The sequence below is a fragment of the Erythrolamprus reginae genome, chromosome 2, assembly GCF_031021105.1.
Source record: "Erythrolamprus reginae isolate rEryReg1 chromosome 2, rEryReg1.hap1, whole genome shotgun sequence".
NCBI classification, from domain to species: domain Eukaryota; kingdom Metazoa; phylum Chordata; class Lepidosauria; order Squamata; family Dipsadidae; genus Erythrolamprus; species Erythrolamprus reginae.
In genome coordinates this window covers 181,080,595-181,224,773 of record NC_091951.1, presented here as the reverse complement: position 1 = coordinate 181,224,773, position 144,179 = coordinate 181,080,595, and the positions used below count along the sequence as shown (strand labels likewise).

At 42.4% G+C, this 144,179-nt stretch overlaps 2 protein-coding genes across 4 annotated transcripts; one reads left to right on the top strand and one right to left on the bottom strand.

The window, feature by feature from the left end:
• Positions 1-66,148: 66,148 nt before the first annotated feature.
• Positions 66,149-116,074, top strand: CACNB3 (calcium voltage-gated channel auxiliary subunit beta 3). Its single transcript, XM_070736779.1, has 13 exons — positions 66,149-66,193; positions 86,822-86,944; positions 87,961-88,083; positions 93,291-93,406; positions 94,823-94,875; positions 96,100-96,119; positions 97,197-97,277; positions 97,559-97,617; positions 97,859-97,968; positions 104,749-104,900; positions 107,436-107,531; positions 109,656-109,814; positions 113,565-116,074. The coding sequence occupies exons 1-13, from the start codon at positions 66,149-66,151 to the stop codon at positions 113,877-113,879; spliced, it is 1,452 nt and encodes a 483-aa protein (XP_070592880.1). The 3' UTR covers positions 113,880-116,074.
• A 3,150-nt stretch (positions 116,075-119,224) lies between these two features.
• On the bottom strand, positions 119,225-138,389 carry DDX23 (DEAD-box helicase 23). Of its 3 annotated transcripts, none has more exons than XM_070740600.1 (17): positions 138,121-138,389; positions 135,791-135,999; positions 135,229-135,339; positions 134,104-134,200; positions 133,374-133,439; positions 132,691-132,829; positions 132,441-132,574; positions 131,641-131,753; positions 129,818-129,961; positions 128,315-128,540; positions 127,868-128,013; positions 125,856-126,033; positions 125,338-125,580; positions 124,779-124,930; positions 122,616-122,724; positions 122,009-122,183; positions 119,225-120,153 (listed from the first exon to the last, which is right to left on the bottom strand). In XM_070740600.1, exons 2-17 carry the CDS (start codon positions 135,997-135,999, stop codon positions 119,930-119,932), a joined length of 2,466 nt encoding a protein of 821 aa, XP_070596701.1. In that variant the 5' UTR covers positions 138,121-138,389; the 3' UTR covers positions 119,225-119,929. The 3 variants fall into 3 exon arrangements, with proteins under 3 accessions (XP_070596701.1, XP_070596702.1, XP_070596703.1); XM_070740601.1 differs by having other exon boundaries at positions 138,088-138,176; XM_070740602.1 differs by lacking the exon at positions 138,121-138,389 and adding an exon at positions 137,719-137,994.
• Between the last annotated feature and the right edge of the window lie 5,790 nt (positions 138,390-144,179).

The window sequence follows — 144,179 nt, the reverse complement described above, 5'->3', positions numbered from 1 at the left end:
AATTTTCTAGAATTAGTATTTGAAGTCTGGAGGAGTAGGGTAATTTGTTACGTGAGAAGGAGTGAAGGACTCTTCTTGTGAAGTATTTCTGGACTCCTTCGATTGTATTACTATCTGATATGTAATGTGGATTCCACACACGTGAGCTATATTATTATTATTATTATTATTATTATTATTATTATTATTATTAATTAGATTTGTATGCCGCCCCTCTCCGCAGACTCTGGGAGGCTCACAACAGTGATAAAACAATATACAATAACAAATCTAATATTAAAAGTCTAAAATAACAATTTAACATTAAAAGCCTAAAAAACCCATTATTTAAAAAGCATACACACAAACATACCATACATAAAGCTCCATAGGCAAGGAGAGATGTCTCAGTTCCCCCGCCCCGAGTCTACGGAGAGGGGCGGCATACAAATCTAATAAATAATAATAATAATAATAATAATAATAATAATAATAATAATAATGCCTAGTGGCAGAGGTGGGTTTTAAGGAGCTTACGAAAGGCAAGGAGGGTGGGGGCAATCCTAATCTCTGGGGGAAACAGGTTCCAGAGGGCCGGGGCCACCACAGAGAAGGCTCTTCCCCCGGGTCCCGTCAGTTGACATTGTTTAGTTGACGGGACCCGGAGAAGGCCAACTCTGTGGGACCTAACCGGCCGCTGGGATTAGTGCGGCAGAAGGTGGTCTCGCAGATATTCTGGTCCGATGCCATGAAGGGCTTTATAGGTCATAACCAAACTTTGAATTGTGACCGGAAATTGATCGGCAACCAATGCAGACTGCGGAGTCTAAGGAAGCCCATGATTGCTCTCGCAGCTGCATTCTGCACAATCTGAAGTTTCCGAACACTTTTCAAAGGTAGCCCCATGGAGAGAGCATTACAGTAGTCGAACCTCAAGGTGATGAGGGCATGAGTGACTGTGAGCAGTGACTCCCGGTCCAAATAGGACTGCAACTGTTGCACCAGGCAAACCTGGGCAAACGCCCCCCTCGCCACAGCTGAAAGATGGTTTTGTAATGTGAGCTGTGGATCGAGGAGGACGCCCAAGTTGCAGACCCTCTCTGAGGGGATCAATGATTCTCTCCCCCCCCCACAGGGTGATGGATGGACAGATGCAATTGTCCTTGGGAAGCAAAACCCACAGCCACTCTGTCTTATCAGTGTTGAGTTTGAGTCTGTTCTAGAATAGGTCTGACAAATGTTTTGTATGCTCTGGTTAATAAATCAGTTTTCTAGAGAAGAAGCTATGTAAGATTAGATTTACAATTCTTAATGCTTTTTTTTGACAATGCTGTTACAGTGGGCTCTAGCACCCAGGTCATTGGAAATGAGTAATCTAAGGTCTTCAACTGAGTGAGGGTCCGCTGTTAGTTCAGTTTTACCAATGTATTTATGTATTTAGTATTCGGGTTCTTTTTACCAATGTGTTGGGCAGAACATTTGTTGGTAGAGATTTGAAGTTGCCAGTTGTTAGAACATTCAGCTACATGGTCAAGGTCCTTTTGAAGGGTAGAAGTATTGTCAGTGGTATTAGATAGTTTAGCCTCATCAGCAAGGAGAACACAATTGATTGTCATGTGTCACAGAGATCGTTTATGTAGAGTATAAAGAGAGTAGGTCCTAAAACACTGCCTTGTGGGACACCACTGTTAACCGGAGCAGGATTAGATATGGCATTACCTATTTTGACCTATCTACCCCAAGAATCAGCATGACCAGCAATATTTAGAGCTCCGCAATTCCTCCACAGAGGAGCTTGCTACAGAGCTCAGGACTATCTCAAACTGAGGACGAATCAAGTGTTCAAATATGCCCTACCACTGTTCCACCGCCTGCATTGATGTGAAGCTTTTCAAGGGGTCCTGCTTAACATTGCTTCAGAGAACTCTGGAATATTAAAATGACAGCCTCAGCCCCAGGAATGGGGGGGAATGCAACATTGGTAAGTGTTCTGTCTGGGTCCCCCCAGACACCAACACCAACCAAAAAGAGTAGCCAGACACACTGGTAAAAAGCAAAGGCAGTTTATATACTGGAAAGCAAACACAGGTAACAAAAACTGTTCTTGCAGACAGGAACACGATGCAGTTTCACAGAGGTTTCACGAAGGCCAGGCAATAAAACAGGATTCTTGCTGGCAAAAACAACTCTGGAGATAATAAAAACCCACGCCTCCCCCAAGTCTTCCAGGCTTCTAGGCCACAAGCCAAGATCAGAGACGCCAAGAATCGAAGCAAGGTCACAGGACTCCCCGTTGATAACTCTCCACGAGACTGTAAGGGCGGGCCTGCCTTTTCAACCCTGCTGAGGAGAACCACACCCAAACCCAGCTGTTGCCAATTCAGGGATGGAAATATCTTTCTAATTGGCCCCTTCTTTGAGCTGCACGTCTCTGCCTCATGTCTATTATAGCCTGTGCGTCTTCATCCAATGAATCCAGGCTACTAGTTGGGGAGAGGGCCCCCCCGGGGGGTCTCAGGCTGTTCTCCCTCCTCCTCCTCCTGACGTTCCTCTCCCCCGTCTGCCTGGTCCTCCCCCTCCTGGTCACTGTCCTCCTCCTCTGGGCATGGATCCGGCAGAGCTCCAGCCGGTCCCTGAGGAGCCTCAGGCTGAATCACAACAGTAAGATTCTGGAGCTGCCCAGGGATGAGGAAAGTTAGATAAAGGACAAAATAACTGCTGGGATTGGAATTAGAGCATTTTCTCTTTAAGGGAAAGGGAAATAAACTTCTCCCCACCTAGTGTCTCCTAAAGGTGTCAGTACTGCAACTCCCAAAATAGCCAGGGGGGTGGGAAATAGTTGAAAAAACACCTGGTGCTTTTAAACTATTTTTGGTGAATTAAACCTTACTGACTTTATGGAATTAAACCTTGGTGATTTTTTTTTTTTTGCAAAATAGAGGCTTCCTCCCAAAGGAAAGTGGTTCAGGAAGGGTTGGCACCAGAGAAGATAGGCTGCCCCTCACAAAAGGAACAAAGAGTGAATGTGCAGGCAAAACATGAGGAAAGACTGCTGGCCTTGTGAAAGTCTCAGGGGCAAATTGGTTAACAGCTGTAGGAAGAAAACACAAAAATTGAACCAGATGACCTTTTGGTCTGATCCAGCAAGGGGCTTTTTTTTGTCCTTAAATTGTAAAGCCTGGTGTTTGGAGATGTTGGGAAGAATGGAAGAAACTCTATATAATGTTCCCCAACTTCCATATCATTAATCCAGATTTATTTTTTATAGAAGAGTGCAGATTTTATACTAGCAGTTACCTCTAAGATTCACAACAAATATAAGTTTTAATGTCCCCTACCTGAGCTGCTGCCTCCCAGGGAGTACTAGCCTCACCTATTGCTCTTTCAGGATGTATTTGTCCTCTAACTAAGTGGAGAAATGAGAGCCAATGTAGTGTAGCGGTAAAGGCATTTGACTAGAAACTGGGAAACTCCTGAGTTGTAGTCCCGTCTCAGATAGGTGGACTCAGATAGGTGGTCATGGGCCACTTACTCTCTGGCTAAGGAACAATGATGCGAGGGGAACCCACTTATGAAAAATCTTTCCAGGAAAACTGCAGGAACTTATCCGAGCAATCTCTGAAATTGTTTGTTTGTTTGTTTGTTTGTTTGTTTGTTTATTTATTTATTTATTTATTTATTTATTAGCTTTGTATGCCGCCCTCTCCGTAGACTCGGGGCGGCTCACAACAGCAATAGAACAATTCATAACAAATCTAATAATTTAAAAACATTTTAAAAACCGCATTATTTATCAGACATACATACAAACATACCATACATAAATTGTATAGGCCCAGGGGAGATATCTCAATTCCCCCATGCCTGCCGGCAAAGGTTAAGGAGTTTACGGAAGGCAAGGAGATTGGGGGCAGTTCTAATCTCCGGGGAGAGCTGGTTCCAGAGAGTCGGGGCCGCCACTGAGAAGGCTCTTCCCCTGGGACCCGCCAAATGACATTGTTTAGTCGACGGGACCCGGAGAAGGCCAACTCTGTGGGACCTAATTGGTCGCTGGGATTTGTGCGGCAGAAGGCGGTCCCGGAGATATTCTGGTCCAATGCCATGAATTCTGGCATGATTGAACAGAAGAAAAAGAATGGAGACGTGAGAGGCAAAATGGCGGTCTTGAGAAACTCTCCCATCTTTAGTTATCCCAGAATTCCTGCTGTACACTGGGGGCTCCAATGTATACTTCTAAGACACTTGCTGCAGCTGCTTTCCTCAAGACCTATTCCAAAAGCCCTGGGAAGGAGCACCAAGAAAAAGAGTTTAATGAAGCAAAATAACTTTAGAAAGGAGTAAAAATGTCAGCCCCTGTTGGTTTTTTATTTTATTTATTTATTTATTTTGTCCAATACATAATACACATTGAAGAGAATAGATATGTAGTAATATAAATGAAGAAAAAGAGAGAAGAAAAGATATAAAAGTATAGGAGATCATATATGAAAAGAAGAAAAGATAAATGAGATAAGGAGAGACAATTGGATGGGACGGAAGGCATACTGGTGCACTTATGCACGCCTCTTACTGACCTCTTAGGAACCTGGAGAGGTCAATCGTGGATAGTCTAAGGGGAAAATGTTGGGGGTTAGGGGTTGACGCTACTGAGTCAGATAATGAGTTCCACGCTTCGAGAACTCGGTTTTTCTGCTTAGTTCTCCTGAGCCGTAAAAGCAAATCTTTGGCTCATCTTTCCAGTCTAGAGCAGTAAAAAGATTGTTTCAAGGCTAGTAGTAGTAAAATTAAGTTCTGACTCAGGAAATGGCATTCCCCACCCTGAACCAGGGGTCTTCTCTCCCTCTTTCCACGAAAATGAGCAGAAGCCAGACAGAGTGACTACTTTCCCAGTCCATCCACTCTGCTGCCTTCCAAAGCGTAAAGTGGCAGCAGGAAACGGCTCCCTCGAACAAAGGCCCATTTACAAATCCCTGTCCCCAAAGGCTTCAGCCGGAGACAGTGCCACCCCAAACATTCCAGGCCAAGCCTCCCTGGGTGAATCCAGGGGGCATGGGAAGGGGAAGAGACCAAGAGAAAGAAAAATCTCAAGCTGCTTGCAGTTTCAGCAGATGATCCCTCCCCCCTTTTGCCTTTAGAACTTCTTTTCAATGTGGGTGCCCAGCACTTCTGGTGGAAAAGGCCGACACTCTTTGCTTCCCCCCCTGTTGTAGCTTAGATCAGTCTGTGGAAATCAAGCTCTGAGCAAGGACAGAAAGAGCCACTAAGAAACAAGAGGAAGACACCAGCTGGTTGGAATGTGGAGGGAGGGGGCGATGATGGGGGCAAATAATAATTTTGAAGCTACTGCCCCAACAGGATTGATGAGGATTTGGGACTTCTTTAATACATCTGCAATGTTATAATGGTAGGGGGGCAGAAGAAAAAAGTAGGCTTATCAGAGGGGGAGCATTCAGCCAAATGTCTCCCATGTTTATGAATGGTTGCTTGTGCTGCCTGAACAGAAGCATGCCTGTTCCGAAGGGAGGGAGATGTGCTGCAGCATTTTGTTGCTGTTCCCTCGTTTGTTGGGAAAGGTTGGCAACAACAAGAGTTGGAAGGGACCTTGGAGGTCTTCTAGTCCAACCCCCTGCTTAGGCAGGAAACCCTACACCACTTCAGACAAGGTGGTTATCCAACATCTTCTTAAAAACCTCCAGTGTTGGAGCATAAACAACTTCTGGAAGCAGATTGTTCCACTGATGAATTGTTCTAACTCAGGAAATTTCTCCTTAGTTCTAAGTTGCTTCTCTCCTTGATTACGCTCCACCCATTGGAGAATAGGTTGACTCCTTCTTTGTGGTTGAGATAGTGGAACACTGCTCTCATGTCTCCCCTGGTCCTTCTTTTCATTAAACTAGCCATGCCCAGTTCCTGCAACCGTTCTTCATACATTTTAGCCTCCAGTCCCCAAATCTTCTTTGTTGCTCTTCTCTGCACTGTTTCTAGAGTCTCAACATCATCTTTACATCCTGACGACCAAAACTGAATGCAGTATTTGAAGTGTGGCCTTATCAAGGCATTATAAAAGTGCATAAGCGCACCAGCATGCCCACTGTCCCTGACCTATGGCCCTCATTTATCTGTATTTACTTCATGTTTATACTAGTACCTGCTGTCTTGTACGTTTTGACAAAATAAATAAATAAAATAAATAAAAGTGATATTAACACTTCAGGTGATCTTGATTCCATCCCTCGGTTAATGCAGCCTATATCAGTGTTTCCCAACCTTGGCAACTTGAAGATATTTGGACTTCAACTCCCAGAATTCCCCAGCCAGCAGACGCTGGCTGGGGAATTCTGGGAGTTGAAGTCCAAATATCTTCAAGTTGCCAAGGTTGGGAAACACTGGCCTATATAACCATATAAATGCACAGTTCCCAGATTGTTCCCTTTCCTGTTCTGCTAGATTGGAAGCCATATTGTAAGGGATGTACATAAGTGCACCAGAGTGCCTACCATCCCCTGTCCTATAGTCTCTCCTATATCTCCTATATCTTCTCTTCTATCCCTTCTATCCATTATATCTCTTCTATCTCTTGTATCTCTTATATTTTCTTCTATTGTCTCTAATTATACTTTACTCCTGTATTTCTCTTCTATACTCTCTTTGATACAGTCTACTCGTATATATCCTCTATTATTATTGTGTATTGGACATAAAATAAAAAAAATTAATAAAATATGGGTTTCTCCCCCTGAGAACACGTCCAATTTCAAAGGTTCCCTTTCGAGAGTGCGGCCCGCTTTCCTTTCGGCCGGGCTCGCCCCTTACCACAGCGCCTCCTAGGGGCAAGAAATATAAACCGGAGTCACGTGCAGCTCCTTGCTAAAGCGGCGTTTCCCACGCTACTTCTCTTTCTGGGAAAGTGGAGACCGAAATAGCCGCGGAACTTTCCCCCCAGGGACGACGTGGCTCCTCTGCGGGCTCCGGCTGCAACCCCAAGGCCGCCCGAGGGAGTCACACGATTTAGTCCCGCCGCGGCTCCTGGGACGAGAGCGGATGGGGTGAGAGTGGGGGAAAGGGACGTCGGGAGTTGCAAGCTTCCCGGCTTCTTATTGCCTTTCAACCGGCCGCTTCCTTGCTCGGCCTAAGGTGCCATTGATCCGCATAACCTCGGTAAACAAGGTTGCCGTGGAAACCAGTGAATACAGATTAGTGGACCAGGTGATGGACGTGGAGGACAGAGGAGGACAAGAAGGGTCCCAGGTGGGGAGAGGGAAAATGCAGTTTGGGTGAAATTTGGAGGGCTCCATGGAAGTAGTTCGGCTCTGATAAGGCCGCGAATCCCTTTCACGACACTTATTTGATTTATATTCATCCCTTGTTTAAATAAATGGCTACGAAAATGGTGGAAGGTCTTAAGCACAAAACTTATCAGGAAAGACTTAATGAACTCAGTCTGTATAGTCTGGAGGACAGAAGAGAAAGGGGGGAGGGACATGATCAAAGTATTTAAATATGTTAAAGGGTTAAATATGGTTTAGGAGGGAAGTGTTTTTAATAGGAAAGTGAACACAAGAACAAGGGGGCACAATCTGAGGTTAGTTGGGGAATGATTAGAAGTAAGGTGAGAAAATATAATTTTACCGAAAGCAGTAGATGCTTGGAACAAACTTCCAGTAAACGTGGTTGGTAAATCACAGTAACTGAATTTAAACATGCCTAGGATAAACACAGATCCATCCTAAGATAAAATACAGACATAGTATAAGGGCAGACTAGATGGACCATGAGGTCTTTTTCTGTTGTCAATCTATGTTTCTAAATATTCCTGGGCGCTCGGAACAAAAATGCCAATACAAAGTGTCCAGGTTTTTTTTTACATATACAGTATAGTAATATGTACAAATATAAATCCGGACTAGACTCTGTTGTTTCTCTGTGTCATATATGTGGGTATATGCATAATTTTGTATTTATTTGTCATGTTTCTGAAGTGTACATTGGAGGAGTGACCTTTTAAGAGCTGTGTGCAATGAAATTTCATTTTAATGTACTATGCTGATGAATGTACATTCAAAGACAATAAAGTTGTTATATTCTATTTTATTCTGATATCCAATCTTTTTTTCCAAGGAGCAAAAGTCAGCATGCAAAATAATCCACAAATGACCACTAGTTTATCTTCACAGAAATCCTGTGGAGGTAAGTTCAGTTGAGGGGAGGTCCAAAACAATGCTATCCTGTGAATTTTTTATACCTGGTCTGTGAGATGAACTTAACCTCTCACTATCATAACCAAATACAGTTCTAATCCCCAATTTTGGAGGGATTATAAGGAAGAAGAGATCAAAATGAGAGAGGCATTTCCTGTGGCCCTTTGTTTTTCAAGGTGATGATGATAATAATAAAAATTCCCATTGATGTCAGCCAGCATAGGCAATTATCAGATATAGGTAGACCTTGAGATAGGACTATAATGGAGCCTGCCCATTATGGTTGCATGGTGTGAGAACAGTTAAAGGAAGTGGCTCACTTCTGCATCTCTGCTCTTCCTAATGAGTTGTTATAACTAAGGTGCAGGTTATTAAATAGAGGACAAAAAGTTTCAGAGATAGGGGAGACACTTAGAGGCCTAGGTAGACTCAGAGCTGCCTACCCTGGTTCTCCCAAGACCTCCCTTCTAAGACAACCCGTGTCCTATGCCCGTTGGGTGCCCACAAGCCTTTCCCCTCTCCCACTGAGTGCCCCCAAGCCTTAGATCTCATTCCCATCCCACCAGGCAAGATACCCTTCTCTTCACTTACCTTTGACGAGCTCCAAAGCCTTCACTTGGGCACATTGTGTGGTTCCGGAATTGTGCCGTGTGGACCAAAGGACAAACCATTAGTTTCTGAAAACTAAGCAAGCTGTGGTAAGGCAGTCAGCCAAATGGGAGTGGTTTGTCCCTTGCCTACACAGCGCAATTCCGGAATTGTGTCATCTGACTAAGCAGCAAAGTGGCCCGTTCCAGTGTTATGGAGTTCTTCAAAATGTGAGGAGGGGGATATTTCACCGGCAAAGGTGAGAATCAGGACAAACGCCAGTGGGGAGTTGTTGGAAATGCTTGCAGGGACTAGGTGAGGGATCAGGGCTGAGTTGAGGTGATGCAGCGTAAGGACAAATAAATGTGGAAGCAATGCGACAGCTATAACTTTGGGACCAGGTTGTAAGTAGTTTTTGGAGAGGCCTATCGTAACTTCAAATGGCCATTAAGCGACCAATTGTCAGTCAAGGAATATCTATATAAGATTTTAACTGATATTTGGGTTACTACCCTGTTTACTCTGTCCCAGCAGCTCTTCACCAATGTGGTACAACCCAGATGCATTGGATCTGCTGTTAAGGAGTGTGCAGAATCCTTGAGTTATCAAGGACATGCACAGAGGAAAACATGGGATCCCAGCAGATATCTAGGAGATATGAGTAATTATTCAGTCATACAAGTCAGATATATTAAAGTGTATAAAATACTGTTTACTTTAGAAATAGCACAGTCAGCTTAAACAGTCCGGTCGTACACATTCAAATCAGTTCAAATACATTCAAATCTTAATACAATAATAATATTACAAGCATGTCTTTGTTTTACATATCAGACATACATTACAGCTTACAAGTACATCAAACTATCAGCAAATACACAGAGTTTACTACATCAGTCACAATAAATCAGCAGAAAGAACAGAGAGAGAATCAATCATGCTTTCTGGCTCTCTCTTATGGCAATTTGCAACACTACCTCTTAAAGCTATAGTACTTCAATACATATAAACATTAATCGTTAGCTTGTTTATATATTGCAAACCCAACAGTTTTGTACATAGTACTAACATCTGCCACACTGGGGAAGCTTTCAACAAATGCTGATTTTTTTTTAAGGATAATTCTTTACAAACGTATCCTCAAATATCCTTTTCCAGGTAGCATTTATGGCTAAGATATTTCTGAATGCCTGCTAGGAATTCCCAGTATATTTCAAAGCCCCTGGGGTACATTAGGGCACATTCCCCATCATTTTTGCAGGAATTTCTATCTGATCTTACATGTTCTGAATGTAAATGCATCCTAGCACATGTTCCAGTTTCCTATGATATCACTTCTATGCAGTCATTTAAAATCCCCTCATGCTCCTGTTTCCTCATTTACATTTTGAATATACCTGAAGTCATTACTGGAGAACAAACCTCCTCCTCACACTAATACACACACACACATGCACATTCGAGACACAAGTGCAGAACACACTGCAGCAATCTGTCATTGAGCTTCACTGCATATTGTCGCCAAACTGCTGAAATTCAAAAGCGGTCCTGCGAATGGGTTCTCCTATATCCACCTCTGCTGACTTCCACTGAATTCCTAGCTGCTTCTGAAACAATTAAACACGGAGATAGCAGGCAGGACTTCTACTTCTCAAGTTTTATCAAAAAAGAGAAATCTGAAGGTTAGACAGGCCTGAGTCAGAGTGACCTTGCAGACAAAAGAAAGTAAATTGGTTCTTTAAGTGGGTGTATATAGTATGCGTGTATGAGTACAGTATACCCCTCACCTATATACACATATACGAACCTATCATGCTCAACACCCACGTGAATGAAGGAGAATTATAGAAATAAGAGTCTTAAGTCTTTAGTAGACACAATGTGTCGGTGGCAAAAGCAGGCTTGAAAAATATCCCTGCTTATCCACACTAATGCATTGCTTCCCTGTGCTAAGAATAAGTTGAGAATAAGTAGAAGATCAAACTGTGTGAGGTGAGGTAGCAAGGTGAGCCTGGCAGAGCAGCAATGGACTGGCAGAAGGGGGTAGCAATTTCAGCAGGTACCCAGCAATGCTGATCCCTGAGGCCAGTCCTGGCCAAGGCTTTGCTCAAATTTAGTCAGGCTTGGCAGATTATATGAGAATTGCTCCGAGGAGAACGGTACCCTGTTTTCCCGAAAATAAGACGCACCCCGAAAGTAAGGCATGTCAGAGGTTTTGCAGAATTTGCTAATATAAGGCACCCCTCGAAAATAAGGCTTAGTCAAGTTTACATATGGTACGGTGGAAAAACATACGGTACCATTCAAAGCTGTTCATAGCGGTACCGTAATGTGGCGTCCCCTGCTGGCCCCTTCCATCGCTTTGTACCGTCCAGTACAGCAGACATAGTCTGCTGCTGTCTCACCGCCATTATAGTCTCCACTACAGTGCGTAGACTGTGGTTCCTCTGGTGGCCGGAAGCTGCAATAGCGGGAGTATACTGTTATACCATATAAGTGCTGTCATTTGTGTGGGTGGGTGCCATACTGACAGGTACCGTACCGTAATCAGTGTACCGTACAGTACACTTTCTTTGGGGGTGTCAGCTTTTCTGCCTGTGAATTGTCTTATTTGAGAAATATAAGGCACTTCCCAAAAATAAGACGTAGCAAAACTTTTGGAGCAAAAATTAATATAAGACAGTGTCTTATTTTCGGGGAAACACGGTAGCTGTGTAACTCTCCTTCTGGTCAAGAATCCTTCAATGTCTACAATCTACACATTGATTGAATGGGCAACCAAATCATCTATTACAACGTCCTTCTTGTCAACAACTACTTCAGCTTCAACCACAACAATACACAAGCATACAACAGATACAAACTCAAAGTGAACCGCTCCAAATTTGACACTAGAAAATACAAATTCAGCAACTGAGTAGTTAATGCATGGAACTCACTACCTGGCTCTGTTGTTTTGTCACCAAACCCCCAACATTTTACCCTTAGACTGTCCACTATTGACCTCACCCGATTCCTAAGAGGTCAGTAAGGGGCATTCATAAGTTCACCAGAGTGCCTATCGTCCCCTGTCCAAAGTTTCCCTTTTATCAGTACCCACCTCATGTATATAAATAATGTTAAATCTAAGTATATTACCAATACATATTTGACAAAATAAAATAAATAAATCCTGGCCATGACTAGTGAAGGGTAAAACTGCCTACCTCTTTTCTCCGCCCCCCCCCCCCCCCCCCCATGTTTTATTCCTAGATAGATTTTGAAATCTAGGGCAGGCCAGAACCAGGATGAATTATTCCGGCACCAGACAAAACAATTGTGGAATTGGAAACTGGTGCTCTGGAAATTCTAGTCTTTGCTGTTCAGTTTGTAGCTGAGGAGCTACTGGGTAAGACTTCCTGTCTTCCCCCTTCATTCCTCAGCAGAGTTCAACTGCTGAATATGGTTTGCTTTACAGTACTATGAACTACCTACTCATTGCATGCCCTATCCAGAGTTACACATAAGGGAGATGCTGATTACGCTGGTTAGATTATGAATTCCTTTATTATTTTAAAAAAGGGTTGCATTTCTGAGTGTTTGGATATGTGGGCGCGGCTGTCTGTTTGCAAGCAAGCGGATTTGTGCATTTACACATTGCATACCAGAATGGATCACATGCAAGGGATAGCTTACAGGCCTTGATTTTTTTTTGACACTGCCCGGTCTATATTGTTTGCAAATGTTGGATGGCATTTTTATAACCATGTTGTATAGGCCATACACATCTCTTTTCCTGTAACATTCCCAGCACTTGTGTTTGGGGTAATGTAGCAAATCTTGTTGCAGAGCCCATTTTGATCTCCTTTGACCAAAACTGAATGACCTCAGACCAGCTACCTCCCGTCTAAGATAGGAGAATGTGAAGCATATACAAGTAGTCCTCAACTTACGACCACAAGTGAGCCTAGCATTTATGTTGCTAAGCAAAACATTTGCTAAATGAGCTTTGCCCTATTTTATGACCTTTATTGCCACAGTTGTTAAGTGAATCAGGGCAGTTGTTAAATTACCATATTTTTCGGAGTATAAGACGTACCCTTTTCCTCCCTAAAAGAGGCTGATAATTTGAGTACATCTTATACTCTGAATGTAGCTTTTTTTTCCAGACCTAACTAGATGCTAACGATCTTCCCAGCTCTTATCTTGCAGGCTCTTTCATTGTTTCTCTCTGCCAAGAATGTTTTCCAAGCCCTAAGTCTTTGTAGGGTTTTTTTTCACTGCTCTAACTTGCTCTGAATAAGTTTCTTTCCAGCCCTAACCATGTGCTAACAATGTTCCCAGCTCTTACCGGCTTGCAAGCACTTTCATTGTTACTCTCTCCTAATAAGGTTCTTTGTAAAGTCCTAACCAGGGGATAAAACAATGTGCTGAAGCTGACCAGACTAAGGACTCTAACTAGATGAATATCTGGTAAGCAGATTCTTTTCCCTATTTTCCTCCCCAAAAACAAAGGTGCGTCTTATACTCTGATGCGTCTTATACTCCGAAAAATACAGTAGTTACATGTTTATTAAGTAAATTTGGTGATCCATTCTGGTATGCAATGTGTAAACATTTAAATATGTTAAAGGGTTAAATAAGGTTCAGGAGGGAAGTGTTTTTAATAGGAAAGTGAACACAAGAACAAGGGGGCACAATCTGAAGTTAGTTGGGGGAATGATCAAAGGCAACATGAGAAAATATTATCTTACTGAGGGAGTAGTAGATCCTTGGAACAAACTTCCAGCAGACGTGGTTGGTAAATCCACAGTAACTGAATTTAAACATGCCTTGGATAAACATATATCCATTGTAAGATAAAATACAGGAAATAGTATAAGGGCAGACTAGATGGACCATGAGGTCTTTTTCTGCCGTCAGTCTTCTATGTTTCTACTCATTTACTTTGCCTGTCAGAAGGTCGCAAAAGAGGAATCATACGACCCCAGGTCACTGCAACTGTCATAAATGTGAATCAGTTGTCAATGTGAATCAATTGTCAATTGTCTGAATTTTGATCCCATGACTATGGGGATGTGTGAAAAATGGTCACTTGTCCTAAGTCACTTTTTTCAGTTATGATGTAATTTTGAACCGTCACGAAATGAACTATTGTAAGTGCAGCATTACCTCTATACAACTCTGAGCATTTTAAACAAAAGGTGGAATAAGAAATCCCTTTCACTCTTATTTGTCAAGTAGGGATTCAAATATTTTCCACTGGGCACCGCAGCTGTGCCTTTAAAGTTGCTCGCTGTAGGTCTTTGCTGATATTTCATTTGTAGTTTTCCACATGTTTGAGGTGGATTTGGAGGCCCCTAAGTGGGTCTGAACTGGTTTACTGGTCACCCAGTTGTCTAGAAAACTTCACAGTCCACTTGAGTTGAAACAGTAACTTTGTTCCTGAGACCACCTCCCCCCTGCTTAGTTGCATTAAATTGTTTGTTGCCAAGTGAAATTCTTTCCATGGTGTGTTTCATTGCACTGTGGAAACAATCAGGCCTAACCGATCTTGATCCCCCAAAGGGCATGTGGTTGATTGTGTGCTACACAGTCTTTCGTTTATTCCTAGCAAGGACATTTTCTCTGCAATGATCTACCTCTAACCTGGTCTTTGAGGTCCTGCAACGGTGCACATGTGATGGAATTAGAGACAAATCATGGCAGGATGCGAAGATGTCTGACTGCTTTTGCAATGTTTATTACTCATATACAGTTTTCCAAGCAGCAAAAGGTAGAAAAGAGCAACAGCATTTTCATTGGTGAATTCCCCCACCACCAATCTTCAAGAATATTCTGTTGATACAGCCTAGATGAGATCACGTACCAGCCAGAGATATTGTCTTAGCATAATATTATATTATTATTATTATTATTATTATTATTATTATTATTATTATTATTATTATTATTATATAATAATATTCTGGCTATGTGAATTGCCCCCCAGGAGCACTCTGCAAGCCTCCGAAATGGCTGGCTATGTGAATTGCCCCCCAGGAGCACTCTGCAAGCCTCCGAAACTCTCTGGGTGCCTTGTTTTTCACAAAAATGGACCCATTTTTCATAAGTTTTTGTGAATAATGGCACACAGAGAGTTTGGGAAACCTGCAGAGTGCTCCTGGGGGCTGGAGGAAGGCAAAATGCCCATTTTTGTGGGGGGAAAGGGCCTGTTTTTCACCTTTTTTTGCAAAAATGGGATGTGAAGAGGATTTTGGGAGGCTTGAAGAGTGCTCCTGAGGGGCAAGGGGGACAAAAACTTATTTTCCTTACTTAAGTCTTTGAAATCTCAGTGCATCTTATACACCGGTGTATCACATAGTCTGATAAATACCGTATATGTTTCCATTAGATTTGAAATGTACTCCTGACATTTATTAGAAGCCAGCAGAGCTGTCGGATTTGAAATGTTTCTTTGCGTTTGGCTGATGAATAGAATATTCATGTTATATTATACTGTATTATGTTATATTATACTGTATTAAATATTATATTTATATTATATTATTTTAAAATAATTCTATTCTGTTCTATAAACACCCAACTTGGGAGGCTCAGAGAAAACACTGGGCAACAACCAGAGACGAACATGTGCTACAGGCTTAAGCATAGAAACATAGAAGACTGACGGCAGAAAAAGATCTCATGGTCCATCTAGTCTGCCCTTATACTATTTCCTGTATTTTATCTTAGGATGGATATATGTTTATCCCAGGCATGTTTAAATTCAGCTATTGTGGATTTATACCAACCACGTCTGCTGGAAGTTTGTTCCAAGCATCTACTACTCTTTCAGTAAAATAAAATTTTCTCACATTGCTTCTGATCTTTCCCCCAACTAACCTCAGATTGTGTCCCCTTGTTCTTGAACCTTATTTAACCTTATTAAACATCTTTGTGGCTCTTGACAATCTACACTTTCAACAGGGGGCAACAGTGCAAGTATGGTAGTGATTGATTCAAGTACAGGCAGTCTTTGACTCACAACCACAGTTTGAGCCCAATTTTTTTTATTGCTGAGCGAGACAGGCGTTAAGTGAGTTTTGCTCCATTTTACGACCTCTCTTGCCAGAGTTGTCAAGTGTATCACTGCAGTTGTCAAGTTAATAATGTGATTGTAAAGTGAATTGCACTTCCCCCACTGACTTGGCTTGTCAGAAGCTCGCAAAAGGGCATCGCATGACCCCAGGACATTGCAACCGTCATAAATAGGAGTCGGTTGCCCTTAGCGTCTGAATTTTGATCGCATGACCAGGGGGGTGCTGCAATGGTCATAAGTGTGAAAAATGGTCATGTCCACTTCATCTAGTGACACACATCACAACACCAGTTAGAATATTAATAGCTCAAATGTGGAAAAAAGAAACTATCCCAACAGAGAGTAATATTATAGAAAAAATCTACAGATGTGTAGAAATGGATGAGATGACAAGGCAGATTAAGGGAACAAAAAACGAAGAAATTGAAAAATCATGGAATAGATGGTATGAATGGATTTAAAACAAATGAAAATATATAAAGTGTGAGAGTATAACAAAAAATAATGAATACACAGTATCAGTATGATAGTAAAATAGGACGAAGGTAGCAATTATAAAAATGGTGAAATCTTCACGGTAATATATTACTTAAATTATTTTCTTTTTCTATCCCTTTGATATAAAAAAATAAATAAATACATATGAATGAGAAGATATATTTGAAAACATTGTAAAAAGACATACTATAAGTATAAAATGTGATGTAAATAAACTTGGGGGGGAAATGATCGTGTCACTTTTTTCAGTGCTGTTGTAACTTAAACCATCACTAAATGAACTGTTCTAAATTGAGGACTACCTGTAGAGGGTGAGACAAAATATAAGGGGTATTTCATACTGACGCCTGCAAAAAAAAGGTATTTTCTAAAAACTCAGCTTCATATGGTAGAAAATGATCGTCGGAGAAAAAATATATATAGCTGTTTTGAAAGGCTAGCTGATTCTAAGACTAGTGTTTGCACAACAGACAATAACCAAAGAAAAATAAATAAATCAGTCTAATGAGCCATCCTGCCAATTCAGTCTTTGTTATGCTTGGCTCAAATTTTTTGCCTCCTGATGTCATCCAATCTCAGCTGCCACCGATTGGGGTTACTAAAAACCTGATAATACAGGAATCAACTTTTTCAGTCTGGGAAGAGATTGACTGGGTACTTACGTACTTTTCCTATTCATTTATTATATTTCTATGTTGCCACAATAATATGCCTCAGCAGTTGATTAAAGAAAATACCAAAATATCCACAGCAGGAGTATACAACATCCATATTATGATAGGTTTCTGTACTAATTACAGATACAGTTAAGAATGCCTCTACTTACAAACTTTTCTAGATAAGAACCGGGTGTTCAAGATCTTTTTGCTTCTTCTCAAGAACCATTTTCCACTTACAAACCCAAGCCTCCGAAACTGTAACTGGAAAAGGCAGGGAGAAGCCTCCGTAGGGCCTCTCTAGGAATCTCCTGGGAGGAAACAGGGCCGGAAAAGGCGGGGAGAAGCCTCTGTGGGGCCACTCTAGGAATCTCCTGGGAGAATCTAGAATCAGTAGTATAGTGCCCAAGAGGAGCTTTACATCTCCACCCCATGTCCAGTCAACGAAGCAGTGGAAGTGATGTGCCGGTGTCTGGAGGCTGTTGGGGCCTGGATGGGTGTCAACAGACTCAAACTCAACCCTGATAAGATGGAGTGGCTGTGGGTTTTGCCTCCCAAGGACAACTCCATCTGTCCGTCCATTACCCTGGGGGGGGGGAATTATTGACCCCCTCAGAGAGGGTCCGCAACTTGGGCGTCCTCCTCGATCCACAGCTCACATTAGAGAAACATCTTTCAGCTGTGGCGAGGGGGGCGTTTGCCCAGGTTCGCCTGGTGCACCAGTTATGGCCCTATCTGGACTGGGAGTCACTGCTCACAGTCACTCATGCCCTCATCACCTCAAGGTTCGACAATTGTAATGCTGTCTACATGGGGCTACTTTTGAAAAGTGTTCGGAACTTCAGATCGTGCAGAATGCAGCTGCGAGAACAATCATGGGCTCCCAACATTCCGCAGTCTGCATTGGTTGCCGATCAGTTTCCGGTCTCAATTCAAAGTGTTGGTTATGACCTATAAAGCCCTTCATGGCAACGGACCAGGATATCTGCGAGACCGCCTTCTGCCGCACGAATCCCAGCATCCGGTTAGGTACCACAGAGTTGGTCTTCTCCGGGTCCCGTCGACTAAGCAATGTTGTCTGGCGGGACCCAGAGGAAGAGCCTTCTCTGTGGCGGCTCTGACCCTCTGGAATCAACTCCCCCCAGAGATTAGGACTGCCCCCACCCTCCTTGTCTTTCGTAAACTCCTTAAAACCCACCTCTGTTGTCAGGCTTGGGGGAACTGAGACATCCCCCCCTTGCCAATGTAGTTTTGTGCATGATATGACTGTGTATGTATTTTATATATTGGGTTTTTTTTTCTTTTTAGACTTTTTAATGTAAAACTGTTATTTTAGATTTTAATTATTAGATTTATTGTCATGTATTGTTTTTATCACTGTTGTGAGCCGCCCTGAGTCTACGGAGAGGGGCGGCATACAAATCTAATAAATAATAATAATAATAAATAATAATAATAGTTTTAGGTTGAAAGGATGCAACAAAACGGACAATACAAAATTGGTAAGAGTACATGGTGGAACACATTCAATTTGAAATCATGGATATTAAAATTAATATGATCAATGAAAATAAAGTGGAAAAACTATTGGGAAGATAATAATTAATAATAATAATTTATTAGATTTGTATGCCGCCTCTCTCCGAAGATGGGATAGGGTGAGAGGTTTTATGGACAGTAGAATTCGAGACCGAGTTATAAAGAACAAATTGGAATCACTCTATACTTTGTAAATATGTTAATATTCCCGGTTTTAAAATATTATAAATTAGTATGCCCTCATTTGGTGGACGGATTGAACGATTGATATTGGGTGGCGGGAGCACTGTTTTTGTGTTGTATATATCTGTTTTATTACTATTAAAAAATCAATAAAATTTATTTTTTTAAAATAGAATCAGTAGTATCAATTCGCCTGATATATTTAATTAGGCCAGCCGCTAATCTTTCTGAAAGTCAGGAAGTGAGAAAAAGAAGTTTTTCACGTGGGATGAAAGCTTATCTAGGCAGGCAGCCTTCTTCCTGATTCAAGTGTGTACTTGTGTGTGTTGTGTGTTATTTGCTTGGCTCTTGACTCATCTCCTTTATTCAGCTCTGGCACTGATCAAACTTCTTGAAAGTCTCCTCTGCAGAGAATGAGATACTGTATCTGGATCCTGAAAAAGTCTCTTAGAAGAAAGGAAAGGAAATGTCTAGGCATACAACACATTTCTTCTCTGAAAGTGGAGCTTACAGAACCACCGTGAGCCATGCTGGCTGGGGGATTCTGGGAGTTGAAGTCCACACAAAAGTTGCCAAAATTGAGAAACACTGAACTAGGGGTATTTGCAATGGATCTCCCACGAAAGGAATTCATTATCGGCATAACATCCATTCTTGAAAGCATAGTTGCTGACTGCCCAGAAAAAAACCCCAGATGTTATTGCTGGTAGCTATCCTCTCATTGTGAAGAGATTGCATGGGAGAAGTTGACAGTATGATGATTTCCACAATGTAAACATGTTTTTTCAAAAATGGAGGATCTCTCTACAAAGTTGGCAATCCCATGGTTCAGTGATAATGTGAATATGGAGAATGCTACTTAAGGGGCCCCTGCGATATCTCAAGTAAGTGGGACCTGGGTAACATTTTTTAATATTTACACACCATTTGCAAATCTTCCAGAAATGATACCTTTAGAGATCCCTAAAGAATTAAGTATTTCCATATGTGATTGTTAAACCTCATATGGAATGAGGAAATACTGAATGTTGTCAGTACAGTATTTCATTTCAGGAAGCAGAAACGAGCAGATATTTCTGTGGAATTTATGAGCAGATATTTTTGTGGAATGAAAGTGGAGGAGCCTGTTGCCAAGCTACCCAGCTATTATTCTTGATAGAACACCTACCTCTTGATAGTGCCTTAAGCAGATACGTGAGGCAAACAAGCAACTCCAGTATGTATAGGCTGATAGTTAAAAATGAAGCTGTGAACAAATGCAGGGAGGTATAAAGATACCTTGTGAAGGTAGAGAAATCGGGTTGGATTCAATTTTTTACCACCGGTTCTGTGAGCGTGGCTTGGTGGGTGTGGCAGGGGAAGGATACTGCAAAATCTCCATCCCCTCCCCACTCCAGGGAAAAATTACTGCAAAATCCCCATTTCCTCCAGATCAGCTGGGACTCAGGAGGCAGAGAATATATTTTGGGTGGGGGGGAGCAATCAGAGGTGGAATTTACCAGTTCTCCACACTACTCAATATTTCTGCTGTCGGTTCTCCAGAACTGGTCAGAACCTGCTGAAACCCATCTCTGGAAGAGATACAGTGGCGCCTCTACTTAAGAACTTAATTCGTTCCGTGACCAGGTCCTTAACTAGAAAAGCTCAGAAGTAGAAGCAATTTTTCCCATAGGAATCAATGTAAAAGCAAATAAATGTGTGCAAACCCATTAGGAAAGAAATAAAAGCTCGGAATTTCGGTGGGAGGAGGAAGAGGAAGAAGTGGAGGAGGACAGTCGCTGCTGAAGGAAGAAGGTGAGGTGAATCAAAAAAATCCAAAACTTTAAGGCTTAAAAAAAAAAGAGGGACTGAGGAGGCGAGAAGCATGCACCTCCCATACAACCGGCGCGAGGCTGCCTCCCCTACACTGTGCCAGAGAGAGAAACCCAGGCGGGCAAGATGGGGGAACCTCCTGCTCCATTGGCAACTCCTGCTACCTGCTGCCTCTTCCTTCCCATGCTGAAGGGCTCCCCTCTCCTCTTGCTCACTCGCTTGTAGCCATCCCCTTTCCTTCATTGTGGTGACTGATTGGTTTGGCTGAAGCTAAGATGATCTGGCCCAGCCGAAGCACCCCCGTTTGCCTTTCCACGCCCAGATGCTCCAGGAGGCAACCTCGCCCCAGGTGTATGGGAGGCAGTGCGAGGGAGTCACCACAACAAAGTGGTTTATTCCCTCTCCAAGCACCCAGAGAAAGGAAAACGCTCTGTTCCCTCTGGACTGCCAAAGCCTCCTTAAGCACCACCGAAAGGCTCCTCTGGCAGCCCAGAAAAGCCCGAGATGACCGAGATTAAAGAGGGAATGGCAGAAAACTGGCCGGGCCTTCGTGCCGCTCTTAAATTTCCTGGGAAATTTTTCTGTGCTTGGGTTCTTAAGTACAAAATGGTTCTTATGAAGAGGCAAAAAAATCTTGAACACCCGGTCCTTATCAAGAAAAGTTCTTAAGTAGGGGCGTTCTTAAGTAGAGGTATCACTATATGTCCGGTGCCATCCTACTTGATTTGCTTCACAAAACGTACTGAGTCAAAAGCAAACAAACTGCTGTGACTGCCTACAATGGCAGTTATTGAGAATAGCTCCACTTGTGTGAGGCTTGGCAATGGTTCTAGTCAGTAGCAATTCTGGTGGATATCATCTTATTCAGGGGTGGGTTCTAATTTACCTCAGTGCCAGTTTGCTTCCACCTGCATTGCAGGACCGCCCCTCGTGAGCACGCGTGTGCTTTTCAGGCACATGCATGCACGGTGTTGAAAATTTAAAAAAAAATAAAAAATTAAAAGCCGAAAGCAAGATGGCAATTCATGTGAGGTGCTGGAAATCTGGCTTCTACATATGCACGTAGAAGAAGAAAAAACCCCAAATAAAATAAAAAATAACAAGCCAAAAACAAGATGGCGATGCATGTGAGGTGCCGGATACTTGGCTTCTGCGCAGGCCCAAAAGGAAAAAAAACCATAATTTTTTTAAAAAGATGGCGGCGTCCACAGACCAGAACTGACATAACTGGTTCGGTGACATCATCGTGATGTCACCAGCTGCTTGCTACTGGTTCAGGCGAGCCGGTCCGAACTGGTCCGAATCCACCTCTGATCTTATTAATGTTTTCTCTGGGAATTCAAGTTGGTATGTGGGGAGATACCAGGATTGGTTCCAGTCTAGGAAGTCTGTGCGATAGGTTAGACTGAGAAAGAATAACCAACTCCATGATTGAGGCCAATTTGGATCTCTTTAGTCCCAGACTCCCAGTCCAGTAGCTTAAACACTGTCCTACAGTAAATCATTATGGTCTCATCATCCACTATTGCTTAGGGCTGGTGCTATGCTCATAAAATCTGTGGAGATTCTGAGTCATCCAGGTCATAGTTGTCTCAAAGGTGCTTTCTTTTTCTTTCTCAAAAGGCAACTGGGCTATTTTTTCCTTGAGAAAATGTTTTACTTCTCACCCAAGAGGCTTCATCAGTTGTGATTGTGTGTGTGTGTATGTAAAGATAGATACTGACAGTTGAGATTGGATGGGGAGAATGGAAGGATTGTATTTCGTTGCCATCATCTGGTTGTTAGCCTTCTCCCCGAGAGCTCTTGAGGTGAGGGTTTATCTTCCATTTCAGGGCCACCTGAATCAGGGTACAATTGGTTCTGCAACCTTCTTGGAACGGCTGCAAGAGCTGCATTGTAGAGCGGACATAGGGGATTTATTTATTTTATTTTATTTATTTATTTATTGGATTTGTACGCCGCCCCTCTCCGCAGACTCGGGGCGGCTAACAACAGCAATAAAACAGTATATAACAAAATCCAATACTAAAAACAGTTAAAAACCCATTAATATAAAAAACCAAACATACATACAGACATACCATGCATAAAATTGTAAAGGCCTAGGGGGAAGTGTATCTCAGTTCCCCCATGCCTGGCGGCAGAGGTGGGTTTTAAGCAGCTTTCGAAAGGCAAGGAGGGTGGGGGCAATTCTAATCTCTGGGGGCAGTTGGTTCCAGAGGGCCGGGGCCGCCACAGAGAAAGCTCTTCCCCTGGGTCTCGCCAAACGGCATTGTTTAGTTGACGGGACCCGGAGAAGGCCCACTCTGTGGGACCTAACTGGTCGCTGGGATTCGTGCAGCAGAAGGCGGTCCCTGAGATAATCTGGCTTTATAGATCATAACCAACACTTCCTCCCCTTCTATTCAGAGAGCGTTGCTCAATGTTAACATGAAGTGGCCTCCCTTACCTCTCTTGCAAACCAGTAGTCTTCTCTAGCCTATAGGTCAGTGGTTCTCAATTTTTCTTATGCTGTGACCCCTTTATACAGTTCCTCATGTCGTGATGACCCCCAACCATACGTCTAGCGCCAATTCTCCCAACAGAGCTTTTAGCTGATTGGCAGGAAGGTCAGAGAGGGACACCCCCACTGTAAATGCCTGATTGGTCAGACCATAGCCTAGGGCAGGGGTATCAAACTTGCGGCCCTCGGGCTAGATGTGTCACACGCTGGCCACACCTACACCTGGTTTAACAAAGAGGAAAAAAGTTGCAATACATTACGTGATGATGCCACGACGACACAAGTGTGACTCTCCTAGTCTAGGACTCTATGCTTTGTAAATTTTCAAAATCTGGAGTTTCAAAGTTTAGAAAAACCCCTTTTGTGCCTATAAAATTTAGATTTGTCCAACAATGCTGCATTGTTAATGTTCATGTCAAATTTCCAATCTAAAGTTCCCCAAATTTGCCAGCATGATTAGATGATGTAGCCTAATTCCAAGCATTATTAAATAAACACCACCTCGGTTGCTCCTGTGCCTACTGTTTTGTTGCTGGCTTCTTTCCTTTCCTCTGATGGTTGTTAATTCCCTGAAATCATCACATGGCAGATAAGGTTACAGGTTGCACAACTGGTGGTTCAAGGACACGCCTTTGTGCCAGCGAAGAAAGTCTCTCCGAAGCCAAGAGCTTAAAAGCAATCCTCTGAGAGGCCTTCCGTGTAAAATGATGCTGGCCATTCTCATGCTCACAACAGCCATTTTCTCCCCTGCAATCTTGTGGCAAGAGGGACGGGGACTTGTTCAGAAATGCTATCTTGTGATCTTGTGGCTTTAACTATTATTAGCAAGCGGCAGGGTTTTTTTTTTGCTTTTATTTAACTATTTAACCAGCATCTTTACCCATAACCTGCTTTGTGCTTAAACTGCTTGTATACCAGTATTTTGCCTAAGTGCAAAAGCCTATTGATGATGATGATGTTTATTATTATTATTATTATTATTATTATTATTATTATTATTATTATTATTGAAAAGTCTGAGGCAGCTCGTTTCAAAAGGTTCCTTTATTTCAGCCCTTTTCAGAAAGTGACTTCAGCAAGGAACGCGACTGGTTTTACACAGAGCCAGACGCTCCTTTTATACTTTTTAACTTCCCGCCGAAACCTAACTGTCAGCGTCTTAGCCAATCAGAGGCGCTTAACTCAATTCAACTTTTTACATTGCTTCAATACATACTTAACAATTATTATTTATTAGATTTGTATGCCGCCCCTCTCCGTAGACTCGGAGCGGCTCACAACAATAACAAAGACAATGTAAGAACAAATCTAATAATTTAAAAAACACTAAAAACCCCATTATTAAAAGCAAGCATACCCACAAACATACCATGTATAAACTGTATAGGCCTGGGGGAGATGTCTCAGTTCCTCCATGCCTGATGGCAGAGATGGGTCTTAAGAACTTTACGAAAGGCAAGGAGGGTGGGGGCAGTTCTAATCTCCAGGGGGAGCTGGTTCTAGAGGGTCGGGGCCGCCACAGAGAAGGCTCTTCTCCTGGGTCCCGCCAAGCGACATTGTTTAGTCGACGGGACCTGGAGAAGGCCAACTCTGTGGGACCTAACCTGTCGCTGGGATTCGTGCGGCAGTCATTGTCATTAATTAAATAACACACAAAAAACCAATAATTTAACATGCCTCTAAACCATGCCACAAATTTCCCCCCACCTTGTCCCTGCATAAAACTGCACTTTCAAAATCACAGCAGCAGACCACTTTCCTTCCTGTACCAAAAGGTGAGAACAATGAATCCATAATGAATTGAATTTAACCCAAATTTCTGGATTTCCAGAATATGCTAAATCATGGAACTCATCACACGAGCTGGTCTTGTCGGGCTAAAAAAATGCTTCTCAACCACAACATGGTTAAGACATGTCAACTCCCAATTCCCAGAATATTTTCTTCAATTTTATTTTTTACTTCACCTATTATTTTTTTTATAAATAACTCAAGGTGTTTAACTCACCTAATACTTCTTCCTCCTCCTATTTTCTCCACAACAACTATCCTGTGAGGTAGTTCGGGCTGAGAGAGGGTGACTGGACAAAAGTCGCGCAGCTGGCTGAGGAATTCTGGGAGTTGGAGTCCACGTATCTTTAAAGTCTGTGAGGTTGAGAAACATGAGGCTAAAATATTTATTTATTTATTTATTTATTTATATTTATTTATTTATTTATTAAATTTGTATGATGCCCCTCTCCGTAGACTCGGGGTGGCTCACAGCAGTGATAGAAACAATGTACAATACAAATCTAATAATACCTCGAGGTTCGATTACTGCAACGCTCTCTACATGGGGCTACCTTTGAAAAGTGTTCGGAAACTTCAGATCCTGCAGAATGCGGCCGCTAGAGCCATTGTGGGGTTTCCTAGATTCACCCACGTTTCTGCAACACTCCGCGGCCTGCATTGGCTGCCAATCGGTTTCCGGTCACAATTCAAAGTGTTGGTTATGACCTTTAAAGCCCTACATGGCATTGGGCCAGAATAAATCCGGAACCGCCTTCTACCGCACGAATCCCAGCTGCCGATAAGGTCCCACAGAGTTGGCCTTCTCCGGGTCCCGTAGACCAAACAATGTTGTTTGGCGGGGCCCAGGGGAAGAGCCTTCTCTGTGGCAGCCCCGGCCCTCTGGAATCAACTCCCCCCAGAGATTAGAACGGCCCCCACCCTCCTTGTCTTTCGCAAATTACTCAAGACCCACCTTTGTCGCCAGGCATGGGGGAGTTAGGATATTCCTTCCCCGAGGCCATTACAAGTTATGTATGGTATGTTTGTGTGTATGTTTGGTTTTTATAATAAGGGTTTTTAGTTGTTTTATTAAATTGGATTGTTACATGTTGTTTTTTATCATTGTTGTTAGCCGCCCCGAGTCTGCGGAGAGGGGGCGGCATACAAATCCAATAAATAATAATAATAATAATAATAATAATAATAATAATAATAATAATAATAATACGAAGTTAAAAACCCATAATTTAAAAAACATGCACACAACACACCATACATAAATTATATAAGCCTGGGGAAGATACTTCAATTCCCCCATGCCTGACGGCAGAGGTGGGTTTTGAGAAGTTTACAAAAGGCAAGGAGGGTGGGGACAATTCTGATCTCCAGGGGGAGTTGGTTCCAGAGGGCCGGGGCCGCCACAGAGAAGGCTCTTCCCCTGGGTCCCGCCAAATGACATTGTTTAGTCGACGGGACCCGGAGAAGGCCAACTCTGTGGGACCTAACTGGTCGCTGGGATTCGTGCAGCAGAAGGCAGTCCCGGAGATATTCTAGTCCGATGCCATGAAGGGCTTTATAGGTCATAACCAACACTTTGAGTTGTGACCGGAAACTTATTCACAACCAATGCAGACTGCAGAGTGTTGGTGAAACATGGGCATACTTGGGAAAGCCCATGATTGCTCTTGCAGCTGCATTCTGCATGGTCTGAAGTTTCCGAACACTTTTCAGAGGTAGCCCCATGTAGAGAGCGTTACAATATGTAGTTCATCAGCTTAAGTGTTTCATGCAAACATTGTGTTCCAAAGCCTATGCCTTAGGGAGGCTGTCATGGAAAGATTTCTAGGAAGTTCTGGAACCTGAAGAGCAACATTAGGATAGCTGCTGTTCTATTGCCATTCTGTTCAAATACTATAAGAGGAGTCAAATTGCCACCTGTAGGCAAACAAATCCTTTGCCTTTATCAGTACTGGGATAAAAACAGCCATCATGATTAAGAACATATTTGCTGGATGTTTGCATGAAGTAACACTTGTTAACCTCTTTTAAAAATGGGTGGCTCCCCAGGTTAGGTAAGGGTTAAAGTGGCAGCCCAGGGCCAAACCCGATTGCTTTTAAAAAACGCATCTTGGTGCTTGGCTGGGATTCCACTAGCAGGGGTGGACTGGCATGGCAAACTTGGCAGGGCTGGTGGAGGAAATCTGGAGGTTGAGTCCACAGATCTTAAAGTTGCCAAAGTTGCACACTCCTTTCCTAGAGCTGTCATAGGAAATGGGAAATCAAAATTGATTTTGGGAGAAGGCAAGACGAAACCAATTCTGTCCTGTTGCCAAGAAATTACATTGACATGTCAACAAGAGCCGGGGTGGCGCAGCAGGTAGAGTGCTGTACTGCAGGCCACTGAAGCTGACTATAGATCTGTAGGTCAGAAGTTCAAATCTCTTCACCGGCTCAAGGTTGACTCAGCCTTCCATCCTTCCGAGGTGGGTAAAATGAGGACCCGGATTGTTGCGGGCAATAGGCTGGCTCTGTTAAAAAGTGCTATTGCTAACATGTTGTAAGCCGCCCTGAGTATAAGGAGAAGGGCGCATAAAAATCAATCAATCAATCAAACAAACAAACAAACAATATATAAATAAATAAATAAAGCCGTTTAGGAACTGAGCCTGACTAAATGGAAGATTACCTTTGTAAGGTTGATGCTTGGGTTACCGCCAGTCTTGCATTTAAATCTTTCAGATTTTTTAAAAAAATGCCTTTCTTTTTACAATACTGTAATATAATTCATATTGTTTCTCTCCAACTTCCTTATTGGAAATGCGCCATTAAGCAACTTCAGCTAGTACAGTTTGAGATGTTATCCAGTTCTGCTGTTCTTTTAAAAATCCCATTTCAGTGCCACTGTTTATTTATTTATTATTAGAGTTGCAAGGGACCTTGTAGGTCATCTAGTCCAACCCCCTGCTGGTGCAGGAGACCCTGTGCCACTGTAGACCAGTGTTTCCCAACCTTGGCAACTTGAAGATATTTGGACTTCAACTCCCAGAATTCCCCAACCAGCATTCGCTGGCTGGGGAATTCTGGGAGTTGAAGTCCAAATATCTTCAAGTTGCCAAGGTTGGGAAACACTGCTGTAGACAAATGGCAGTTCAATCTGTTCTTGAATGTCTCTCTAGTCCTGGAGAAGGTTGGCATATAAATCCGATCAATCAATCAATAAATAGTATTGGAGCGTTCACAACCACTGCAGGCAAGCCGTTCCACTGGTTGATTGCTCTCACCATCAGAAAGTTCTTCCTTATTTCCAGATTATTTTGGCTTGTCAACTAAGTAATTTGTACAAAGTATCACTGGAATAATTGGAGCAATCGGCCACTATAACTAAATTTCCATTCATTTCATTTCAGTTCGGTCTGGACGTGTTGTATGAATCCCAGAAACAGCATGCTTAGAAAAAACAAAGCAATCTACCATTATATGACATAAATTCAATGCAATACAGTGTAATGTAATAAAATAAATAGTTTTATGTGCTGACACATAGGTTACAGTCTTAAAATAGTCCTCATTTTGCAGCGTGTCAGGTAGCAAACCCAGTTCACTCCTACAGCATAGGCAGAGGATGAGTTGGCAGTGAAATATTTGCCTTTCATACAACATCTAAAGTGGCAGCTCCTCCTGGTGGCATATCTCTGCATTGAGCCAGGCTGGCATAAGATCTATTTTTTATTTTATTTATTTATTTATTTTGTCCAATACATAATACACATTGAAGAGAATATATATGTAATAATATAAATAAAGAAAAGAATAGAAGAAAAGATATAAAAGTATAGGTGAACATATTTGAAAGGAAGAAAAGATAAATGAGATAAGGAGAGACAATTGGACAGGGGACATAAGGCACACTGGTGCACTTATGCACGCCCCTTACTGACCTCTAAGGAACCTGGAGAGGTCAATCGTGGATAGTCTAAGGGAAAAATGTTGGGGGTTATGGGTTGACACTACTGAGTCAGGTAATGAGTTCCACGCTTCGACAACTCGGTTGCCGAAGTCATATTTTTTACAGTCAAGTTTGGAGCAGTTAATATTAAGTTTGAATCTATTGCGTGCTCTTGTGTTGTTGCGATTGAAGCTGAAGTAGTCATTGACAGGTAGAATATTGCAGCATATGATCTTGTGGGCAATACTTAGATCGTGTTTTAGGCGACGTAGTTCTAAGCTTTCTAGATCTAGGATTGATAATCTGCTTTCGTAGGGTATTCTGTTTCGAGTGGAGGAGTGAATGGCTCTTCTGGTGAAGTATCTTTGGACATTTTCAAGGGTGTTGATGTCCGAGATGTGGTGTGGGTTCCAGACAGATGAACTGTATTCAAGGATGGGTCTAGCAGACTCTTGTTGAAATAGTATGGAATGATTTGTCAGATGATTCTGACCAAAGGAAGGAAATTATTTCTATGCAACTTTGCTCTCCTAGATGAAGAAAAAGATAGAGCTATTAGTCTCCTATTTTTATTTAGTCTTCACCAACAGGATTGCTGGTATTCCACTAGCATCTGGTAGAAAGCAGAAAGAAGGTGCAGCAATTGAAACACAAAATAGGCAGAAACAAAATCATTTCCCCATATATTTTACCAGGAAACAAAGATAAGCCAAGCTCAAAAACTCACTACACTGTTAAGCATAATCAATCATTCCAAATCCATGGTGGTATCCATTTAGCTCTCCCAATCAATGGAGCCCAAACTGTAGATGGAATTGCCCTACAAGGAGATACAGTGGTACCTCTACTTAAGAACGCCTCTACTTAAGAACTTTTCTAGATAAGAACAAAAAAGTCAATATTTTTTGCCTCTACTTAAGAACCATTTTCTACTTAAGAACCTGAGCCCGGAAAAATTTCCCAGGAAATTTGAGAGCAGCACAAAGGCCCGTCCAGTTTCTTGCCATTCCCCCTTGCGCCAGGTGTATGGTATCTCTCTTTTTTTTTAAGCCTTAAAGTTTTGGATTTTTTTGATTCCCCTCACCTCACCTTCTTCCTTTGGCAGCAACTGTCCTCCTCCTCTTCTTCCTCCTCCTCCCACCCAAATTCCGAGCTTTTATTTCCTTCCTAATGGGTTTGCCCACATTATTTGCTTTTACATTGATTTGTATGGGAAAAATTGCTTCTACTTAAGAACGTTTCTACTTAAGAACCTGGTCACGGAACGAATTAAGCTCTTAAGTAGAGGTACCACTGTATTCTTATGTATTTTACCAGGAAATATAGATAAGGCAGGCTCGAAAAATCAGCAACCTCCTAAGTAAAATCCTATGCTCAAAATCCATTGGCGATGTCCCTTTTGCTCTAGGAATTCCTGGCGACCTAACCCTGACCCTAGGTGGGTTTGTTCCCCGATGGGAAAATCCACTTGGGGGGGCAAATCCAGCTAGGGTTAGAGTTAGGTCTCCATGAATTCCTAGAGCAAAATGAACATCATCAATGGTCCAAATAGCAACCAAGAATTAAATTAGAGTCTGAGGCATGGCCTTCCTTAAAGTTCCGATTTATTATGTTAGCAACATCTTGGAGAAACCCGAATCTGAAGTCCCATGGTTTTCTCCACCAGTTTTCAAGTTCATCCCCACTTCCCACACCCACAAGTTCATCACATGGTTCACTCTGGTTTTGCCAATGTGTCTGATCCTCCCATCAACTTCCGGGCAGGTGCTGAACAAAGGATGACCTTGAGTATCTAGAAAGAATTTGTCATGGCTAGTACTCTACCCCTCATGCAACCGACCCTCCTAATTTTCCACATTCCATTTCCATTTCTTACATTCCATATTCTATTATGTGGCAGGCCAAAGTCTCCAACTCTAGCGATGGCTTCGTCCTGACAGGATGTTATCCTTATGAGAACACTGACTTTTCAAGCCTGGCGTATGTACATATCGTGGTAAAATAGGTCAGAAAATCTCATACACTTAGGGTTAGGCCTCTATGAATTTGTAGATCAAAATGGAGATTGCCAATGGATTTGGAGTGCATGATTATAGCAATAGCATTTAGACTTATATACCGCTTCATAATGCATTTGCAGCCCTCTCTTAAGTGGTTTACAGCAGTGTTTCCCAACCTTGGCAACTTGAAGATATTTGGACTTCAACTCCCAGAATTCCCCAGCCAGCATTCGCTGGCTGGGGAATTCTGGGAGTTGAAGTCCAAATATCTTCAAGTTGCCAAGGTTGGGAAACACTGGTTTACAGAATCAGCCTATTGCCCGCAACAATCTGGGTCCTCATTTTACCCACCTCAGAAGGATGGAAGGCTGAGTCAACCTTGAGCCGGTGGTGAGATTTGAATTGCTGAACTACACCTAGCAGTTAGCTGAAGTAGCCTGCAGTGCCGCACTCTAACCACTGTGTCACCCTGGCTCTTCTTATGCTTATTTATCCCCCAAAGGAATTTTCCCATGTATTTTACCAGGAAATGTAGATAAGCCAGGCCGAAAAGTCAGCCCCCTCCAAGCCTAATCATCCTCTCCAAATCCATTGCAGATAATAATAATAATAATAATAATAATAATAATAATAATAATAATAATGTATTGGATTTGTATGCCGCCCCTCTCCGCAGACTCGGGGCGACTAACAACAATAATAAACACAACATGTACAATCCAATAATAAAAAACAACTAAAAACCCCTATTATAAAACCAAACATACACACAAACATACAATGCATAACTTGTAATGGCCTAGGGGGTAGAGCTATCTCAACTCCCCCATGCCTGGTGATATAAATGAGTCTTGAGTAGTTTATGAAAGACAGGGAGGGTGGGGGCAGTTCTAATCTCCGGGGGGAGTTGGTTCCAGAGGGCCGGGGCCGCCATTTTGCTCTAGAAATTCATGGAGACCCAAACCTAACCCTCGGTAGGTTTGCCTCACAAGGGGATTTTCCTGTTTATTTTACAAGGAAACTGTTATGGCCTGTCAGCTGCTAGCAAAGATAGCTGCAGAGTCAGCCGAGAAGGAGGGTAGAGGGAGGGCCTGGTGCACCTTTGGGGCCTTTGGAAAGCTCCGATAAGGAAACAGCATCGGAGACAAAGGCAGAGCCGGGGCCTTCCGTCCTCTGCAGGTGGAGAGGCAGCTGTCTTCAGGGCCTGAGCTTTAATGCTTTAGAGAGCTATAAATAGCATTCTAACTATTAGTTGAAGGTCTGGGCCAGAGGTGAAATTCAGCGAGTTCTGGAGAATTGGTAGTAGCTGGCCCCAGAGCAGGGTGGGAATGGAGATTTTGCAATATCCTTCCCTTGGAATGGAGATTTTTGACGTATTCTTCCACTGCCAAACCCACCAAACCATGCCCACAGAACCAGTAGGAAAAAAATTGAATTTCATTCCTGGTCTGGCCAAAGCTTTATGTGTGACCATTCAGATAGCCTTGAGGACTGGTGAACTATCTGCTTACTGGAGGAACAATGTCATTTGGCGGGACCCAGGGAAAGAGCCTTCTCTGTGGCGGCCCCGACCCTCTGGAACCAACTCCCCCCAGATATCAGAGTTGCCCCCACTCTCCTTGCCTTTCGTAAGCTCCTTAAAACCCACCTCTGTCGTCAGGCATGGGGGAATAGAGATATTCCCTTCCCCCTAGGCTTATAAAATTTATGCATGGTGTGTCCGTATGTATGATTGGTTTCTTAAATTGGGGTTTTTTACATTACTTTTAATATTAGATTTGTTCATATTGTCTTTTTACTGTTGTTAGCCGCCCCGAGTCTACGGAGAGGGCAGCATACAAATCTAATTAATAATAATAAATAATAAAAAATAATAATAAAAAGGTGTCTTTCTCTTCAAAAATACAACAGAGAATCCAGCAATATAGACTATTCTGACACCAGTAACTCAGAAGTTTCTAGAAGCCACCCTAATGATAGTGAATTGTGCATCTTTTGAAACCAGTAAAATAGTAATTTACAGAAGATAGCATGAAGTTAATCAAGAATTAACATCACTAGACTTGTTTTGTCCTTTTAAAAAAATTCAGTAACGTTTCTAACGCCTTGTGAGAATTATACAGATGTAATATATCTTTACCGATTAGGTCCCACAGAGTTGGCCTTCTCCAGGTCCTGTTGACTAAACAATGCCGTCTGGCGGGATCCAGGGGAAGAGCCTTCTCTGTGGCGGCCCCGGCCCTCTGGAATCAACTCCCCCAAGAGATTAGAACTGCCCCCACCCTCCTTGCCTTTCAAAAGCTCCTGAAGACCCACCTATGTCACCAGGCATGGGGAAACTGATATGCCCCTAGCTACTATGGTTTAATGTATGGTCTGTTAGGTTGTGTGATTGTTTTTCTTTTCATAATAAGGGTTTTAAATTGTTTTTTAACATTAGATTTATACATGTTGCATTGTTGTTGTGAGCCGCTCTGAGTGCTCAGAGAGGAGCGGCATACAAATCTAAATAATAATAATAATAATAATAATAATAATAATAATAATAATTATTATTATTATTATTATTATTATTATTATTATTATTATTATGGCAAAATATGGCCTCCTGATTATAAGGCAAGCTAAAAATGTGCCACATGTTAGGACAATTCAGTGGATACATAGTTGGTTCCAAATGTATAAAAAGAATGCTCTGACAATGATTGTGGATCAAGCTTGCGCACGAGATCAAATAGGGTCAGATGCTTCACTTCTGGACCCTCTACTCTGCAATATTAATCTCTTATCTGAAGAGGTAGAGGAAAATAACATTTGCAAATGTCATAACATGGATGGCGTTATTAATATCTTAGCAGAAAGCAGTTCAAAAACGTATTGATAGGTTGAGAAAACCACTTGAAAGTTAAATAAAATTTAACCAAAGGAAATGTAAAATTCTTCCCCAAGGCTATCAAGTGTACTCTACAGATGGAGCATAGCTTGCTTAGTAACGCTGCTTATAAAAGAAATGCTTGGAAAAGTATTTGATTGTAAATTGCACACGAAGCAACAATGTGATAGGGATTTTTTTAAAAAGAAATGCAAATATCAATTGCACCAATAGAAGTATAATTTCCAGAAGCACACCAGCAATATTTCCACTTTTAATCCTCTGCTTTTTGATCCGAATTCTGGGCATCAAGTTTCAAGAACAAGAATGGTAACAAGGATGATCAGTCCTAAATAGAGATGTTGGTGGGTGCTTTAGGCTTGCGGAGACTGAAAGGGGCTATGGCAGCAAATACCTTTAAGGAAGTTATTATTATTACTATTATTACTATTACTATTATTATTACTATTATTACTATTATTATTATTATTAATTGGATTTGTATGCTGCCCCTCTCCGTGGACTCGGGGCGGCTAACAACAGTGATAAAAGCAGCATGTAGAAATCCAATACTAAAAGAGCTAAAAACCCTTGTTATAAAACCAATCATACATACAAACATACCATGAATAAATTGTAGAAGCCTAGGGGGAAAGAAAATCTCAGTTCCCCCATGCCTGACGGCAGAGGTGGGTTTTGAGGAGATTACGACAGACGAGGAGGGTGGGGGCAATTCTAATCTCTGGGGGGGAGTTGGTTCCAGAGGGCTGGGGTCGCCACAGAGAAGGCTCTTCCCCTGGGTCCCGTCAAACGACATTGTTTAGTTGACGGGACCCGGAGAAGGCCCACTCCGTAGGACCTAACTGGTCGCTGGGATTCATGCAGCAGAAGGCGGTCCCGGAGATAATCTGGCCCGGTGCCATGATTACACAAGAGGTAAAGGTACGTTTTGTGGTGTTCCAGAAGACAAGGCATGGAATAATAGATTTGTGTTATGAAACATAACTAACAAATTCTAAACGAATGCTAGAAAAAACACACCTTTTGAATAGTAGAGTACTTTGATCAAGGAATTAGCTGCTCAGAAAGCTGATGGCCTGGCTATCTATCACTGGGTGTGTAGGTATGATCAGGGGCTACGTCATCTATCTGTCGAGGGGGAGGTTTTTGTTTAGTTTTCTGCACTGAGCAGGGAGTTGGGCTCTGATACTCTTTCCAATGCAGGGCTTCCAATTTCTAAATGTGCTATTTTACCACACGGGGGCGCCCGTCATCTCTCTTTCGTTTCTGAATTCCGAAGGAACCGAAGAGTCTTTCGAACATTCCAGATTTTGCCGTCCTCAGCTTCCCCAACTTGGAGGCTGCTCAGATTTGTGGTCTAGCACTCCCCATATATCCAAGTAACACAACCAATAAGAGATTTAATTCAGTGTGATAGTTGTTGTGGTCTGCACATCTAGAGGCAGCTGCCCTACAGCCACAGCCCTACAGGAATTTGCTCTAAGCTGCCTTTAAAAGAATCTTAGTGTATAGGCTGAGGAGGGCCAGAGGGCTGGGTTTAATTGATGTTAAATTTGGTTATTTTGGAGGCATTATATAAAATGGGGGGCATCCTGTCCTAAAGTCATCTTCTGAATATTGTTTTTGCCAGCATTATAAGCCTCACAAATCCCAATGGCAATGGAAGGAACTGGCTGCAGGAATCGGCTCGGGAGTGACCTTTAGCCAATTCTTTCTTTCTTTCTTTCTTTCTTTCTTTGTTTGATTGTTTGTTTGTTTGTTTACTTACTTACTGATTTGATTTGTATGCCGCCCCTCTCTGCAGACTCGGGGCGGCTCGATAAAACAATATACAATAACAAATCTAATATTAAAAGTCTAAAATAACAATTTAACATTAAAAGTCTAAAAGCCCCATTATTTAAAAAGCATACACACAAACATTCCATACATAAAACTACATAGGCAAGGGGAGATTTCTCAGTTCCTCTATGCCTGACGGCAGAGGTGGGTTTTAAGAAGTTTACGAAAGGCAAGGAGGGTGGGGGCAATCCTAATCTCTGGGGGGAGCTGGTTCCAGAGGGCCGGGGCCACCACAGAGAAGGCTCTTCCCCTGGGTCCCGCCAACCGACATTGTTTAGTCGACGGGACCCGGAGAAGGCCAACTCTGTGGGACCTAACCGGCCGCTGGGATTCGTGTGGCAGAAGGCGGTCCCGGAGATATTCTGGTCCGGTGCTATGAAGGGCTTTTATATATTCAGCAGTGTCCACAGAAGTTGATTTCAAAACAGCTGTGGGTGGTGGGCATAGCATTGCGATGGAAGCCAGAGGTGGAGCATGCATCACAATACTGCATCCGGTTTTGGTCTCCGCATTACAAAAAAGATGTTGAGATTTTGGGGGGTAAATTGCAAAGAAGAGCAACGGTGATGATTAAAGGCCTAGAGGCTAACAAATATGAAGAACATTTGCAGAAACTGGATATTTATTTATTTATTTTATTTATTAGATTTGTATGCCGCCCCTCTCCAGAGCAGTTCACAACACATGGCTAGTCTAAAGAAAAGGACTAGGGCAGTGATGGCCAACCTTTTTTTCCTCGGGTGCCGAAAGAGTGGGTGCATACGATCACACATGCATGAGTGCCTACACCCATAGTTCAATACCTGGGGAGGGGCAAAAACAGCTTCCCTCGCCTCCCGGAGGCTGGAAATGGCCTGCTTCCCAACTTTTGGTGGGCCGAGTAGCATCGTGTTTTGCCTTCCCCAGGCTCCAAAGGCTTCCTTGGAGCCAGGGGAGGGTAAAAACGCCCCCCCCAACAATCCTGAGCTTCTCTGAAGGCCAAGAACGCCCTCCAAGAGTCTCTGTGCGAGCCAAAAATCAGCTGGCCAGCACATACATTCATGTTGGAGCTGAGCTAGGGCAATGGCTTGTGTGCCAGCAGATTTGGCTCTGTGTGCCACCTTTGGCAGTTGTGCCATAGGTTCGCCATCATTGGACTAGGGTGACATGATCGCAATATTCCATTATTTGGGGGGCTGCCACAAAGAATCAGAACGGAAGGGACCTTGGAAGTCTTCTAGAGCAGCCCCCTGCTCAAGCAGGAGACCTCATACCATTTTGGACAAGTGTCTGTCCAGCGTCTCTTCTTAAAATCCTCCAGTGATGAAGCACCCACAACGTCTGAAGGCAAGCTGTACCACTGGTTAATTGTCCTCACTGTTAGGAAGTTTCTCTGGGGTGCATAGGGTGTTCAGGGAGGGGTAACACCTCTGATGTAGGGGCATGTCGCATCCTTTTACAGCAGCTCATTTTAGGGCAGCTCATTCACCTTTGGTCCTCGCCTGTCACTCAGCTCTCACCTGCGGCTCCCAGTAGCTGTAGCATGCGCAGCGGCCACACCCCAGGCAACAGCTCTGGCAGGCTGGCCAAACCAGGTTGAGAGTAGCCATTGGTTCAATGACTTTCGGTGAGATAGGGACTTGTCTATTCTGAGTATGTGAAGACAGATTCCGGTGGACTGAGTGGATGAAATCTACTAGATGCAGCCCCCCCCCCAAAAAAATACATAAAAATCCTGGAATACAGAAAGTTCAGTGAGTTTTGCCTATTTTGCTTCTTTTTTGTGGCACCTCTTCTTTTGGGGAATGTGCATCCTAGCGTGCCCCCAAAAGCCGAGGGCATCCTCAACAGACAACAGATTGTGAATTCCTGCCACAGAGAAGTTCGGATTGATGTCAGCTTGCCAAGAAGCAGCTGCCCTAGAGAGATGGAAGCAGTGTTTCAGCTATTTTCTCTCATACTGCCCTGCTCGATACAGCAGATGCTAAAAACTAGTTGATTTGACACTCCTACAGTACAATCTTTAGGAAAACGATGGAATCAACCCATTCTGCCGCACGAATCCCAGCGACCAGTTAGGTCCCACAGAGTTGGCCTTCTCCGGGTCCGGTCGACTAAACAATGCCATTTGGCGGGACCAAGGGGAAGAGCCTTCTCTGTGGTGGCTCCGACCCTCTGGAACCAACTCCCCCCAGAGATCAGAGTTGCCCCCACCCTCCTTACCTTTCGTAAGCTCCTTAAAACCCACCTCTGTTGTCAGGCATGGGGGAACTGAAATATTCCCTTCCCCCTAGGCTTATAAAATCTATGCATGGTATGTCTGTGTGTATGATTGGTTTCTTAAATAAGGGTGTTTTTTTAAAAATTAACTTAAATATTAGATTTGTTCATATTGTTTTATTATTGTTGTTAGCTGCCCCAAGTCTATGGAGAGGGGCAGCATACAAATCTAATAAATAAATAAATAAATAAATAAATAAATAAATAAATAAATAAATAAATAAATAAATAATAAATAAATAAATAAACAAACAAACAATAAACAAACAAACAAAGAAAGAAAGAAAGAAACAAACATTATAATCTCTGTTTTATGTGTAGCAGTAGATAATATCCTGTTATTTCCATTTAGTCTCTAAAGGCTTGTTTTCTTTCATTGTATTCTATCCAACATTGTTTTTTATTATTTATTTCACACAAATACCCACACATCTACACAGGCACTAGACAACTGTTTTAAATTTACTTACTTATTTGATTGTATCTCATCTTTATACCATGTTTCCCCGAAAATAAGACACTGTCTTATATTAATTTTTGCTCCAAAAGTTGTGCTACGTCTTATTTTCGGGGGGGTGCCTTATATTTCTCAAATAAGACAAATTCACAGGCAGAAAAGCTGACACCCCCAAAGAAAGTGTACCATACGGTACACTGATTACAGTACGGTACCTGTCAGTATGGCACCCACACACACAAACGACGGCACTTATATGGTACAACAGTATGCTCCCGCTATTGCAGCTTCCGGCCACCAGAGGAACTACAGTCTACGCACTGTAGTGGAGACTGTAATGGCGGTGAAACAGCAGCAGACTGTGTCTGCTGTACTGGACGGTAGAAAGCGATGGAAGGGGCCAGCAGGGGACGCCACATTATTACGGTACCGCTATGAACAGCTTTGAATGATACCGTATGTTTTTCCACCGTACCGTATGTAAACTTGACTACGCCTTATTTTCGGGGGGTGCCTTATATTAGCAAATTCTGCAAAACCTCTGACATGCCTTACTTTCGGGGTACATCTTATTTTCGGGGAAACAGGGTAGGTTACTGAAGGTGGCAAGCAAACCTGTTAATCCTTCCTCCACCTATTTTCACACAACAGCAATCCCGTGAGGTGAGTTGGTCTGAAAGGAGAGGGACTGATCCAAAATCACCCAGTCAGCTAGTTTTTAGCTTGATGCCTAATGCAATGCAATGCAATGCAAATACACACACGCGCACACACACACACAAATATGAACATAAATATATAAAGAATTGTGCAAAAAGTAAAAGATAGAAAGCACAAGAAATAGTACAGCTAGAAAAAAAGAAACAACAAAGAAGCCTCTCCCAGTCTTCTTTAACAGCAGATGAAAATGGACTTGCCTCCCTCTTTAAGATTATGTCAACATTTTAAATATAATTTTTATTTAAGACATTTTTAACTAGATCAAAGCAAATATTAGAAAAGAAACAAAAATAAATTATAGTGACAACACTGCTCAAAAAAAATAAAGGGAACACTTAACACAATATAACTCCAAGTAAATCAAACTTCTGTGAAATCAAACTGTCCACTTAGGAAGCAACATTGATTGACAATCAATTTCACATGCTGTTGTGCACATTGAACTTCGTGCAGAACAAAGTATTCAATGAGAATATTTCATTCATTCAGATCTAGGATGTGTTATTTGAGTGTTCCCTTTATTTTTTTTCATAATATGTTGTTCTGTCGGGCTCTCTGGTAGACTCCTCCCAAAAATTCACAGGTACAAATTTCAGACACACACAATATATGTATAGTAAGAAACGGGGGGAAAGAAAAAATATAACAAAAATCTTCTAATCTTTTTCACAATGGTTATAAATGAATCAATATTTTACCCCTTCTCTCTAAATGTTATGTCACAATTTCTGTCTTTCGTGTGCTACTCTTTCTAATAGTCAAACCCCTAAATCACAAGTTCATTTTTTTTTCTTTTTTCGTTAAAAAGCCCATTATCCAGGCACTGAAGAGTTTTCTTGTGAGGATTAACATTCTGCTTTTCTTGAAGTGCTCTAGAATTGAAATCTTTGTAACATTTTTAATTCCCACCCTTATCCCACTGCATCATGGCTTGGGGAATTAATCCGCTAAGATAATTTGATCCCAAAGATGGCAATGACTGTATTTATATTAGGAAGGTCTTCCTTTCTTGTAAGTCATCTAATGTTTGGAAGATATCGAAAAGATTTCTGGCAGACACCAGCTAGGTATTTCTGATCCTGGACAGAGTGATGCCAAGCAGAATCACTTATAAGAAAATAAAAACTATAAAATATTATTATTATTATTATTATTATTATTATTATTATTATTATTAAGATTTGTATGCCGCCCCTCTCCAAAGACTTGGGGTGGCTAACAACAACAACAAATACAATAACGATGATACAAATCCAATTAATAAAAAGTAGAATTAAAACCCCTTAATATTAAAAACAATCAATATGACACAGTCATACCATTCTCAAGTGCTATAGTCAGAAGAGAGGGAGGAATTAATCCCCCCATGTCTGGCGGCATAGGTAAGTCTTTAACATCTTGGGGAAGATGGGGAAGGTGGGGGCAACTCAAATCTCCGGGGGGAGTTGATTCCAGAGGGCCAGGGCTGCCACAGAGAAGGCTCTTCCCCTAGGTCCCATCAGCCGACATTGTTTAATCAACGAGACCCGGAGAAGGCCAACTCTGTGGGACCTAATCGGTCGCTGGGATTTGTGTGGCAGAAGACGGTTCTGTAGGTATTCTGGTCCGATGCCATGTAGGGCTTTATAGGTCATTACCAACACTTTGAATTGTGACCGGAAACTGATCGGCAGCCAGTGCATAAAGTTAGGGATATCAGCCAAATGGGAAGAATATAGATGAGTCACTTTGTGTTATATGTTGGTGGTGACAAATGATGAAAGGGGTGAATTCAGGAAACTGAAACGAAAATAGAAAAATACTTCAATGCACACAAAGACTGGCAAATGAATAAATCTCCAAGAATATGTGCCCTGTACAATATGTCTTTGCTTCTTTCTGAAAAGTTTCCTCTCCTCATCTTGGGATTGGTTGGTTTTTTTAATGTTTTAGCTGGGGGGGGGGGTTTGTGTTCAATTAATAATAGCAAAACAATAAATATTTTTTGATAATGAAGGAAGGTTTCTGTTTTGGATTTCTTTTATTGGCTGTTACTCAGAATGACATGAATTGACGAACGTAACAGATGGTCCTATGTTGATCTGGTTAACTGAAAATATTTAAGGATTGACATTTGTTGAGTTTATCTATGCATAAGAAACTAACATATCTGTATTTCTGAATGTTTTCGGCAGTTTTACTGGGATAGACTTGGGGAATGTATCTTAGGATGCTTGCTTGCACTTCAGAAGCAACCCTGTTGTTTTCAGAGTTATTTCTTGAAGTCAATCTCTAGGCATTTCTCGAGGAAATGTCGCAGGTAGCATCCTTTTAACATTCTTCTCTAGAGAGAACAAATAAGATAGATCAGTGGTGGCAAATCTGTGACGTGCGAGACAGAAGTGGCACGCGGAGCCATATCTGAGGGTACACGAGGCATTTCCCTATGTCAGTTCCAGTGCGCTCTGGCCAGCTGGTTTTCGGCCTTCTTTTTGGCCATTTCGCTCTCCTCATGGGCCAACCAGAAGTTCACTTCTTGGTCTCTTTTTCTTTTCTTCAGCTTCCATTTCACCTGTAGATGTAACTTGATTGTAAAAACTGCTGGCTGTTTTGCAGGACCCGACCTCTCAAGATTGTTGAAAGTGGAGGGGGGGGGACCACAGATTTACTTACAATTCTCTTGCCAGCAAAGTGCTCTTTAATTTTAGGTTGTTTTGCATTCTTCTCTGGTGGGAGAGATCCTGGGCTGGCTCCATGGCGCTTCTTTCTTTTCCCCATGCGTTATTAGTCCACAACAACCAAAGCTTTGTCTGTCTCCATGAAGTATTATTTAAATAAAAATATCCAGCGGGGGCACTAAAAATTGTTTAAGATTGTTAAAATAAAATTTAAAAATGTAGAAGGAACTGCTGCGAAAACCCTCCGTAGATTTTAAAAAATGAGTTAAAAATATAAAATATTTTGTTAAAATGTTGAAAAGTTTAAAATTTAAAAACATAATTAAAAATTAAAAAATAAATTAAAAATATAAATATAAATGAGTTTAAAAAAAAGCCTATTTACTTTTGGAGGAGCTCTTTAGAGCCAGTGCAGTGTCCTCTATCTTGGCTCCTCCCCTATTCTTTACTCCAGAAGTTCACTTAGGTGAGTCACCCCCAGCATCCTTTTTGCTGTCAGAGGTCTTCAGGAATTTCTTCGGCTTTGGACGGTTGCAGCCACCCTAATTTATACCCCTAATAAATTAAGATATTAAAACATGCAAATACAATTCCTGAATAATGTCTGCCACAAAAAAAAGGGAGGGTTCAACCTAGCATTTGAAGGCAGAACAAGGAGCAATGGATAGAAACTAATCAAGCAGAGGACCAGCCTAGAACTAAGGGGAAATTTCCTAAGAGTAAGAACAATGAATCAGTGGAATGAACTTGCATTCAGAAGTTGTGGGTGCTTCAATATTGGAGGTTTTCAAGAAGAGTTTGGATGGGCATCTGTCCGAAATGATACAAGCTTTCCTGCTTCAGCAGGAGGTTGGATTGGAAGACCTCCAGGGTCCCTTCCAACTCTGTTACTGTATTCTGTTCTGTATTATCCCTGTATCCTTGGGTGAGCTTTACAACCCAGGTCAAGGTTGCTCCCTGCCCTTCAGAGCAAATTTAACAGTCTGAGGCCACCTAGAAAGGCACTTTAAAAACCCCCAAAGAGCACATGATTGAAAGGTCCTGCAAATTCAGGAGTTCTTCAGATCAAATTGCCTTGTTTTCTAAAGGGAATGAAAAAGCTTTATCCTTCCCTAGCAGAGAGCTCCTGTGCTGAAAGGCTCCCAGATAGCACTTAGGAGATGTGATCACAATAAAGAGCAAAATGAGAGGGGGCTTTCTTCAATCCCCTTCCCCATCAATTGGGTCAGGAGAAAGGCAGTCTTTCCACTTGCCTTCAGCTCCATCTGAGATGCTCCCTTTGACAACAAGCTGTGTTGCCTTCTAATTGCTGGGAGAAGCTTGGGGAGGGAATTTTTGGCTGAAAAGGAGGCTAAAAATATCACAAAGAAGAGACAAGAACCCCTCCCAGACTGGGAAGCGGGGAGGTACCTCCGTACTGTGCATACTGTTCCCGTCTCTTGGGCCCTGGATTCATGCCTGACGATAGGATCAGTGAAGGGCAGCCATTCGCAGCCCTACTGGAACGCTCCGGGGGGGGGGGAACATGTGCGCGTATGTGTGCGCACCCACCCTTCAGCTCCCTGTGCATGCACAGAATCATGGCCCAAATCAGTCCCGGGCAGGAGCCACCAGAAATCCTTCAGGAAGGAGAGCAGCTCATCAGGGAGATGACGTCGCTCATGTGTCACCTGCATGCCAGTCTCCCCAATGAGATGCTCTCCTTCCTGGAGGATTTCTTCCCGCCGGTGCCTCCTGGGCAGGACTGACCACCATCACTGCCGGCTGGCCACAGCAGCAGTAGCAGAGGTGCCCCGGTCAGAAATCCTCCAGGAAGAAGAGCAGCTCGTCGAAGAGATGATGTCGCTCCTGCATCACCCGCATCACTCGCTTGCCAGAGTTTCCCCAATGAGATGCTCTCCTTCCTGGAGGATTTCTTCCCACTGGTGCCTCCTGGGCAGGACTGACCGCCGCCACGCTTCACAGGACCCACCCCTGCAGCCGCTGGCCACCCGCATGGGCAGCAACATTGGCCAGACGAGCATCCCACTCTCTGGGTCCACCAAGCGGACAGTGCTGTTGCTGTTGGCTGGGGCAGCGGGATTTAGCTGCTGCACATGCGCAGAAGCGGAATCTCACATGCACGGCGCTTGCAAGGGCAGCAGTGATGAAATTGCACGCACAACTCCATTTCTGCCAGTAGAACGGCGTTCCATGCCATTCCAATTGCTGCCCAACCCTGGATAGGATGCAGGGCCTTTAAGCTGCCACAATGAGCTACTCAAGTTGTAGGTTTCTCCGCCTCTGTTTTTCCACCCCAGACCCACCAGATCATTTGTGGAAGGGCAGAACGGAGTCTTTCCAAAGATGCAGGTTGTAGTCCAGTTTGTTCAACCCCGCATTTTCTAGCATTTCAAATTTGGGTACCAACGCATTAATAACCAGGCTGAAACTGTGATTCCTTTCTGAATACAGTTGTTAATTCTTTGGCACATAAAAGTGCCTTCTACAGAATTTGACAGGTATTCTTGCTATGGACGGAGTCCCAGTGCTTGGAGGGGGATTCAGAGGAGGAAGCAGTTCAAAACATTCCCTCGTTGCTTTCTCCATGTCATTGTTCCAAGCCAAGCCACAAAAGAAGAGGCCACACACTGTGAGGAGAACAAATCTCCTTACTGGAGCATGTGATGAACAAGTAAAAAGGTTTCTAGCTAGCATTACTGGCTTCTGCTAGCTAGCTGGCTCTATGGACTGCATGCCCCAGTCTCCTGTTCCCGGTTGCTCCCTGCTGGATGGCTTCTGAACTGACAGCAGCTGGTTTGTCTTCCTGGTTCCTCTCCTAGAGTGAGTATCCATCATCTGACACCTACCTGTGTACCCCATGCACCTCCCTCCCCAGGCACGTGTGTAGTTTTAAAAACTCACCTTTGCCGGCAGGACTGGGGCCATCTACCTCCGGCTGATGATATGAATGCATAATTTGTGACTGGATGAATGTGGATGATTGGTGGGTTTTTTTAAATTGGGCTTTTAGATTCATTTTAAATTTAGATTTCTAATATGTTTTCCTTGGTATTTTGTATTTATCTCTGTTGTGAGCTGCCCTGAGTCTGGCATAGAAATCTAAATAATAAACAAACAAACAAACTCCAAAATGGCGCATTGTGGTGACTTTGGACGTTGATCCTTATCAATGTATAAGAATTTATGAGCTGGAATAGCCATAGCAACAAGTCAGCCAATGGGAACTGTTTGGTAACTGAAATACAGGATTTGTTATCTGAGCCATATGAACCAGCTTGGAGCCTGGCTGTGGCTCATTTATTTTTTATTATTATTTTATTATTGGACTTTTATGCCGCCCCTATCCGAGGACTCGGGGCGGCTTACAACATATAATGAACAATATACAATATCTTAGATCCAATTTATTAATTTAAAAGTCTAAAAAAAACCCCCCAAACCCATAAAAAGCAGTCATTCCATTCACTCAACATTCCCTTAGCACATTTGTTGGCCAGGGGGCAAGAATCTAATGGCCCCAAACCTGGTGGCATAAATGAGTCTTAAGGCTCTTTCGGAAGGCAAGGAGGGTGGGAGAAGTACAAATCTCTGGGGGGAGCTGATTCCAGAGGGCTGGGGCCCCCACAGAGAAGGCTCTCCCCTTAGGTCCCGCCAAGTGACATTGTCTAGTTGACAGAACCTGGAGAAAGCCGACTCTGTGGGACTTGACCTGTGCTGGGATTCCTGCGGCAGAAGCTTAAGCTTAACTGTCCTGTGCTGTGAGAGTTCGTTTGTCTTTGCTTGAGGGTATTTGCTGCTGCTGCTGCTTCTCTACCACATTGCAAGAACTGCATGCATATTGCATACATGCATCAGGTTTTATATTATTGTATATAAAGTTTCTTCTATATAATGAATCCTGCTGAATTATTTGCTTGTGTGCTGTATGTCTGGCTACAAACTCCGGCAACGCTCCATAGCCAAAGGATACCCTCCTTATGACCTCCTTATGGCCATTCTTAGGGATGGTCTTTCTCCGCTGCTGATTTCTGCCCATTTTTGCATTGGTGAAAGACTACGGTCGTGAAACTGACTGTTCTCCTTGCCGGTCCTGATTTTGCTTGTTGCAAATCACTGGTCCAGCTGCCTTTGGAAAAAGAACCTTTGGGTTGCCTCCCATTAACCTTAATTGCTTTTCTTGCACATTGCAGAACATTAGACTAGATCAGGGATAGGCAAAGTTGGCTCTTCTATGACATGTGGACTTCATCTCCCAGAATTCTTGAGCTAGCATGATTGGCTCAGGAATTCTGTGAATTGAAGTCCACAAGTCACAGAAGAGCCAACTTTGCCTACCCCTGGACTGGATGATCCTTGCAGATCCTACATACAAGTCTACAAATTATGTTCCTTTCCTTAGAACAGACTAATGGTTTTGCTCCCCAATATCAAGAAACATATCCCCAGCTCTTTATTTACCCCTGCATCTTATATAGGGATGCGACGGGGGACAGGGGTTATTATGTATCTTCCTTGTTATTTCCTGGCAACAGCTGCTTTCCATCCCTTCCAATGGGAGTGGGCTTTTGTCTCCTCCAATAGATTAGAAAACTCTGGGAAAGATGGAAAGAAAGAAGAAAAGACCAGCACAAGGTAGATGGGTGGGTGGGTGGGGGTGGCATCTACTGTTGTGATAGGTACTCTGCTGGAAGACTTGAAAGAACAAACCTTAGTCAGGTTATTCCAGGGGGAAAATAGAGTTGATATCAACTGGCACATAATCACTGAGAAAAATGCAGAGCTGTGGCCTCTCTATCACTGAAAATAAAGTGGAAACATTGGAATATGTTTCTTATCAAGCTAGCTTGGAGCCCTGTGAAGTTTGTCACCCAAAACAACCAATTCTGCAGTTGATCTGGAGAACCAAGTTAGAGAGGGTGCTGCAACCCTCCTGATGGCAGAAGCTAAAATATCTCACCCCCTCTCCCTCCCTCCCCCCACTCTTTCTCTTTGTTCTGCATCTGCTGCCTGACTCTTTGCTTGTGTCCACCCCCAGCATTTTTCAATCCACCTGGATTCTTCTCAGCAGTACTCAATAATTCATATGCTGTTTGGAGCTGTTTGCAAGCTGTCCTTAATTTTTGAGATGATCTTGGTTTGAGGAGCGGCCTCTCCTCGCTTGTCTCTTTCAGTAGCTCCATCTGCTCTGTGGAAAGAATGCAGGGGATTCTGAAGAACACAAGAAGATACGGGAGAAAAGGAGCTCTCAGGCCTTGTGTGTACTAGGTCACTCACTCCCTTTTGTAACAGGGACGCCTGTATCATCATTCAACGTAGCCTTTGAGTAGGGTGTTACATAGAAACATAGAAGACTGACGGCAGAAAAAGACCTCATGGTTCATCTAGTCTGCCCTTATACTATTTCCTGTATTTCATCTTACAATGGATATGTTTATCCCAGGCATGTTTAAATTCAGTTACTGTGGATTTACCAACCACGTCTGCTGGAAGTTTGTTCCAAGGATCTACTACTCTTTCAGTGAAATAATATTTTCTCACGTTGCTTTTGATCTTTCCCCCAACTAACTTCAGATTGTGTCCCCTTGTTCTTGTGTTCACTTTCCTATTAAAAACACTTCCCTCCTGAACCTTATTTAACCCTTTAACATATTTAAATGTTTCAATCATGTCCCCCCTTTTCCTTCTGTCCTCCAGACTATACAGATTGAGTTCATGAAGTCTTTCCTGATACGTTTTATGCTTAAGACCTTCCACCATTCTTGTAGCCCGTCTTTGGACCCGTTCAATTTTGTCAATATCTTTTTGTAGGTGAGGTCTCCAGAACTGAACACAGTATTCCAAATGTGGTCTCACCAGCATTCTATATAAGGGGATCACAATCTCCCTCTTCCTGCTTGTTATACCTCTAGCTATGCAGCAGTGTTGGTTTCTTATTCTGGGAAAATCCCAAAGTCTTCTTTATTGCATGAATACACTGAGACACTCGGGGGTCGGGGTGGGTAAGTTTTCCTTTTGCCCAGTCTACATGCAAAAAAGGACTAAAAATAGCAATAGTACTTAGACTTATATACCGCTTCATAGTGCTTTTACAGCCCTCTCTAAGCAGTTTACAGAGTCAGCCTATTGCCCCCAGTAACCTGTCTCCTCTTTTTACTAACCTTGTAAGGCTAAATCAATCTTGAGCCAGTCAGGATCGAACTCCTGCTTCTATGGACAAAGTTAACCTGCAATATTTCATTCTAACCATTGTGCCACCACACCATTATAACGGAACCACACTAACCACTTTCCAAACTAGTCCTTTTTAAAAAAATGAATATTTATTTTACAAAACTTGTATTCCACCGGATTCCCCACTGATCCTGGGCAGCTTGCAGAAAAATTCATGTATCTTGTCGATTTGAAATCTCTTTCTAGTTGTCAGAGATTTGCTTTGTATTACATCACTAACTGTACCCTTTCAAAGAATGTAAAGACAGAGGGTTTTTTAATGCTATATGATTGAAGCATAGAGGATTATATTAAATTTACCAGATTAAGTTTACCAAATTAATACCAGTCTACCTGATGAGTAAAGAAAATACACTGACATTGACAATTCAGATGTAACAATCTCTTTCGGTGTTGTATCCTCCTAGCGTGTTGGAACCGTGGTTCCCACAATTCTGAGTTATAATAGTTATTAACTGGGAAGTCTGGGAACTGTAGGCTTTAATGCCCTCCTGAACTAGCATCCTCATACTTCCCAAGGAAGAAAAATGGCAACGCGGACAAGAAGTGAGTGAAGTACTGTACATTCCTATACATGTATCGTTAAAAGACTATGTTATTCAATGAAGTTTCCCCAAATAAGTAGGTATAAAATTTAGATAATTAAATAACATTGAATTCAGTAGCTTACTTTCAAGATTCAAATTATTTGTATTTTTTTGTAAAGTTCTTTTCTATCTAGATGTAATCTGAAGTAAAACCTGTCCACCTTCCAGCTTATTCCTGTCTGTTCTTTGGGAGGAGAAAATTTAGTAATTTCTTTTTGCTGGATAACAATTCATACTAGGGCTGTAATTGAGGACCACATCAAGGTTGTGTTTGGCCTCAGGGAGCTTAATTCTTCGTGCCTCCTTTTCCCCGCCTTTCTTCTTTGGGGCCCAGCAGGAAAGCGCCGGGGGCAGCTGCGAGTGGGAGCTCCATGTCGGAGGCACCGGCAGCGCCCCGCCCAGCTGGAGCTTCCCTGGCATCGGCGGCAAGTGTCCTTTGGAGCCCGGTGGGAGGGCACCGGCAGCGAGAGCAGGAGGGCGCCATCAGCAGCGGCACCAGGTAGTAGCGGGGGGATGGCAGTGGCAAGAGCTCCAGAGCTGAGGCACTGGCAGCGGCACGCCCAGCTGGAGCTTCCCTGGCGGGGGCGGCAACCAGTATCCTTTGGGGCCCGGTGGGAGGGCACTGGCAGTGGGAGCGGGAGGGTGCCGGCTGCAGCGGCCCGAGGCAGTCGCGGGGAGATGGCGGCGGCGAGAGGGAGCTCCAGGGTGGAGGCACCGACGGTGGCGGTTGGACGTGCTGCTGGACGCCGTACATGCTGGCGCTGCGGGGCTGGCACTGGCTCGCTGGCTGGGCCGGAGGTGCCAGCCCCACACCCATGCCCAGCGCAGTGCCAGCATATACAGCGTCCAGCAGCACGTCCAGCGGCCACCGTCAGGGCTCCCGCTCGCAGTCAACCGCTCTGCCGCCACCCCTGGCTACTGCCCGATGCCGCTGTTGTCGGCATGGTGTAATGAGAGAGAAGGAGAGAGAGAGAAAGAAAGAGAAACATAGCAAGAGAGGCAGAGAGAGAGAGAGATAGATAGCAAGAGAGACAGAGAAAGAGAGACAGAGAAAGAGAGATAGAGAAAGAGAGATAGCAAAAGAGACACAGAGAGAGAGAGAGCAAGAGAGAGGGAGAAAAAGCAAGAGAGAGAGAGCAAGAGAGGGGGAAGGAGGGAGAGAGAAAGACATAGAGGGAGGGAAGGAGGGAGAGAGAAAGAGAGCAAAAAAGAGAGGAAGGAAGGAAGGAAGAGGGATGGAGAGAGAGAAAGAAGGGAAGGAAGGAAGAGAAAGAGGGAGGGAGAAATAGAGTGAAAGAGAGGAAGAGAGATTTTTTTTTGTCCAAACTTTTTTTTTGCGCCCCCCCCCCCTTGCTCAATGTTCCCCAGGATTTTGAAAATATGAATAATGTGCCACGGCTCAAAAAAGGTTGGGAAACACTGGTCTAGGGCTTATGCTACTGCTAAGAGCCAACCCACAGTAAGGTTTAGTGTGATATCCAAACTCAATTTGGATATCACACTAAGTTAAAGGAGCCTGCCTATTCCTTTTTTGTAGAACTACACTTCAGTCCCAATCCTGTTGCACAACTGAAGCTGTTCGATGTAATGGTATGCCCTTCCATAAAATGTTTTGGGATTGAGGGGAAGCCAGAGGAGACTGTTTTGGATATCAACATGGAAGAGACAAGAGTTGGTTCTGCTAAGTACACGATGGTGTTAAGCAGGACTTTGTGGCATCTGTCAAAGCTTCTGAGAGTCAGCAGGAAGCATGCAGGCTTGATAGTGCTGCCTGGATCTGTTGCGCTATTTTTATATCTAGCAAATGCTTTGTCAGAGGACAGCATCCGGAGATAACTGAGCCTTTTGAAACACCAGCTGGCAATGTGACAAGATGGACAATGGCTCCCAGACCAGTCAGAAGCACAAAAAAAGGGGGAGTGGGTTTGTATCTCCAATTTGGGGTCAGGGTAAAAAAAATCTGTTTTCTAAAGCACCGGTAGAATCCTTGAATTCAGTAATAGGGAAACAGCCCTTCCTCTCCTACCCAAGTCTTATAGAGTCGTCTTAAACTGAGTCACAGCCTAGATCTACATTGTTATATCTCCTTCTCAAAATAAGCTCCAATTATTTTTAGGGGAACAACAAAAAGACTTTTTACGTCACCTAATTTTTGATCCTTTTTGAAATATCCGGTTGTAATTTGGCTTAGCTTTGATGTTCTGAATCAGTTCACTTACTGTCTATTTTTGAAATATTTTTATTTTCTAAAAGACCTAGAAGTACTTTCTAGTCCAGTGATAGAGAATCTTATGACAGCGTGTCAAAGGTGACACGCCACAACCTTTTTCGAGGACACATCAGCGTTCACTAACACTCAAGAACAATTATTCTCGAAAGGACAACTCAAAAAATGAGCTTGTTTTAGGATTTTAAAAAGTAGGGTTCTTATGGAAAAAAAATCCTTCAGTTAAGCTGGTGATTTCCTGAACTCCACCAAGTGGTTTTCTTATCAACAATACAAAAATGATTTAGCATTGCCATCCTCCCAGATGCTTAAAATAAATTAATTTCAATGCATTACCGGATACTGTCACAACTTCGGGATTTCCTAGTAGTTCTCCATCCAAGTACTAATTCTTTAAGTACAGTACTCAATAGTTTTTAAATTTCTGGGGATCACTCAAGGTCATCAAGGTCACAAACTTTGCCCATATGTCCCACCAAAAAACTATTTCTAAGTAGGCTCAAACCTATATGCACTGATACCAGTTATTCTAGGCCCCAAGACATAGGATGCTAGGAAATTAAACCAAGTGTCAGAAGAATCAAATTCCTTCTTTTTCCCTGGTTTGTTCCAAGCTGAGAATTTTAATAAAGTCATCAGATGATCAGTGCAGGTCAAAGGTATTACATTCTTTTCACCCAAAGTTGTCAAGTTGATCAGTGGAGGTCAAAAGTGTTATATTTATTCACCCAAAGTTGTCAAATCGAGTAGGTGACTGCAAAGGAATACCTCTCCATCTCCACTTTTATAGATCTTAAAGGTTTAGCCAATCATTATCAATGGGATGGAATGCATCAGCTTATTGCAAATGAATGTTTCCTTATCTTAAGAAGGAGAGCAGAGGCTTTTTTATTTAGTTAAGCAATTGTCTCCTTATCTAGCACTAAAATATATGTTTTTCTATGCATAAATTATATGACTTTCCTTACATGAATTTTGCTACATCATGTTTATTTCATTTATACTGTCGGAGTCAGCTTTTACAGAAATTAAACTTTTTGTAAACATATCAGGAAAATATCCCAGCACTTGGATTTCATGTGGAAGAGCACGTGAACTGGAACTTCTGTGTCATTGCCCAGTCCTTCTCCTAAAAAGGAGACAGCATCTTCCAAATAAAAAAATCCCATTATCACATCTTTGTCAACCAACTACCTCTTTCCCTAAGAAGACAGGACCATCGCTAAAATTATAGTTTGATAAAAGGTGTATCCATACAGTAAGAGGAATTTAGGACAATTTTTAAAAGGTTTGCTAGTAGCTCATTTTACAAAACGTCTAAAGCTTTACTTTTGAACAAGGTCAAGACTACTCCAAAAGTGTGCATTCACATGTGTGCGCATGCACGCATAGACACACGCACGCACACATATACAATTTACACACTGATGCCACTGCAGAAAAATCACAAGGGAGGAATAAAATGAGAAAATGCCTTCGACTCTCCTTAAAGATCTCTGCTGCTCAAACACAATATTTGCCCATACGAACGGGAAGAGATAATGGGCAGAAACAATGGGAGTATGTTTTTTTGGCTCAGAGGTTATTTTTGGTAAGTATTTCTTTTGCCAGCTACCCATTCTGAGTGCCAACCTCCAGCCATCTCTAAATCAAGGTGGGAAACAGGAGAAAAAAAGTGGGTGCTCGGCCCTCCCTCTCTTGATCCAGAAGCAACAAGAGTGGACTGCACTCTCCCCCAAATGTTAAAAGTGGTAGTAGGCTTTGGAGCCCCCTATCCTCCCCCCCCCCTCCTTCCTTCTTGTTTCCCCTTCTTTCTTCAGACAACAAAGAGGCTTCTTACATCCCCAGGGTGTTCTTGGCGTCTGAGAACATCCATTAACAGGCATTCTGGTCTCCCCCACCACTCCTCTGGTCCTTCAAGGGGAATGTTTCCTTATTTATGAAGCCACTCCGAAGCAGCCAAATGGAAGGATTCCCCAGCATAGATACTCCCACTCCTCCCTCCCTCCACCTTCCAAGTTGAGTGCCTGCTTACAAGGGGGGGAGGGAGCTGATCTTGCAAAAGCATTTCAGAGAAATGCTCCTCAAGCTTTTATTTCTTCAGGGCAGCAACCCTCTGCAGTGCAGGAGAGGGGGCAAAGGGAGAAGGGGTGTAAATGGGGAGGGATGAAAACTACTCTGTGTGGGTATTTTTTCCTAGCAGTACAGTTTTCAGGGAAGGAGGCAAGTTTTTGCAAACAGATCTTGCTTGGGTTTTTGGAATTAAATCTGTTTTCAGCAGGATACTGAAAGATGTTAATCGGAGCCAAGCTCAAAAAGAATGGTCCAGGGAATTGGGGGCTGAAGTCAATGAACTACTGAACCCCATGACCTATAAATTAATCTTGAATCCATGTATGCATTTCAAGAGATCAGGGATTCCAGCTTCACTAAAACTGAGGTGGAGGGATAATAAATTAACTGCAGTAGATATTTATTTGTATTAAGATTTTGTTCCAATTGAAGAAGTAAGAGTCATGCAGGAACATTTGAAGAGTTACTGTAAATTATCAAAAGATTTAAGGAATGGCCCCTATTTTCTGCCTATTTATGCTCCATGAATCCTTCCCTTCCATCCACCTCCCTCAACCTCTACTTTATCTTCACCAGGTATTTACTGGCAACTTGGATTGGGCAGCATAGAAATCTAATAAATTAAATTAAACTTCAAATGGAACCTAGAAGAAGCCATTTTTCTAATTCTCAGTTGCTACTGAGAAATAGAGTGGGGAAGGAGGATGAAATACATTGCTAGACAAAACACAGAACTTTCTTATGGGAACCAAGGTCATCTCTGATAGATAGAGACGAAGAGAGCCCGCCAATTAACCTAATTGGCCAATGTGACCTGTGACTTTTGCAACCTCCTGACCAACAAAGTCCACAGGGAACCCAGGTTTACTAAATGACCATGTGACTTACTTAAGACCTGCAACTATTCACTTAACACAGTGGCAGGAAAGGTCTTAAAATGGGTAAAAGCTCACTGAACAGATGTCTCACTTAACAACAGATATTTGAAGCTCAATGATGGACATAGGTTGAGGGGTACCCGTAGCCTTCCGAGTGTATCAATCATTGATAATCTAACAATCTTTTGCTCTCAAATTCTCAATATGATCCACAGTGATTGATGTCCACTTGTCAGAGGATGGATTGAGTAAAATGTGGTGAAACACACTTAACAACTCTCTCACTTAGCAACAAAAAATTTGGGTTCAGTTATGGTTGTAAGTCAAAGATTATCTCTGCCTTCCTCTGTATGGCAGCTTTGTCCTAGTACCAGATATAGCCACCAAAATAACCCAGATGATATAAGGTCTTCTTCTGGAGCAGGGGGTTAGACTACATGATTTTTTTGTAGAGGGAATTCTTTCCTATTTTTATTATGCAGAAACCACAGCATAATTTAGAGTTGATTTTCCATTTGATTGTGCCGATATGATGTGCTCAGTAAAGAAGTTCTTAAAGGAAGACGTTAGCCTCTGAGTTCTGATTTGCATAGGTTGATTAGTCCGGATCATGATATTTCCTTTGTCTCAAGGTAAGTCATTGCCCACTGTACAGCACTGCAGGAAGTTAGCACCCATCCCTCTACTAGAAAAAAAATGAAATATCCTAGGAAATATTTTAAAAGGCAGAACATTCCAGTATATAGAATATCTCCAGAAACATGATTTTAGGCAAGGGAAAAGACTCACTCTTAGTAGCCCCCACCTTTGTCAATGTGCCATCAAGGAATGGCCCAGCTCACCTTTGTTAAGAGCTGGACCAATCTATTCTACATAACAAACAACAGCCATATTAGGAATTTCCCAACAAAGGGTCACCCAAATTTGAATTCAAAAACACAGTCTACAAAGTTGCTTCGGCATGGCACCATGGGAATCTGACAATCAATCAGAGTGCAGAGTGCAACAGGAGACACTGAAGTGGGGCCCAACAGAAGTTATAAAAACTCAGAGATTCTTAGCAACTGCCATTTTTCCCCTCTGGACCCAACATCTGGAAGCATATACTCCACCTTTTCTGTACAGGAGCCCATGCCATGTGTCCCTGTGCCATGTGCTGCTGTCCACCATTAAACCTTCTTTCCAAGCAACCTCCATGAATCCAGTGTCTTTTTCTCCACTTGGAACTGAACCCAGAAGAATATTATTTCCAACACCACCTAAACAAACATTTTCATTGGCCAATGAAAAAAGGTGTTTGTATTCACAAAATGCATTAATTCATGTTGAACTAAGCCACTGTTTGCAGAAACAAGCCAATTTTCTGGGTGACACATGGAATCATAAATTAGTCACATGCGCAGGTGAGTTTGCTCAGCATATTAAACTAAAATATGGTTTTAATAATAATAACAACAGAGTTGGAAAGCACCTTGGAGGTCTTCTAGTCCAACCCCCTGCTTGGGCAGGAGATCCTAGACCACTTCAGGTAAATGGTTATCCAACATCTTCTTTAAAACTTCCAGTGTTGGAGCATTCACAACTTCTGGAGGTAAGCTGTTCCACTGATTAATTGTTCTGTCAGGAAATTTCTCCTTAGTTTTAACTTACTTCTCTCCTTGTTCTACCTTCAGGTGCTTTGGAGAATAGGTTGACTCTCTCTTCTTTGTGGCAACCCGAGATATGGTTTGTGTTTGTGTTTGGCTAATTTATACTTCCATGTGTGGTAAGTATAGGTGCAGTGTACAGTCCAAGATGTTTCTTAGGTTCTTCAAAACTGAAGAAGCTTTTTTGATACGAAGCAAAACATTTTCAGAAATAAAACCAAGAAATGACCTGTATGATTGAGAATCTCCATAGACATTCAGGCCAGTGTGTAGGTTTTCCTTCAATTGCAACAGTGCAATATAGTTTAAAAAAAATATTTCTATCAAATGTTTGAATGACCAAGTATCAGGACCTAGGAAAGGGAATTTGCAGACAGAAGCAAATCAGCAATTGGCAGGCGTCCTATGGACTGGGGAAAAACTGAGTCCACCCCAGGCTCATGAATAAAAAATGAAAGAGAAAAACTTACTCAGGTTAACTTCTAATGACTACATCCATATCACTCTCTTGGCAACAATACAGATATGGTTTTTCATTGTCTTCTTCCACAATGCTTTTTATTCCTTTCAACTCCCCAGAATGTTGAAAGAAAAGTATGCAAAAGGAATCAAGGTTCTGTCCGTCGGTCGGCCTGCCTGCCCATCTATCAGCAGGATAATTCTGAAAATCAAACAGAAATCGTTCAGAGGATTCTGAAAATGGGCCAGAAATGGGCTGGGGGCTATAGAAACATAGAAGTCTAACGGCAGAAAAAGACCTCATGGTCCATCTAGTCTGCCCTTATACTATTTTCTGTATTTTATCTTAGGATGGATATATTTATTTATTTATTTATTTATTGGATTTGTATGCCACCCCTCTCCGGAGACTCGGGGCAGCTAACAGCAACAATAAAACAGTGTACAATAGTAATCTAATACTAAAAACGATTAAAAACCCATTAATATAAAAACCAAACATACATACATACATACCATGCATAGAATTGTAAAGGCCTAGGGGGAAAGAGGATCTCAATTCCCCCATGCCTGATGGCAGAGGTGGGTTTTAAGTAGCTTACGGAATATATGTTTATCCCAGGCATGTTTAAATTCAGTTACTGTGGATTTATCTACCACGTCTGCTGGAAGTTTGTTTCAAGGATCTACTACTCTTTCAGTAAAATAATATTTTCTCATGTTGCTTTTGATCTTTTCCCCAACTAACTTCAGATTGTGTCCCCTTGTTCTTGTGTTCACTTTCCTATTAAAAATACTTCCCTCCTGGACCTTATTTAACCCTTTAACATATTTAAATGTTTCGATCATGTCCCTTTTCCTTCTGTCCTCCAGACTATACAGATTGAGTTCATGAAGTCTTTCCTGATACGTTTTATGCTTAAGACCTTCCACCATTCTTGTAGCCCGTCTTTGGACCCGTTCAATTTTTTCAATATCTTTTTGTAGGTGAGGTCTCCAGAACTGAACACAGTATTCCAAATGTGGTCTCACCAGCACTCTATATAGAAAAAGCACTCTCTATAGTGAAAAACATTCCAGAAAAAAGTTCTCCAATCCATCCTATAGGAGCAGCAGTTGGGGAGTGACTTGGAATGTTTTTGTTTTATTTATTTTGTCAAGCATGTATAAAGTAGTAGGCATTGGTATAAAGATAAACATTAGCAAGGTAGGTACAGGTAAATTAGGCAATAGGACAGTAGGACAGAGATGGTAGGCACAATGGTGCACTTATGCACGACCCTTACAGACCTCTTAGGAATGGGATGAGGTCGACTGTAGAGAGTCTAAAGTTAAGGTTTTTGGGGTTTGGGGAAGAAACCAGAGTCTGGTAATGCATTCCAGGCATTGATTATTCTGTTGCTGAAGTCGTATTTTCTGCAGTCGAGTTTTGAGCAATTTACATTGAGTTTTTGTGTGCTTGTGTATTGTTGTGATTGAATCTGAAGAAATCATTGACAGGTAGGGCATTGTGGTAAATGATTTTGCAAACTACATTTAGGTCAGATCGAAAGCAACAAAGTTCTAGGCTATCTAAGTCCAAAATTTCAAGTCTGGTGGAATAAGCTAATCTGTTGTGAGCAGAGGAGTGGAGATCTCTTCTTGTGAAATATTTTTAGACTCTCTCAATTGTATTGATATCTGATATGCAGTGGATTCCAGACAGGTGAGTTGTATTCAAGAACTGTTCTAGCAAATGTTTTGTATACTCTGATTAATAGATTAATATTGCCAGGGAAGAACCTATGCAGGATTAGAGAGGGGTGTAAAAGCACTACGAAACGGAATATAAATCTAAATGCTATTGCTATTGCTATTAGATTAATAACTCTTGGTGCCTTTTTGGCAATGTTGTTACAGTGGGCTCTGGCATTTAGGTCATTAGATATGAGTACTCCAAGTTGTGGACAGAGGTGAGGGTTATCTATAAGGTCGTGTCCTCCAAGTTTGTATTTTGTGTTCTGATTTTTTTTGCCTATGTGTAAGACAGAACATTTATTGGTTGAGATTTGAAGTTGCCAGTTGTTTGACCATTCTGATACATGTCCAAGGTCTTTTTGAAGGGTAGCAGTATTGTCAGTGGTATTAAATAACTTAACATTGTCAGCAAAGGACGCATTACTCTGTTCTAAGCCCTCCCATCTCAACCCTGGTCTTGAGACAGTGACCCACACAAATAAAACACAATCGGAAACACATGCACACATATATGCAAAATAAAAGGTTGGTAATGGGGTGGAAAAAATATCTGCAGGTTTTGCTGCTTTACTTGACTCTTCACTCTAGCCTGAAGTTTCCTAATCATCTCTCATCTAAAAACAAACCATGGTTACTGTTTAGTCAATGCAGCTGAACTTTTGAGATTGGCTAAGTATTTTGTTTTATCTCAGAAGAACTGTTAAATTTTCTTATGGGGGAAAAATTCACTCGGTGAAAAAAAAAGAGAGGAAACTACAGGGTTTTCTGAGCCAAAGAATTTGCAAAAGTGACTCATGAAGCCAATAAAGAAGGCAAACATCTGAAGCAGGCGGAGACAAACAGCTGAGAAATATTACTGGAAAGAAGAAAACAAATCTGGGTCCCTCAAATTCTCCTTTTTGGCAACAAGTCAGGTTTGAGGGACAAAATGTGATGCTGAGCACAGGTCAGTGTGAAGATAGCACCTGTAGGGCACACTTTAAATCAAGTGTGCCTTTTCCCAGTATCCTGCAGGAGAGACACCTTTTGTTTCAAGGTGTTGCCAACTAGCACTAAATTCTCACATCTTCCTACACATCATCACATTTTGCCCCTGAAATCTAGCTTGCTGCATAAACAGGCTAAACAATATTTTGGTCTGATCTCACCAGCTGGACTCTTCTTGGGTTTGGATCCTGCTAGAGTGGAAAGAAAAGAAGAAAAAACCAGGAGAATGTTTTCGGTTAAAAAAGAGAATGAAAAACATAAGACAAGGCATTTGCACATAGATATGTAATGCTCCTAAGATTGGGTATGCAAGATTGGGATAGGCACCGCACATTTGGAAGAATCCAATAATCCCACCTAGATTACACATACCATCATTTGGCCAAAAACGTTTTGCTCCTTGAGATTCAAGTCACAGAAAGTCAGCCAGATTTGCTGCGTGGAAGCTGCTGTCTGTGGCAGAGGTCTCCCAGTCTGGTGGACACATCTGGAATTCTGAAATCATATTGTGGATGCCGAGAGCATCTGGGGCAAGAGTAAAAAAAACCACAACAAGTTAACACCGTGACCAATAGATTGTGTGGCTGAATCCTCACTTTTCAGATTTGCCTGCTGGTTTCTCTCATTTAAAAAATTGCCCTACTGAATTTTGCATTCACACAATGGCTGCCAGGAAGAATGTGGCCGGCGAAAACATTAATTTACTGGAAGACAAGCAGGCAGGATTACTTCCAGCAACCCCTTTCTAGCTCTCAGATGCTCTTGGCCTGTCTTAGGCCACCCCTCCCTCCATGTGTTATTTGATTTTTGGTAACTGAGTATTATCACATTGAAGGTGACCATATCCTGGTTTGCCCATTGAGGACAGGATGAAAAGAAGATACATTTCAGCAAACTGAAGAAAGCAGATATGGGTCAAAAATATCTTGATTGCTGGCGTGACAGTCTTGCTATTTCAGCATTTGCTGATAAAAATAGCAATTTTCAAAATCAAAGAGATCCCCTCAAAAGATGACATCTCTTCTTGGGCTTAATTTCAGTCCTTCTCTGAAGGCCAATTGCTCCACTGCGTCACCATTCTGAGTAGCTGCTCTAGTCAGCCTAAAGATCCAGGAAACAAGCTGCCGACTACTCTTGGGAAACTATTCCTTCCATAATCCTGAATAGTCTTTATTCCAACTTTCTTTTTAAAAAAATATTTAAAATGAAAGAGACATATAAAAACACACAAACATAAAAGAAAAATACACATATCTGGGATGATTTATATCCCGATTTTCATTAGAAGCACATACGGAGTTGTAATTTTTTATATCAAATTGAAGACATTTTAGTCTATGTCCACTGTAAATACTGTACATTTTATGAAAGAAAAAATAAAGAAAAAAAACATTTTAGAGAACTTGAAAGCGAATTTAAAAAAAGACGTAAAAAAAAGAAGAGAAAAACTAGTTTCCAATTTTGAAAATAGAGATGAATCTTTTAAACCTTGCATTCTATTTCACTTATTTGATTGTTTTTTTGCTTAAACCAATTGTAAAATTTATCCAAAATTCTATAATAATCCGTTTCTTCTTTCCCATCTAATTTTTGGGTTAGCGTATCCATTTCAGCAAATTCTAAAATCTTCTAACTTTCTTATAGTCTTAGAATTGTCAGTGAGTAACATGGATAAAGCTGTAGTGCTGGGTGCTAAAAGAGGATGTGCTGTTGACTTTGTGATGACACATGGGGTCCTAGAAGAGCCTATCAGCTAACAAGATATTTCTGCATGGTATCGCAAGGCAAAGAGCAGCAGCAAGTAGAAAGTCGACTGACGAGTCAGTTGAGGTGACTGGGGCACGTACTTGTCCACCTGTCTGGGAAGAGTTTGATCTGGTGACACCTGATGAAGTGGACAGGCCATTGGAGCTGTGAGTTCCGCCACCTGTCTACTGGACCCGTGTCCCTCCTGGTTGGTCTCGGCCAGCAGGGAGGTGACACGGAGCTGGGCCCAGGAGATTACCAACGCTTCCTTGGGGAGGGGAGTTTTTCCATCACTCTATAAAGAAGCGCTTGTGCGCCCCCTCCTCAAGAAGCCCTCCCTGGACCCAGCCGTACTTAACAACTATCGTCCAGTCTCCAACCTTCCCTTTATGGGGAAGGTTGTCGAGAAGGTGGTGGCGCTCCAGCTCCAGCGATCCTTGGAAGAAGCTGATTATCTAGGTCCCCAGCAGTCGGGTTTCAGGCCCGGTTACAGCACGGAAACCGCTTTGGTCGCGTTGATGGATGATCTCTGGCGGGCCCGGGACAGGGGTTTATCCTCTGTCCTGGTGCTCCTCGATCTCTCAGCGGCTTTCGATACCATTGACCATGGTATCCTTCTGCACCGGTTGGAGGGGCTGGGAGTGGGAGGCACTGTTCTTCAGTGGTTCTCCTCCTACCTCTCTGGCCGGTCGCAGTCGGTGTTAGTGGGGGGTCAGAGGTCGGCTCCGAGGTCTCTCCCTTGTGGGGTGCCTCAGGGGTCGGTCCTCTCCCCCTTGCTATTTAACATCTACATGAAACCGCTGGGTGAGATCATCCAAGGACATGGGGTGAGGTATCATCAATATGCCGATGATACCCAGCTTTACATCTCCACCCCATGCCCAGTCAACGAAGCGGTGGAAGTGATGTGCCGGTGCCTGGAGGCTGTTGGGACCTGGATGGGTGTCAACAGACTCAAGCTCAACCCGGATAAGACGGAGTGGCTGTGGGTTTTGCCTCCCAAGGACAATTCCATCTGTCCGTCCATTACCCTGGGGGGGGGAATTACTGACCCCCTCAGAGAGGGTCCGCAATTTGGGCGTCCTCCTCGATCCACAGCTCACATTAGAAAACCATCTCTCAGCTGTGGCGAGGGGGGCGTTTGCCCAGGTTCGCCTGGTGCACCAGTTGCGGCCCTATTTGGACCGGGACTCATTGCTCACAGTCACTCATGCCCTCATCACCTCGAGATTCGACTACTGTAACGCTCTCTACATGGGGCTACCTTTGAAAAGTGTTCGGAAACTTCAGATCGTGCAGAATGCAGCTGCGAGAGCAGTCATGGGCTTACCTAGGTATGCCCATGTTTCACCATCACTCCGCAGTCTGCATTGGCTGCCGATCAATTTCCGGTCACAATTCAAAGTGTTGGTTATGACCTTTAAAGCCCTTCATGGCATCGGACCAGAATATCTCCGAGACCGCCTTCTGCCGCACGAATCCCAGCGACCGATTAGGTCCCACAGAGTGGGCCTTCTCCGGGTCCCGTCAACTAAACAATGTCGGTTGGCGGGCCCCAGGGGAAGAGCCTTCTCTGTGGCGGCCCCGGCCCTCTGGAACCAACTCCCCCCGGAGATTAGAACTGCCCCTACTCTCCCTGCCTTCCGTAAAGCTCTCAAAACCCACCTTTGTCGTCAGGCATGGGGGAACTGAAACACCTCCCCCGGCCACGTACAATTTATGTATGGTATGTTTGTGTGTGTGCTTGTAAATATAGTGGGGTTCTTTTTAAAACTATTTTAAATACTTAAATTTATTGAATTTATTTGGATTTGTACGATTGTTTATATTGTTTGTTGTGAGCCGCCCCGAGTTCGCAGAGAGGGGCGGCATACAAATCTAAATAATAAATAAATAAATAATAATAAAAGCATCCCTGAGAATTAGGAAGGGTAAACTGGGATTTTTTTAAAAAAACCCTGCCTTTTTATCTTCAAGTAAACAGTTGTTTGCAGCTGCCCACATTTTTCCTGGCAGCCAGCAACACAATTTGGTGTGGGCCTGATTTTTGGAAACTGCACACTCTCCGTCGGAGAAGATGTGAGCTGGGCTTCATGTCTGCTTACTTTATTGAATTCATGAGGAAGTTGGAGGTAGGCTTACAGCAATCTGTGCTGCTTTCATCCAGCAAAGATGCAGCCCCTTCTGCATCTCTCCATGCCCAGCTTCTTCCTGCTCAAGGAGGCAATGTACCATGATCTCTTGGGTTGAATTGGAAATGAGGACTGGAAGGAATAATCCAGAGCTTGCGTTGGGGCTGGGATGGTGGAATTGCAAACCAAAACCCTGAGAACAGAATTCAAAGGAGGCAGAGTGAACTGGGGCCCCGAGGTAATTGGCAGATTCAAGCAGGCAGATGACCTTGGCTACCACTGTGGCTCACAGCTTCCTCAGCAGCGGGAGAACCCAAACAGATGCTCTGCCTTTCCAGTTTGCTCACCAGGACAACACCCAATGCTTTCTGTCCTTTATCAAATAAAGTCATTTGAGGGAAGAGCTCCCCGACAAAACAAGCACTTTAGCTGCACAAAATGCTGAAACTGCTGAATTCTTTTGTCTGCCACTCATGCTCCAGCTCCTGGCATTATTGTTTTCCTCCAAGGCTGAAACATCTAAAGCTCCCTGACGCTTGTGTGTCACCTCCAGATGTGTTGTCTCTTCATTTCCAGCCACTGCCATGCAGGGTGGAGACAGTTGTAGCCCCAAACACCAAAGGTCAGAATAGTTATTTTGCACCCTCCCTTCTTTCCTATCAAATTGTGCTAGGATAGTGCTAAATGCTTGTTTCCCTCCCTCCCCTCCAAAGGCAACAGAACACTTTGCTTGTATAGATATGGTTTCCAATATTCACTTGTCTCACATCTCCTGCTCTCTGAAGAGTCAGGATTGATGCCTCCTATTCTTGTCCATCTTTCTCAAATCTATCTATCTATCTATCCATCCATCCATCTCTATAGTATCTATCTATCTGTCTGTCTGTCTATCTATCTACAGTATCTATGTCTGTCTGTCTGTCTACCTATGTCTGTCTGTCTATCATCTATGTCTATGTATGTGTGTGTATGTCTGTCTGTCTGGGAAGGGGGGAATTATAAGGGACATTTCAAAGTGGATCACTTTACCGGGCCAAAGCGGGATCTCAGAAAAGAAAACATCATCACTTCCGGAGGGGGAGGAGGGAGAAACCCTGTGGTAGGTCCAAGCACCTGAAAATGCATTTTCTCTGACTTAACGGGAGAGGCTTTCCCGTTTCCCGTCATGCGGAGACTCTTAGCAGCCACTCAGTGGACCTACCATCCGTTATTTAACTTTCAGTCACCGGCACTTTATTTGGATCCCCGCCTAAGATTCCCCCCCCCCCCCGGGTCCCTGGAAATCGGGATGCCCGAGTTGGTTCAGCTCCGGGGATCCCAAACCAATTACTAAAGCCTGAGGAAAATGCGGCGGGGATGGAAGTGAGGGAGGGTGGCTGGGGGTGATGGAGGGAGGGCGGGAGAGCCGCTTGGGCCGCCACAGTCTGGTCTCCCTCCCGGCTTCCAAGGTGGCCGCCCTCCCGCTTTATTCCCGCTGGACGACGAGCACCCGAGAGGCAGGGCGTGAGAGAAAGACGCCCGCCCGGAGAGAGTCAACCGGCTGCCGCAGCTTCTCCCAAACGGCTGAGCCGTCTGCGAAAACCGGGAACGGGGAGTGGTGTGTGTGGGGCGGAGACGGCGGGAAAAAAGGCGCGAGGCCGCCGCCGCCGCGTGAAGGGAGCTCAACGGGTTGGGCCCCTCCCCCTCCCCCGGAGCAAACGTGATTATTTGGCGCTCGGCGCGTCCCCACACCCTCCTCTCTCTCCTCTCCCCCCCACGCGTAACGGGAGGAGGAGGAGGAGGGGAGCGAAAAGGGGCGGAGAGGGATGCGCGGCGGCGGCGGAGGAGGCGGCGGCGCGCGCGGCGCTGGACCTGGAGAGCGAGAAGGCGGCGGCGGCGGCGAGGGCGAGGAAGGCGCTTGGGAGCGGCGCGGCGGGGAAAGCAGCGGGGGCGGGGGCCGCCTCCCTCCCTCCTTCCTTCCTTCCCAGCTGGCAGCGCACTCCGGGCCTCGCCGGCCGGCCGGCTCCCTCCCCGTCTGTCTATGTCTTTTTCTGACTCCAGCGCTACCTTCCTGCTCAACGAGGTAACTTAACGGGCACCGCGCAGCCGCCGCCGCCGCCGTTGCCATCGCCTCTCCACGCTGTACTCGCCCCCTCTTACCTTCTCCTTCTCCTCCTCCCTGTCTGCCTCCCTCCCTGCTCCGTTTCCTCCTCCTCCTCCTCCTGCTGCTAAGCACCGGGACCGGCTGCCCTGAGCTCTCTTCCCTCAGATTTTTTCCTCGTCCGCCTTGCAAGGCAACTCCTGGCAGAGCTGGAGCCCCATTGCCTGGCGGAATGATGGGCAGGAGACGTCGGGGAGCAGGAAAAAGAGCGACTGGGGTCCCCCCTCCTCTTTCGGTCATGGTTCCCCTTCCCGGCATTCCGAGGATGTGTATTTTGGGGTTGTTAAAAACATCTCAGCCGGGAATAGGGTGAAAACTCCTGTTTGAAAACAGTGTGAAGAGAGACGGAGGAGGAGATCGGATCTCGGTTTTTATTTTATTTTCTTATTTTTGCAAAAGCTGATGCTAACCCCTCCTCCGCCAAATAGATTGGACAGCTCTCCCAACTTTGGATGGGGGAAATGGGCGTGGGGCGGAGATTTAGGTTGGTGCCAGCAGCTCTGGCACTGAAGTCTAAGAGGCAGATGGAAGCAGCGCCTGGGGGGATTGGTTGCAGGGGGAGAGAAATATCCCCATCTGGCCCCTTTTCCTGCAAAGTCCTGACCTCCCCTCTTTTGCCCCCCCCCCCCAGCCATGTTCGTTTCTGTCAGCCCAGTGCAGGTGGGTAGGCATCATTATCTATCCCAGAGTTGGTTAGGGTCAAGACGTAGGTTAAGGGTGGTTGGGATCATGATTGTGCAATTGGGCATGCAAAGTTGAAGCTCTCTCCGCAAAAGTAAAATGGGTTGTAAATCTTCTATAATCTGGTGATGTCCAGCCGTGTTGGACTATAAGCTCCCATCCTCTCGGGAATGATAGAAGTTGTCCAATGCAGCGAAGGGAGAAGAAGTGGGTTGGCGGAAGTATGAATCAAGGCATCTGTCCAAGATTGTCAAAGGTTACAGAAGAAAAGACTCCTGTCAGCATGAGGACTAGGAATGTGGTGTGCAGGAAATTAGGATTCTTGGTAACTGGATAAAAACTGATATTGAGGAATCTGGTGTATGATAGAAGGACTATCTTCTGGGATTCCTTCTCCATGTGACTTTGCTTGTCCGGTGTTTGCCCATTTCAGCCCACTTTGCATTATTGTGGCAGGTAACCCCATGAGAGGTCCCCACCCACCCACAGGTTGGATGTCTCAGGATGCTTTCCTGCATCCCTGTGGTAAATTGTCTGGTACCCCCTTAACTCTTGGGACGCAGTCTAACCAGGGATGCATTTTCTAGAAAGTGTGGGAACTTCTTGTTCTTCTCCCATTGGGTGGGATTGTTCCACACTTCCAAGAACTCTCTTCATGACCAGCTCTTTCCTTGTGTTCCCGCTGCTTCATGCCACCTGGCACCCCAAACATCTTCTGTGTTGCTATAAGGAAGGTGCGGATAGAGCTGCACTGTCCAGATGCCACTGCCTGCCTCGCCTCCCTCCTTACTTGCCTGTCTCTGTGCCTGCCCCCAGGGGAGGGCTGGTGGGTGGGCGCTATTGTTTTTGCTGTTGCTGCTCAGCTAAGACTGAGAGCATCCAGGGTGGGGGAGTCAGATCAATAGCAGGCTGAGTTGCTTTGCCACTGCGCGCCTGCCACCTGCTGCCCCCAACCCAACTAGGGCAGGGGGCACAGCTGCAGACCTCTGTCCATCTGGAAGAGCTCCTATCTTTCTTCCCTCTCGGCTCGGCTTCCTCAACAATTCTTTCCTTCCCCCATGTATGACGACTCCTATCTCCATGGATTCGAAGACTCTGAAGTGGTGAGTCGGCAGGCTGAGAGAAAGGGTCTATTTTAAGCTGGGAGACGCCCACTTAAAATAACCTGGCCTCTTCCGAGTTGGTTGTTAAGGGGTGATGCTCTCTGGGGGGCTATTGAAGAGGACTGTTGGAAAGTTGGGTCTAAGGGGGTGCCAGGGTTTGCCACCAGTTCGTCCGCACGGTTGTGGGGGTAGGGTTAAATGGGCTTCTGGGAGGAGGAGCAGCATTACTGGGACCATCTTGACTGGCTTCCCAAATCAAGAGACAGTATTTTGTATCGGAGAGATCGTTGGTGAAGAATCCCTGAGAAATAAGACGGGGAGTGTAGGGGTTGTATTATTTGGTTGGAGCAAGATTGGTAGATAGTTTTGGTTTTGAAGTCTTCCTCCGGGAGCAGAAGAGAGATGCTGTGGGTAGGTGAGCCATCTGGATACGGTCCAGACCTGGAGATTCCAGCGCATTAACAGCTCTCCCCAAACAGCTCCACCTGCTGGCTGGTGAGCCTAATGCATGTCCTTGAGTCTAGAGCCCATTCAGAAGGGTGGCAGGCATTGAACAGATGCCAGTGTGTTCCCATTTGGACATTTTCTACACCTCACCATTGTGAAGGAAGTGCTTTCTGCCTTTCTAAAGCTGGGAGCAGAAGGGGTAGTATGTGTAATCTATCCAAACAGGCATCCCAGTTGAGGTTCTTTTACACTGTTTTGGGGAAACATCAGTTGTTCCTGAAGTGGTTCCCTTAAGATAATCCCTTTCTGAAAGAGAGAGAGAGAGAGTGCTTGAAAAGTAGCTTCGGAAATCCTGGGTGGGAGTGCGTGAGTGATAGATATGGTTTAGAGGAGAGGTTATTTGGGAACAACAATAGGAGGGAGAGAAAGGGAGATACCCAGGGAAGTCTCCATGGATATGCCAGTTCAGCAGTGTCGATCACCCGGGGAGCTCTCAGGATTTGGGGTTTCCTGTGGGGAGGGGGGCAGAGTTTCTTCTTATCATCTCCAGACCTGGGGCTTCCTGCCTTCTAGGTTGGGGGTCAGGCAGCCACAGTAGGCACATCTGCTTTGCTTTCAAATGTGTGGGTGGGAGCCAGTGGGGGAGGTGGGTGATCAGATGGCATGACGGAACTAGGTCGTGGGGGGCTGTGGCATTTCCCAAAGGCTCTGCTTGAGCTGGAGGGATGATGGGAGAGATGCAATCCGCGTTCAAAGGGCCAGCCAGTTGGTCTCTTCTCCCTCCCCCCACCCTCACCTTCCATTTTTAAGATCAAAATCAAAAACTGTCTCTGAAGATTGTGCTGAGTTATTATTTCCCTTCTTCCTCTTGATTATGATCTATCTCAAGACAAAGAGAGAACGGGGAGCTGGGGGCCTTTTTCTTTAGATAGAAACTGGGCAGAGGATGCAAGGTCAAAAGCCAGTTGAGGGTCATCACCTTTTCTTTCTCCATAGGTATTGTGGTTTCTGTCAGATAATTTTAGGGTGCAATTATAAATTCTAAATAACAAGATCATGAATCAGGTATCATGGGAACTACTCTGTTTCCCCCAAAATAAGACATCCCCTGATAATAAACGTTTCGCAAATTACTCAAGACCCACCTTTGTCGCCAGGCATGGGGGAGTTAAGATATTCCTTCCCCCTAGGCCATTACAAGTTATGCATGGTATGTTTGGGTGTGTGTTTGGTTTTATAATAAGGGTTTTTAGTTGTTTTATTAATTGGATTGTTACATGCTGTTTTTTTATCATTGTTGTTAGCCGCCCCGAGTCTGCGGAGAGGGGCGGCATACAAATCCAATAAATAATAATTAATAATAATAATAATCGGGCTTTTGAATGCATGGCAATAAGGCCAAGAGCTTATTTCAGGGTTCAAAAAATTATTAGACGGGGTCATTTTCAGGAAAACACGGTATAATTTTTTTAAAAAAATTGAGAGGCACCATATTACTAGAGAAAAGTATTCCTAAATCCCAATGTCAAGTTTCTAAATTCACAGAAAAGTTGGCATTCTGTTTCTTCTCTTTATAACACATTGATTATTTAAGTTTTGTTATTAGATTTATGATTACTATGTATAGTGTTTATATACTTTTCAAATAACATTTAGATTTTTGCTGAACTTGGTTGTTTTCCTGCAGAGGTTTCGTTACCCAAACTTCATAGCATCATCCGTGCTAGTGTTACCTAGTTAGCTACATAGATGTTACCTAGTTTGGGTAATGAAACACCTGCAAGTAAATACCTGTGGAGATTCTCAGTCATCCAGGCCGTGGTTGCCCCAAAGGTGTTGTTTTTCAAAAGGCAAATGGATTTTCTTTGGTTTTACTTGAAGATATTTCACTTCAAAACCGTTGGGGAAGCTTCTTGGATGACAAGCGAAATGTCTTCAAGGAAAAACAAAGAAAAACCAGTTGCCTTTTGAAAAAAAACACACCTTTGGGCCTGCAAGAAAACAACCAAGCTCAGAGCATATTAGGGATCTCCTCATTTCAACCCTGAGCTAGAAATATTCTCCTTTATTTAGAGTTTCCTTCAAAACCTGGAGGCAATTCTCCTTTATTAAGAGTTTACTTCAAAACCTGGAGGCAATTCTCCTTTATTAAGAGTTTACTTCAAAACCTGAAGGCAGACGGGGTGAAATGTTACTGATTGGGCCCTGTTCAGACATACTGGTAATGTCTGGTCAAAGAACCAGTAGCAGTGGCAGTGCGAGGCTCCGCCCACCCACCTGGATGCCACCATTTTCTTTTTTTTAACCCTTTGAGCATGTGCAAAGCCTTCTGTGCATGCGCAGAGGAGGAAAAAGCTCATGTGATGGTGGCACATGCATGCAACGGTAGCGTGCACTTCCAAACCGGTAGGGAAGGTAGGTACATTTCACTACTGAGGCAGACTCTGTGATTTTCCTCTACTCCTTTGATCTTCCTGCAGAATTTATTTATTATTAATCAGATTTGTATGCCGCCCCTCTCTGCAGACTCGGGGCGGCTAACAATAATAAAAAGACAATGTAAAAAAAATCTAATATTAAAAATAATCTTAAAAACCCCAATTTAAAGAACCAATCATACATACAAACATACCATGTATAAATTCCAACCTTGCAGAACAAATTAGGCTGAGAAACAATGACTGGACCCAGAAAACCTTTTGAGCCCATATTCTTATCTTGTCTTCCATCAATCTTGGTGGCTCTGATGGTTGGGAGTACATAGAGTTAAAACCTGGGAAATCTGGAAGACCCTTCATTTGTGAAGGTGTCTGGATCCACTACGCTACCAAAATGTGTGCTGTGTGCTTGTTGGAGGGGTTAAGCCAGAAACAGGATAAACAGCCCTGATGATATAAATTGAATTTGAGTGCCTTGGGTCACAATCACAGCCGTTCCTCCTGTCATTTTGAATTCACCAAGTGTTATGGTAAATTAAATAAAATAGCTTGTACAGGAGCAAAAGACGGTCCACATGACTCTGGATATGAATACTTTGAAGATGGTTTCTTGTCTTCCTGCATTTTGTCTCCTCCTGTCCAATTACAATTGCTCAGGGGGAAAAATACATTAAAAAAGAGCCCAGTCCTGCCTTCTGGGTTTCTATTCCTCATTGTAATCCATAATCCCTCATTTGTAGTATTTGCTTTTAGTATTTTCTGGAGAAAGGACTTGATTGGGTGCCATTTGCATTTGCCTTTGAAATAAGGAATCTTCCTTTCAATTTTATATATATATATATATATATATATATATATATATATATATATATATATATATATACACACACATACATACATACATACATACATACACACACACACACACACACACACACATACACACACACACACACACATACACACACACACACACACTGCATATACACTGCTCAAAAAAATAAAGGGAACGCTCAAATAACACATCCTAGATCTGAATGAATGAAATACTGTATTCTCATTTAATATTTTTTTCTGTACAAAGTTGAATGTGTTGACAACAAAATGAAATTGATTGTCAATCAGTGTTGCTTCCTAAGTGGACAGTTTGATTTCACAGAAGTTTGATTTACTTGGAGTTATATTTTGTTGTTTAAGTGTTCACTTTATTTTTTGAGCAGTGTGTGTGTGTGTGTATAAGATAAGTGACAGTGAATCTAAGGATTGTAAAAACTGTGGAGATCAGAATAAAGCTCAGCTAAGTGGCAAGATAAAAGGAGAGAGAAAGAGTTTGCATCTCTTTGACAGCATGCCTTTTAAGCTCTTTGGCCCACATTCTGCGTCTTCTTAGGTTGCTCGTAGCTGCACTCGTGACAACACAAATGGAGCCAGAGATAGCCCCTTTCTCCCCTTACTACATAGGTATGGCTATTAGAGATTTTAGATGGGGGGCTTTTAAAATATACAGGCACCTCTAGAAGGAAAAAACCTCCTTAATTCTCATTTTTAGCACAGGTTTTCTGGATGCTCAAGAACTGTTTCCAAAAACAGGGAAGAGAGAGCTCCTGACCATGGTCGCTATGGAGTCCCTGAGAATTATCCCAGCCACCCAACATTATAAGTATAAACTGGAGACTAAAACATGTAAAGAACACGTGTTGCAATTGCGTATGCCTAGTTCAATGAAAAGAAGGGCTAAGAGAGACATAATAGCAGTGTTCCAATATCTCAGGGGTTGCCACAAAGAAGAGAGGGGCCAACCTATTCTCCAAAGCACCTGAAGGCAGGACAAGAAGCAATGGGTGGAAAGTAATCAAGGAGACAGGCAATCTAGGACTACGGAGAAACAATTAACCCGTGGAACAACTTGCATCCAGAAGTTCTTAATGCTCCAACACTGGAAGTTTTTAAGAAGAACCATTTGTCTGAAACGGTATAGGGAACAGGTAGGCAAAGTTGGCTCTTCTATGACTTGTGAACTTCAACTCCCAGAATTCCTGAGCCAGTCATGCTAGCTGAGGAATTCTGGGAGTTGAGGTCCTACATGTCATAAACGAGCCAAATTTGCCTACCCCTGGTGTAGGGCCATGATGGCGAACCTACAGTATGACATAGCCTGTTTTCAGAAAACCAGAACCAATCTCTGTGTCCTGACATAACAGAATAACAGCGTTTGGAGGGACCTTGGATGTCTTCTAATCCAACCTCCCGCTTAAGCAGGAAGCCCTGTACCAGTGATGGCGAACCTTCTTTAGTTCGTGTGCCAAAAGGGGGTTTGGGGGGGGACGGACAAATGTGCATGCCCACACCCATAATTCCATGTGGTCCTCCTGTGCATGCACGTGTGAACCCCCCTGCCCCTAGCATGCAATGGGACACCTGTTTTTCGCTGTCCCCAGGCTTCAGAGTCTCAAAAAGTACTAAAAGAGCGAGAGGTGAGGCCAACCAGTGATGGGACAGGGAGCCACGCCAGAGGGCCCGAAGAGCTGCATGTAGCTCACGAGATGTGCTCTGCCAATTCCTGCCCTACAGTATTCCAAAATAGGCTTTTATCAAGCAATAGCAATAGCATTTAGACTTATATAATGCTTTTAGACTCAGTGCTTGTACAACCCTCTCTTAAGCGGTTTACAGAGTCAGCCTATTGCCCCCAACAATCTGGGTCCTCATTTTACCCACCTCGGAAGGATGGAAGGCTGAGTCAACCTTGAGCCAGTGGTGAGATTTGAACTGCTGAACTGCAGCTAGCAGTTAGCTGAAGTAGCCTGCAGTCCTGCACGCTAATCACTGCGCCACCCCAGCTTTTGCAAAACATGGTGGTCAGAAAAATGTTGTTGCTGAAGGGGGAATAGAAAATATTTCCTGGACACAACCAGCTTCTTTGGACCCGAAGCATAAAATGCCCTTTGGGAGGGAATACAAATACAGTATTGATCACCAGAATATGTATCCAGTCATTGAACCTAGGTAAACTGCCTGTCTTGGTGATAGTCGGCTGTCCTGACATGTGACAAATTTCCGATCCGTCTTGAAATAAACAAATGCAGCTTTGGAGGCTGTTAGTTTGGAGTGGAGGAGAGTAGCCTTCTCCCTACCAGCTGTTTCCACGGAGCTGAAAATTACTGCAACCCTGAAGGAAGAAAGCTGCTTTTGTGTAAAAGGGAAAGAGAAGCAACATCTGTCAAGAGCTTTTTGTTCCGTTCGTGTGCACGTAATGGGGAGGTTTTCGGCTCAGACGGCACTGCTTTTTACTCCCACCCTAGGAGATAGGGTGGTTCTCGCGCTCTTGGAATAGTCCGTAAATGTTTTCAGTTTACAGAACTGTTGTGAATGACTGTTGTCTGTCCAGGAATCTCAAGTTTGAGGTTGGCTTCGTTTGTGATTGTGACACGTTCAAGAACCAGAAGCTTAAACACTTGTTTGAAGGTCTCTGTATCGCAAGGCCTACTGAGCCAAGGCAGCTGGACAGAAGAGACAAGGAAGCAGGTCGCAATTTCTTTTGGCTGGAGCTGGCGTCCACTCACTTTGCCAATTTCCTGCTTTGTTTTAGTTGAATGGGAAAGGGTGAGCTTACAGCTTTGGTTGCTGCTGGGGTGGTAAGATTTATTAATCTCAATTTTCCGGTATAAAATTTTTATTTTCTCCACCGTAAAATAAAACAATACTGTATATAGTTACAAACACAGCAATAATGCTTAAAATCAATCATATATAAACTTTTCTTTTGTTATTACTCACTCAATGGAGGCTCTTATCTCTCCTCATCTAAAACTTTCTATTAATTTTATGCAACATTGTCAATTCTTAAAAGTCTAAATAAAAATTCTTTTTCTTCATCTTACTATAAAAAGTTACATTATGTCAATGCAAAGATTAATAAAATCTCTTTTATCTAAATTTTAATATTGTATCATAGCTAATAAAAAATTATATATATATATATATACTGTATATAACTTTAATAAAAGGAACTATTCATAATATATCACATACTTCATAAAATAAGGTTCTATATGTTTAAAGTCTAAAACGACAAGTAAATTTTGTGTTATATCATTATGTAGTGCTAGCACCATTTCTCATCTTCGCCATCTGGCTTCCAAAATTTAAATCTCAATTTTCAATGTCACTCATTCTCTCTTTACTTACTGGAGTCAGCCTGGTTTTCAGAATATTTCAAGACAGCATTAAGCTTCAAGATGTTTCATACTTTACATATATTCTTCCCAGTTCCGGGGATCTCCAGCTAACTCCTTCACCCCATCCCATCTTTTCCTTCTCTTTGAACAAATCCTGCATGGATCTCTTTGGTTCTTCAGACGTTAACTGCAACCTTCCCTTGTGCCCCACATTTGAACATAAAACCATTCTTCTTCTCAGACCAGCTTTGAAGCTGCAACCATTGCAAACGTCAAAACAATGCACAAGTAGGAAATGCCAGCCTGATTGGGAGCAGAGGAACAGGCAATTGGCCATGCTCAGTTGCTGCAGAATGCCAACTAACTCTCGAGGGAAGAAAAATAGAAAACTCAAGAGGGAATAGCTGGAATCTTGAGGTATAGCATGCTGCACTGTCACATTTTGTTGCACATAGCTTTTGTTCCTGGTTCCACTTTAAAGAGAACTCTGGATGGTAGAGTGATTTAATTAATTTGACTTCTATGCTGCCCAAACCTATGGGAATCACGGCGGCTTACAATAATAAATAATACAATGCAGTGGTAAAAAAGTCAAATATTAAATACTAAAAAAACAGTAAAACCCCATTATAAAACCCAACCAACTGTCCAATCAAACAAACATACATACCAAATCAATCACAATTCGGCCGTGACAAGATGTTAGCATGCATATGTATATGACGTTCTAACAGTTGCTCAACTTCAGAGGAGTTAAGCTGCTATGTTCTGGGTCTAAGATACTTTTCCCACTGAGTACCTACTTCTTGACTCAGCCCTTGCTTCATCAGAGCCAAGTCTTACAGGGATGGGGATCCTCAGTACTGTTGTGTGTGAGGGTTAGAAGTGTATGATCTTCATGGCTGAGTAAGGGGAGAGGCAATATTTTGAGCCCAGTGATGACTGATGTTTAGACAGCTGCCCTCTTCCTAAGATGCAAGGAAACTACTAATGACAGCTCACTGATGACTGATTGTCCATTCCTCCAATGGGGAGCGCAGTTTAATAAAGTTTGTAAAACATGACTGTATGGGATTAAGTTATTTTCTGAAATGGGGCAGATTTATCAATAATTCCAGAATAGACAAATTTGGGCCTTCTGTTTGTTTGTTTGTTTGTTTTTAGTAGGGCCTTGGACTGCCCAAGTAGAGCAAAAGACAAAATAGAGGCTTGATAAAGCCCATCCTTGCAGAAAAAGTCCTTATGAGCGCATGCTCTATTCAGCCCTCTTATTTGACAGGGGAAAGTGCCTTAGGTTGTTTAGGTGCTGTGCAGCTTTGGACGGATGGATGGATGGATGAACAGTTGGCTGGATGGATGGACAGATGGATGGATGGATGGACAATAGGGTGGATGAAGGGACAGTTGGATGGATGGATGGATGGATGGACAATTGGGTGGATGAAGGTCCCATTTTCCGGGATATGGGGTGGTGTTAAGAATTGGGAAGAGAGTAGAAAGCATCTCAGAAACAAAGCTCCAGTCTGTAACTTCCCTCCCAAATTTTCAGCCACATTTTTTCCAGTGATGGACTCATGTGGCATTTGATTGAGTGGCTGACTGACTGATTGATTGACTTTGAAGACTCGTGTCCTTCTGTCTCACAAGATTTGGGGTGGTTCACAATCCATAAAGCTGTACTTTGACAACTCAAAAATATCCATCAAAATTACAGTCAAAATGCAATGGCATTAAAATGAAATGCAAGAGAAGCAACCTAATAGAAAAGTAGCTTCACAAACAGCCACTCAAGCCTCAGACCTCTAGTGCAGTGATGGCAAACCTTTCTTTCCTAAGTGCCGAAAGAGCATGTGCATGGGCTATTGTGCATGGGCGAATGTCAACACCCATAGTTCAATGCATGGGAAGGGTGAAAAGAGCTTTCCCCATCCCTCAGAGGCCCTCTGGAGGCCAGAAATGGGCTGCTTCCCAACTTCTGGTGGGCCCAGTAGGCTTGTGTTTCGCCCTCCCCAGGCTCCAAAGGCTTCCCTGGAGCCATGGAGGGTAAAAACGCCCTCCCCCGTCCCCTGGAGGCTCTCTGGAAGCCAAAAATGCCCTCCCAGAGGCTCTGTGTGAGCCAAATATCAGCTGGCCAGCACACACATGCACATTGGAGCTGAGCAAGGGCAATGGCTCGCGTGCCAGCGGATATGGCTCCATATGCCATCTGTGCCACCCGTGCCATAGGCTCACCATCACTGCCCTAGTGAAACAAGAACGGTTTCACCACTTTCCTAAACATCAGCCATGTGGGAGCTAATTAGATCTCTTCAAGCAACTCATTCTATAACCAAGGGGAAAGCCTTAAGAAGGACCCTCTGTAAGAACTCAACTCTTTGCTTCTCATAGTGCTTGAAGCATCCTCTTAGGTTCTGTATATTCTGTTGAGAGAAAATAGAGTTCCAAAAGATTAAAGGGAAACCAAGCCATGCAGGGTTGGCACCAGCACTTGCAATCATACTTGAGAATCTTATCAAAAGTCCATTCAGCATCCTCCAGTGAGAGGGCCACCTTCAACTAAAGTTTCCAGGTGGAGTTGAGAGAATATATGTACCATAGTCAGACTTAAAGGTGACGAAAGCATGAGTCATTGTTGCTATGGAGCATTCTCGTCTCCCCCAAAAGATGGAATTGGTACACCAGCCAAGGCTCTGCAAAGGCTGCTCTATCTCCACCTGCTGATCAAGGAGATAGAGAAGAATCTCCAAGTTGCAACATGTCTCTTTGGAACCATAGCTACCTCTGGATTATGTCCAGAGGGAGCTATGGAGTCAAAGTATCTATTTATATTATTATTTATAGTATATTATTTATATTTATTATATAATTTTATCTATATCTATCTATCTAACCCAGTGTTTTTCAACCAGTGTGCCGGGGCACACTAGTGTGCCGCGAGACATGGTCAGGTGTGCCGCGAAGCTCAGAGAGAGAAAAAAAGGAAGAGAGAGAGAAAGAAAGAAAGAGAGAGAGAAAGCAAGAGAGAAAGAGAACAAGAGAGAGAGAGAAACAGAGGGAGGGAAGGAGAGAGAGAGAAAGACATAGAGGGAGGTAGGAAGGGAGAGAGAGAGCAAAAAAGAGGAAGGAAGGAAGAGAAAGAAAGAGGGATGGAGAGAGAGAGAAAGAAAGAGGGAGAGAAAGAGGGAGGGAGAGAGAAATAATGCGAAAGGGAGGAAGAGAGAGAGAATTTTTTTGTCCAAACTTTTTTTTAGTGCCCCCCCCCCCCCCGCTCAATGTGCCCCAGGGTTTCGTAAATGTAAAAAATGTGCCGCGGCTCAAAAAAGGTTGAAAGTCACTGATCTAACCTACCTACCTACCTACCTACCTACCTACCTACCTACCTACCTACCTATCTATCTATCTATCTATCTATCTAATTAATTTATATGCTGCCCAACTCCTCAAGGACTCTTAATTTATGCCCCAACAGTACCTCCCTCTTACTAGAATTCTGTTTTAGCTTGGTCAAGTTTTTATTTGGTTATTAGATGTAGCTCCCTCTTTTTATATAACAAGTCAAAGTGGCACACATAGTACTCTTCCTCTTTTTCTTCACAACAACATTCTGAGGTAGGATGAGCAAAGACAGTGAGTGACTGGCTTCACACTCTATCCTCCACATATGGAAGGTAATTTTAGATTCCGTGCTGAGGAAATGTTCCTTTGAAGTCAGTGCTTCTCAAATAGTGGGGCACACCCCTTGGAGGGGGACACAGAGCGATGCCCATAGAACATGCTTTTTTTTGTTGCCGCTGGGAGTAGGACGTGCATCTTACCTGACACATGTACTAGTAACTCTGTCATGTTGCTTGACATTGTGTCAAGAGTAGCCCATTCTAAAAGAAAATGTGAGGTAAATCAAACTCGAACTCGCAATATGTTTTCTTTTAGAACGGGCTGCCCCGGACACAATTTATTTATTTTATTTTATTTTAATTTATTTTATTTTATTTTATTTTATTTTAATTTTAGTTTATTTTAATTTATTTTAATTTATTTATTTATTTGATTGATTGTTTGATTGATTGATTGATTGGTATGCCACCCCTCTCCGAAGACTCGGGGCGGCTCACAACAGTAATAAAAACAATATAGCAGTGGAACAAATCTAATATTAAAAAACATATAAAACCTTATCATTATTTAAAAAAACCAAACAGCACATTCATACCAAACAATTCAAAGTGTTGGTAATGACCTTTAAAGCCCTACATGGCATTGGACTAGAATACCTCCAGAACCGCCTTCTACCGCACGAATCCCAGCGGGATAAGGTCCCACAGAGTTGGCCTCCTCCGGGTCCTGTCGACCAAACAATGTCGTTTGGTGGGCCCCAGGGGAAGAGCCTTCTCTGTGGCAGCCCCGGCCCTCTGGAATCAACTCCCCCCAGAGATTAGAACGGCCCCCACCCTCCTTGTCTTTTGCAAGTTACTCAAGACCCACCTTTATCGCCAGGCATGGGGGAACTGAGACATACTCCCCCAGGCTTTTATATTTTATGTTTGGTATGTATGTGTTGTATGATTTTAAATTGCTGGAGTTTTAGATATGTTTTATTTTAATACTAGATTTGTTTCACTGTTATATTGTTTCTATTACTGTTGTGAGCCGGCCTGAGTCTTTGGAGAGGGGCAACATACAAATCTAATAAATAATAATAATAATAATAATAATAATAATAATAATAATAAACATAAAACAAAGTATAAAAAAAAAAGCCTGGGGGAAAGGTGTCCCAGGCAATGCCGAGGAACACAATGGGGGTACTGGTACAAGTGTCAGGTAGGATGTGCATCTTGCGGCCCGCCCTGCCCGCCCTGCCACCCCCAAATTGCACCCAACCCTGAGACACACATCCTACCTGACACTTGTACTGATACCCTGCTGCATTCCTTGGCATTGTGTCCAGGGCTGCCCGCTCTAAAAGAAAATGTCTAGACGTTTGATTGAACTCGCGAGACGTTTTCTTTTAGAACGGGCTGCCCTGGACACAACACTGAGGAACGCGATGAAGGTACCAGTACAACTGTGTCAGGTAGGACGCATGTGGGGCGCAATTTGGGGACTATTTACAGTCGCGTTGGAGTGTTGGGGGGTGCAAAATGTTTACTTCTTTCTAGTAAGGGCGTAACAAAATAATTGAAAAGCACTTTTTGAGTTAAGTCATTGTAGAAAGGAGAACGTCACTATTACAGCGCAGAATTTACCACAGTAATACTTTATTTTGCAGAATCCAATTTGGGACCAGAGATTTAGTCTTCTCAGTTGTCAGATTCGTGCTGGGGCCCATCCTCAGGGAACTTCTCTCTCACCAGAATGTGCATCGCAATAGACGTTGCCTGAGGATGGGCTCCAGCCAGAGGTGGGTCTCAGCAGGTACTGGAGAACCGGTAGTGGAGAAGCGGATAACATCACCTCTGACTGACCCCCGCCCCCATCTATTCTCTGCCTCCTGAATCCCCGCTGATTGGGAGGAAATGGGGATTTTACAGTATTCTTCCCCTGGAGTGGGGAGGGAATGGAGATTGTACAGTATCCTTTCCCTGCTACACCCACCAAGCCATGCCCACAGAATTGGCTGTTCTGGTTTCTAGTAGAAGTTTAGTAATTACAAATAACTCTCATTAAATGCATCATTTCATGAATAAAGCAACTCCGTTTATTTCTCTGCTCTCCTGTATTTCAACACATTCCAGACATCAATTGGTCCGTTATCTCTCTCAGCCGCATTTCTCACATTCCTTTTCCTACTTCACTTAGACAAGAATTATTTCCTAACTACATAGCTTTAAAAAAGACAGCAGCACTGACTAAATACAATACAAAATACTTTGGCTTACTTAGCGTGGCGAAGGCACCTCCATATTTCTTTTCAGCAAGGTTGAAACTCCATCCTTCTCCACTAACCCCCTGATGTGCCAATTACCTCACTACAATATTTAACCCATTCCTCTCCTTAATATCTTCTTCCAGACCTTTGCTCTCTACGTTTCTGAATCCTTCTGAATTTAGGATTAACCCAACGAGCATCTGATTCTCCCTCACTAGATCCTGAACTCATAGCCCCATCCTGTGGCTGGCCTCCCACCTGTTCTACTACCTGTAACCCCAGGCCCCCCACTACTTCATAAACACTATCTGAATCCGAGTCCTCAATATCTTCATTATCCTCCAACTGATCAGGAGTATGTACAACATTGGTAAGGAAATTTTTTATTTTTTTTAAACCCACCACTGGCTTCAGCATGAAACTGAAAGCTTGGAAGATTAAATCCTGGGTCCCCATGACCCATCCGGATTGGATCCTGTAGCATTATCCTGGGATACATATAGTATTGGTCTTCATTCATACTTTATTTTTCCTCAAACAATAAATGCTGGCATCTGTCCTCTTTGCATTAGGGCTGCTTTTAACATTTGCAAATTATATGTTTTCTTTTCTCAACTTTTGAAACTTGGGAGTTGCTCACAGAGGCAGAGCCCTGGAGTTTTCTAGCAGTGGGTGGCTTATTGTTTTTGTCACTCTCTCGTTATTGCAGTCTGGTTGTGTCTGCTGAGACATTGCGTCCTACAATAATTGGAAGGCCCCAAGTTCCCTACTTTTTATTTTTTTTAAAAGCACATCCATTAAGCCAGAATGTATTTCCAAAACAGATGTTCCATTTGCAGGCCAGTTCATTATTGAAATCAAGTGTATCCTTTAGGATGCTTTGAGTATTTTAAAGTGTCCCTATAAATTATTACTACTACTTTTCTAATGCTTTGAATATTTTAAATATACCGTATGCATTGCTTATTAATATTGCCAGGTAGAATTTCGGGATGCCAATCATAAGCTTTTTCCTGGTGGCATCACCGTTGATGTCTGCTATCTCAATCTCTTCCATTGAAAAAGCACGCCTGAACTTTCAAGATCAGCAAATGCTCCTTAAAATCTGATCCCCCTGATAAAGTGGCATTTTAAAAAAGAATCTGTCAAATGGCATTTTTGTTGGTTTAACATACACCAACATATCAAAATTTCATTTGTAAGTGCCTGCTGACTCTTTTACTGTAAGTAAGGAAAACTCCGCAAAAGAGAGAATACCCCAGGAAGAGCAAAGAATGTGAAGGATCATGTGAAATGAAGTTGTTTGTAAGTAGCGTATGGTGTTACATGGATTAATGTGGGATCTGGGGTCAGGGGCTTAGCCAAAAGGCGATATGAGGAAAATAGGTTTTGAGGAGGATTTTATAGGCAGAGAATGCTTTAATATTTATTTTATTTTATTTATTTATTTTGTCAAGTACGTATTGATGATAAACAAAGATATAATATTTATATACATAATACTAGTAAAAGAGAAACATTCTCCGGGTCCCGTCAACTAAACAATGTCGTTTGGTGGGACCCAGGGGAAGAGCCTTCTCTGTGGCGGCCCCGGTCCTCTGGAACCAACTCCCCCCAGAGATTAGAATAGCTCCCACTCTTCTTGCCTTTCGTAAGCTCCTTAAAACCCACCTCTGTCGTCAGGCATGGGGGAACTGAGATATTCTTTCCCCCTAGGCTTCTACAATTTATGTATGGTATGTTTGTATGTATGATTGGTTTTTAAAATAAGGGTTTTTAGCTGTTTAGTATTGGATTGTCGCATGTTGTTTTTACCACTGTTGTTAGCCGCCCCGAGTCTACAGAGAGGGGCGGCAATACAAATCCAATCAAGAAAGAAAGAAAGAAAGAAAGAAAGAAAGAAAGAAAGAAAGAAAGAAAGAAAGAAAGAAAGACAGGGGATGGAAGGCACTCTGGTGCACTTATGCACGCCCCTTACTGACCTCTTAGGAATTGGGAGAGATCAACAGTGGATAGTCTAAGGATAAAGTTTTTGGGGTTAGGTGATGTTACTATAGAGTCTGGTAGTGAATTCCATGCATCAACTACACCCAAATGCTACAGTGGGGTGGAAAGATTAGCTGTTTGATCACAGGAATATGATAGTTAGAGAATTAATAAAAGCCTGGACAGAATGTAGCACTGAGCTTGTCACTAGAGAGCTAATAGCCGAGTTTGAAAATTGAGCTGTGTGCTATGGGGTGATACGAGCTCCCAGCTCCTGTCCACCTAGCAGTTCGAAAACAGGAAAATGCAAGTAGATACATAGGTATGTACCACTTTGGTGGGAAGATAACGGAGTTCTGTGCACTTGGGCATATAGCCGGGGTGGCGCAGCAGGTAGAATGCTGTACTGCAGGCCACTGAAGGTGACTGTAGATCTGAAGGTCAGCGGTTCAAATCTCATCACCGGCTCAAGGTTGACTCAGCCTTCCATCCTTTCGAGGTGGGTAAAATGAGGACCCGGATTGTGGGGGCAATATGTGGCTCTGTTAAAAAGTGCTATTGCTAACATGTTGTAAGCCGCTCCGAGTCTAAGGAGAAGGGCGGCATAAAAATGGAATAGATAGATAGATAGATAGATAGATAGATAGATAGATAGATAGATAGATAGATAGTCCTGCTGGCTACATGACTATGGAAGGTTGGCTTCCATTCTGGCTGCCTCCGGTAAGAAACAGAGATAAACACTGTGCTGTAAACTGACAGGGAAACCTTTACCTAATGCAGGGGTTCCCAACCTTAGCAACTTTTAAGACTTGTGGACTTCAACTCCCAGAGTTCCTCAGCCCGCTTTGCTTCTGAGAAGTATAGAAACGGCTTCATCCAGATTACTTTAGAAATCCTTTCTATAACATAGAAGGCAAACCATTCTTCTTCTTCTTCTTCTTCTTCTTCTTCTTCTTCTTCTTCTTCTTCTTCTTCTTCTTCTTCTCCTCCTCCTCCTCCTCATTATTATTATTATTATTATTATTATTATTATTATTATTATTATTATTAACAACACCTGATTGCAAATCAGAAAGATGGAATCCATGGAGGCCACTGTAGAATCAATTTTTGGGATGTGTTGAACTAGGACTTCTGACTATTTTGGTACTAGAATCTTGTCTGCCGTACAGCTGGAGCCTCATCAGCACAGAAGGTTGAGATGCTCTTGTTCTGGATGAGAAAAACTTCAGCCCCTCCATTGGTCTGAGTTACAAAATAGAATAGAATGGAAACAATCTAGCAATTACTATACTAGTGGTGGCAAATCTTTTTTCCCTCGGGTGCTGAAAGCACGTCCTTGTGCACCATTGCAGATGTGCAAGTTCCAACACCCATAATTCAATGCCTGGGGAGGGGGAAAATGGCCTCCCCTGCACCCTGGAGGCCAGAAACGGCCCATTTCCCAGCTTCTGGTGGGCCTGGCAGGCTCGTTTTTCACCTTCTCCAGGCTCCAGAGGCTTCCCTGGAATCTGGGGAAGACAAAAAACCCATCCCTCCATGAAGGCCCTCTGGAGGCTGAATATGCCCTCCCAGAGTCTCTGTGTGAGTGGAAAATTAGCTGGCCTTGCACACAATGCATGCGGGAGCTGAGCTAGGGCAACAGCTCTTGTGCCAGCAAATATGGCTGCAAGTGCCCCCTGTGGCACCCACGCCATAGGTTCACCATCACTGTACTATACTATTCCAGTGCTTGTATGCAGTGCTACAGCACAACATTAAATTGCAGTGACTTTATATTTCTACCTTTCTCTGTCTTGTTTTGCCTTCAGTATTGTTTGCAGTGACAGCTGAGACAATTGCAGGCTTTCTATTCAAGGCAGCAAAGGGGTGTGATTATAGCCGCCCCGTGAACATAACCATATCAGTTGCAACTCGCTGCTTTATTATGGGGTAGGAGTCCGTCTGTTTTCACCCAAGAATCAATCTGACTCTGTGTAAAAGGTCAGAGAGGGGTGAGGAGGCACTTGCAACAAATGGGACAAAATAATCAAGGAGGCAGGGGTGTCTCATTGCAGGTATACCACACGTAAACACTGATCTTCTTGAGTGGGACATATTCAGTGGACGCCAGCATAGGAAAAGCTAGTACAAGCAGCTCTTGATTTATGACCACAATTGAGCCTAAAATTTCTGTTGCTAAGCAAGACAGTTGTTAATTTTACCCCCATTTTACCATCTTTATTGCCACAGTTGTTAAGTGAATCACTGCAGTTGTTAAATTACTAACACAGTTGTTACGTGAATCTGGCTTCCCTATTGACTTTGCTTGTCAGAAGGTCGCAAAAGATGACTACTTGACCCCAGGATGCTGCAACCATCATAAATATGAGTCAGTTACCCTGTATGGCTCAGGGCCAGACTATTTACGGGACCGTCTCTTGCCGCATACCTCCCAGAGACCAATAAGATCACACAGAATTGGCCTCCTCCGGGTCCCATTGACTAAGCAATCCAGGTTGGGGGGGCCGCGGGGGAGGGCCTTCTCTGTGGCTGCCCCGGCTCTATGGAATCAACTCCCCCCCCCCCCGATGTCCATACTGGTCCCACCCTACTGGCCTTCTGTAAGGGCACAAAGACCTGGCTTTGCCGCCAGGCCTGGGGCCCATGAATTAACAATGATCATGGCCAAATTGTATGAATGGAATGCATGCATGCTGACTGGTTAGTTTAACTATGGTTTTAATTTGGTTTTATAGTTTAGATTGTACATTTGACTTCTTTTTATTGTTTTTGTATTTTAGATTGTTGTAAGCCGCCCTGAGTCCTTCGGGATTGGGTGGCATAGAAGTCAAATTAATTAAATAAAATAATAAAATAATAAAATAATAAAATAATGAATGAATGAACGAACGAACGAACAAGCAAGCATCTGAATTTTGTTCACATGACCATGGGGATACTACAACGGTTATGAGTGAAGAATGGGCATGTCACTTTTTTCAGTACCATTGTAACTTCAAATGGTCATGAATTGTTGTAACTCAGGGACTACCTGTAGTAAATATACTCCAGAGGAAAGGCCTCCAGTGCTTTCTGTACTACAAAAGATGGAATGTTTTTGACAGTAGTCTTTAGAGAGGCCTGTTTCAAATACTATACAAATATACAAAACTTTAAGGAGTGGCTGTATTCATTCCATATGCAATTAACTTTGTTGCTGACTTAAAGAGTCTTCTACGTTCACATCATATACCAAAACACAAGCTAATGAAATAAGCTGGATTCCTAAGAATGACAGTTCCCAAAAATTCCCACAAAAAAATTAAGCAAAGTTAACTCTAAGTAAGCTTAATATGTTGTGGAAGAACACTTGCTAGGTCTGGCTTGTGCTGGTTGCGCATAGAAATTTCAGATTTCAACATTTTAATAGATCACTTTCATCACTTCTTGATGTTCAAATGAGAAATTGTAACCCCATAACTCCGTCCCAGAGTATTATAATCTAATCAAAACCTAAATCCTTCATGTATCCAGTATCCTGTAAGATTTGACATTAGGAATTGCCGCACAAATCACAGTAGGGATGCAGTTTATAGGTGATTGTTCTAAGACTCTTGGTTCTTGTAGTTAGTATTACAGGTTTGAGACTAATTTCAAAGTGTAAAACATCTCCGTAGCTGAAATCTCCACTCCAGCTGTGTTACTTGATAGTGTAATGGTATGTGGGAATCACTTTGGGTGATAGGAGAGAGAGGCACAAATTGGACAACCAGGTGTGAAAAAAAGGGAATGGGGGAAGGTATGGGAAACATTTCAGATGGGACTCTCCCTAGTTTTCCAGGGAGCAAAATATCTCCGAGACCGCCTCCTGCCGCACGAATCCCAGCGACCGATTAGGTCCCACAGAGTGGGCCTCCTCCGGGTCCCGTCAACTAAACAATGTCGGTTGGCGGGCCCCAGGGGGAGAGCCTTCTCTGTGGCAGCACCGACTCTCTGGAACCAACTCCCCCCCCGGAGATCAGAACTGCCCCTACTCTTCCTGCCTTCCGTAAACTCCTCAAAACCCACCTTTGCCGTCAGGCATGGGGAAACTAAACATCTCCCCTTGGGCACGTTGAATTTATACATGGTATGCTTGTATGTGTGTATGTTAGTATAGGGGTTTTTTAAATTTTTGAAATATTTTAATTAATTGGATTATGTATTGGATTGTTTTTTCACTTGTTGTGAGCCGCCCCGAGTCTTCGGAGAGGGGCGGCATACAAATCCAAATAATAAATAAATAAATAATAAATAAATAAAAGAGGAAAAAGAGAAGAAATATCTTCAGTCTTGCAATATTCTGCTGATGTAATCTTACAATAAAGACAGAGCTAATGCTTCTGTTGGTTTTCTTGCCCGGACTGGGCTGACAGGTAGAGAGCTCAAACAGCCAGTATGAATTCTAACCCCTAGCCCCCAAAATAGCAATAGCAATGCTTTTTTTTTTTCAGTTCTCTCTAAGTGGTCTACATATTGCCTCCAACAATTTGGCCCCTCATTTTGCTGACCTTAGAAGGATGGAAGGCTGAATCAACTTTGAACCAGTCAGGATCGAACTCCTGACAGTCAACAGAATTAACCTGCAATACAGCATTCTAACCACTGTGCCACTATGGCTCAGTGTATGTATATATATATATGTTTGTTTGTGTTTGTGTGTTTAGTTAATTCTTAATAATAATTTGACAGAAAACAAGCATATATATGTATGTATGTATGTATGTATGTATGTATGTATGTATGTATGTATGTGTATATGTATAACATATGAGCCAGGGTGGCGCAGCAGGTAGAGTGCTGTACTGCAGGCCACTGAAGCTGACTGTAGATCTGAAGGTCAGCGGTTCAAATCTCATCACCAGCTCAAGGTTGACTCAGCCTTCCATCCTTCCGAGGTGGGTAAAATGAGGACCCGGATTGTGGGGGCAATATGCTGGCTCTGTTAAAAAGTGCTATTGGTAACATGTTGTAAGCCACCCAGAGTCTAAGGAGAAGGGCGGCATAAAAATTGAATGAATGAATGAATGAATGAATGAATGAATGAATGAATGAATGAATGAATGAATAAATAAATAAATAAATAAATAAATAAATATTTTTGCTGATAATGAAAAGGAAGGGAGACTACTATAGATCTATTTTGTGTTTATTTGCCTTCATCAGGTAGCCACACCCTTACTGGGATTTGAACCAGTGCCTTCGCCTTGTAAGGCCTTAGCCTCTAGGCAGCAGGCTCATCTCCTATATCAACTTGTATCAGGAAGAGCTATATGTTGTTTTTTTATAATATTTATATTATATATCTGGGGAGTCTGTCTGTAAGGCAGTAACTTTAACCTTTAGACCAGTGTTTCCCCAACCTTGGCAACTTGAAGATATTTGGACTTCAACTCCCAGAATTCCCCAGCCAGCATTTGCTGGCTTGGGAATTCTGGGAGTTGAAGTCCAAATATCTACAAGTTGCCAAGGTTGGGAAACACTGCTCTAGACCACAGGACCTCCTCTCAGCTTGTACAAGGGAAGAGTTATATGTTGTTGTTGTTTGTCAAATCACCCTGGTACACCCAAATATGGAAGGGAGCATATGTATATATATATATATATATATATATGTATGTATGTATGTATGTATGTATGTATGTATGTATGTATATGTATGTATGTATTCTTGCATTTGCCCTAGGGCTCTGCTGATTCCTACACTAGCCGCCCATCGTTGGATTCCGACGTGTCGCTAGAGGAGGAACGTGAAGGGGTGAAGCGCGAAGTGGAGAACCAGGCCCAGCAGCAGCTTGAAAAAGCCAAGGTAATGGGTGGGGTGGGCCAAATATTGGTTTTTCTCAAGGTTACATCAGGTGAGAATGATTCCCTCTCTAACAGTCCAGGTTAGCATACTGCAGCCTAGTTTGCTTGGTTGGTTTTTTTATTGTTCAGTTGCTCTGCTTCAATTATGGAATTCCCCAGCTGGTTAGATCACTTGTCATCTTTCTCTGTTTTTCCCACTCTTTCTGCCTTATTTTTCCTTTAAGCCACAGAGGATCAGCTAAACAGAGGAAGTTGTAGCAGCTACACAGCTGAATGTTATTGGCAACGCCAGAAGCTGCTGTTTGGAAGCAGAGATTAATTCCTGATAGCCCTAATGAATCCGAATTACAATTTGATTAAAAAGAAAAATATCATAAGCAGCAGAGCTGTGAGATCATGGGACAATTATGAAGAAAAGCTGCAGAATTGCCAAAAAAAGGCAGCATCTTTAAATGTCTGTAAAGCAGTGTTTCCCAACCTTGGCAACCTGAAGATATTTGGACTTCAACTCCCAGAATTCCCCACCCAGCATTCGCTGGCTGTGGAATTCTGGGAGTTGAAGTCCAGATATCTTCAAGTTGCCAAGGTTGGGAAACACTGCTGTAAGGGGTCTGTAAGGGGTGTGCATAAGTGCACAATTTTGCTTACCATCACTGTCCTACTGTTCTATTGTCTTCTATTATTACTTATCTAATGTTTTATTTGTACAAATTACCATCCTATAATTGCTTGACAAATACATAAATAAATAATAATAATAAATAAGTATGCAGAGAGCTGATGAGGAGAGATAAAAACAACAACTGAAAACAACTGCTAATATCAATCTCTTTAAAATTACTTATGTAGGCCAAAAAAAAAGGCACCATCCTTGCTCAAGTGTAAATATCATTAGATTGGAGAGAACTCTTTTTAAGATTTTCCAAAGTATAAACTGTCTTGTGGAGAGGCGGTATTATGACTATAATAGTATAACATCACACCGATCATTCACCTTTGATTTCTTCTGCTCCTCAGAACAAACCAGTTGCATTTGCTGTCCGTACTAATGTCAGCTACTGTGGCGCATTGGATGAAGAATGCCCTGTGCAGGGATCGGCCATCAACTTTGAAGCCAAAGACTTCTTGCATATTAAAGAGGTGGGGCAGGCGTTGAGCAGAAGCAGCCTGCATTTGGATTTGTGAGAGAAGACCTTGCATTGCTGCTGCTAGTGGTTGAGATGGAAAGGGGATGGTTATTTATTTTATTTTATTTTATTTATTTTATTTTATTTTTAATTTTTATTTATTTGTTATTTATTTATCTATCTATCTATCTATCTATCTATCTATCTATCTATCTATCTATCTATCTATCTATCTATCTATCTATTTATTAGATTTGTATGCCGCCCCTCTCCGAAGACTCGGGGCGGCTAACAACAATAAAAAAGACAATGTAAACAAATCTAATATTAAAATAATCTAAAAAAACCCCCAATTTAAAGAACCACTCATACATACAAGCATACCATGTATAAATTCTATAAGCCTAGGGGGAAGGGAGAAAAAATTTTCAATTCCCCCATGCCTGACGACAGAGGTGGGTTTTAAGGAGCTTGCGAAAGGCAAGGAGGGTGGGGGCAACTCTGATATCTGGGGGGAGCTGGTTCCAGAGGGTCGGGGCCGCCACAGAGAAGGCTTTTCTCCTGGGTCCCGCCAAACGACATTGTTTAGTCGACGGGACCCGGAGAAGGCCAACTCTGTGGGACCTAACCGGTCGCTGGGTTTGCAGGTAGTCCTCGGCTTATGACCGCAATTCAGACCAGAATTTCTGTTCTAAGCAAAGAACAGTTGTTAAGTGAGTCACACACCTGATTTTTACAACTGTTTTTGCCACGGTTGTTAAGCAAATCACTGCTGTTGTTAAGTGAATCAATGCAGCTGTTCAGCAAGTCTGACTTCCCCCGTTGTCTTTGCTTGGGAAGGTTGGAAACAGTGAGCACATAATTCTGGGATGCTGCAACAGTTGTAAATACATGCTGGCGCTAAGCACCTGTGTTTTGATCATGTGACTATGGGATGATGCAACGGACATAAGTACGAGGACTAGCTGTGAATCCCATTGGCCATTGTAACCTTGAATGGTCTTCTAAATCAGTGTTTCCCAACCATGGCAACTTGAAGATATCTGGACTTCAACTCCCAGAATTCCCCAGCCAGCAACTGCTGGCTGGGGAATTCTGGGAGTTGAAGTCCAGATATCTTCAAGTTGCCAAGGTTGGGAAACACTGTTCTAAATGAATTGTTGTAAGTTGAAGACTATCTGTATAGTGGTGAGTTTAGGTCAGGGGTTTCCAAAGCTTGGCAGCTTTAAGAAAGTTGCTTTCTCCAAAAAAATGTTCTCAAACTTCCCCTATGGGCATGGCATTTAGTTTTTGAAAATGAAACGGGCCTTTGGATAGGAGGCTACCAGGAAATCCCAAGGCTCCAAGCAGAAATGTCTGCAGGATCTCAAACTTTCACCAGAAGGACATGCTGTTGTGATGCAAACCCAAACCCATTTCACACAGAGGGGGCGCTCATGTATCGATACATGTACATAAGAGGTGGCGCTTATGTTGTGAGTTTGCAAAGTGCTTTCCGCATTCTCCTCCATGTGCCAATCTTCCCTGTGTGTTGAAGTACTTGTATATTACTGCCAAGAAAACAACATAGATGTATTTATGGAGATTCCAGGAGTTATCTCACTTAATTTTTGAATAGCCTAGAACTTTTGTTTCTCAATCTTGGCAGCCTTTGAGATGTGTGTGGGCTTCGATTCTTAGAATTTCTTAGAATTTTCCAGCCGGAAAGCTGGGATGGATTCCAAATCCCAAAAACTTTAACTTAAGATTTTCTACAGTTGACGTCTCCCTGTTTCTAAGTTGTCTGTAAGGGGCGTGCATAAGCGCCCCACCGTGCCTACCGTCCCTGTCCTATTGTCCTCTTTTATTTTTACTTTTTACTTACAAACTACTACTATCCTATGCATGTTTGACAAATAAATGAAATAAAATAAAAATAAATAAATAAGCTGTCTGGGGAATTCTGGGAGTTGAAGTCCAGATATCTTAATGTTTCCAAGGTTGAGAAATACTGGCCTAGAAAGTATGGATTGGGTTGCAATATATAACACGCTAACTGATTTCAAAATCTTAATTAAAGTGCAGGTGATCCTTGATTTACAACTGGTAGAGTGATAATGGCCTTGCAGAGGGTACTGTATAGCCTGTAAGGCATTCTGTCATAAAATGTCACACATTCAGAGAGAGGGAGGGAGGGAGGGAGGGAGAGAGGGGGGGAGGGAGGGAGGGAGGGAGAATGCTGTATTTTGGGTGCTTGGCAACTGTTTTACATTCATGACCTGTTGCAGCACCCCATAGCTTCGTAACTGTAATTTGCAATATTTTTTGTCAGTTTCTGGAAATTCTGGTCCCAATTGCGGTTGTAAGTCAAGGATTACCTATATTGTAAATGCAGGTCTATTTATTTCTGTATTTTATGTGCTGCTCAGTTTTAAAAAGGCTTCTATTTGATTGCAATAATAATAGGAAAAGAATAAAAGAAGGTATAACAATAACCCCATTAAAAAAAAAGCAATACCCCTTCCATTCCATTATCATGCCAGGAAGAAGATCAGTTCTTATTAACCTTGCAAAAATGTTCTGGAAGTGACAGTTCACATTGGCTTTTCTTGATCTCCAGCAGGGTTGGGGCTGACTGCTTCAAAGATATCATCTTGTTTAAACCATTATCTGTTTAACTGGATATTTCACCCAGGAAAAGAAAGAGGAAAAAGTATTTATTCAGGAAAGGAAAGTGGGGAAAGAGAAGAAATAAAAGCCAGGCTTTTAAGAGCCCTAAAAATGTAGCTGGGGTATACTTTAATTTAGGCCTAGCATCTCATTCCTGGGTTACTATATCCAGAAGATCAGCTGTTTAATTTTAAACAATTTTTATTCCAGGGATGTAGCTTCCAGTATTGGAGGAACAAATGTTTAGCTATAATGGCTACCCAACAAATGCTATGTTTAATGTATTAATACTCATACTAAAAATATATAATTAGGAAAAAAAGCACCTTCGAAGTTCTGCTCTCATCCGAATAGCAGAGAGAGGGTAGAGAGAGAGAGGGAGAGAGAGGGAGAGAGAGGGAGAGAGAGAGGGAGAGAGAGAGGGAGGGAGAGAGAGAGGGAGGGAGAGAGGGAGAGAAAGAGGGAGAGAGGGGGGGGAGAGAGAGGGAGAGGGAGGGGGAGAGAGACAGAGAGAGAGAGAGAGAGAGGGAGGGATCCAGGCGGCAGACCCTATCTTCTTTTTTTTTCTTTAACAAAAGTTCACTATCTGGCATGCACATAACTTTGTTAGCCAAGCCCAGAGTTCACACATCATGCTAAAACTTAAACCATGCTTTGCAAACCCCAAAACCCCAAACCAAATAAATCACATTATGATTGTGTGTGATGCACTGACCTTAGCCCAGTGTTTCCTAATCTTGGCAATTTATTATTTCTTAATTAAATAAATTTATATAGCAGCCCAACTCCCATGTAGAGGGCTCAGGCTGGCTTACATTGATTTTTTTTTTTAAAAATCTATTGTATAATAAGATCATTACAAAAACACTCCCCCACTCCCCATGGCAACCACAATACAATCAGATTAAGCACTTGATCAGATGTCCCAAAGGTGCTTTTTTTCAGGAGGCAACTCGACTTTCTTGTTTTTTTTCTTTTGAAGACGTTTCGCTTCTCATCCAAGAAGCTTCTTCAACTCTGACAGGATAGTAGGGAATGGAAGGATTTGTATTCCTTGCAGACAGCTGGTAATTTGCATTCTTTTAGAGGGACATTGACTACAGGATTCAGGAGCAGTACTTAGGTGACCCTGAAGACACAGATAAACCTTCAAATGCTTCAATTGCCAGCTGTCTGCAAGGAATATAAATATTTCCATTCCTCACCATCCTGTCAGAGCTGAAGAAGCTTCTTAGATGAGAAGTGAGACGTCTTCAAAAGAACAAAGAAGACCAGTTGCATCCTGAAAAGTACCTCATGATTCCTGAAAAGTACCTCATGATTCCTGAAAAATACTTCTGAAAGTACCTCATCATTCCTGAAAAGTACTTCTAAAAGTACCTCATGGTTCCTGAAAAATACTTCTGAAAGTACCTCATGATTCCTCAAAAGTACTTCTAAAAGTACCTCATGATTCCTGAAAAATACTTCTGAAAGTACCTCATGATTCCTGACAGTATCTTTTCTTTTATGCACACTGAGAGCATATGCACCAAAGACAAATTCCTTATGTGTCCAATCACACTTGGCCAATAAAGAATTCTATTCTATTCTATTCTATTCTAAACATCCCCTTTGGGACAATCATGACCTGGATGACCGAGAATCTCTACAGGGATTTGATCAGCTCTGTTTCCATTTGTAGTCATTAGGCCTGCTGAAAAAGCCATGTCTTTCAGTAAAACATCAGGGACGGGGGGCCAACTGCACCCGAGGGACAATGAAGTTCCATTAAAGGAGGGGCCACCACCAAGAAGACTCTTTTGTGGTCCCACCAGGTCACAATCCCTAATCAGTGTGATCCACAACATGCCTTGCTTTTCTGCCCTGATGGGAAGAGGTAATGGGGAGAAGTGTTGCTTCAAATGACCTGTCGTCAAGCCAGATTATAGTTTATAAGAGATTTGGCGGTGCAGTGGTTAGAATGCAGCATTGCAGGCCAAGTCAGCCCACAGCCGCTAGTTCAATCCTGGCCTGCTCAAGGTTGATTCAGCCTTCCATCCTTCCAAGGATCAGTAAAATGACCCCAATTGTTGAGGGCGATATGCTGATTCCATAAACCACCATATGGGGTGGTATATAAGTGCTATTGTTATTTAAAGGTGATAACCAATTTACACATGGTATGTTTGTATGTATGTTTGGTTTTATAAATAAGGGTTTTTTAGTTGTTTTAGTATTGGATTGTTACATGCTGTTTTTATCACTGTTGAGAGGGGCGGCATACAAATCCAATAAATAAATAAATAAATAAATAAATAAAATAAATAAATAAATATAAACAAATAAACAAACATAAACAAACAAACAAACAAACCAGCACCTTTAATTACACCTAAAATTTTACATACAATGCCTGTGGGGAGTGGGGATTTCAACGGCTACAATCCTCCACAGCAGTTGTATTATTAAGCTCACATATTTTGAAGTTATCAAGGGTTAAAAACATTAGTCTATCTTATATGCCTAAAGGTGAAGTGGAGATTAAGTCGGAGATCATGTTTATGGCTTCTCCTGTGATCTTCCCTTCAGAAATACAGCAATGACTGGTGGATCGGGCGGCTAGTGAAGGAGGGGGGAGACATCGCCTTCATCCCCAGCCCACAGAAGCTGGAGGCCATACGGCTGAAACAGGAGCAGAAAGCCAGGTGAGATGGGACAAGCATATAAAGCAGGGCTCCCCAAACTTGGCAACTTTAAGACTTGTGGACTTCAACTCCCAGAATTCTCCAGCCAGCTAGAATTCTGGGAGTTGAAGTCCACAAGTCTTAAAGTTGCCCGGTTTGAAGACCTTGTTTGTAATTTTCTTATTGAGATGGGGAGGTTATTTTTTGTTTGTTTATGGTACATGTTAGAGGTACATGAAGTCTGATGATAATTTTCATTTCGAGTAGGAATGTGTTGTAGAGGTCATCAGTAGTGTAGCATTCAGAGAATAGAGTTTTCCAGTTTAATGTTGAGAGGTGGGCTTCAATGAGTTCGTAGTTCGCTTTTTTGAAATTGAATTTTGGTGTTGTATCTGATATAGAGTGTTTAATTCTGGCAACAGAAGGAGATATAAAAAGTGTCTCTGGACATAAATTTGGGGGTAGATCATGTGTTTTTCCACACTGAAACTCTTGGCTAAGTAAACTCAGCCTCCAGACGTCTATGTGTCTTGCAAATATTTAAATGGCTTTGATGCTTCTTTTAAGGGCAACCTCAATGGAAAATAATAATTAGAGCTGGGATGGTGCAGTGGTTAGAGTACAGCACTGCAGGCTACTTCAGCTAACTGCTAGCTGTAGTTAAGCAGTTCAAAGCTCACCACCAGCTCAAGGTTGACTCAGCCTTCCATCCTTCCAAGGTGGGTAAAATGAGGACCCAGGTTGTTGGGGGCAATAGGCTGATTCTGTAAACCGCTTAGAGAGGGCTGTAAAAGCACTATGAAGTGGCATATGCAGCGGTACCTCTACTTAAGTACTTAATTCGTTCCGTGACCAGGTTCTTAAGTAGAAATGTTCTTAAGTAGAAGCAATTTTTCCCATAGGAATCAATGTAAAAGCAAATCATGCATGCAAACCCATTAGGAAAGAAATAAAAGCTCGGAATTTGGGTGGGAGGAGGAGGAGGAAGAAGAAGAAGAGGAGAGTCGGAAGAAGGTAAGGTGAGGGGAATCCAAAAAATCCAAAACTTTAAGACTTAAAAAAAGGGGGGGGGACTTTGAGGCGGCGAGGAGGAGTACGCGCCTCCAATACACCCAATGCAAGGTTGCCTCCCATACACCGGCTGCTGTTGCTGCTACCTGCTTCCTCTTCCTTCCCATGCTGAAGGGCTCCCCTCTCCTCTCGCTCGCTCGCTTTGTAGCCGGCGCCTTTCCTTCGCTGTGGTGACTCCTCGGCTGCCCAGAATTCTTATCTAGAAAAGTTCTTAAGAAGAGGTACCACTGTACTTATAAATTCTATTGCTGTTTACCAGGTCAAGAGTCAGGTCAATGTTTATGGAGTCTGAATCTGTAAACACACAAGGCCACTTTTTAGATCCTAGGGTCTTATCATGTGTTTGCTTTCCTCTCCCACCAATAGGCAATCTGGGAATCCTGCTGCTAGCAACAGGCGATCGCCTCCCCCATCATTAGGTAAAGGCCTAAGTAGAACTGACTTTTACATATCTCTGCAGATTTTTTAAAAAAAACTTGAGAAAAGGTGCACGTCGAATCACACTGCATATGATTATTATGAAAAATCCCAACTCGTCAGAGCTGGAACTGATCCACCTTGTGTGTTTCACTTGTGCACTGGAAATGGGGAGGTGGGGGTGATGAAAAAAGGGGGAACAGCTAATAAAGGAAGGAGGGTTCAGCAGATGTGAGATGAATTGTCTGGATTCTCAGAAAGAAAATGGGTGGTGTGAAGTTGGTAACACCTTTTAGGAGCAACGCAGATGCGAAATGAAATCTTCAGTAGCTCAGAGCCTTTTCCCATAATTAGCAAAATAAAAAAAAAGGTTGGCAGCTAAATTTAAATAGTGCAGAAAATGGGATATCATCGTCATTCTATTTTGCTTACCTTGGCTTGTCTCAGATGCAACATTTTCAGTGAAGTTCTAAGTACAGTGACTTCCAATTTTGTAACTTAAATACAGGTAGTCCTCGATTTACAGTAGTTCATTTAGTGACCGTTCAAAGTTACAACAGCATTGAAAAAAGAGACTTAGGACCAGTGAAGGGCTACCAAATTTTTTACTACCATACTGTGGGTGTGGCTTATGCAGGACGCCCTGCATTTTCTTTCAACATCTTTCAGTGCAAATTGGGTGCTCTGGGGTGGAGCTCCATTTTCGCTACCCCACTGCGTTCCCCCCCCTTGCTTATGACCATTGTCAGCATTTCTATGGTCACATGATTGAAGTTCAGATGCCCGACAACAGTCTCATATTTATGACGGTTGCAGTTTCCTGGGGTCATTTTTTGCAAACTTCTGACAAGCAAAGTCAAGGGGGGATGGCAGATTCAGTAACACAACCGTGTTACTAATTTTAAAAACTGCAACCACCGTCGCAAGAAAAGTCGTAAAATGGGGCAAAACTCACTTAACAAACATCTCGCTTAACAGCAGAAGTTTGGGACTCAATTGTGGTCGTAAGTCAAGGACTACCTGTAGGCGTGTGTACATGTCCTGCTGCATTTGAGAAATGATGTCAAGTATTTTCTGGAAGGAGCTACCTTGTCCTGTTGGCTGTTCCAGGAGATCATATCTCCATCCCTGCGGAACTCCCGTCCTTCACGTAGTTTTTCTCTTGCTAGTTGACAACGGTTGACAATCCCATATCTATTTTTTTTCTCTCTCTCTCTTCCAACAAGCCAAGCAGAAGCAAAAGCAGGTAAGACCGTAATGCTAGGGTTCTTTTCTTGGATGCCACTCCCTTTCTCCTCCAGACAGTTCCCAGGAAAGAATAAGGCAGGACCAATTCTGAGGCTGCCTGGTCTAACTTCATATTTGAGCAGGTTGGGATTAGTAATGGGCTGCAGCCGGAACGGGGCAGATCGCCGTTCCGGTGGCGAAAATGGAGCTGCACGCTCAACTCTAGCTGACCAGCAGGAGGGCGCATGTGTCAGCCGGAGATTCATCTTCTGTGCATGCGCAGAAGCCGAATCTTGTGCGAGGACGTGCCCCGCGTGCCCGCCAGATGCGTGCGCACCCGCCCCAGTCTCCAGGAGCGTTCCGGTAGCAGTGAAAGGTAGGAACCCCCACTAGGACACATTTGAAAGCCAAGCTCCCTGGAGTCAAAAATAAATCCTGTTCGGGAATGATGGACTTTCCTGTATTGCAGGACTTTGGAAAAGGCAGAGTAGGGCTGGGGTCTATTCATCTTACAGATAACCTGAAGCCTCCCCAACTGGGGTTTGATGCTGTAAAAATAATAATAATAATAAGTAAGTAAGTAAGTAAGTAAGTAAGTAAGGAAGGAAGGAAGGAAGGAAGGAAGGAAGGAAGGAAGGAAGGAAGGAAGGAAGGAAGGAGGCGATTGAAGGGATCCTGTCTAAAGGCAGATCACAAAATTTCTATTATTATTATTATTATTATTATTATTATTATTATTATTATTATTAATTAGATTGGTATGCCGTCCCTCTCCGCAGACTCGGGGCGGCTCAGAGCAACAATAATAACAGTATAACAAATCTAATATTTAAAAACATCTACAACCCATCATTAAAATCTTACGACACAAGCATACAACACAATTGAATGTAGCAAAAGGAAATGGATGCTGGGGGAGGTGCGAGGGGGCGATCCTGATATTTGGGCCATATGTGTAAAGCATTGGGTGAAATGTGAGGCTTGGAGACACCCCACCTCTGCCTTTACCATTTCCCCTTAATCTCCTCAAAAGCAGACTTTTAGCTGTAGGATAGGGAGGGAAGCTACTTCCTGTGACACACTCTCCTTTTTATAGACAGAGCACATCCCTCCATATGATGTGGTTCCTTCCATGCGGCCAGTGGTGCTGGTGGGGCCCTCACTGAAAGGATATGAGGTACGGGGATGGCCAAGGGGAGGAAATTCACTCCTATATTCTCTCCTAAACCCAGATATGCTAGCACTGACTGTGGTTGTCAGCTAACTCAGTGTTTCCCAACCTTGGCAAATTGAAGATACTTGGACTTCAACTCCCAGAATTCCCCAGCCAGCGAATACTGGCTGGGGAATTCTGGGAGTTGAAGTCCAGATATCTTCAAGTTGCCAAGGTTGGGAAACACTGAGCTAACTAGTGCCTTTGCTCACCTCCCAACTCACTTGCCGTTCTCTTTCCTCCAGGTGACGGACATGATGCAGAAAGCTCTTTTTGATTTCTTGAAGCACAGATTTGATGGCAGGTGAGGTATTAAAAAAATAAAGACACCTTCCTCTCCCTTTTTCCTATCTCCCACCCACCCTCTCCTAAGGTAGAAAGAACTATGGCCCCTTTCTGGCCTGAGGACTTCAACTCCCAGAATTCCTGAGCCAGCCATGCAGGCTCAGGAATTCTGGGAGTTGAAGTCCACAAGTCTTCAGGAAAGGGCCATCATTCCTCACCCTTTTCCTAAGGGCATTTAGCAGAGCTATCCTATCTTTCAGAATCTCCATCACGCGTGTTACAGCAGACCTGTCCTTGGCCAAGCGCTCGGTGCTCAACAATCCTGGGAAACGGGCTATCATTGAGCGATCTACAACCCGGTCTAGTATTGGTGAGTCCTAAATCATTGGGGTCAGTCTAGCCCCCGATTCATTTTCAGAAGAACCTCAATTTGGAGAATGTTTCTGCCACCTAGAAGTTCGATATCTTCAGGGATCAACACAATCTTTTTTAAAATTGTGCTTTATGCTATTGCTTTATAAACATTGCACAGAGATTTTTGAACTTGGAGTCATCAGTGAAATAGGCCTGGAAAATTTTATCTTATTAAAAAATACAGGCAAGCAACATTCTTCTTTTCTAAATTATTTTTGGATTCAGCTTCAGAGTTTCATAATCCACCTGAGACCTTGTTAAAGAAATTCCAAACCGAAGCAGTTCAAAAGTGGCAACGTGTTTATGAAAAAATTACCAATACTGTAGTACAGAAGTAGTTTTATAAGCATCACACATTGAAAGGCAAGGGAAATCCATCTCTCCAATTCTTATTGTTGCTGCAACTATTTCATTGGTTAGTGGTGTGGAACCAAGGTAACACTTTCAAATCTCCTGGGTAGAGTTCTGTCTTCTTTAGTATATCTCTTGTTGCTCAGGCAACTATTCCTAAAACAATATTTCCCATCTCATTCTTTGTCATTTCAGCACAGGCATTTATGCAATTGAATGGTTTATACAAACCATTTCCCCTAAGTTTCAGGAAAGGAACCATTTCATATCAACTGCAAAGAATGTTTAGAATAGAATAGAGTAGAATAGAATAGAATTTTTATTGGCCAAGTGTGATTGGACACACAAGGAATTTGTCTTGGAGCATATGCTCTCAGCGTACATAAAATAAAATATACATTTGTCAAGAATCATATGGTACAACACTTAATGATTGTCATAGGGGTCAAATAAGCAATGAAGAAGCAATATTAATAAAAATCTTAGGATATAAGCAACAAGTTACAGTGATACAGTCAACATGGGAGGAAATGGGTGATAGGAATGATGAGAAAAACTAGTAGAATAGAAGTGCAGATTTAGTAGAAAGTCTGGGAGTTATTTGTTTAGTAGAGTTTATTGGAATTTATTGGAATTTAAAGGCACATAGCTCAAAATAGGCATAAGTGGGAGGAAATAAAGGTATTGCTAAGTGAATATAAATAGAGGAAGAAGAGGGAGGGAAGTTTCAGGGGCAAGACCAATACTAAAATATGGTAATTAGAATCATCAGTAGGGGTTTAGGACCAAATGACATTGTAACACCTTATCTTAAGCAATGAGCCATGCATTTAACACTGCTGTTGTAGGGAATGACAGTGTCATTTGAGCTTTTGAATTGTGCAAAATTTTCCTACTCTGCTACCACCCCAAATAATCTCAAAGCTGCCTCTGCTGGAGATTCGGCAAGTTCAGCAAGAATTGTTAGTTTTAGTAAGGGAATAAAATATTTATAGACACTAATACCTTTTAAAGGATGCAGTTATTACCCCAGATTAAGGCAAGTTACAGTGCTAGTATTATTGTTTATTAAATGTATGTGTGATCTAAAACACTCCTGTAATTTTCGCATGCGTCTTGCTGGAATCAAACAATCTGTTCTAATATTTCTTGCTGATATCCATGTTACAAATGTGGTGGGTGTGAGCAGCCCATAGACCTATAAGCCAAATGCAGCTCTTTTGAGGGCGCACTTAAACTGCAAAATTATATTAGTGGGATATTTATCTTAAGCCTGAAAAAGAAGAAGGGATGAATAGAGGCTTATAATTGCTTTTCCCTCCACTTCCCTGATGGCCTCACTGCTATATTTTCTGTAGCTCTTCCAAACCGAGGGAAAAATTATGCAGATTTTAATTGCAAAATAGTTATCCTTTCCCAACATATGGGCATGGATTTCCACTAGATGAAGTAGAAGGCTGTGGCATGACTACAAGTGAGAAAAGTTGGGAAATTATAGAGATTTTACTTTCATTTGACATTGCGTAGCAAACATGGATCAGATAACCTCACCTGATCTCTCTTAAACAGCTGTCTAATCATTCTCCTTGAATATACTTCCCAGCTCAAATTTCTCAATTTTCTGCTGTAGTCAACACACTGTATCTCTATTCCTGTTATGTTCCATCAGTGCAGACTGTAGCATTTCGAAAGCAGTTTCTATGCATTTCCCCAAGCAAAGAGCCTCCGTGGTGCAGTGGTTAGAGTGCAGTACTGCAAGCTACTTCTGCTGATCGCCAGCTGCCAGCCGATCAAATCTCAGTAGGCTCAAGGTTGACTCAGCCTTCCAGCCTTCCAAGGTTGGTAAAATGAGGACCCAGATTGTTGGGGGCAATAGGCTGACTCTCTGCAAACCACTTAGAGAGGGCTGTAAAGCACTGTGAAGTGGTATATAATTCTAAATGCTACCTATTTATTTATTTATTTATTTATTTATCTATTTTGTTTATTTGTTTATTTATTTATTTTTACTTACTTATTTATTTATTTTTATTATTTTTATTTATTTATTTATTTATATTATTGTTGTTTTTATTTATTTATTTACTTATTTATTTATTTATTTATATTATTGTTGTTTTTATTTATTTATTTACTTATTTATTTATTTATTTATATTATTTTTATATTTATATTTGTTTATTTATTTATTTACTTACTTATTTACTCATTTATTTACTTATTTATTTATATTATTTTTATTTATTTATTTACTTATTTACTTATTTACTTACTTATTTACTTGTTTGTTTGTTTATTTATTTACTTATTTATTTATTTATATTATTTTTATTCATTCATTCATTCATTCATTCATTCATTCATTCATTCATTCATTCATTCATTTATTTATTGGATTTGTATGCCGCCCCTCTCCGAGGACTCGGGGCGGCTCACAACATATATAAAAACATAATAGTATATCTGATTATTAATTGGATTTGTATGGCACTCCTCTTTTATTGCTAAATGCTATTGACCCAAGAACAGTGATCCTCCCAAATTCCATCAACAATGCCATCTATGGGTCCTTATTCAAAAATGAGCCCTACTGAGTATTTTTCCCACTATAAGATGCACCTGACCGTAAAACAGACCTAGGTTTAGAGAAGGAAAACAAGAAAAAAGAAAAGAATATGGAGCGCTGAATATGGAGCAGCAGTGTATGAAGGAAGGAGGCAGAGCCCGAGAGGACCACAGATCGGGGTAAAAACATCCCTTTGCCTGTTTTCTGGGGATGGGAAGTGGCTTTTCCTGTTGACCAATAAAGAAAAGGGGGAAAATATACTGGTATTCCATGCAATGCCCCATCTCCTCACTTTGTTTCCGCCCCCCCCCCCCCCTACTGTGAGTAGAAAATGCCAGGAAACAGCAAAGCCACTTTCCCAAGTAGAGAGGGCAGAAGGAGAAACCACAGATTCCTTTTAGATGAGTGGATGAATGGCAGATCTCAGGAGACAGAATGAAAAAGAGAAAAAGGAAGAAACTTTCTTTTCTTCAGAGCTCAGGAGGAGATACTGCAAAACGGTTTTTCAAAGCATTTCCCCTGGAGAAAGAGGCAAACAAGTTCAACTGGAAAGAGGCAAACAGGAATAGCAATAGCACTTAGACTCATATACCGCTTCATAGTGCTTTACAGCCCTCTCTAAATGGTTTACAGAGAGTCAGCATATTGCCCCCAACAATCTGGGTCCTCATTTTACCGACCTTGGAAGGATGGAAGGTTGAGTCTACCTTGAGCCTACTGAGATTCCATCTGCCAAACTGTTGGCAGCCCATGATCAGCAGAAGTAGCTTGCAGGACTTGCACTCTAACCACTGCACCTCCAAAGCACCCACCCACCCCAGAAGACCTACGGAGATGCAGTGAGTTGGCACCAGGATCTCTTGATTGGCACCTCCTTAGTGTATGGAAATGGCTTGAGATAAAATTAAACTCATTGATCAGTTGGGAACTATTTTAGGAAAGCATCAATTCTATAACTAAATTCAGCTGTCTGAATAAAATATATGTTTGTTGTAATGTCCTTAATTTCACTTGGGTTAAGTTCTCAAGAATCAGAGGGCAAAATTCATTCAATGCACTAAGCAATTAACAACAGTACCCAGATTTAGATACCACGTTAAGCCTAGCCCAAAACAAACCACATTGTAAATTATTTTGATGTGTGAACTCACTCACTCATAGTTTTATAACTTCTTCCTGTTCAGTGAATGGCCTCTCTCTTGGAACCAGTTCAACTAGATTAGAAATTCTTAACAGATTTGTTTACCCAGGAATTTTGATTGGGTTTAATTTAGATGCGATTGTGAGTTATTAGGAAGCAGCAGCACCAGTAATGGAATTTGGCAAACAGTCAGCAACAGGCCTCCATCATTAAGTGTCTTCTTAGTAATCCTATCTGCCTCTCCCAGATAATATTATCATAGTAGTTGAAATAAATGTATGAGCCGTGTCCATACTTTAATCAGTTTTTACTTCAGAATTGGTAAATGATTAAAAATTCCTATTAGGTGCCTCTATCCTTTCCGCGTAACTCAGAGATATTCATTAGATTCATCTGATATTAGATTTAAATGAGAATTTCAGCTCCTGACAAACTTGATCCTAAAGTTAATTTTTCACAAAAGGAGACGGAAAAAAAAAGATGGGAAAGTTGGATGGAAAAGAAAACAAACTTGAACACAAATTCTTAGCCACAAGGTCTTATTCTTGACCAGGTGGATCCAGAGCTGAACGTGGCTGTTTTATTGGCAACAAAATGGACGAGATCTTCTTCCTCTCTTTGTCTCTGCGAGGGGAGACACAATAGCGAAACTGGGATTCTGGGATGGTCAGTTAGAAGATCAGAGAGGTTCACCATGAAACTGGGAGAGAATAGGAAGCATGAAGGGTCCTTCTCCCTTTGCACCAAAATACAAGGCGGGTGACTACGGGGTGTATGAAAGGGACCCTCCCCCAAAATCAGCAGGATGCTTAAGACCAGTTCTAGCCATCTCAGAAGCCATGTACATCGGGAGGCGGGGAGATTAGCATTCCCTTTAGGACAGGACAAGGGAGCAAATAAACTTTGGACAGAGATCTGTAAACCACCCCCACCATCCCCGGCATTGAGTACTCACTGCCTGCATAGCTGCTCTGGGGTCAATAAAGCACACTGACTGGGCATCAGGACTGGCAGGACAGCAGGCTAGGTGGACCCGTGGGAGCCGATTTGGTGGACACCAGAGAGGGAGGGGATGGTTAATGAATAAGCAGGGAGCCAAGCCTGATGGGCCGGTTTCCCATTAAAGCCAAGGGAAGAGGTTTCCGCTTCATGTTACCTTAGCATGGCACCTTTTGTGATTGCAAGTGGGTGTCCCTCTTCCTGGGAAAGGTGGTTTCCCAGGGTGTAGTAAAAGCCTTATCTTTTTTTAAAAATTTATTTATTTATTTATTTATTTTTTATTGGTTGATTTGATTTGATTTGTATGCCGCCCCTCTCCGTAGACTCGGGATGGCTCACCACAGCAATAGAACAATTCATAACAAATCTAATAATTTAAAAACATTTTAAAAACCTCATTATTAATCAGACATGCATACAAAGATACCATACATAAATTGTATGGGCCCGGGGGAGATATATCAATTCCCCCATGCCTGGCGGCAAAGGTGGGTTTTAAGGAGTTTATGGAAGGCAAGGAGGGTGGGGGCAGTTCTAATCTCCGGGGAGAGCTGGTTCCAGAGAGTCGGGGCCGCCACAGAGAAGGCTCTTCCCCTGGGACCCGCCAAACGACATTGTTTAGTCAACGGGACCCGGAGAAGGCCCACTCTGTGGGACCTAATCGGTCGCTGGGATTTTACTACAGAGGAGGAGGAAGACGAAAGTCATTGGAGGTGAGAAACGCAAGAGATGCAACCATTTGTTTAACATGTGTCCAACATTAACAACAGCACTCCAAACAGTTGTTAAGGAGTGAGGAGAGTGAACCCTGAGTTATCAGGGATGCACATGCACAAAGGAAACGTGGCATTCCAGGAGATATCCAGCAAATAGTCAGGAAATAGTCATGCAAAGCAGATACATTAAAGTGTGTAATGTTTACTTTAGCAAATATCGTAGTCAAGTTAAACAGTCCAGTCATGCACAATCAAATCAATCAATAATTCTCAACACGTATACAATTCCACAAACCTTACTTATACTGCTTTATAAATACATAAACTATCATCGAACACACAGTTCTTACTACAGCAGTCACAGTGAATCAGCATTAACAGAGTAATAACATTGAAACACAGAGAGAAAAAACCATGCTTCTGGCTCCCTCTTGTGGCCATCTCCAATACTAACTCTTAAAACTATACTGCTTCAATACAAGCAATCATCCACTGTTAGCTTGTTTATATATTGCCAAACCCAACTGCACTAACAATAGTGACTTATGATCAATCCTTGCAGCTTACTCATGATTAAAATTTGGACATTTGGCACCTGGTATGTATTTACAATGGTTGCGGTGTCCCGGGGTCATGTGATCGCCATTTGCCACCTTTTCAGCTGGCTTCCGACAAGCACAGTCAGTAGGAGAAGCCAAATTCACTTAACAACCCTAACATTCACTTAACTGCAGTGATTTGCTTAACAACATTGTGTGTGTGTGTGTGTTGGAAATTCCAAAATTGGCAAGACTCTCTTATAACAATGTCATTGCTGACTAATGGAAATTCAAGCCCCAATTGTAGTCCTAAATCAGAGATTAACTGTATCTCAGATATACAGAGGAAAGGGAGCTGAGAAAATGGTATTTCCTCTTGGGGAGAAGGATATCCAATTCACAGTCCTCCTCTTGCCTTTTACAGCTGAAGTCCAGAGCGAGATCGAACGGATCTTTGAATTGGCCAAGTCTTTGCAACTGGTAGTGCTGGATGCAGATACCATCAACCACCCAGCCCAGCTGGCCAAAACCTCTCTGGCTCCCATCGTTGTCTACGTCAAAGTGTCTTCCCCAAAGGTGAGCTGGGAATACGAGGGTTATGCCCAATTGGCAGCTCTGCTTCTCTCCAACACCAGGGATGCTTCCTGCTGCCTCCTGGTGGTGTTCCCTGGTGATGCTCCTGAGCTAACAGCTCTGGTGACTAGTCTAAGCCTTATTTAATAATCTTTACAATAGCCCCTCACAATAGGGGAACATACGTTTGCTATCCAAATGAAGTTAGCAAGTTAGAACAATCTTTGAATGAGAGAGAGAGAGAGAGAGAGAGAGAGAGAGAGAGAGAGAGAGAGAGAGACCTCCCATTCCTTCTCTTAATTTTGCATTCCACTTCCGTTCTCTGCTTTAAAAAGACAAGATTCCAGGTGCATGTTCAATAGCAGATGGGGATGGAAGAATACTTAATGCAGTCTTCAGGATTTTATGCTAAAGCTGCTTGTAGCAGGGTGACCTGGATTGCCCTGCCGTTTTCTTTTTTAAGGAATTTTGATTGGAAATGGTTGTCTTCCATGACCAGAGAAGAGGCAGAGTGATGCCTGCCTTGATCTCTGAATGAACAGCCTGATAATCCCAAAGGTGCTTTCTTTCTTTCTTTCTTTCTTTCTTTCTTTCTTTCTTTCTTTCTTTCTTTCTTTCTTTCTTTCTTTCTTTCTTTCTTTCTTTCTCTTTCTTCCATCCTTCCTTCCTCCCTCCCTCTCCCCCTCTTTTCTTTCTTTCTTTCTTTCTTTCCTTCTTTCTTTCCTCCTTCCTTCCTTCCTTCCTTCCCTCCCTCCTTCCTTCCTTTATAAAACGTCCAGTTGTCTTTTGGGAAAAAAAACACCTTTGGGACTACTAATCTTAGTGATGGACTGCCATTTTTTTTACTGCCACACTGTGGGCATGGCTTATTTTGTGGGTGTGGCTTGATGGTCATATGACCAGGTGAGAATGATTTGGCAATCATGTGACCGGGCGGTGGCTTCAAGATCATGTAACTGGATGGGAGTGGCTTACCGACCAAGATAAGTTTTCAGATAGGTGCTTGGACTCTTTTTCAGTTGATTTAAGTCACATTATGTGAATAGCCACAAAAAGAACAAATGATAGACAGCATTCTTTGTTGAGGAGTACAGTAACATTTTAAGGTTTTGTACTGAACACACACGGTTCAGTATGATAACAGATCCGACAAGTAGCTCAATTTTCTTTTATTTCTTTAAAAGTTCAGTTCTAGATAATGATTCAAACGATTAAGGCGTTTATGGGTAAAAACATACTATTTAATTATTTCCTATTTTAAAAGTAATTAAGAATCGTACTAAGATACTAGAGAAGGAAGGACAATAGAAAAAATATTAAGTATTCAATAAATAGTGCATAAACTTACTACCCCCACTGAGTCCCCCCCCCATGGGGGGCAGCAGCCCATTACTGACTAGTTTCTACATTTTGTAAAAAGCACCTTTGTCACAACAATGACCTGGATGATTGAGAACCTCCATAGACGTAGAGCCTGATAGGAGTTATAACTAACTGGACTTCAAAGCTGCCATATCAGAAGAAGAAGCCACATCAATCAAGAGAACCCCCTTCCTTCCTTAGGAAGCCCATGTTCATTTCCAATAAGGCCAATCGACCTTTGGGTGACTATGAGCTGCCTGTTGTGATCGGGAGCAGTTGCATCTACTACACATGAAGGGACTGATTCAAAGGGGCATGAACAAGAGTTTTGCTTGAGGAAAACGTGTCTTTGTTTTTTTCAAGTTATTTTAGCCAAATCACTTTGGCTGTGTAACTGTTTTCACATGTCTCCCTGCCTCAGAATAGCTGAAAACTGTAACCCCAATACAGTAGTACCTCTAGATACGAGCCGCTCCACATGCGAGTATTTCAAGATACGAGCCAGGAGGGGAGAGACATTTCTGTTCAAGTCCCGAGCTCAAATTCGGGATACGAGCCGAGCGTCCACTAGGTGGCGCAAGAAGCTTGCTTTTGGTTATCTCGGAGGGGAAAAACAAAGTCTAAATCTATTTGTTCTAGATACGAGTTTGCTCGAGATACAAGCTCCCTTCTGGAACGAATTGCGCTCGTATCTAGGAGTACTACTGTATTGCATATTTGTACAGAGGGATATTTGACCTTCTGTGGACCAAGGAAAAGGCCAAGGGCCCCTACCAGTTAGGCTGTAGCAGCATAGTTCAGCAGAATTTGTAATTTTCTCAGTTGGCCACGGTTGACAAAAGGAACTGGATGTTTTTGAGTGAGTGTTCCTAGCCAGAAAGCCAAATTCATTCCTCGGACACTGTCTTATTTATGTATATATCAATAACTCTAGTTCAGCTTCCTCAATGGAAGCAGCGGCCAGGTGTTGGGGTTAAGGAAACTCCAAGGTGAGCAAGCTAAGACCATTCTTGAGTGTTAATTAACCCACTTGGACTTTCTTCAAATTGGGTAAGGGTGTCCTAGATGTATTCTTAGCCCAAATCTGTTACTAAGACTTTATAGTAGCTCTAGATTTTGTGCGGCAACTTCGAACTCCTTGCCTTTATCTTCCCCCCCTTTTTTTTCCTGTGGAAGGTGTTGCAACGCCTTATTAAATCCAGAGGGAAATCACAGGTGAAGCATCTCAATGTGCAAATGATGGCTGCCGACAAGCTTGTCCAATGTCCTCCGGTGAGTCTTTTAGGTGTAATGTTTTTGATTCCTCTCCTATCTCCCCTTTCTGAAAGAGACCGGTATAAAGTTACATTCTAAAATCAGTTTTGTTTTTGGACCCGTGCAAATGGTTTTCCCACAAGCCCCAACCAACTCTAATCTGACTTTCTATAAAAAAAACCCTATATAAAATCAATGCAAAACAGTATCGCTTCGAGAAGGGCGGCATAGAAATCTAATAAATTGCTTGCCTGACTTCAAACTCTATTATCGAGCAGCAGTTCTAACATGGGTTAGAGAGTGAATACTACTTCAAAACACGAGACTATTAGCTTTGGAAGGACACAACATTCAGTCTGGATGGCATAGCTTCATCTGGGACAATAAATGTACCACACACTCATACTTTAAACACCATCTGATAAGGAAGTCATTATTAGACAATTGGAATCTAATTAGGAAGCAACATTATTTTAAAATACCATTATGGTTCTCAAGTATAGAAGCAATAATCTATCCAAACACTCTAAGTCGGCAAAAATTATTAAACTACTCACAGTTATTAGATAAAGATTGCAAATTAAAAACACAAACACAGTTAAACGAAGAGGGAATTAAAATAGACTGATGGTCTTATTATCAAATAACATCTAGATTTCATGTGGACATAGGGAAATATGGAATACAGAGAAATTACACCCCATTAGATAAAATCTTATTAGGACCAAACAAAAAATCAATTACGAACATTTACAAAATACTTCGAGAACATCAAAACGTGGAGGAAAGGGAATATGATTGCTTGGTCAAAGAATATAAGCCACACAATACAATTAGATCAATGGGAAAAAATGTGGCATATAAATTACAAAATCCACCGCATACAAAGAAAATGCAATAAAAATGTTTTACAGGTGGCACATGCCCCCTGCAAGGCTAGCCAAAATATACACAAATCTCAAACCCAACTGTTGGAAATGTGGTGAGAAAGAAGGCTCATATTTCCATATGTGGTGGACCTGCAGGCAAGTTAAAGTAATTTGGCTCAAACTTCAAAAGTGGATAAAAGAAATAATTAAGATAGAATTGGAAATGAAACCTGAAATATTTTTGCTTGGTATTATTGAAAATCAGATGAATAAGGAACATTACTACTTGATACAACATTTAATAACATCAACAAGAATAGCTATAGCACAATTTTGGAAAAATGAAAATAGGCCAAACGAACGGATTTTTTTTTAAAAAAGTTAGATTGTACTGAAGCAGATAAATTAACAATGGAACTAAAAGAAAAAGAAAAAACAAAATACTACCAAATATGGGAAGAATTTTACATCTGGTTAAAAGAAGAACATCTCTTTAAGCGCTGCGAGATAAAGAAATAATTTAAATAACAAATTTTCTTAAAAAATGAACACAATTTTAGTTTTGTTTATTTGATAAGAATTTATAACATAAGAACTCAATTATAACAATATACAACTTAAACCACTGGTCTTCACACCACCAAGAATTTTTTTTAAAAGAGAGGACGTCGTCAACAGTCCCTACTACAGAAGGAGAGAAGAACCTTGTTTTTTCATTTTTTATGTAAATGTATTGTTTGTCGTTATTGTCTTATTGTATATATGTAAATAAAAATTATTTTTTTTAAAAAAGAAATCTAATAAATAAATAAATAAATAAATAAAATAAAACACATTAAAAACACATTCATCCTTAAATGGCCAGAACACAGTGGTATTAAACTATCCTCGGTCCCAGGCCTGCCAACAAAGCCAGGTTTTAATGGCCTTCCCAAAGGGCAATAGCGTGGGGCAACACGAACCTCCAGGGGCAGCTGGTTCCAGAGGGCCAGAGCCGCCACAGAGAAGGGGCAGGGCGGGGAGGGCCAGCCAGCAATTTAACAACCAGTTCGGCCGAAGTGGTGCAAACCGGTTGAATCCCACCACTGATTGTAAGTACCTTTTGGAGGTGGAGGGAAGTCTGTTGTAACTTTGAACAGTTGCTAAGTGACTGGTCTTAAATTGAGGACTAACTGCACAGAGGTAAGGGCAACAAGGGCAGATTGCAGTGCTGTTTATAAGTCTTTTTATTCCTTCCTCTTCCTTTTTATCTTTGCTGTTTGTTTCCCCCAAGGAACTCTTTGATGTGATCCTAGATGAGAACCAGTTGGAGGATGCTTGTGAACATCTGTCTGAGTACTTGGAGGTATACTGGCGAGCAACCCACCACCCTGCACAAGGCCTTGGGAGCCAAAACCTCGTGACTCCTTCCACTGCCATTTCTGGCCTGCAGGTAGGACAAATGGCCTTCTTGCCCCAACTGAAAAGACTCTCTAGTCTAGTACAACATTCAGTTTCTGGCAGTGATGTGACAGATGTTTTGTAGCTCATTGGCGGACTCCAAAGGCAATAGGCCACCCCTGTTATCTCCAACCACTGGGAATTCCTATTATTTTCGGAGGGGGGGATATAAATTTTTTATTGTTTTTCACACCTTACAAAGATTCCAATTTACATACCTCAAATTAAAGTATAATACAATACAATATCAAATGCCAAATTCATAGTCAAATTAATCAAATTTTTCGAATTATTTATCCAATTATTTCTGGTATATATCATTCATCCTGTGCTACCTCCTTTCCAAGTGCTATCGTCCGGATTTTAGATAATGTTCTTTGCTTTCATTTATATTTAAAGCGCTATTGCTATCTAAATTTCTCTTGGCTATTTGCTATTTTTCCTAACTATGCCATAGTGCTACAGTCCCTTTCTAACGTTCTTAGAAAACACATTCCTATTTTCATTTTATTGTAACTGCCCTTAATAATAGAAAATTTACGTCTCTTTAAAAACCCAGGAAGGAAAGAATTTTTTTAAAAACAAGAATAAAAGAAAAAAGGAAAGAAAAAAGAAGAGCTGAAAAGAAAAAGAAAAGGAAAACCACTATTCATATCGTATCTTAATCTATACATAGGAGGAAGGGTTGTTGTTAAAAATTTTAAAATACATTTCCTACTCAATTCATTTATTTCACGTCTTTCATTATATCAGTAGTATATTCTTTCTACTTTAACAGATCAAAATAAATATAAATCATTATCATTCCATTATTTTATGTGATAAGAATCTTCCATTAAAAAAGACCAGAGTATTAATATTATTCCCTAATCTAGATATTTTCCACTGTCATTCTTAATGTGATAAACTTCCCTAATCTGTAAACCCTGCTGCCAATCCTAACGTAATAATCTTCCCTAATCTGTGTGTCATTGTCATATCAGTGCAATAATCTTCCCTATACAGTACTAATTATTTTCACTGCTAAATGCAGTACCATAATCTTCCCTAATCTATATATTATCCCTAATTCTAAATACATTCCAGTATCGAACTCAGTGGTAATCTTCCCTAATCTATTGATTTTATCTCTTTGTTATTTCAATTGTCTTTCCTTATAATGCCTAACAAAATTAGTGCTAGTTATTATCCCATATTAATCCTACTCCTGTTATTATAACTCTCCTCCCTTTTCTTTTCCCCCTTCCTTCCACTTTGTTTATCACCATAAATCAAATAAGCAATTTATAATTCAAACAATCAGAATAATAAAAAAGAGAGCAAAGGGAGCAAAGAAGAAAAAAAAATGTCATCCATAATCATTATCAAATATCTCACCTATATTATGCGCAATAATCAAAGCTATTTTCAATTTTTTCATTTATAAGCCATTACATTTTCTCCTCTTGTAAACTTCCATTTTACACTTTATATCACTTGCTTATATATTTGCATATATATATATAAAGTATATGTATTTTCATTAGTAAGCTCCCATGAAATTAAAATATTAAAATCTTAATAAATCCCATTCATTAAATATACTCAATTCTTTTTGTAATTTATAACTTTGTAAGAACTTTGTAAGAACAGAGAACAGAGAACAGAAAGTGCTAATATCTTTTAGTAACTTCTAAATATTCTTACTAGTATTTTAATTTTAATTTTCTTAAAAGCATTTAATTCTTAGAAGTATTTAATTTCAATTTCAGTTTATATTATTCAATGTAATTTCAGTCAGATCAGACAGTCCAAATGTAATTTCAGTCAAATCAATCAGTCCAATTAGATCAAATCGACTCAAAGCAAGAATACTGTCTTTAAACCAAAAGCAGACTGCTATATTTCCTCTGGCCACATGATTTTCCAGGTCTTCTCTCTAAATAACTCAGAATGACTCTTTGGCAGTTACTTCCGGTTGCTGTCACTTCCTGTTTTATTCTGCCATTGTTCTTGTTTATAGAAGAAAGGAAAGATAAGGATTCCACAACAAAAGTTAAAAATTCAAAATTCCAAAAGGCAAGTTTCAAAGAGAACCAATTAGGTAGTTGAAAATAATCCAAATGATGGGCAATTTCACTACTTTAAGAGCTTTCGCTGAAATGCCATGTTGCACAATTAGCTGCCTTCTTCAATCTCAGGCCATTTTAACTCCGTCCAGCAACTAAGTGAGAAACAAAGGTCTAAAATCCTATTCAGGCACTTTCCGCTTACCATCATAAAGAGAAAATCCCTTCTTCCCCTCTGCAAGTAAGTCCTTCAATTCTCTTTCCAGATGGAATCATTCGGCTATTCTCTTAGCATTGCGTAGTCTCTGCAGCTGTGTCAGAACATGCATGGCTGCCTGTCTGGCTTCACCACAGCCGGTGCGAGACAAGCCAGTTTGCCCAGCGGGACATGCCAGTCCCAGCCAGGCCTCTGGCAGTGTCCCATGCGTCACTCTCCCTGCAGGAGAGATCCAGTCTGGTCCAAAAGGACCAGAACCTGCAGGCAACAGGACTTGGGGACATTTCCCAGGAGAGAGGGAAATATCCCGGTGCTGCAGTTATGAGACCCCGCCCCTCAATCACGGGAAATGGTATTATGTTTTCCCCAAACTAACCCTCAAATGGGCAGTGAACTTTGGCCCCACCAGGTATTAGACTCCAGATGCCATTAGCCATTGCCAGGGGTCATTTTGTGTCCAAAAATATTTTGACCTGCAGAGGTTTTCTGTCTTTGAATTATTCTCTTAGAGAATCTTCAACCAACTGCACCTCATTCCAAAAAACTAGCTTTGGATGAAGATGAAGAGACCAGTATACAGGTTGTTCTTGACTTATAAGCACATTCGGGACCAAAACTTCTGTTGCTAAACAAGGCAATTGTTAAATGAACCAGGACAAATTTTATAACCTTTTTTTAGCCCAATTGTTACTATGTGGAGTCACTAAATGAACAGTTCTAAGTCAAGGACTGCTTAAACAGCTAAAAAAAAAACACAATCCAACAACACACAGCCTCGTTTAGCTCATGAAGATATATCAACAAATTTATTCTGTTTCTCCCAGCTGATTGATTTGATTAAAATATTTGCCGGGAGATTAATTTGTATGTAGCAAAGAATCTGTCCTAATCCAACCCAAAATTTCTTGATCATAAATACTGTAATTGGAAACAGAATGTATGAACCGTAACCCTATCCTGTGCAAATCAATAAATTGCAGGGCACCAATAGAACTGATTTTCTGGTCCATTTGCAAGGTTTCAATATTTTTGGTACCCTCCCTGTCCTATTGTCTTCTTTTATCATTATTTTTTATGTTATGATTATATAAACTACTATCCTATACTTGATTGACAAATAAATAAAATTAATTAATTAATTAATTAATTAATTAATTAATTAAAAAACAATACTGTAGATCGGGCTAGGGAACGATGGCCCCTTTACGACCTGTGGATTTCCGACTGCAAGAATTCCTGTGTCAGCATGGAATTCAGGAATTCTGGGAGTCAAAGTCCACAGGTCGTAAAGGGGCCATCGTTCCCCACTCCTGCTGTGGATGGATCAGGGATCCTGAATCTAGTCATATGGAAGCTCTTGGGTGGAGCAAATCAAGGGCTGGATTCCAACCCAGCTCTGGCTGTCGTGTTGGGAGAGCACCAGGTAGCAGAAGGCTTGCCTCTACCACTTCCTTCTGCCCTTCCTTCCTTCCTGCAGAGCCAAGCCCCGACGGGCGAGCCCGAGAGCGAGCGCTCCCCGGTGGAGCACGACAGCTTGATGCAATCGGACGAAGTGAGCAACGCCTCCCGCAAGACCTGGACGGCGTCCTCTCAGCGCAGCTCCCGACACCTGGAGGACGAATACTCCGACGCCTACACTGACCTGTACCAGCCTCACCGCAACCACAACAGTGGCCTCCGCAGCACCAACGGCCATGACTCGCAGGACCGTCTCCTGGAGCGCGACTCTGAGCACAATCACAACGACAGGAACTGGCAACGCAACCGGCCCTGGGCCAAAGATAGCTATTGAAACTTCCTGGCCGGGCCTCCCAGGGACACAGGACACGGCAGCGGCTGTCTTCGCCATCTCCCAAACTGAGTTAATTGCCTGATCTCAAAGCCTTTGTCTCTTTCCCTTTGTAGCTGAGCCCCCCACCGAGTGCAGGCCCTGCCCCACTACACAGGTGCTACCTAGGGAAGCCCAGACATAGCCAGGGCTGCCTGAAAGAGGTTGGGTGATTGGTCTGGCCCTCCTTCACTTTGCATTACGTAGGCCATGATAGTATCTTTGCAGGGTAAACTTCATGTCCCGGTTCCGTTTCGGGAGGGGTGGGAAGGGTAGGAGCTGGATTGGGCTTCTGCATCTCAGAGGAAGAAAATTTTTTCCAAGAGAGAAGCTGGTTTGTCGCTCCATTTTTAACTGAGCAGGAGATTAGAGCTGAAGATTACAAGGGAGAAAGTAAGCCAGGCATGTAGGGACCTTAAGATGAGTTTACCTCTTCCAAGCGGGAGACCCAGACCCTCAATTTTTGCCTTGCTGTAAGGTTAGACCCGTGTGCACATGCCGCAAAGATCTGTCCAGAAATTGAGATTCTTGTAGATCACCAAGATAGCTAATGAAGAGTGATGCACTCTCGAAATTGATATGAACAGCCGAGACCGATTCAATTTGCAGGGCGTGATCTTCAAGGCATGGGCATCATCCATTGTGTGCAAACGTTTTTGGGTGAGTCGTGCGCAATAAGCAGCAGGCGAAACTGAGCCACAATATTTCAGCCTGCACGGGAAAAGTAATACATCAGGAAGAAGGTAGAACTTAAATACTCCCTGATGTTGAATGTTCTGCATTTGGGGGGATTTAGTTTCGTTTAAATAGTCGAGATGACGAAAGATCATTCAACCATGGCAGGGTGATCTAACAGATTATCGATAATTTTATCCACTGCTAATTTGGATATAATCCAAGTATCCCAAGGCCAAAAGGTGGCTTTTGCATCTATGTGACAGTGGCTTTTCTACAAGAATATTTAAATGTTTGTGACTGTCACTGAGAGGGCTACATACACAGCTTCCATCATCTGTTGCCCTTGCAATTATTGATAGATGGGTAGATGGGGCAGATACAAAAGGTGGGGGGGAAATTGCTTCTGATTTACCCAAGATTTTCTTAGTTTTCATATTCTTTTGATGACCTTGAAGCAAGTTATTGATTCTAAGGAAGCTGAGATGCAAGCTGTACTGTGCACTAGCGCACGTAATACAAAGCCTCCGGGATCACTTGGTAGAGTAGCAGCAGGAGAGGTTTAGCCCTGTCCGTCTTAACTCTAAAGTATTCTGCGTCCAAAATATCCCAGCCAACTGGCTGCCTTTACTAGATGGAGTTTTAGATCCAAAGGTGGGTGGGGAGTCTTCAGCAGAGAAAGTTATTTTGCACAAAAAAACAAAAACCAGCCAGTGGAGAAGGGTTTAATTAGGCCTTTCCTAACTTCTTGCTGGCCTTCTGTCCCAAATCTATTTCATCCCCAATAGAGTAAAAGCCTTGGAACCCTTATTTCCTTGGAGCCACAATCCCAACGCTCAGCCTTGTTCCTCTTGTCCTGCTAGGTCATCTCCTGCACGGTCACTTCTCTTGGGAGGACTAGTGGGAAGACATTTTTAAAGCCACAGTGTAAGATGCTCCGATCTGTATCCTGCTCACCTGTTGCAAAATTCCTTGCTTCGTTGCATGCAACTGTGATCTTCCACATTCCACTTGTGTTGCGGGAAGTGGAAGGCAGATGAGGTGCCAGAGTTATCGGTAGGCCCTGCTCTTTCACGGTGAACTCCTACCTAACCTCAGCATTATGGGGCTTCCATCTTGTGGAAGTAGCCCAGGGCTATAACCATCCTACTTCCTGCTTTTTCTAATGCTGCAAACCCTGCTCTTCCATCCTCCCCTCTTCCATCCTCGGGGCAGTGGGTGGCCGCCCCTTCCTTTCAAAAGCACGTATAGCTACCAGAAATCAGCCTGTAAATATTGCCCACTAGCACTGGGAGTTGTGTTGAGTGTCTGTTGTTACCCCTGGATGGTCCAGAGCCGAAGGGGAAATGTTTCTCTCCCTGCGGTAGTGGTTGTTTGATGGGCTACTGCAACAGCTTTGTTACTCTTCTTTTTGTAGAGAGCACTTATTTCCCCCCAAAACTTGTAAGCCTGTTTGAAACAACAAGCATTTGCTATTTATAACATGTGGCTGAGTGGTTGTTTATTTTGAGTACAGCTGCGAGGACATTGGAATGGAGGGTTTGAAGGACAGAATTCAAGATGGATGTTTTGGTTGGTATTCTTAACAGCCTTCCCTGATGCAACGTTAAACCTTTTGTGATTCTTGAGCCAAAATTGGCAGGCCTTAGTGACGAGGCAGAAAATGTCACTAAAGCAGGCTCAGTCCTCATTGGCTGATGGACCAGGCAACCCACACTGGCTGAGATCTCCACTCACGATGGAAAATTTATCACAATTTTCAATTGGCTTCAGAGCTGCTCTCTTCGGAGGCAGGAATAAGGCTTGGTCCAGGAGTGGGCTCCAGCCAGGGGTGGGCTACTGCCCAGACTGGGGGAAACACAGTGGGGTAGCAAAAATGGAGCTCCACCCCAGAGCACCCAATTTGCACTGAAAGATGTTGAAAGAAAATGCAGGGTGTCCTGCATAAGCCACGTCCACAGCGTGGTAAAAATTTTGGTAGCCCTTCACTGGTTCCAGTTTATCTTGCTACCAGTTCACTTCTTTCCACGCTGCGTGAATACTTACACTTTGCACCAGCGTGGATGTGCCGTGCAAAAAACCTACAATTGTTTTTTTTAAAAAAAATAAGCCGAAAACAAAACGGCGATATACACGTTGTGCCAGAAACTCAGGTTCTGTGAACATGAAGAAAAAAATAAACTAAAAAAAAAATCCCTTCAAAATATTTTTTTTTAATTTTTTATTTTAAAAAAGATAGGGGTGCCCACGGACCAGCACCAACCGATCCGGTTTGGTGACATCATTGTGATGTCACCAGCAGGTTGCTACTGGTTCGGGTGAATTGGTCCAAACCAGGAGGAACCCACCCCTGCCTTGGACTCCTTTAATTTGTAGAACCATAGTAATATAGAGCTCCTTCGGGAAAATATATGGCAATTACATGGGATACATAAGCCACACATTAGCAATATAATTAATTGTCCCAGGAGATCAGGCAGAAGCAGCTTTCATGCTAAAGCGGCAAATGTTCAAATACTGTAGCCAGAGTAAACAAGGCCCTCTTAGTTCAAATGGCCTTTGTGCAAAGGAGACTAAAAAAGCAGGTAGGGTTGCAATCATCAAGTTCTTGCACTCAACCTAGCAAAGGTGCAGATTGAGTGGCATCTAACCTTCCTCAGATAATAGCCAAAACACTGAAATTGCCTTTTAATTAAAATGTCAGAAATCTGCCTATTAACCAACTCTCACGTAAATGCGCATATCATATATAAGTAGCATTTCTGCTTGCTCCTTATGCACTGATTCTGACTTTCAGACATATTAGAACAAACCTAGCCTAGCATCAAGTTTTCCCTAGGGCTTCTCCTTTCCATTCACCAAAGGCATTTTGATGATTCTCACTTTGAAAATTATTGTTTTGAGGAGTGGGCATCTATAGAATGGCTGTCTTTGGCTTTGAAGAAATGTTTTTTTTAAAAGCTATGGTCTGGAATACTATTTTGTCATTATTATTATTATTATATTTGTATGCCGCCCCTCTCCGAGGACTCGGAGTGGCTCACAACAGAAATGTGTTAGGGTTACAGGTAGTCCTCATTTTATGAACACAATCGTGACTGAAATCTTAGTTGATGAACAAAATAGGTCATTAAGCAAGATGCCCAGGTGACTGCATCACTCAATGACTGCAATCCCAGCATTCCTGGTTGTCATCGAGTAATACAAGTTAATCTGTAAAGCCATACTTATGCAGAAATTTCGACTGAAAATTTGGTTAAAATTTGTCTATGTATATGAATTGCCTTTAAAGTACAACTCTAAACAACAGTACTTAGTAGCACCCATCAGCTGCAACAAGCTTTTGCTAAACAAATATCTCCTCTTTGCCATCATCCTATTCTAATTCTAGTCCTGCCAGTCATAGAAACCAATTGAGTGACCATTGTCTCTCCACTCAACTCACAGGGTGGTGATTGTGGGGAAAATAGGAGGAAGGTATGTTGAAGATGTTTGCTGACTTGGGTTATTTATAAAAATAATAAAATATGGGACATAACCAACTAAATAAATATGTTGGGGATGAAAATTGAGAACAATCATGATTATGAAAGCATAGATATTTAGTATCAGGGTGTGCAATTTTGCATAGTTTGAGATTCAATGCAAGAAGCTTCTTCCAGAGGTTTTTCAAGCTTGTGCTATTGAGCTCATGAACAGCCAGGAATACCACCTTAAAAGTGCATGAAAGGGGACTCTATAGTAGTACTAATATAAATGGCACAATTGAAAACCTTCACCCTCCAACTCCTGGGTGTTAAGGTCTTAAGGTCTTAAGCATAAAACGTATCAGGAAAGACTTAATGAACTCAATCTGTATAGTCTGGAGGACAGAAGGAAAAGGGGGGACATGATCGAAACATTTAAATATATTAAAGGGTTAAATAAGGTCCAGGAGGGAAGTGTTTTTAATAGGAAAGTGAACACAAGAACAAGGGGACACAATCTGAAGTTAGTTGGGGGAAAGATCAAAAGCAACATGAGAAAATATTATTTTACTGAAAGAGTAGTAGATCCTTGGAACAAACTTCCAGCAGATGTGGTAGATAAATCCACAGTAACTGAATTTAAACATGCCTGGGATAGACATATATCCATCCTAAGATAAAATACAGAAAATAGTATAAGGGCAGACTAGATGGACCATGAGATCTTTTTCTGCCGTCAGACTTCTATGTTTCTATGTTGGCATTTTTTCCTGAGACTTTTGAAACTGGTTAATTATTAAATGAAAATTGGTGAAAGGAATTCCATACCCCCCAAAATTCAACTTACAACCTACCTCAGAAGAAAACCTCAGCAACTACTGCAGAGGAAATTATTGGCTTTTCAGGAAACAAAACTTTCCTTGATTTCCCCAGACTTCTCAATTTAAGTATTATTTTGCTACAAGCAGTGCAGCTGTTTCTCATTCACATATAATATAAAATAGCACAGCATTAACCCACCAACATATTATTTCTAATTGATACTCCTTTTAGTAGAACTGTTTCATTCAAAAAGAACAGCAGCAGTAGTTATGGCAGCAGTATCACAGGTCTTTACAACGTACATATTTCTACTTGTAAAAAAAACCAAGAATAAACAGGCAAGACAATGTTTCATATGGATTTATAGTAATTTTTTTCAAGTCATTGGAGAAAAAAAATAGGTGTCTTCCTGTACATTGCTTTTTTTATGTGGACTGGGGTGAGGGTGGGGCAGTTGTAGATAAAACAAAAACACAATTGCATTGAAACATAAGAGTTTAGGATTAGAAATGGGGAGAAGTCCTCATTGGAGCAGGAAAAGAGAGTAGATGATCACAAACAGAATTCCCCTCTTTATTGGGCCAAGTCCAAGAAGTCCTCCTTGTCTGATTTATGGAGAAGACGGCAAATGTAAAAATCGGTAACTGAATCCTCCCCCCTTGAAATATATGTGGAAATATCAATCAGGAAGCCAAGATTGTTAGCCGCTCTCAACCACCACAAAAAAACAGGAATACAAGTTTTCTATAGACACCATCTTCAAGATGATGATTAAACTATCTGTGGAGATCAAGATTTGCAAGATGGCACGCTATCTCTTGGAGAAACGGTCTCATTGTTCAGTCTTTAATTCAATGCAGGGTTATTACATATATATATCTAGTAAGAAGGAAAAGTGTATTTACATACAGAAAATGAAAAAATGAAACAGCCACTTCACTAGAAGAGCCACTATGCTTTTGCCCTGTGTCATTGCCTAGGTCTCAAAGGGTGGTCAAAGAGTGACCCTAATTATAATACAAGGGGGCGGAGGTCGGGCCAACTACACACTCAGGCAAAGATAGTCTCCTCCCGACGCTTCTTAGTGAGGATGGTTCCTGGTTTGTGTTGGGCATCTGGATGGTTGGCCAGTTCTGGGGAGCATGAAGACACTGGACTCTCAAGGATAGCTTGCTTAAGGTCATAGAAGACAGCAGAGTCCTCTTTGGTGACAAAAGAAATAGCAACACCACTTTTCCCAGCTCGTCCTGTTCGACCAATGCGGTGGATGTAATCTGCAACAAAGAAGGAATTGAATTGTCAAGGCACGGACACCACTGATACAATTGCACCGCTGATGAAGGAGATCTAGCGCAGAGTTCCCCAACCTTTCCGGCCTTGCAGATTGGGGTGGGGGAGAGAGGGGATGGGTCTGTGTGAGTGGCCAACAAGTGTATGCGAGCCGTTTGTTTGTTTATTTGATTTCATTTCTATGCCACCCTTCTCGAGGCAACTCAGGGCGGCATACAACACCATAAATGCAACAATATATATATAAAGAAATCTAAATTACTTTTAAAAGAATTGTACAAAATTACAAAAAATGTTAGAAAAACCCATATGCAGTCATACACATTCATCCAATTCAATCATTCATATCGGCTGGAGACAATCTCATCACTCACGGCCCCCATGCCCGCCGGCAGAGGTGGGACTTCAGAGCTTTAAGAAAGACCAGGAGGGAGGGGCGGTACGCATTTCTGGAAGGAGTTCGTTCCAGAGGGCTGGGGCCCCCACAGAGAAGGCTCTTCCCCTAGGCACCGCCAGCCGATATTGTCTGGCTGACGGGACCTGGAGAAAATCAACTCTGTGGGACCTAACTGGCCGCTGGGATACATGAGACAGAAGAAGGTCCTGAAGGTAATCTGGTCCTAAGCCATGTAGGGCTTTGTAGGTCATAACCAGCACTTTGAATTGTGCCCAGAGACCAACTGGCAGCTAGTGCAGCTCACGGAATGATGATGAAATGTGGACAGATCTTGATAGCCCCACTATAACTCACGTGGCTGCATTTTGCACAATTTATAGTCTCTGAACACTCTTCAAAGGCAGTTCCATTTGTTCGAGCGGTGTGTACATGTGCACACTACTCATGCTAATGGAGCATGTGTGCACGCTCTCGCCCACAAGTGGGGATATACATGCACCTGCCATTTCCATCATCTGGTTGCAAACACTCCCCAGAGTTTGGAAACCCCTGACCTAGCAGACTCTGGAGAACTGTATGGCTATCCCTTAAAAATAGTATAATGTTTAAGAAATCCACAAGCAAAGGATAGAGCAGTGATGGTGAACCTATGGCACGGGTGTCAGAGGTGGCACACGGAGCCATATCTGCTGGCACACGCCATTGTCCTAGCTCAGCTCCAACGTGCATGTGTGTGCTGGACAACTGATTTGTGGCGCACACAAAGGCTCTGGGCTCTTTGGCTTCCAGAGAGCCTCCCGGGGAGATGGGGAGGGCGTTTTTACCCTCCCCTGGCTCCATGGAAGTCTTTGGAGCCTGGGGGGGGGGGGGGGGAGAAACACAAGACTACTGGGGCCCCGAGAAGTAGGGAAACAGGCCATTTCCGGCCTCCAGGGATTGGGGGAAATTGTTTTCGCCATCCCCAGACATTGAATTATGGGTATGGGCACTCGTGCATGTGCGATAGCGCTCACCCATGCACTTTCGGCACCCAAGGAAAAAAAGGTTCGCCATCAATGGGATAGAGCATTTCAAGGCTCAGAGTACTTTCCATACATTATTTCAGCAATCCTGGGGCTAGCCTGTGAGACAAGGTACCAACTGGTTCTTTTTTTGTAAAAACTTTGTAAAAAGGCAACTGGGAGAAGATTTACAATAAATTACATATTTTATGGCTTTTGTATTTTCCCATGATTCACCATTAGCAATGTACTGCTAAGAGAATCCACATCTCTATGAGATTCGGGATATATTTTCTAATATTCCAGTCCCACTGCCTTACTGATATTCACACATGCTCATAAACACTAGTTCTCCCAAATTACATTCAGAGGGGAAAAAAATTCGAACATTTCACAGATGGGAGAACTTGAAGGAAAGGGAAAAATAAAAAGATAACTCACCTTCTATGTTTTTAGCCATATCGTAATTCACCACCATGGACACATCCTGAATGTCAATACCACGACCGGCTACATCTGTGGCCACCAAAATGTCCTTGGCACCAGCTTTCAAATTGGAGAGGGCAAATTCACGCTGTTCCTGACCTTTACCACCATGAAGGGTGCAAGCATTGTACTGTACAGATAGAGATAAGGAAAGTAAAATTGTTGTAGTGGCGTGGTGCCGAAGAGAAGAGAGAAGGCATAGATATTTTGGAAGGGGACAGCAGCAGTTCCACCAATTTCTATATAATTTTGCAAGTTACTTTAGGGATAAAAATAACTGGCAGTCAGCAGAGACAGTCCTCTTTTAGTATAACAAAGTTCCTAGGTGAAAAGCTCCTGTGGACAGAGAATTGTTTATACAATTGATGAATCCATATTACAAGCTATCTCTACAATAGTCGACTGTAACAGGACAGAGGAGAAAGAAGTACATATTGCCCAAAAGATAAGGAGAGATTCTGTTCTGGAATGCCTCAAAAGATGGCCCTGGAAACCTGAACAAACCTTAATATTAACAAACAGTTGCAATTCTGTAACTCTAAATAAGATCGTGAATACTCACCCCCATTTTCTCCAAAGATTTGGCCAACACATCACAGCCCTTCTTTTGATTGACAAAGATGATAATGGGAGGATCAAAACCTTGCTCCAAAATAGCCAACAGTTTCTTTCTGTGTAAATGAAAGGGGGAAAATGGTGAGGAATAAACAGGAAATAGGATCTTTTAGTTGAGACTGCCAGGTATCATATTAAACCGAAATGTCCTACTGCATTCCAGCTTTCTGCTCTAGTTCTACATGTATATCACAGTACACAAGCCTTTTTCATCCCTGGGCTACCATTTCAGGAATAATTTAATGCCTTGTCATGCAGGAACACCACAGACATAATCCTGCATTGGAATCTGCCCACATCATTTATTTCAAATACAGACATGAAGAAAAACCCTAAGGCAACTAACGACAAAGTACTCACCTGTTGCTATGTGTTACTTCTTAAAAACATTTTAATTTGTAATGGGGAGATTTGTATCTAAAATACCAGAGCAATGCATGTCATTTAGGTACAGATGCATTTCTGCCCCGTTAAGGGCAGGGCTGGTGGATTTTCACTCCAGAAGGTACAGTGCATATGGACATATCTACTGTTGAACTTCAGATCAGTGGGTCATCCTCAGAGGATGCCAATTAAATTTTAAAAACATTTTAAAGTATACTTGACTAGTAAATGCAATAAGTGTCCAAACTAGTTAGCTTTATATTGAATAAGTATACAAATTGTATGAGTAAACCAAATGGTCCATACAGGTAATACTCTCTTAACAAACATTTGAATCAAAGATAGCTTCAGAAAGTGCCCTTCGGGCCTGTAAAGTACTTCTCACGGTTGCAAAATATTGCGCATGCACATCCCTTGAAATCATTTGATGATGATCTCAATGCTTACTAATCTATTCGGATTTATGATTGGTTGCCAAGTGCTCCATGATCATATAATCTTCCCTGCCAGCTTCCTTAGAAACTCAATAGCAAGGGAAGTTGCACACGGAGGAAGAAGGGGAAGGGGAAACCCTTCTGGGATTGCAGGAACAGTTCAGTTCCTGACGTTTTCATCTCCATTCCTGTAGCTCACTGACAGATTTCTCCACTGTGCACAACCTGAAATCCTTTGGCAGGCTGCAGGAATTTTTGAGAGCGCAAGAGCTACTTGCTGGGAGGATTTCACCTCATAGAAACATAGAAACATAGAAGTCTGACGGCAGAGAAAGACCTCATGGTCCATCTAGTCTGCCCTTATACTATTTTCTGTATTTTATCTTAGGATGGATATATGTTTATCCCAGGCATTTTTTAATTCAGTTACTGTGGATTTATCTACCACGTCTGCTGGAAGTTTGTTCCAAGGATTTACTACTCTTTCAGTAAAATAATATTTTCTCATGTTGCTTTTGATCTTTCCCCCAACTAACTTCAGATTGTGTCCCCTTGTTCTTGTGTTCACTTTCCCATTAAAAACACTTCCCTCCTGGACCTTATTTAACCCTTTAACATATTTAAATGTTTCGATCATGTCCCCCCTTGCCCTTCTGTCCTCCAGACTATACAGATTGAGTTCATTAAGTCTTTCCTGATACGTTTTATGCTTAAGACCTTCCACCATTCTTGTAGCCCGTCTTTGGACCCGTTCAATTTTGTCAATATCTTTTTGTAGGTGAGGTCTCCAGAACTGAACACAGTATTCCAAATGTGGTCTCACCAGCACTTTATATAGCGGGATCATAATCTCCCTCTTCCTGCTTGTTATACCTCTAGCTATGCATCCAAGCATCCTACTTGCTTTCCCTACCGCCTGACTGCACTGTCCACCCATTTTGAGACTGTCCTCGTGGAGCTGAAACCCTTTGGCAGGCAGCTCTTTTTAGTAACCCAGGAGATGGCTTAAGAACCAAAACTAAGGAGGGCCTGGATTGCGGTAAACAAAGTAGTCAGGTGGACGTCTCGTTTAACAATCCTTTTGCTCAATGACCAAGATTCTCGCCCCAATTGTGGTTGTTAAGCAAGGACTACTTGTAATGCAGTTTAAGTTCTTAAAACAGAAAATGTATTTCAATTTTTCCCTTAGGAAAAAAAAAATTGGTTGTTTTTAACCTTCAAAATTTCTGGAAAATGTATGACTTTAAACAAAGCTCAAGTTCCAACCCTTCAGCTCCCATACTAATATTTACCTCTTCTCTGATTCAGACATGAGGAAGACCTTTTGCTCCACACGCTCATGGGGCTTGCCAGCTGAGCCAATATAAACCACAGCTGGCCGGCGCAAGTAACTGCGTGCCAGACGTTCCACGGCAGGGGGCATGGTTGCTGTGAACATCACAGTCTGTCATGGAAGCAGACACAGAGAGAAAGAAATAATACGCACAAATATTGATAGTATTTCTCTTCCACTTATTCCACAGAACAAAAACCTTTTCTAAAGAAACCCACTTTTGAGCTCTTTTTTGCCTATTGAGAAAACCATTTTCCTTTGTAATAAGACATTTGAATTCTCAAGTGAACAAAGCTTCCTAAACATCATAAAATGCAATTACAATTCCCCCCCCCCATAGAATTACCATTACCATTCAAATCCCAGCCAAAAGAAAACTCCTTTTGAACATGAGTAACTCTCATTTATATTTGAAAGCTGACCCTGTGAAGTGGAATTCTGGGTCAAAAGATAGAACTCAGCTTAAATTGCTTTTTAAAAACCCCAGACTTGATAACAAGGCATTAAATGCCACCAACCTGTCGGTATTTATGCTTGCCCGATTCAAAGTTGGCCAGCATCTTCTCTGGGTCCTCAGCCTCATCGGTATCTGGTTTCTGGTTAGTAACAGGCATGTGCTCCAGAATCTTTTGCACATCAGGTTCAAAACCCATGTCAATCATACGATCGGCCTCATCCAATACCGCATAGGTGCAACGGCTCAGCACCAGATAGCGATTCTCCAACACATCAATCAATCGGCCAGGTGTGGCAATCACAATCTGGAATTCAGAAGGAAAAAGGTACTTGTGTCTACCCTAACACTGAAGCTAAAACCAATCCTTCCCTTCCCTTCTCCAGCAAGCTCTGGAAGCAAAATACTTCTCAGAGTTCGGTTTAGTCAGGACATTGAGCCAGGCTGTGGAGTGAAGGGAATACTATACTGTATCAAATTATGCACAGTTGCCATTTATATTTTATAGGATGCCATTTGCCAATCGGCAAGGCAAGCACTTGTGACCAGGAAATGTGATGAATTTTATTATTGCAATCGCACCTCACAACCCATGCGGAGGCGGAAGCCTTGGTCCTCGCGTGAGATGCCACCAATAACAGCCACGGTGCGGATGCCCAGGGGCTTTCCAAACTTAATGGTTTCTTCCTCAATCTGCTGAGCCAACTCACGAGTGGGAGCTAAGATGATAGCATAGGGACCTTGATCTGATTCCTCGATCCTGCAATGGAGAAAAAGGGCAAGCTGAATGGCAATGTCCAACTGAAAACTTAAAACATTTTTTTTAACATAATGTCTTTGCAATCTAGATCCATCTGAATCATCTTGAAATATATTAAAAACACATTTCTTGTCATTTTCACTCCTACTTTAACAGAAGGATTTCCTTGAGTACTGGATTATGATGATGTGATGTGCCAGTGTCTGGAGGCTGTTGGGATCTGAATGGGTGTCAACAGACTCAAACTCAACCCTGATAAGACGGAGTGGCTGCGGGTTTTGCCTCCCAAGGACAATTCCATCTGTCCGTCCATCACCCGGGGGGGGGGAAAATTATTGACCCCTTCAGTGAAGGTGCGCAACTTGGGCGTCCTCCTTGACCCACAGCTTACATTAGAGAACCATCTTTCAGCTGTGGCAAGGGGGGCGTTTGCCCAGGTTCCCCTGGTGCACCAGTTGCGGCCCTACCTGGACCGGGAGTCACTGCTCACAGTCACTCATGCCCTCATCACCTCGAAGCTCGACTACTGTAACGCTCTCTACATGGGACTACCTTTGAAAAGTGTTCGGAAACTTCAGATCATGCAGAATGCAGCTGCGAGAGCAATCATGGGCTTCCCTAGGTATGCCCATGTTACATCAACACTCTGCAGTCTGCATTGGTTGCCGATCAGTTTCTGGTCACAATTCAAAGTGTTGGTTATGACCTATAAAAACCTTCATGGCATTGGACCAGAATATCTCCGAGACCGCCTTCTGCCGCACGAATGCCAGCGACCGGTTAGGTCCCACAGAGTTGGCCTTCTCAGGGTCCCGTCGACGAAACAATGTCGTCTGGCGGGATCCAGGGGAAGAGCCTTCTCTGTGGCAGCCCCGACCCTCTGGAATCAACTCCCCCCGGAGATTAGGATTGCTCCCACCCTCCTTGCCTTTCGCAAACTCCTTAAAACCCACCTCTATCGTCAGGCATGGGGAAATTGATTCCCCTGGACCGTTTTCCGTTTTATGTATGGTTTATATGAGATGTATGATTGCTTTTTATATTAAGGGTTTTAAATTGTTTTAATCGTTGGATTTGTACTGTTTTGTGTTGAGCCGCTCCGAGTCTTCGGAGAAGGGCGGCATACAAATCTAATAAATAAATAAAATAAAATAAAATATCAAATTTAATGGACTCCCATTGGACTGGATAATTTCTAACCTACTGTTTCTAGCGACAATTGTTGAATGCAGTCATGCAGTATTTACAGATTATTCCAATGTCCAATCAGGGCTTCTTACAAATGTATGGACGTCTATATATCCAGATGATGTCCAGTTAGTGAACCTTTTAAAACAGGAATTCTAATAAGATCACTGCAGTGAAGGGGGAAGAGGGGAAGGTAGGACATTATTTATGACCCGCAATCTGTCTATATATGCAACATGCCTTGTTTGTGAGCTTCCCCAAAGCATCATGCTATTGGTAACCTTAATGCTGGATTGGATTAATCTTTTGACTGACCCAATCTTAACTTCTATATCAAATTGTAACTGTAGTCCTGTTCCTACACTATAATCTGGAAAGTGTGACTAGATTGTGGAGAAAGCTTCATTCCTACATAAAACCTTTTGACACCACTGAATCCCTTACTGCAATTCTCTATTTTGCCACAACACACAGCTAAAAATTCAAGGAAATGATGGAATTTTCCTAGAATGGCCAATAGAACATTGTTTAATGTCAGTACTTGATATACAGGATAACTATCAAGCCCTTATTTACTGTTTGCCCAATTTCCAACCTCCTCAAGTGATTTTTCTCCTCCATTGGAAAGATGTCTTAACTCTCTCACCTATCAATCTTAGGCAGAGTGGTGATCCATACCAGAAGTGGAATAAGGAAGGCAGCTGTTTTACCACTACCAGTTTCTGCCACACCAATGATATCGCGATTCTGCAAACCAATAGGGATGGCTTGACGCTGGATAGGAGTAGGTTCCTGAGCAAAACAAGAAAGAGTTGTCAAGACACATTTGATCTTTTTAGAAGAAATCATTCAAGTTCAAGGCACCATCAACAGAATCCAGGAATGCAATGTTCAATTGTGGCAACCATCACTACTACCATCCTGGTTCTGAATTAAGTGCCTTGGATTCAATGTCCATCTGTGGCAGTAAGGCTAAATTATTTTAATAAACTGACAGTAAAAAAAACCCTACATAGATTCTAGTTTTAAAAGTTAACATCATTATAATAAAGCAAAGAACCCCGCCAGCCTCACAAACTGAACAGTCTCTCACCTTATAGCCACATTTGTCAATAACCTCCAAGATGTGAGGAGGCAGTGAGGAGTCTTTCCAGGAACGAATGGGATTTGGAATCTTGCCTCCCTTGGTGGTAATGCTGTAATCTTCACGGAAGATACGCCAGTCCCTGTCCGTCATTTCATCAAGTTTCTTTTGAGACCAGTGCCGGTCATCCCATCGCTGCTTAGCCTCTTTTTTACGTAGCTTGCGTAAACGTGCCCTAGCAAGCGAGGAAGTTGAATCAAGAAATCAGGCAAAATCAGAAGGAAACATTTATGCAACAAAAATACTTATGGAGAAAATTTTCTTTAGTTAGGGTTATTCCCAGAACTATAGGATATTCTTGCTGATATAGCATACGGTATAGAATACAATAGAATCACAGAGTTGGAAGAGACATTGGAGTTCTTCTAGTCTAACCCCAAGCTCAAGCAGGAAGCCCTATACCACTTCAGATACATGGTTGCCTAATCTCTTCTTAAAAACTTCCAGTGTTGGAGCATTCACAACTTCTGAAGTTGTTCCACTGATCAATTGTTCTGTCAGGAAATTTCTCCTCATTCCTAAGTTGCTTCTCTTCTTGATTATTTTCCGCCCATTGCTTCTTGTCCTGCCTTCAGATGCTTTGGAAAATAGCTTGACTCCCTTTTCTTTGTGGCAACCCCTGGGATATTGGAACATTGTTATCACGTCTCCTCTAGTTCGTCTTTTCATTAAACTAGATATATCCAATTCCAGCAACCAACCAATTCCAGCAGTTTATGACAAAATTCATAAAATTCCCATTAGCAAGTTTCTCTAAGCTTCTTATATGGATGGGGATGTGGAGGTGGTTGGTTTTATTTTTTTGCAAAACCATGGCAGAAAAAGAAAAGCTGCTTCATCTTCCCAATTCTTTCCCTTAGCCCAAATTCTACTATTTTTAATACTAAGTAACTTCACCACCACTTATTGTTACCATAATTGGGAAAATGTTGGACTATAGTGCATTTACCATCTCCATTTGAACACCAGCAACATGAAGTGCTGTAGCATAAGCCTATATCACTCATAAAGTGAGGATTCTTGTTTTTATACAGTAGTCCCTCGCTATACCGCGCTTCACCTACTGCGGCTTCACTTCATCGCGGGTTTCTGAGGGAGTCGATCGGCAGATTTAAACAGCCCGCCGAACTCGATCGGCAGGTTTAAAATATATATATATATCTAAAATTGTAAATACTGTATTTAAATACTGTATCTAAAATAAATACTGTGTGGGAAGGGTTTATAAACACTTAAAACAATGAAAACTTACCAAACAATTACAATATAAATACTTAAATAAGTACTATCAGTCGATAAATTCCTCATCGCGGATTTCACCTATCGCGGCCAGGTATGGAACGTAACACCAGCAATAGGTGAGGGACTACTGTACTTTCAATTCCCACGCCATCTTTTACCAAGCCTGCACAATTCCCAAGGCATCTTTTACCAAGCCTGTACAAAACCTACTCTTCTTGCTCCTTCTCTTCCAGTGTTCGCCGCTTCTCCATTAGGTCTCCATAAAAACGTGATTGTTCCCGCTTTTGCTGTTTCAAGTCAATGCCAGCAATGAAACCACGCCCCAGCAACTGAACCTGGTGTCGCTCCTTGTATCTGTGGAAGAACATATCAACAAGCCATGATGCGTTTTAACATGTAAGCTCTTATTCTTTTATAAGTTTTCCGAAAGTTGGGAACTTCTAATCTGAAGTTTTAGTTAAACTGTGGAACAAAATTCCATCCCTGAGCTACATAAAACATATAGGAAGCTTCAATTATGAAAAATGCTTTTTGGTGGCCAGTGCCTTCTATGCACATATTGTACAAATGCCAATTTAATGCTTGAATCTCTACAAATTTATACATACTAAATATTTATCCAGGCCTCATGCATATTACAAGTGCCAATTGGGAAGAGCCAAGTGAGTTGAGTGGGGCAACATCTTGCATTGTTGGTTGCCGATCAGTTTCCTGTCACAATTCAAAGTGTTGGTTATGACCTATAAAGCCCTTCATGGCACCGGACCAGATTATCTCAGGGACCGCCTTCTGCTGCACGAATCCCAGCGACCAGTTAGGTCCCACAGAGTGGGCCTTCTCCGGGTCCCGTCAACTAAACAATGTCGTTTGGCGGGACCCAGGGGAAGAGCCTTCTCTGTGGCGGCCCCAGCCCTTTGGAACCAACTCCCCCCAGAGATTAGAATTTCCCTCACCCTCCTTGCCTTTTGTAAGCTTCTTAAAACCCACCTCTGCCGTCAGGCATGGGGGAACTGAGATATTCTTTCCCTCTAGGCCTTACAATTTACGCATGGTATGTTTGTATGTATGTTTGGTTTTATAAGGTTTTTTTTAGTTGTTTAGTATTGGATTGTTACATGCTGTTTTTTATCACTGTTGTTAGCCGCCCCGAGTCTGCGGAGAGGGGCGGTATACAAATCCAATAAATAACAATAATAATAATAATAATAATAATAATAATCATCATCATCATAATAATCATAATCTCAACCTCCAATTCTTTTGAGCTTATCAAATCTGACAACATAGCTGGTTCTATTGTATTGTCACCTATGCTCCTCCTGGCTTTTTTGGGGTACCTGGGAGGGGCATGTACATCTGAGCTTGGTAACATTAACAATCAAATGATTGGTTTTCTACTTGAGCCTACCGACTCAAGTAGAAAAATAATAGCAATAGCACTTATATATTGCTTCACAGTCCTCTCTAAGCAGTTTAGAGTCGGCATATTGCCTCCAACAATTGTTTTATTGACCTCAGAAGGATGGAACACTGAGTCAATCTTGAGCCTCATGAGATTCAATCTGCCAAATTGCAGGCAGCCAGCAGAAGTAGCCTGCAGTTTAGTTTAGTTTTTAGTTTAGTTTTATTGGATTTATATGCCGCCCCTCTCCGAAAACTCGGGGCGGTTAACAACAATCATGAAAATATACAATAAAATCCAATACTACACTCTAACCACTGCACCACTGCAATAATGCAATTTTCCACCGACTACTTAACTTTCTCAATTTATATCAATTGGAAAATCTAAATATTTGCAAACCACCTAATAAATCTAACTCCTTAAATCCTTATCCATCCCTTCTTCACAGAGGTAAGGCTGTCCTTGTTTTTTTGCATCACACTAAAATGCTTTTCCATGTTCCCTTCATTGCATTATTCTAGAAGAAAGCAAGCAGGCACAAACACTTCTCCACTCAGTGTTGAGCTGAGGACAATCCGTATTATGAAGCGGTATGCCATACTGAGGCTCTCCTTAAAGAAATACTCACAAAGGATTGTAGTCAATAGAAGTATCTTCTGAAGCATCCCACTCAAAGACAAATTTGCGGTCGTTCAAATGTCGAGTGCGCCTCCTCTTCTTGATCCCACCCAAGTATCGCTCCTGGCAGGGATGAAACATTTTAAGATTCCATTTTGATCCTATTCTATTTTCTCTATGAACAATATAGCTAACAGGATCAAACAATGTGTTCGTTTCTGTTTCGCATACCGCCAATAGATGATGATTGAAGTGAGAGCATAATAAACCTGAATAAGACTATGTAGAATTTTTATGGAGACTCTCAGTCACCCAGTTCACAGCTGTCCCAAAAATGTCTTTGTTTATTCCTTCAAGATGTATTGTTTCTCCAAGGAGCTTCTTCAGTTCTGTCTGAAAAGTGGGAAATGGAAAGATTTATATGCAATCCTTGTATTCCTCACCCTTTAGTCAGAACTGAAGAAGCTTCTTGGATGAGAAACCAAACATTAAGGGGAAAAAAACAAAGAAAGTTCAGTCATCTTTGAAAAGCATCTTTGGGACCTCGAGTGGTAGGTGTGCGAAATTGAGAATTCCTGATTCCCAATTCAATCCGTTCATCAATAGGCTTTACTCATCTAGAAGTCATTTCTCAGCTGCTTTAATCGTGGACTCATATACAGCACATATAAGACGAATGGGCTTTAGAAGCCAAGAGTGATAAAAACAGTTGAAAAATCAGCTCAGAACCAACTTGAATTTAAAGATGTTCTACTGAACCCTATTCCATTTTGAACAATGGCTGCAATTGCCCAAGTCAGCAGGCATTACTTTGATGGCATGCAGCTCCTTGGTCTTGTCTTTCTCCTCACGGATTTTTTGCCGTCCTTCCTCATCTTCATTGCCATTGGTCTCTCGTTCCATGCGTTCCCTGCGCTCACGCCGCTCTCTCTCCTGAGGGTCTTCTGCAAGTAGGGCAAATAATAAGATTCTCACAGAATCAGTACGGTATCAGAGAAACCAACTCCGAGCATATAATGTGTTGATAGATTATAGAACACCCAAAGGGGCAAAAATATACCTAGCATTTTTCTTCCCATTTCTTGGAATTGCTTTCTCTTTTTTCTCTCGTCTTCCAGGAATCGCTGTCGTTCTTCCACTTCCTGCTGCCGACGCTTTAAGGCCTCAGCCTCTCGCTCTGCCTTGGAAAGGAACTTGGGCTGCAACGAATCACAAGCAGGTGAATAAAGAAACATCCTTTTGTTGAAGTTGTAAGAAAAACAAATAAGATTGAGACATATCTGGACTGCTACAATCTGTTTTTCTCTAACCTGGTGCTCTTTAGGAATGCAGGACTATAACCCATATCCCCCATGCCCCCAATTTTCCCTTATATAAATATCACATCAGGCTAGCTGATTCCCCCGGGCTGTTTCTGCTTTATGTATGGTTTGTCTGGGATGTATGACTGTTTTTATATTAAGGGTTTTAAATGGTTTTTTAATCATTGGATTTGTACTGTGTTTTGTTGTTGTGAGCCGCTCCAAGTCTTCAGCGAGAGGTGGATATAAATCTAATTAATAATAATAATAATAATAATAATAATAATAATAATAATAATAATAATAATAACAACAACAATAACAACAACAACAACAGTCTGCAATAGGCTGTGCTGGAATCCAATATGTCTTCCAACAGGCCTTACAAAAGTTAATTGATATCTGGAAGCTGAGAAAATGGAGAGATGCTCCTTGGGCTAACCTTGGCTTCAGCCTCTTCTTCAGCCTTCTTCTTGGCCAGCAGCTCCTCCAGAGAAAGTGGCTGTGCCTGTGAACAAATCAGGCACTCATTAAGGTAGCAAGCAAGATCACTAAAACAAGATGCTGCTATTATAAAAAGCTCAGTAGATCTGGACAGGTTAAGAACTGCTCATAAAATTGAGAACCCACCATTCAAACCAGGGGTGGGTTCTAACTTATCTCACTGCCGGTTCGCTTCTTCCTGTGCCGCATGGCTGCCCTGTGTGTTTTGAATGCACGCACATGCACAGTGGTAAGAAATCCAAAATAATTCAAAAAACAAGCTGAAAACAAGACAGCGACCACATGCACGGTGCCAGAAAATCGGCTTCTGCGCATGTGCAGAAGAAACCCCCTCGGGGGGGGGGGGATCCCTAAATAAATAAAAACGGGGAAAAAACTCAAAAACAAGATGGTGACCACATGTACAGTGCCAGAATCATTCTGAACCAGGAGAAACCCATCTCTGATTCAAAGTAACTGGAAAAAGTAACTTTTCCCAGTAAAATGGGATATTTTGAACATTTAACAACTGCTTCACTCAACAACATGAATCTTTGTATGAACTGTGATCGTAAGTTGTGGATTACGTATATATTCCTTTTAAGCAGATTATCAAAAAGAGTTGTTCTTTAATATCAGAGTGCATACTTGAGCATTATTCTGAATGACCAAGAAGTTGCATGCAGTACCTTTTCCTTCTTGGATGATGAATCATCATCTTCATCTTTGCGAGAATCTCGATCTTTCCTTGATTTGGAATCTTTGTTCCGACCTGGAGAGGTGCTCCTGAAGTAGAGAAAGGAAAAAATCAAAAGGGAAGCAACCGTGATCCGCTGCAGTCAGAATCCATACATTTTCCCTAGCACAGATAAAACAAAAAATAGGTGAGTTTCAGGCCTCTCACCCCTTGGAAAGAATGGCATTCTGTTTCTGATATCACAGAGCACAGGCCTGAAACAATCTCCTGATCCCCACCAAAGCTAGGATTCTTGACTAATCTAAAACTGCTACAATTCAAAAATCAAATAGGCAATTCCAACTACAGTGAGAAATTTTCAGAGATATATTAAGAACAATAAACATAAGAAGCCCAATACTTTCTCTCAATATTGGCCACTAATAATTGCTGCAGGTTCAGAAATTGAGTTTTGAAGGCATTCCGTATATCTTGAAAAACATGTTATAATAGAACAATCAGAATCATTCCCATTTAATGTTTAATTTCCAATATTCCAAATACTCATCTACCAGAAAATACCCAGAATGAAAAAATATGTTAGGCACTTTTCCAAAGCTTCAGTTGAAAGGTTTACTGCAGGGTTTATAATCTTTCTTGGAGGGTTCAGAGACTTGAAAATCATCCCTGTATCATCACAAAATCAGAAAGAATTTGACACCATGTGAGTAAAATGAGGCACATGGCAAACAAAATTAGAGGACCACACTATTAAAATACACTCCACAGATTTCCTAAGTGTATTTTTCAATTTATGACTTCACTTTAAATGCAAACCTTGGGCCAAGACAAGCAATATGCATTTCAGTGCCCTATGCAAACTGAACCAACAGCCGATTTCTAAATAATGAGGAGCCAGAAAGACAATGTAAACAATAAATTTTCTACAACTAGAAATTTCAGAGTTGGAATACAATTTCAGCAAGTGTTGTCTCTTAAATCTTGAATAAAATGTGTTTTATTTCTTAATTCTTGTAAGCCAGGATAAATTATCTCTAGGCATTGCACTAAGGATCCCTCTAGAATTACTGTAATATCTTTGAAGCAGCTTCCTTCTTTCTCTTAAAATAATGTTTACCTGGATCGTTTTCGGTCTTTGTCTCTTCGATGCCCATCTTTATCGCGATCTCTATCTTTTTTATTGCGATCTCGTTCTTTGTCTCTTTCCCTCTCTTTATATCGCCGTTCTCTACAAAAATATGATTTGCAAGAAGAGTGCTTCTTAACACATGTAGCTCCAGAAGATTACCGTCATCTGCTTAAATTCTGAAGAGTTTGTTTACCATTCAAAGAGATCAAATTCAGAAAGCAACCTTTTCTATGATCTTTTCATACCCACCAAACTAGCTTCTGCTGAAATAGAGTTGTTGAATTAACACAGGAGGAGACAGAGCAAAGCAGAGCACAGAAACTGTCAACAAATCTATAGTCATACATGTACACACAAGGTGCCAATTTCTATGTCAATGTCATAGAACTTAATTTAACAATGAACATAAAAATCAAACTTTTATTTGGTAATCAAAGTACTAATCCCAACTACTTCATTTCCTTTTGTGTTAACATTCAAAATGGATCAAGTCAAATTATCCCAATGATCCCTAAAAAAAGCTACTTCTCAATATGATGATGCATATTACCTCTCAGTTGATTTGGACCTAGATCGGGATCTTGATCGACTACCTCTCCTCCTGTCACGAGAGCGGTGTCGTTTTCTGTCTTTAGCAACAGGGGAGGGTTTTCTATCACGCTCCCGATCCCGTTCTCGTTCTGCTGACCGTGAGCGTCTCCGTTCTTCCTTGACAGGGGAAGAATCTCTCTCTCTCTTTTCAATGGTTTCCCCAGCCATCTAAATTAGGAGGATTATATTAACATGTGGAAGAAAAGGAAAACAGTGAGAAGAGGGAATACAATAGTTCATTCTTGTATGTAATTATATCACATCTTCATGCCTGTAGTCCTAAAGAAGAATCCATGGTATCTTCTTTATAAGATGTAGGCATGACAGGGAAAATAGAAAGCTACAGTTAGACCTTATCTTACAACAGTTCATTTAGTGACCACTGAAGTTACAACGGCACTGAAAAAATGACTATTTTCCTAATGATCGTTTCAGCACCCTCATGGTCACATGATCAAAATTCAGACACTTGACAACTGACTCATATTTATAACAGTTGCAGTGTTCCAGGTCATGCAATTACTTTTTACGGCCTTCTGACAACCAAAGTCAATGGGGAAGCCAGATTTACTTAACAATAATGTTATTAACTTAACAACTGCAGTGGTTTATTTAACAATTGTGACAAGAAAGATTGTAAAATGGGGCAAAACTCACTTAAAAACTCACTCACTTAGAAATGTTGGGTTGAATTGTGGTTGTAAATTGAGGATTACCTGTAGTTAATAACAAGCACACCCTTCTAACTGAAAACAACTTTACAATATTTCAAATAACTGTCTTTCCCAGTTGTACTTTGAGATTCCAGGGACAGAAGTTAGGACAAAGATGCACAACATGTGAAACCCAAGATGTTGCTCACTATCTCTCACAATAGGACAAACTGGCTTAGAAGTTAAATTTCAGCAACATCTGTTTGCACCCATGGTATGGATATTTTGCAAATGTTCTTTTCAATTTGACTATCTACTTTTTAAGATGTCAATGGACTTATCACGTATTTCAATTAGTCCAACTGACTTGTGCTTGAAAAAACTGAAATATTTTTCTACTAAAAATAAATAAATCACTATGACATTATTTTAAATTAATTATCCTCTACATTTCAAATCCATTATAGACTGATAATGGTACTTTCTTTTACAAATACAGTATTGTATTTTTCTTCATGAATGTGGGGAATGCTATGAGCACATAGTCTACACATTTAGGTTCTTGAGTACATTTCAGTATTTCATGTAGTGAGAAACCGGGATTTTCAGTCAGTTAATTCCAATAATAGGCACATTCTGTATCCACAGTGCAAAGCATAAAAAACTAGTTCTCAATCTATATACATACATATTCCAGGAAAATTTCACTAAAGTTTCCTTAAAGAATGTGATAACACATCATGAATGCCCCCGTGAATTTTTTGGGGGGTGGGGAGGTGGGAAATTCATGTAAAAAGAGCAAAATTGAAAAATAAAAAGTTCTCAAAGGAATTATGTGCAAGAAAAAAATAGGCAGTGTACAAAACAATTAAAAAAAACAGTAACTGCAGTTATTTATTGGTCTGTGGTAAACAGAAACATATTTTCCTGGAAAAACCAATTAGATCACTTTCATTTTTCTCTCATAAATTGGGTAGAAATCAGAAATCTTAAATCTCAGCATCATTTTAGGATTTTTCTACTATCTCACTCTAAAAAAACAAGAAACAGAAAATATTGGAGGGGAAATCAATTTTAATCTGAGGAGAAACTTTTTTTCTGTTCCTGCTAATCTGTCCTCACAATTCCAGAGGCAAGAAGAGGCTGCCAGTAGATAAATATAAAGTATTTATAGAGTGAGGTAAATGCTACAAAATACATCTCATCCAATAGGCTAAATTCGGTTAGCATTAACCTGTTTAGTTTTGCATGAGTGGATGAGATTCGTCCGTTTTATAAGTCGAGCCTATTTTGGTCCCGTGTACTCTGCGCATATAGAAACATTGGATATAATTCAATAAGCAGCTTATTAAGATGAAAACGTGAAAGGAACCGTTAAAAATGCAACATATATTTTGCGCTTCCCTCTCTTGTAGAAACACTGAAAACAAAAAGAGGGAGACTAATCGGCACTGACTTCCTAGGACTGCTAGAGGCCGTCGATAACTGACTTATCGTCTCCCACACCACCATTTTTTTTTCTTTCCCCGAACTTAAAAACCCTCCTCTGGCTTGCTCCAACAGCAAACGGTTCCTGGGGAGGGGGGAAAGAAACGTAATTCACCTGTAACGTTTCTCGACGTCGGTAAATACTCACAGCGTTTCTAGAGCCCCGCCATTTTAGCCAACCTCATTCCGGTCCCCTTAGCCGCTTGCCAGGCAGCATGATGGGAAAGCGAGTTCATCTCGCCTATTGAGCTACCTTCAGGCACTGGGGTTGAAACTACAACTCCTAAGAGGCATCACGAGAAAGGTTAATCGCTCCCCAGCATGCACCGCAAGTTTTTGAGGTTTGGAGAACTACAATTCCCAGAAGGCATGATAACTGAGGAAGAAGCGTGTCCGTAGGGTGATACGTTGTTCTGCGCAGACGCCTGAGCTTTTACTCGCATGGGGGTTTTTTTCTCCTTCATTCAGGAGGTGGCTTTTCCGCATAGGTGACAGATGAGGCTGATGAGAATTAACTGGCCGGATGTAGGGCAATATAAATTTGGGCAACTGCTGGGCTTCCGCAATGCGTTACAGGAGTTTTTTTTCTTCTTCTAGTGAATGCGCCTAGAGTCTCTAGGGGGTTGGGCGGCATACAAATTGAATAAATAAATCTCCAGATTTTATTTATTTGTTTGTTTGTTTGTTTATTAGAGTTGGAAGGGAGCTTGTAGGTCATCTAGTCCACCCCCCTGCTCAGACGGGAGTCCCTATACTACTTCGGACCAATGTCCAATCTCCCTTTGAAAGTCTCAAGTGTTGGAGCTCTCCCAACCTCCGCAGGCAAACTTTTCCACTGGTTGATCTACTCTCACTGTCAGACAGTTCCTCCTTATTTCCAGGTTAAATCTCTCCTTGGTCTGTTTCCATCCATTATTCCTTGTCTGGCCTTAAGGTGCTTTGGAAAACAGCCTGACCTCCCCCCACCCCTCCTTTCTGTGGTAGCCTCTCAAGTATTGGAACATTGTTATCATGTCACTTCTGATCCTTCTTTTCACCAGACTGGCCATGCTCAGTTCCTGCAACCTCTCCTATGTTTTAGTTTCCAGTCCCCTTATCATCCAGGTTGCTCTCTTCTGCACTTTCTCCAGAGTTTCAATGTCTTTTTTGTAGTGTGGTAACCAAAACAGGGTTCAGTACTCTGTGTGATCTGACTAAGACTTTGTAGAGTGGTATTAGTACCACTCTACCTCTGTTAATGGAACTCAGGATTGTATTGGCCTTTTTGGTTACCGCTGCACATTACTGGCTCAGATTGATTGATTGCTTGGATTTATATGTTGCCCCTCTCCAAGAATTGGGGCAGCTTACAACATAAAAGGAAACAATAAAATACAATGGCTAAATGCAATTAATTAAACTAATCTAAAATCCCCAACTATGCTAAAAAACAATCATACCCATTTGGACATCACGCATACATAGCATTCATCGGCCAGGTAAATGTTTAGTTGGTTGTCCACCAAGAGTCCCAAAATGCCTCTTGCGGTGACTGCTATTGAGTGTGGTTTCACCCAGTTTATATGTATATCTTTGGTTTTTCTTACCTAGGTGTAGGATTCTCTGCATTGAATTTCATTTTATTTATTTGGGCCCAGTGTACAAGTCTGTCCCCTGAGGTATTGAGCATGTCCCCTCTGGTATTGGCTACTCCAGCCAGCTTGGTGTCATCTGGAAATTTGGTTAATTCCCCTTCTATTCGCTCATCTAGGTCATTAATGAAGATATTAAAGAGTACTGGGCCTACGACGGAACCTAGTGGTACCCCGCTACTTACTTCTTTCCATGTGGACTTGGACTCATTGAGGACTATTTGTAGGGTATGGTTGGTCAGTCAGATGTTAATCCATCTGTTTGTGTAGCTGTCTATCTCACTTTTTTTTTTGCTTGCTGAGAAGTAGGTTGTGGTCCACTTTGTCAAATGCTTTGCTGAAATCCAAATATACTATGTCCACTGCGTTTCTCTGGTCTATTAATTTTGTCACAGTGTTGAAGAATGAAATGAGATTGGTTTGGGATGATTTGTTCTTTAAAAACCCGTGTTGGCTGTTGGTTATTACTTTGTTTGTTTCTAAGTGGTGGCAGATCTGTTTCTTATGTTTTTCAGTATTTTCCCAGGTATTGATGTTAAACTGATTGGTCTGTAGTTACCTGGGTCGGGTTTTTTGCCTTTTTCGTAGATGGGAACCACATCAGCTCTTTCCCAGTCCCCAGGTAGTTCTCCTGTGTTCCAGGATTTTTGGAAGATGTAAGGCAGTGGTTCTGAAATGACGTCTGTAGTTCCTTTAAGATTCTGGGGTGTAATCCGTCTGGTCCTGGTGATTTGTATTTAAGTTCAGGCAGGTGGTCTCTTATTGTATTTTCACTTATGTTGAATTTACCAGCTTTGGTAATCCTAGCTGAACAGGTCACCAAAAAAAGAAACAGCTCAACTAGCAGGAATATGCCCATTTATATTACATTTGTACATTTTCTGTCCCCTGGAGAACAATAGTAGTAGCTGAGAATGCCATTAAACATATACAATTAAAATTGCTTAAGCCATATAGAAGTTTTATTTGACTAACAAAGTAGTATCTACTTATCTCACATCGTTGATGTGAAACACATAGTGTTTATTATTAGTGGTTTAATATTAGTGGTTTATTTGGTGGCATATAAGCTACCTGTTATAACTATCTAGTTGAATCTTCTGCTGAGCATGTTTTTCTCTGCAAATGAACCTTTCTTGTAAATATAATGTAAACTCTTTTTCCTTTTCATTTAGGCAAAACCTCTGGATATCTAAGAGTATATATGCTCTAAAATAACAGACACAATTTCTGTATTTTATTCTCTATGCCATTTCTCCACAATCCTTGTGTATTTATTCTTACCAAATGTGTTCTAGATTTAGTGGCGGAGTGGAAAAAATATTTATTAGATTAACCAAAATATCATAATATTGAATTTGATCCTTTCTTTTCTGAGAGAAAATTTGATATTGGCATTCCCTGATATTTATCTTCATGGTTCCTAATGCAATATATGAATTCCACTTAGTTCTATTCCTCTTATTTTAAATGATTACAAAATTATTAATAAATTACTGTGAAAAAGACTGATTTTCTTGATTTACTTTCATAATAATTTTTTGGCTAAAGCCACCAATTTGAATGGAATTTTGTTCTTTTGAAAATTAAGTGTACAGTACATGCTAAATTACCTTCTTTTGAAAATGAAAGGAACGTGCTAGACTTTTCAGAAAGTTTGCCAGATTGTATGATAATAATTCTAACTGAGAGTGTGTGAATGGCCAGAAACTCTGAAAAGTTTAGTCCTTACATTTAGAAGCTCCACTCACTATACCATAAATGCATATACAGTATAGATAGTCCTCGACTTACTCATTTAATGATGATCCAAACTTTCAGTGGCCTTGGAAGATATGGTTTATGACCTGTCCTTGCTCATATGACCAGTACACCACACTTGAGGACACATAATCAGAATTTGGATGCTTGATAATTGGCTTGTATTTACAACCATTTTCAGCATCCCATGGTCATGTGGTCATGATTTGCCACCTTCTCAACTGGCTTCTGACAAGTTGCATCAATTGGGGAAGCTGGATTCACTTAATGTCCACCAGATTTGCTTAATGTCCATGGTAAAAATAATTGTAAAATCAGGTCCAGTCATGTTCACTGATTCACTGAACTACATTGCTTAGCAACCAAAATCTCAACCCCAATTGTAGTTGTAAATTGAGGATTACCTGTAGTCGTCTAATGCAGAGGTCCCCAACCGCCGGTCCGCGGACCGGGACCGGGCCGTTGGGGTTTTCCAGCCGGTCCGCGGCGTCGGAGACCCAAAGCCCATGTGGAGGAAGACGGAGCCAAGCGGGGCCACCCGGAGACCTTTTCCCGTCTTCTTCTCCTCGCTCGCTCCCCTCATAGCCAGCAGCCCCGCTCGCGGGGGGATGCCCGTTCGTAGCTACCAGCCCGCCAAGCGTCGAGGGGGCTTCCGAGGCTGAAGGGAAGAGCCGGAATGCCCTTCCCGGGTTTAGATTGCTTGCTGTTGGGGGAAACGGAGGAGGCGGCGGCGGCGGTGGGGCGCGATCGCCTACTTTCTGGAGCGAGGAGAAAAGAACCGCCGCCTCCTCCGTTTTCCCCAACAGCAAGCAATCTAAACCCGGGAAGGGCATTCCGGCTCTTCCCTTCAGCCTCGGAAGCCCCCTCGACGCTTGGCGGGCTGGTAGCTACGAACGGGCATCCCCCCGCGAGCGGGGCTGCTGGCTGTGAGGGGAGCGAGCGAGGAGAAGAAGACGGGAAAAGGTCTCCGGGTGGCCCCGCTTGGCTCCGTCTTCCTCCACGCAGGATGGGCTTTGGGTCTCCGACGCCCTCGCCTGTTCCCTCAGGAGCGATGAGTGGGACGTCTTCTTCTCCTCGCTCGCTCCCCTCATAACCATCCCTCCAGCGTCGAGGGGGCTTCCGAGGCTGAAGGGAAGAGCCGGAATGCCCTTCCCGGGTTTAGATTGCTTGCTGTTGGGGAAAACGGAGGAGGCGGCGGCGGCGGTGGGGCGCGATCGCCTACTTTCTGGAGCGAGGAGAAAAGAACCGCCGCCTCCTCCGTTTTCCCCAACAGCAAGCAATCTAAACCCGGGAAGGGCATTCCGGCTCTTCCCTTCAGCCTCGGAAGCCCCCTCGACGCTGGAGGGATGGTTATGAGGGGAGCGAGCGAGGAGAAGAAGACGTCCCACTCATCGCTCCTGAGGGAACGGGCGAGGGCGTCGGAGACCCAAAGCCCATCCTGCGTGGAGGAAGACGGAGCCAAGCGGGGCCACCCGGAGACCTTTTCCCGTCTTCTTCTCCTCGCTCGCTCCCCTCATAGCCAGCAGCCCCGCTCGCGGGGGGATGCCCGTTCGTAGCTACCAGCCCACCAAGCGTCGAGGGGGCTTCCGAGGCTGAAGGGAAGAGCCGGAATGCCCTTCCCGGGTTTAGATTGCTTGCTGTTGGGGAAAACGGAGGAGGCGGCGGCGGCGGCAGTGGGGCGCGATCGCCTACTTTCTGGAGCGAGGAGAAAAGAACCGCCGCCTCCTCCGTTTTCCCCAACAGCAAGCAATCTAAACCCGGGAAGGGCATTCCGGCTCTTCCCTTCAGCCTCGGAAGCCCCCTCGACGCTTGGCGGGCTGGTAGCTACGAACGGGCATCCCCCCGCGAGCGGGGCTGCTGGCTGTGAGGGGAGCGAGCGAGGAGAAGAAGACGGGAAAAGGTCTCCGGGTGGCCCCGCTTGGCTCCGTCTCCCTCCACACAGGATGGGCTTTGGGTCTCCGACGCCCTCGCCCGTTCCCTCAGGAGCGATGAGTGGGACGTCTTCTTCTCCTCGCTCGCTCCCCTCATAACCATCCCTCCAGCGTCGAGGGGGCTTCTGAGGCTGAAGGGAAGCGCCGGAATGCCCTTCCCGCGTTTAGATTGCTTGCCGTTGGGGGAAACGGAGGAGGCGGCGGCGGTGGGGCGCGATCGCCAAGTTTCTGGAGCAGATAGGCTTTGAGTTTTTGGCTGGGGGGGGAGAAGTAGGACCTTCCTAAGTTCCCCCCCCAGTCAAAATCACAAAGCCAGGCAGCCCCCAGCCGCCAAAGGAGCCTCCTCATTCTCCCTGCCCTGTGGAGAAGTGTGGAGGGCTGCGTCACTAAGCTCCACCCCTCCATAACCCCACCCCCATATGACCAAAGCCCCCCCCCACCGGGCCGTAGAAAACTCGTCTAACTTAAAGCCGGTCCCTGGTGCTAAAAAGGTTGGGGACCTCTGGTCTAATGCTATGCAATTAGGTCTGCCTAACAGCAATATCCCAAAATCTCATCAAGGGAAGAATTTTCCCCCCAGTCCCATTAATTACTGCCTGAAAAATGAAGGCTACATCTTCTGTACATTAATTAGTGCTCTGCCCCTAAATATCACTTGGGTTTGTGGAAAGACAACTTTTATCTTTGAAGAAATTACAACTGGTATTAAAATACTACTCTGCTTGACATGAGTTGCACACTGCAAACCATAATGTGCTTTGCCTCTTGCCACATGTTTTGCACCTTTGTGGTATCCTGAGTCTACGGAGAGGGGTGGCATACAAATTTAATAAATAAAATAAATAAATAAATAAATCATGAACAGCAGGCTACTGCCTTACAAC

Excerpts from the sequence above, each read along its gene's own strand:
- CACNB3 (XM_070736779.1), top strand. The coding sequence starts at position 66,149 with ATGTATGACGACTCCTATCTCCATGGATTCGAAGACTCTGAAGTG. Across the intron at positions 86,945-87,960 it reads AGCAGCTTGAAAAAGCCAAG|AACAAACCAGTTGCATTTGC; the intron begins GTAATGGGTGGG and ends TCTGCTCCTCAG. Across the intron at positions 109,815-113,564 it reads CTGCCATTTCTGGCCTGCAG|AGCCAAGCCCCGACGGGCGA; the intron begins GTAGGACAAATG and ends TCCTTCCTGCAG.
- DDX23 (XM_070740600.1), bottom strand. The coding sequence starts at position 135,999 with ATGGCTGGGGAAACCATTGAAAAGAGAGAGAGAGATTCTTCCCCTGTC. Across the intron at positions 132,575-132,690 it reads AATGGGAAGAAAAATGCTAG|AAGACCCTCAGGAGAGAGAG; the intron begins GTATATTTTTGC and ends CCCTACTTGCAG. Across the intron at positions 126,034-127,867 it reads ACTCTGCCTAAGATTGATAG|GATCGAGGAATCAGATCAAG; the intron begins GTGAGAGAGTTA and ends TCTCCATTGCAG.